This window comes from Odontesthes bonariensis, chromosome 3 (assembly GCF_027942865.1).
Source record: "Odontesthes bonariensis isolate fOdoBon6 chromosome 3, fOdoBon6.hap1, whole genome shotgun sequence".
Classification (NCBI taxonomy): Eukaryota; Metazoa; Chordata; class Actinopteri; order Atheriniformes; family Atherinopsidae; genus Odontesthes; species Odontesthes bonariensis.
This window is the reverse complement of record NC_134508.1, coordinates 5,406,944-5,535,045: the sequence shown is the minus strand read 5'-3', so window position 1 is coordinate 5,535,045 and position 128,102 is coordinate 5,406,944. Positions and strand designations below refer to the sequence as shown.

General features: G+C 41.0%; 2 protein-coding genes across 7 annotated transcripts; one reads left to right on the top strand and one right to left on the bottom strand.

Moving 5' to 3' along the window:
• Positions 1–11,428: 11,428 nt before the first annotated feature.
• Positions 11,429–33,970, top strand: etnk2 (ethanolamine kinase 2). The gene is made up of 9 exons (XM_075460135.1): positions 11,429–11,828; positions 19,820–19,957; positions 20,033–20,154; positions 20,935–21,075; positions 24,349–24,491; positions 26,317–26,400; positions 26,484–26,644; positions 26,761–26,834; positions 29,611–33,970. Exons 1-9 carry the CDS (start codon positions 11,682–11,684, stop codon positions 29,681–29,683), a joined length of 1,083 nt encoding a protein of 360 aa, XP_075316250.1. The 5' UTR covers positions 11,429–11,681; the 3' UTR covers positions 29,684–33,970.
• A 2,642-nt stretch (positions 33,971–36,612) lies between these two features.
• Positions 36,613–89,812, bottom strand: sox13 (SRY-box transcription factor 13). Of its 6 annotated transcripts, none has more exons than XM_075460132.1 (14): positions 89,420–89,812; positions 61,446–61,662; positions 61,223–61,325; positions 58,918–59,004; positions 56,490–56,662; positions 56,138–56,206; positions 55,921–56,035; positions 49,879–49,955; positions 49,192–49,357; positions 47,464–47,582; positions 44,582–44,687; positions 43,780–43,950; positions 42,019–42,235; positions 36,613–39,617 (listed from the first exon to the last, which is right to left on the bottom strand). In XM_075460132.1, exons 2-14 carry the CDS (start codon positions 61,659–61,661, stop codon positions 39,335–39,337), a joined length of 1,902 nt encoding a protein of 633 aa, XP_075316247.1. In that variant the 5' UTR covers position 61,662; positions 89,420–89,812; the 3' UTR covers positions 36,613–39,334. The 6 variants fall into 6 exon arrangements, with proteins under 6 accessions (XP_075316247.1, XP_075316246.1, XP_075316245.1 ...); XM_075460131.1 differs by having other exon boundaries at positions 89,463–89,812; XM_075460130.1 differs by having other exon boundaries at positions 89,567–89,812.
• Between the last annotated feature and the right edge of the window lie 38,290 nt (positions 89,813–128,102).

Genomic DNA, 128,102 nt, shown 5'->3' with positions numbered 1-128,102 from the left:
CTGCTGGGCCCCCAGCTACTATTGTTTCTTCTAATCCAAATCCACTGACTGGACTTTACTGCCTCACCTGACACTTCCGTCACTATTTTCCTCACACTCTGTCCACTTACACCCAGCTCCCTCAGCAATGAGACAACAGACTTTGCAACAAATTCTCTACATCCTACTTCCACTGGACAGATTCTAATTTTCTATCCTCGCTGCTCTGCTTCTGCCCCCAACTCCACATACCTAAGCTTTTTCCTTTCATATGCTTCTGCAACTAATAATTCTTTGTTTTGTAGCATTTCTAGATATGCAGTGAGTCTTTTTTCTTATATGCAATTATTTTGTTGAGAAATTTATGCTACTTATGATACCTATGATATAGGTTTTAATATAAATTATATTGTACTAGGAAACACAATAGTCAAGTTCCCATCACTACTCAAGCAAATCTGAGGCGATCTTCTAAAAAGAATCTAAAATATCTGAGAATCAGAGACGTTTCCATTGACTGGATGGAAGTAAATAAACTAGGCTGCGTATTCACACCATTGGATGGCAGAAAACATTACTCTGCAAGTGGCTGTAATTCAGTAAAAGAAGTAGCTGTCTCGGGCTGCACGATGGTGTGGTGGTTAGTACCATTGCCTTGCAGCAAGAAGGTTCCAGGTTCAACTCCCAGCTGGGGCCTTTCTGTGTGGAGTTTGCATGTTCTCCCCATATATGTGTGGGTTCTCTCTGGGTACTCTGGCTTCCTCCCACTGTCCAAAAACATTCATATTAGTTTAATTGGTGTCTCTAAAATTGTCCTTAGGAGTGAATGTGTGTGTGGTTGTTTGTCTCTGTGTGGCCCTGTGATGGACTGGCGGCCTGTCCAGGGTGTACCCCGCCTCTTGCCCATTGACTGCTGGGATAGGCTCCAGCCCCCCCCCGCAACCCGACCGATGGAAGTAGCTGTCTCAACCAGAAACACGCCTAGAGGAGGAAAAGACAACAACAACTGCGGTGGACATCCACGAGAGGAAAATGGAAAGAGTTCGTCTTAAAGGGATACAAGGTAGTTTAGCGGCAGTATAGCGATCTCTATTGGTCAAACTGAAATTCTACACTGTCGTAAAAATGCCCACCTGTACACACCCATCAACTAAACATCGTGGCAAATGCTGCCGTTGTGTTATTTAGTCAGTGCAGTTAGGTCATCTGATTTACAAGTGTAGACTGCCCACGTAAGATACTATAATCAGAGATTTTTTTGTAGAGAGAACTCAAGATAATATGCTATAATACTGTTGCTGGAGGAAGTGGCCGGGGACAGCTCGTCTGGGTTTCTCTGCTCAGGCTGCTGCCCCCGCGACCCGATCCCCGGACAAGCGGAAGATAATGGATGTATGGATGGACTGTTGCTGATCTTGAATGGGATTCTTCCCTCATCATGGTGTATTCGTGGAGTGATTCCTTTGTATTAGCAGACACTTACAAAAGTTACATCTTAGACAGATGTGCGCAGGCACTACCAACATACACGCCGCAATAAACGCAGACTAGCTCTACACTATTCCGATTACAATCACAAATTAATCAATTTTCATTTGTAGATAACAATTCTTGTTCGGATCAAAACGCTATTCTTATTCTAATCAGGTCAGTCCGTGTATTTCTGAAGCTAGGCTACGTCTCGAACTCAAGAGGAATTAGAGCACCGTCATCACCTGTCTCTGTACGATCTAAAACGCAGATCAGACACTATGGTAGATGAACAAGATCACGCTTGGAGAAATTTCACAAAGATGGGAAGTGCCAACATCGAACGTTTCATATTCAGTCTGTGAAAGGCAGAATATGAAACGCTTGGTGTTGGCTCTTCAACGCAAGCGAACACATAGCTACAACTACAGCTAGCATACAGTACCTAGCTAAGTGCCGTAAACACAAACGACTCTTCTCACGCATCACGACACTTCAGAAGCGGGTCGCTCCTGCCAAAGTTACATATGGGATTTTCAGCATACAGACCCCTGTTGGGAGCGAGACAGGCTTCATTCGCTTACCATTGACTTGTTAAACCTTTGTTAAACTCCTGAAGGCTATAATTTTAGGTGAAAATGCTACCTAGTGCCCCTTTAAAGAATTACTTTTATCTCTGGGAATATCTGGGATTTCATAACATTACCAAGAAGACACCTTTTACTCAATTGAGTTTATTGTTTCCCTAAAACAGCTCGTGAGTAACATCATTCATATATTTGCCAGCGCAGATTCACAAAGTTGTTTCCCACCAATGTGTATCAACTATTCTTCAAAACAGTCAAAGACAAAAAACACTTTAAGGGACTTGTAAAATTTCTCAATCAAACAATTTAAAATGTGTCAGTTCAGAATGATAGATAGATAGATAGATAGATAGATAGATAGATAGATAGTTTATTGATCCCGAAGGAAATTCAAGCATCCAGTAGCAGACATAATAAAGCAATAAAAATGTTTATATAATAATAAACACTTTAAAAACAATGTAAGAATTTAAAATACTGTTTAAAAATATAAAATATAAAAATATAAAGTGACCAGTGAAGTGAGACAAAAGTGAAATATAAAGTGATCAGTGAAATTCAGAAGTGCCATCACTGAGAATAATGGCAATGATGCCTTTTTAGATAATTGAATCTCTAATTTGAAAAAAATAGGGAATAAATAATCATCTTAAAAGACTACAACAGGTCTTCTTCCTGAGTATACTATATTTTTATTTTAATGTTGATGCATAAACTTATACTCTGCAGACCAAAACGTTTAAGGATATTTATTTCCTAACACCAAACCTGAATACATATATGAAATATCCACACACAGAGAGTTACAAAGCAAAAGATCTTGAGTGCTGGTTTTACAGGTTAATGTAAACCTGCAGGCACACATCTATTCCTTATAGCAGTACAGAACAGTCCCCACAAGTGGTTTCTACCTCTGTCCTGACTGCAGCTTCTTTGGAATTAAGGCTCTTGTTTCTCCATCGAAGATATGTCCAAAAGAATGAGGGCTTAACTGAATCACATAATAGGTATTTTGCCACACATAAGTACTATACGTGTGAGATTTTGTGTGTATCTTTGTGTGGGGTAATTAGCGGTTAATGCTTGTCTCAGAGAGACCGCTCTCAGTCCTGTTGTCGTCTTGCCTCCCTCTGAGAGACAGTCCTCCAGCTGCTGCCTGCTGCGGGGCGAAAGGATGTGATGTGGAAATGAAAGGAGGGGTGAATAAAGTAGAATAAAGGGGTGTGTAGGTCTGGAGCCATGTGTGTGTGTGCTCATGCATGCATGCACAATTGTCCTGCTGTTCACCTTTGAGAGGAGCAGTCAGGCATTATCAGTATTGATAGGGGGCTGGGTTAAGGCTTTTGTGTTGTGCTGCCATATGCTCGTCTGGGGGTCAACAAAAAGATAATTAGAACCACACACAGACAGCATCTCTTTTAAGTTGTGGCACTGACTAATATGGTGCGTCCAATTGATCAAGGACTGGTCCAGGTGTAGCCCTGCCGTAGTCTCTAAATGTGAGAGTTAACATTTATTTGTTAACTCTTACACTCTTACACTTTTTCCATCAATGTGACAATACCTTCATCTTTCACTAAAGTCAGGGTGTCACATGGATGCTTCTGCATCAGCAGGTGTGTATACTACTGCACAATCTCCCAGGTAACGAAACGTTTTATTCCACACAGAATAATGTTGGTGTAAAATGATATTAAGTCAAATTTCCAGATATAATAAATGTAACAGTGGCAAAATCCCAACCAACTGCAGCAAAGCCACTTTACTAAAAGTGAAAGTCCGTTATTTAGTTTTTTTTCTGTGAATATAAAACAACTGAATGTATTCAAGAGTCTATATGAGTAATCTCAGGTCAATAAAAAGAGAGTTTAGTTCCTGTTTGAACTTCATGTTTTCCCATTTTATATTTTCTGATAACCTTGGAGAGGATAAAGGAGAAAGTCAAATGCTCAAGACAAGAAAAGTATTGAATCCACTTACTTAAAACCTATAACATGGTTAGACTTATTGGTAGTTTAGAAAAAAGAAACAACCCAGCTGCAGACCATTGTGTTTTCTAACAATAATGGTCAATGTGGGAAATTAAATTGTAATTTATCAGCTAGCGTTACCTGCTCCTAAAACTGTAATGCTTTTATGACCCTAAACAATTGAAATTATACAAGAGATGGAGTAATATAGACAGCAATCTTTCAAAATCACACTCTGAACGTAAACCACATGATGGCAGTGTTGACAAATAAGAACAGTATGACAGTGATAGCGCAAAACCTCCATGAGTTTAGGCTCTGCGAGGCAAAGTTAGCTAATAGCTGTAAAATAATAGTAATAATAATGAAAATAAAAAAAGGTCAGAGTAGTCTTTAGTCATTTCAAAATTTGTTAGTGTATATGCAAAGGAAAGAGCATAGCAAATGGAGTTTCGACTGATGTTTTCACCAAAATGAAAGAAGCCTACATGCAAAAATAGTCAACAAAAGATGATATCAGATTAGCTTGCCAGCATACACAGTTGGGTTAACCAGCTAAAAGCTAATTTTAACCTGAAGTCGGTAAAGTAGCCATTTCTGCTTAGTGTTGATCAGCAGCAGACGTCTAAGGGGCAAGATATGATAGGAAAGTCGAAGATGTGTTCTCTGTTATTGTAGGTGGCACGGAGACAAATCAATAAAGTTCATCAACAAGCATCAGCAGGCCTCTCAGTAGTTAGTGGGGATGTAGGGCTATCCGCCATGTTGCTAGCACAACCTTAAGCACTCAGGTTTTGACTCTGAGCCGCCTGCTTGCCACTGTTTTTTCTCATTTTTCTCATACAGTTGTTCTAGAATGACACTATTTTGCAATAGTACTCCAAAAATTAAACACTCATGGAAATTTTGTTTTTTGTTTTTTTTTTAAATTTGGAAATAGCTGAAAGTTACGCCTTTTACACCAGATTACGAAACCGGAAGAAATGCAGACAATTTGACAAAGAATCGGGTGAGGTGTGCAACTGGAATCTAATATCGTTGGCTACAGATGTCTGGTTAGTAAGTCTTTTGAACGTGTATTCCATATCCTTGATATCAGACATCAGTCTCCTCCACTAGGTGCAGTTTGATGGCACCTCCTAACTCTAATTGAACTCTACTAGCTCATAGTAGAGACACTTTTAAAGCAACCAGAGGCACCTTTGTCCAACTAGTTTTAGCAGAAGCTGTACTAATCCAACCACGCTTTACACAAGTACCACCAAAGTCCAAATTAGTCATATATATATATATATATATACATATATTGACTACTTATAAATACTTATGCACTCAACCTCACTTAAAAAAAAAGGGAAAAAGAAACCAAGATAATACAATTTTAAGCTAAGCAGGCAAATGTTCAAACGGTCAGATATTCATGAATGACCTCTCACTGAGTTATTTAGCTGTAGATCATCTTCAAGTGTTCATGAGCTGAAAAGACATATGTCAACTATGAAGCAAATCCACATCCTTTGTGAGTGTGAGTAAATGTTCTTCGGTTTTGTGTGAGAGCAAACTCTTATCACATGGAGTGGCCCCTCGTCCCGAACTGCCCCAATTCATCCAAACTATACAATGTGTGATAGATGAGGAGTGTGTCAATGTGAGCCTGGGCATGAGAAGCTAGGTTTCAGGAGAGACAGGTTCTGAGTTCACTCTTTCACTGCTGACGTGATTTATGATGTGTGTGTCCCACTTTGTAAACATCATTTCAGTGTGCGACCATGTAAACATTTCCTCATTCCTGAGCTATCGAGTGAGTGCTGGTTTATCTTTGAGCCATCCCACCTGGGTCATAATTGAGACATACACATTCACAGAACTGCTCACACAACTACTGAACCCACTGTCTCTCTCTCACACACACACACACACAAATGACACACGTGCATGCACAATTTACTAACCACATACCTGAGAGTCAGTGATGAGCTTGGATGAAGTTTAGGTGGATCAGATGAGGCATGTGGCTACAGGCAAAGCTGCAGATCGGAGCTGCTGCTCTTAGGCTTAAAACAACACTGCAAAGGTGTGACTGCACGATACTTCCCACTTGACACACGCAATTATTAGTAGCTCTTAGTCAGATGTAAACATCTAGTTTGCATGCTCACATTCTGAGGTATTAGCAAGTACATTCCTTGTTGTACATGCATACCGCCCGCAGTTACCACCATGAAATAGCTTCCTCGAGGCCCTGTATTACACATACACGCTATGAAATAAAAAAAAATTGGGCTGGGAGAGTTAACTCGTTATCATCGCGTCAACTTGTTAATTATTTAACGCCGATAAATATTTTATCGCGCATTAACGCAGGTTTTATTTTGTAAAAGTCTGTTGCTGTCTGCTGCGGAACCGGAAAAGAAAGTAATCGGCGGATCCACCAAACGTGGAGAAGGGTACGGAACTTTTACTCGGCCATTTTCATTTTAAAGTTGGACCTCACCTACAGGTGCTTTTCGGTCTCTGTGTGAAGCTCACGGAGCTAACCGGCGGTACTTCCTGTTTTACTTGTTTCAACATAAAAGCACGTATTTCAAAATACATTTTACAAAAACTCCAGTCTAGTTCCAGTCTAAAATATCACTTAAAGGCAAAACACACAACTGATAGCAGCAAGTCATTCAAGGAAACAGACAGTGGAGCGAGGCTTCTACATAAAAACTACAGAAAGATGCTGATGTTAAAAGTGTGTTTGCACAACAAATGTTATGGCACTTTCATTCATATGGCAGCACATTTAAAATAAAGCTAAATGCTAAAAGCTATGCACTACGTTTGGATTAATTTTTGGATTTTGCGTACAAATGCGATTTATCGTGATTAATCAGGGAAATCATGTGATTAATTAGATTAAAAATGTTAATCGTTGCCCAGCCCTAAAAAAATATATATACAACAAAACATAAATTTCCTAGATTTATGCTTCACCTTTGTGCATATTCAATTTTTTCAGACTATTGTATCTTTTTTTGGCCACACACCACACTAATAATTTGGATAGGAGGAGAAACAGGGCTCATCTTGAAGTAAACACGACAAATAAGTTGCACATTTCATAAACTAGTATTTTCTTCCCAAATAGAACGCGGGAAAGATATGAAATGTTGAGAAAGTTTATAATTTCACCAAAAAATATTAGCTCCTCTTGAATCTGATGGCTTCAATATTTTCTTAAAAGTTGAGACAGTCTTGAGCTGCTCAGCAGTATGTGGTCGTGTATATATATACATATATATGTGTGTATATGTATATATATGTATGTATGTATGTGTGTGTGTGTGTATATATATGTATGTATATATATATGTATATATATATATATGTATGTGTGTGTACATATGTCTGTTTGTGTGTATGTGCTGGGGTGGGGCAGGGTGGGGTGGAGATGGGGGCTGCTTTTAAACATGTATAGCACTTTGTGCTACATTTTAATGTATGAAAAGTGCTTTATAAATAAAGTTTGATTTGAATACAACAGTGGTGTCTGGCCTTATCCTTTATGCACTGAGATTTCCCAGACTCCCGCAATGTTTTTACAATATGTTCTGTGGATGTCGAAGGAGCAATTTTATAAATGCATGAAATTTTTCTTTATTTACTCATTTATTTATTCAACTCATTTATCTGCCATTTTGCATTAAGGATTTTTACTAATAGATGATTCTCCAATTTAATTTCTTTGTATTCTTTTATGTATTTTTAATACTTCTTACACTCCCCACTGCAATGCTTTACTTTATGTAAAGCACTTTGAATTGTTTTGTACATGAAATGTGCTACACAAATAAATTCGACTTTGACTTGACTTGACAATGAAAATTTGGCATAAAATATCAAGTCACACCCAATACGTGCTTGGTATGACAAATCCTTTGGTGGATGCTCCTTTTATACCCAAGTGTGACACCCTTACCTGCCACCAGTTAATTTTCTGAATGTAGAATCTTCCATGTATATTCCATAAACTTTACCGTCTTTCTTTGCCACTTTTTCAACTTTTTTTTTTTCTTTAGTTAGTTGTTGGCTTCAAATTCTAGATCAGTTTATATTTTCTAAATGCAGTGAAGGTGGTCAACGAAGACACAAACCACTAATTTCTTCTGTACTTGTGTCTGTTGAATAAAGGTTCAAAATCCATCCATCCATCCATCCATCCATCATCTTCCGCAGGTTCAAAATCAATTCGAAAAATTACAGATTTCAGTTTTGTTATATTTAAGAAATCTCAACTTTTGAAGAAAGGGGATTTTGTACGGTCAGTTTTATCGGGGGCACTTTTCACCATCTCAGCTACATCTCACCTCATAGCTTTCAGAGAGGGAACACTTGAAGAATTAAACTGTAACAGATGGGTGATATTTGGTCCAATATGAATTTGTATCTCATATTAAAGATTTTTTTGAAGCTTTCTTAATCGGTATCTAGAGTAACAGAGGCCTCTGAGACTCGGTTACAAGTGATATACAACCTTTTGAAAGATATTTTTGCAGCAGATAGTTGTTTTTCCAAGTAGTTAACCTTTACTATGCTGCCACCATTTGGCTGAGAGATTTCACTGCAAGTGTGGAGCCCTTTATGTGCAGCGCTCTTTTTATTTCACCTGAGTGCCAATGTGTGTGTTTATTATTATCTCTGTCTACAGAGTGCACCTAAACCAAATCAGCCTTTTATCAACTTAAGAACAAATCCAGAATTAAGGGTTTCATGTCCCAAACAGATCAGGAGAAGCTGATTCATGCTTTCATCTCCAGCAGACTTGACTACTGTAACGGTCTTCTGACTGGACTCCCCCAAAAGAGTCTCAAACAGCTGCAGCTCATTCAGAACGCTGCAGCCCGAGTTTTAACCAGAACAAAGAGATCACATCACATCACCCCAGTTCTCAAGTCTTTACATCGGCTCCCGGTCAGATACAGAATAGATTTTAAAGTTCTGCTACTCGTCTACAAATCACAGAATGGTTTAGGTCCAGAACACATGAATGACATGCTGGTAGAGTATAAACCCAGCAGAGCTCTGAGATCTGCTGACTCAGGTCAGATAGTGGAGCCCAGAGTTCAAACTGGACCCGGTGAAGCAGCTTTTAGCTGTTATGCTGCACACAACTGGAACAAACTACCAGCAGAACTGAAATCAGCCCCAACTGTAAGCACTTTTAAATCCAGGTTAAAAACATTTCTCTTTCTGTGTGCTTATGGTTGAGTTTCTTTAAATAATTTTAAAGCATAATGCTATAAATCCTCTTAATTGTTTTGTATTTTTCTTTTCCCCTCTTCTTTGATTGCTTTTAACTGTGTTTTAATTTTTATTCTATTTTTTGTATTATTTTTAAATTGCTTGTTTTTAAGCTGCTTTATGCTGTTCTTTTAAATGCCTTGTCTTTATGTAAAGCACATTGAGTTGCCTGTAGTATGAAATGCGCTATATAAATAAAGATGCCTTGCCTAAACTAACTGCAAAATAAGTCAAATCTGACAATGATACTGTTTTTGGAACAATTCTATTGATAGTTTACAGTCGTGGTTTGTTTGTTTGTTTAAACATCCAAAGATGAATCAACACCTTTCCTCTTCAACACAGCCTGAACCCTCTCAGATAAGCTTTCTGTCATTTCTTAAATGAGTCTTCAGGAATAGTTCTCCAGGCTTCTTGAAGGACATCCCAAGCTCTTCTTTGGATGTCGGCTGCCTTTTGTTCTGTTCTCTCTGAAGATGATCCCACACTGCTTCCATGCTGCAGTCTGGGCTCTGGGGAGGATTTATCCCTCCGTAAGACCTGTTGACCTGATTTTCAGTCCACTTCTTGGGTCATTTGACATACCTCAGCCTTTTCTCCCTGTTTCCCTTCTTTAAGAATGGACCAGCTACTTTGCTTTAAGAATAATGATCTCTTGGCTAGGGCGAAGGAATATGTTTAATATTGGGGGCAACACATATCAGAAACCTGACGATATAAAATAAGTTTTGGGTGGGACAAATGTCCCTGTCTCAAATATCCCCCCGTCCCCCTCCGGTTCCCACACCTATGCTTGGGACCACTGTTTATATGGACTACTTTCTCATTTAAGCTGTTATACAGATCTATAATCCCCATCACTTATTCTAAGTTTAATTCAGTATGTTACATATATGATTTGATATGTTACATACATTTAACACTTGTTTTGTGGAATAAAACAGTCAGTCACATAATAGATTTTAAAAGCCTGCTGATGGTTTACATCTGTGATCCGTTCAGAGAATATAAAGCCAGCAGAGCTCTTAGATCCAAGGACTCAGGTCAGCTGGTCCAGTCCAGAGTCCAGACTAAACATGGAGAAGCAGCATTTAGCTGTTATGCTGCAAACAAGTGGAACAAACTGCCAGTGGAGATTAAACTTTCACCAAATGGAGACATTTTTAAATCCAGGTTAAAAACATTTCTGTTCTCATGTGTCTATGCATGAAATCTGCACGATATCTTTGAACTTATCTTGACTGTTGCTTGTTTTTAAATTCATTTAAATGATTTTATTTGTTTCTCTTTATATTATTTTATGTATTTTTAATGCTTCCTACACTCCCTGCTGCAGTGCTTTTATTTTATGTAAAGCACTTTGAATTGTTTGTACATGAAATGTGCTATACAAATAAATTTGATTTGATTTGATTTGATTTACATCTGGTCAGACAATCAAGTATTGCAGTTCCTTACTAAAGACACCTGCAAATTTCAGTACATGAGATTCAATATACAGTCTGCATTTGTCCCATTTGCATGTGATAAGCAAAAAAAAAGTGAAACTTAGAAAGTTAAAGTCTGGTCAGCTTACATTAGCTACTGTCTTGATATGGGCGAATTCCTCAGGAAAAAAATATTCTGAAAAGTACATATTTTCCTTATGAGTCGGCAGGTCATGCTCATCTCTCTGCGCTGCAGGACTGAGAGGTTCAGACGGTCCTAAGCCATAAGGCTTTTTAACAGTGACTGCTTAGTTCTTCTCAAATTGATTGATTTATTTTTTTGATTTTTAATTTTTTTTTAATTAAAAAAAATATATATATATTTAGTCATTTATTATTATTATTAGTTAGTAGTAGTATTTTTATTAGAATTGGTATTTATTATTGTTGTTGTTAATATACAATCATTGTAAATATTAATAATTTTATTTATTTATTTATTTATTTATTTATTTTTTAACTGCTTGACTAATTTGAATTTCCCCCATTGGGGGATAAATAAAGTATTTTTCTATTCTGTCATGACATTCGGTGGAAACCGGGTCCACTCGGGCACACTCGGAAACAATGGGCGTACCCGAGTGCTGTGCGTCTCAATCGGCGGTACAATCGGATGATCCCAGGTGGGCGGAGCCATGTTGGAGGAAATGGTACAGTTGACCGACTGCTCCCAAGAAAACCGGCAACCAGCATCCACACCCGGCATTTTGGCCATACATTCTCTCTGCTTTCAGTTCAGCGTTACTCCTGCGGCTTTCTGGCGAAATATCGCAAAACTCACTAGCGTCTGGCTACCTAAAAAAAAAAAAAAAAGAAAGCGACCAAACCTTGTATGCTTTCAGTTTGTAGAAATATCTTTGAAAAGCTCGGAGATTAACGTTTCAGTGAAAAACTGCAGCAAGATGGAAACGCAGATACATGTGCCTGTCGGGTCGCCGGTAATTAGAAAAATTCCTATTTTCGTGGAGGAACACAACGTGACGGAAGGCGCAATGGAGCTCATTAAAGAGCTGAGACCGGCGTGGGACAGCAGCAGTGTCAAGACCAAGGTAACGTTAGCTGCAAAGCTAGCTGCACGTAGTATGCTAGGCTATGCTAAGAGTGACAGCTCTGTAGCATCCCCAGGCACCACCACCCAGGCCGAAGGAGGGCCGTGGAAATACGACCTATTGGCTACTTAAATTTATTTTACGATACATTAAAACGATTCGTCAGAATCTCTCCTTTATTTATTGAGGAGGATTCCACATGTACTCGAAGTCTAGTTAGCAAAAAAACCAAAACAATTCAGTGTCAACTAATCAAGCAAAGGTGATCAAATAGTAGAGAGTAGAGTAGAGTATCATTTATTAATCCCGAAGGAAATTAAGGTGTCTGGTAGCAAACATATATCAATATATCAATAAAAATACACAAGGCAATATAGGCAAGGCATTTTATTTATAGAGCACAACTCATACACAAGGCAATTCAAAGTGCTTCACAGCTACACAAGAAGGCAATAAAATCATTAAAAAAAATATAATAATAATAATAAAAATAATAATAATAATAATGAAAATTTAAAATTAAAAAACCCATAAAAAAAAAAATCATTAATTGATTAATTTAAAAGTGAAGAGTGCAGATAAAATACTTTCAGGTGTCATATGCACAGCTAAATAGAACTGTTTTCAGCCTGGATTTAAACATTGTCAGAGTTGAGGCCTGTCTCACATCTTCTGGAAGACTGTTCCAGATTTTAGGAGCATAAAACACATAATACACAACATTGCACATATATCAGCCATATAGCTCTTCCATACATTCAGCAAAAAGGCAGATCTCACACACACACATACGCAGTATGTATCTATTCTCCTAGTGAAAAGCAGTAAAAAAGAGAAAATGACAGTAAAGTAGACGTACTTCAGTTACAGTCAGCTGTGTTTGTGACACAACACAAAGGGACCAACTAAAGCACGAAGGCGAAGTCACGCTGTGCTGTCAGTGGACAGCTGGTTTTCAGCCGTGAAGCCAAGGTAAAGCACAGGTGGAACTGATGACAGTAGTGGTGTCCCTTCAGTGGCCCAGTAAACTCGTCACGGTGAAACAGCTGGACCTCCTCGGAGTGGAACGCAGCCCTGCGTGAGGACGTGTACGTGCAAAGGGTCAATTTAGACTTTGAGATAAGGAAAACGCACCGTCTCCAGACAGTCTTGTTTCTTAGTAATGCCTCTCTGCTCCCCATGTAAAGCTTTTGTAAGCCAGTGTGGCTTTATGTAAATAATACTGAGACCAGGGCTGTTTTTTTTTTTTTTTTTTTTTTTTTTTTTTTTGTATCCATGAATTTATGCAAGTTTAAAGCTCAAATGTGGTGCAGTTTACAACTAGTATTAGTCGGTTAACAGCTTCACAGTTAAGTATGTTTGTATAGTACGTATAAACGTTTTTCTGATGGTTTTCTCGAGATAACGAGTTAATTTACCGTTGGTTTTCGAGGCCACTTTTTCTCCCCAGTCTGCCCCTTTTTATATGTGTTTATATGTATTTCTGGCAAAGTTTTTTTTTTACCCATTTTTACCCCCCTTTCATTGAAAACTGAATAAAGTAGCCTATGAATCAAACATGGAATGTGGAGCGTTTGTGTAACAGTTCTGCTGTGAAAATGCACAAAGCAAATCCCGCTGGTGTGACGAGCATTTAGATAAATAACTCGTTACCTATATATATTTATATAGATATATTTGAATTTCCCCCATTGGGGGATAAATAAAGTATTTTTCTATTTCTATCTCGAGAAAACGCTAACGGCACCTCTCGTGCATCATTCGGTAACCATGGAGACAGCCTGGTCCCCTCATCTGGTCACTGATGAAGTTGACTATACCAACAGGATCACTTAGGTGTAAACGATAATGATAATGACATAATTATCTCGAGAAAACCATCAAAAAACAGTTTATATGTACCACGTCCGCTCTGGGCTTCCGTAGTATGGAGAGATGGAAGAGGCTGCTTCTGTTTCTGCTATTGTACTTTGTAGACAGTCCCTGCAGTCATGTCAGCACATAAGAGTCCAGTGTTCATTTACACAGCATGGAGGACAGTTCACGTTGGTGAAAATCGGGTCATATTTCGCTGTCTCACCCACCGTCAAGGAAGATGTGTCATTTGTGCTTTAATCAAGTTTCTCATGGGAGCTATTGCTTTAGGGAAATTTGAATATTTAAATTCTTTGAAGCAGGTGCGGCGCACTAAATGCTTCGGAGAGGAAAAAGGCCGCTCTTTGTGCTGGCTCTCTATACACTTCACTAAAGCGTCAGAGTAAATTGTGAGCCTTGTGTCATCTGCACACACTTTGAAGAAATTATTTATTTATTTATCTGTGCATGAATAAATAAGATGGCCCGCTGAAGGGTTGTTTCCCCTGCTATCCCTTCAGGAGGCGAGCAGAGCACATCTGAGTCTACTCCTTCCAATGAGAGAGGCACAGCCCCCGATTCCAAAAATGTTGGGATGCTGTGTAAAATGTAAATTTAAACACGAAATGTAATGACTTGCGAATTTCACAAACCAACATTTTATGCACAGCTGAACACAGGGGAAACGATTTGAAATGTCGAACCTGAGACATTTTTATCATTTCATGCAGTTGTAGTAGATGGACTACAGCATTGTTAGCATTGTCTTGCTGAAATATGCGAGGCATTCCCTAAAGAAGATATGGGCTGTGTTCGAAACCGCACACTTCTCCTACTACTCCTACTGACTTTTTTCCCCGAATGCATACTAGATTCTCCTAAATGTTGGGTATGCATCATGAGGTTACTACTCGTACTCAAACTACCCAAGATGCAACATAACGTGACGTCGCCGATCGTCATTTCCTGTCAAAACGGCAGTTTCAAGCTAGCTACAACGAGGGTAGGTTCACTTCCTGTTTTCAAAACAAAAGCACCAATTGTATGGTAATGGCTTTCCCTATGATAAAAGGCAACGGGTATTTTATTTTGTGAAAATAACCGGAAGTGCGTTGCTCACTGCGGCTAGCTTTAGTAGCGCCGAATTCGTGGGAACAAAATTGTAAACAGCCGGTATTTTGTCAGATTTTCAACACGTTGGGGATCTAAACAACTACTTTCTCGTCTGAAAATGTTTCAAATGTTGCTAAAGTTTACAGAGTTTAGAGCTTAAGAGAAATCAGCTTCAGGCCGGCTGATTTCAGCCAGGGCAGGAGTGAAATGCATTGTGGGTAAACGCTCTGCATACTGTCTGATCGATGAGTATGGAAGTATGCGGTTTCGAACACAGCCATCGCCTGGATGAAAGCACTTGTTGCAACAATTTCAACAATGATGGTGCCTTTCCACATATAGACATACGCCCACATGCATTCCCATGTTATTCAAATTAAAACGGACAAAGAACCAATAGATATTTAGTGGTTACAGTTCCGAGTGTCTTTCAGTGGATTCTTCTTGTGGATTTTAGGGATTCTTTTGAGCAAAAAGTTCATAAAGTGACACAGTGGAGGAGGGGGCTAAGTCACTTAATATTTTAAAGATCGCACATAGCCTATTTGAAAATGGGTTTTAAGCTTCTTAAAACTCAAGAGGCGATGCTTCTCCAGAATCTTACAGTGGCGGTATTGCATAGATTTTCTTCGTCCTTAGCTTTTGGCACATGTTTATATGTAGACTCCAGCGGTGTGATGATCATTTACCCAGCTTGTCCCCAGCACGTTCTAAAATGTTACGCATGGGAGAGCCTGCGGGATGAAGCCGGAGAGAACCTGCTCGCCACCATTTTGTTTGACTAAATTTTTTTGAGAAAACTGTATGTTTAGGTGGAGTGGCAGGATTTTGTGAGGTGCTGCTGCCTCTCATCTAGCAAACAGTGGTGATTGTGGAGACTGTGTCTTAAGGAAAAAAAAAAAAATCAGTGATGTCTTTCTGCAGTTGCTAAGAGCCACACTGTTCTGTGGTGCAGTTAAACCCTCATGAGTATGATCATTCAGGAAGCTTAAACGTGGAGAAAAGTAATGTTGGCTGCTTCCACCCATCACTTCTGTGTTTTACACAACCACAGTGTGGTAGGAGAAAACTGTAAATCTATAAAGTCTTTTATTATACCACTCTTTGTGTCCTGTAGGAGCTTTTTTGTTATTTTGTATATTTGGCTCACTTATTATTTAGTTATCTTTTGGGGGTTTAGTTTGAGGAATAAACCTTTTTTTGGTTGTGTATGATATTTAGTATTGTTTGAGTTAATTTGGATATTTAATTATGCTTTTATTTTGAAAGCATGGGTTAGCTGGGGCTCACTGGGAGAGTTTATTTAGGTGAGCAGGCACCTGGGAGGGCAAATAGGTTTTAAACCAGGGCAAGAGAGGCGGCAAAGGCCATTGTTCTTTGTTTGTTTGCTTGTGTTTGGAGAAATAAACCTAAAGAAACCAAATTTTTTGCCTGGACAATTGACTCAATTTACCTGCGTAAATTCACTCCCTATGTGTCTCAATGGCCGTTTGATTTAATTTAGTTTATTAAGGTTTTGACATTTTTTTTTTAGTTTTGATTATTGACACAAGAGGACGAATAGCCACTACATGTCCCAACTAATGTTATTGGAAAATATCATCTGGGCCCTGTGGTTCTTTCCGTCACTTTCACCGTAATGTCCGGCTGAAGGGTGAGGAAGATGGACGGAAAAGTGACCAGTGACTGAATGATTTATGAAGCCATTGGTGTTACATATCTCATGTCTGAAAGGGGCCTTGTTGTATCCAGCCCTGTTCTGAGTTGCAGCTTCTGTGAAACTCACAGTGGATTCTTTGTAGTATGAAGCGCTCTTTTTGAGAGCAGCTTATCAGTAGAAATAAGAAACGTCTGCTTTCTGGGTTTAAAAATACATAAATAAATAAAAAATGCAGTGACTCATGTCTCCCAGCCAGGTCACCGCTCTTACTCTCTCCCAGCTGCTGCAGCCGTGTGTTTACATCCTGCTTGCTAATTTTCTCAGGATCTGATAGACCACCCACTCGCTCAGAGCTGCAGCCGAGGAAGTGACGGAGTTAACAGAGCTCCAGATGCACGCCACGGACCGGCTCAGAGCCGATACCAGCGTGAGGAAAGGGCGAGACAAAAAAAACCAAAACTTTGCTGTTGCGGAGGATGCTCTGGAGCAGCAGAGCAGCTGTCCCCTCTTAGACCTGCGGTCCGACCTCCCAGAGGACCAGCGAGTGGGGTTAGAACAGCGCCACCATCCTTTTCCCATGCGAGCGCTATACGGCCGAACATTTACCTCTGTCTGAGTCCAAGCTTATCGCCGCGGGTTGACGTATTGATCGCTGGTCTTAGTGGCGTATTGTGTGGTGGGCAGAAGGGATCAGTCATGTGGTCGGAAAGGCACGGATGCTTGTGTATGTACGTTCATAACAGGGATGCCTGCGCGCCCATCTTTGTGGTCAGCCACGTGCGGAATGTCAGATATGCGTGAGTGAGCGTCTGGGCCGAGTGAAAGCCGGCAGCGTGTGTGTTGTTATTGTGTTTGCAGCAGGGGGACGGACCAGCCCACCACTTTCCTCTGGACTGACGCCGTCACTCAGATGTTTAAGGTCTTGCTACAGCTTCCTGATGACTCTTGATTTCTTTCTTTCTATCTTTTTTTTTTTTTTTTTGGGATATAACAGCTTCCATTATGTCATGTTCCACCTATAACCACATTTATTTTGATATTTTGTTAATCATCTGTGGTGTGCAAACACTGGATCTACACACAGTCAGTAAATTCTTAACTGCCATCCTGGTCACATGTTGGCTATAAAAGTAATGTGTGAATAATGACCTCCTCATACAGAGGAGCCATCTTGGAGCCAGTGTGCGCTTTAGGTGGGTTTTGGACCTCTTGACACAAAAACTTCTGCCCTAAAACCCACAGTATAAAATAGTGGTGGGACGATATGCTTTGGTCATGATTCGATTTGATAATTGCGATTCTACAAGTATTGTGCTTTGATATAATCAGTAATTTCAATTTTCTTCCTCCTTAAAAAACAAACAAGTTGAATCATACACTTCTAGAATGAATGTCGTTCCCATAAACAATGCACATCAGTCTGTGTATGTCAGTCCAGCAGCTGATATTTATTTCAACCGAGACAAAAAGAGGTCCTTAACATGTACAGCATCTTTTAAAGTTTACAGTTACAAAATTATTTGAAATGTCCACACCGCACAAATGTGGGCTAGTCTTAACATAACTTAATGTAATGAATTAATGAAGTTTTTCTGGACTCAGATATGACGTAATATAATCGATTCAGGGGAGAAACATTTATTTTTAAAATCGCGACATGTACATGAATTGATTTTTTTTTTTTTTCCCGCCCACCCACAGTATAAAACTGCTCTGAAACTGTCCCCGACTTCCGTAGAGAAGCAGTAAACAACTGCAGGTTTGAAAAAGGTGTGCACATACAGTACCAAGCAGGACGGAAAAATCATAGTAAATCAAACACGAAGATGTAATGCTTCATCATGAGACGCAAACATGTCCTCTCAGCTGTGTTCAAATGGTCCGACTGAAAGGAATGGTGAGATGGTTAGCTGCTGAACGTCCTTTTTCTTCCCCACAGGCAAACCTCCCCTTTGACCTCAGCTAGGGCTGAACGATATGGACAAAATTTCATATCTCGATATTCATGCCAGATATCTCTATCGATACGATATGACTGAGTTCAGTGAAAACTAAGCATTTTTCTGAAAAATAAAAAACATAACACAAAAGAAGGACGTCTGCATTCATCGGGTCTTGAGTTGGAAGTTTGTTGTTATAAAATGGAGCGTTAAACTGATGTAAGGTTCAGTCGTCCGGCTCGACCACAGGTCCGTGGTTGTGGCAAAATGTTAAATTTCACGGAGTTCGGATTCAAAATTCATTTTACATTCGTTATAGATTTTTGGAATGGCCATTCGATTGAAATATGTTCGGGATGGTATTTTGTAACGTTTGTCCAGCGTCCGAAACCATTTTCTGAAAGCCCTCTTTTGTGACGTGTACACGGGCACCATGTCTTTTGCATGTGGTATGTTACAGCATCTGTAATGTCTTTGTAACGCTGCTGAACGCATCAGCAATCAAACTTTGCTTGGGCTTCACTTTGGATGACTGAGAAGTCTCCGCGGTGGTGTTGTTTCAGGTGGTGGAACATGTTTGTTGTGCTGCCTTACCTCATCGCAATTTTTGCCAAGCACGACCTGCACAACACCTCGCTCTGGTTCACATCCTCTTTTCTGAATCCAAAACACCTCCAAATAATGGAGAATGACTTATTTTTTGCCACTAAATCCGTCGAATGCGCAGATTCTGCACCGGCCTCATGTTTCTCTTTTTAATTTCCCCGCTGTGAATGTAGTTTGTGTGTCTCCGTCTCCCTCGCTCCCTCCCTCGGATGTTTGTCATTGGCTGGCTTCAGCTCTACATAAGGGCAAGCGTAAAAATGATGTTTGCGACTGCCTGAGCTGCACATGCGAGGGAAATCTATATCCTTGAATTTGCAGTATTAATATCTTGAATGTTCATATCTAGATATTGATACGATAACGATATATCGTTCAGCCCTAACTAACACGATGCAATTGCAAAACTGAACCGATTGTTAAAAACATTTGTGTGACCTAGATTATTGCTCACAAATGGTAGCCTCACACAGCCGTGTGGATGATGTGTCTGCGCTGGGACAAAAGTTTAGCTACTTTGGAGTTAAAGTAAGAAATAAGCTAGCTGCATTGTATCTGACCTTGTACCAACCAGTCCTGTACACGCATCTATCGCAGTGTCAGAAAATCTGTCTGATTTGATGCTGATCTGTGGGCTGAAGGCCTTCTGATGATGATTAGGAATACTGCTCTATGACTCGCTTATCTGATGCAGGTCGAAGCTGTGTGGCGTCTGCAGTGTTGTTACAAATCCGAGGACGGCTAACGGCTCAGTGAAAAGCCCAGAGAAGCACTCGCGCTTGTTCTGAGAGGTTTTCTGACTTCCGTTCTCCCTCTTCCAGCTCTTCACCGACGGAACCACCAACAAGCTCGTGGGCTGCTATACGGACGACAGTCCCGAGGATGTGGTCCTGGTCCGAGTGTACGGGAACAAGACGGAGCTCATCGTGGACAGAGACAACGAGCTGAAAAGCTTTCAGGTAGTGTTGGTGAGCTCAGATCAGTTAAGAAGTGGTTCTTCAGAATTCTTCCTCATTCCTCTGCTATTCCTCCAGGTGCTGCATGCCAACGGCTGCGCTCCCCGCCTCTACTGCACCTTTCAAAATGGCATCTGCTACGAGTTCATGCAGGGAGACGCTCTCGGGCCGCAGGACGTCAGGGATCCTACCTTACTCAGGTCAGCATGAAACGGAGTCCCAGGACTTTTCAGGGGCTTCTACAGACTTTGGTCACTAGTGGGGAATGCTCGGGTGTTCCTCTGAGCCTCTGTAGTGTATTATACACACAGGCAGCATGTTAGATAGGAGGATTTAAATACAGATGGCACAACATACAAGGTATTTTCTACAAAAAATTCCTCCTTAAAGTTCTGATGCTGCTCTATAAAGCTCTGAATGGTCCAGGACCAGAACACATCAGTGACCTCCTGACCCAGTATGAACCTTCCAGACCCCTCAGGTCATCTGGATCCGGTCTTTTATCAGTTCCCAGAGTCAGAACCAGACATGGAGGAGCTGCATTCAGCTTCTATGCTCCACATGTCTGGAACAAACTCCCAGAAAGCCTCAGATCAGCTGAAACACTCAGTGTGTTTAAGTCCAGGCTGAAGACACACCTATTTTCAGCTGCATCTGAATAAATCTGAAGCTTGAGTTTCAAAACTTAATCACATTTTAACTCCTGATTTGATCTATTGTTCTTATTTCTTTCTTTTTCGTTTAAAATTTAAGTCATGCTTTTTATTTCTACTGTTTTAATGTATCTGTAAAGCACTTTGAATCGCCTTGTAGTTGAATTGTGCTGTACAGATAAACTTGCCTTGCCTTAAAACTTTGATAAAAGCAGGACTCACTGCCTCTGGATCATAATGTAGGGACTCCTTATAGTTGGACAATGAAATAGTCTAGTCATTAAATTTTCCTGTTGATCATAACGTGTTCATTCTCTCTGCTTTCAGATTGATAGCCAGGGAAATGGCTCGGATCCACGCCATCCACGCACACAATGGCTGCATCCCCAAACCCAACCTGTGGCTCAAGATGCAGAAGTACTTCTCCCTTGTAGCCACAGAGTTCACTGAGCAAGCCTCCAACGTCAGGTGAGCTCTTTCCTCTTCTCGTCATCGGTGCTTCTGTTGGTTGTGACAATGATGCAGACGCTTCGCGAAGAGCCGTCTGATTGGTCCGTAGTGAAGAGGCAGTTTGGGTTTGTTTGTAAGTTACAGATGTAACGGGGGTAAAAAATACAAATTTAAAAAAAAAAAGCACGAATAGTCCATTTCTGTTTTGATAGTGTTAAAATTGGCTTTGTTCTTGGACATTATGAATGAAATAGTCTCTGTACTTTTCCACGATGCACACGATATGACCTTAAGTGATCCAGGCACAGTGAGACAAAACAATTAGCCTGGGAAAGCAGGTGCAAGAGTCTCACACACACACACATTGTTTGGCTGATCCAGAGAATATGACGAAGCATGTTGAACCTACTCCTGTCCAATCATACTCGGTCGAGTGCGAGTCCAACCTATGTGAAACAATGAGGCTATAAATACAAATGATACCCGGAAATCGAGGCCCAGTCTGACGGATTTCCTGCGGAGCTCTGTTCCACTGAGCCCAGCGCTGAAATGCTTGACGTGTGACCACCAATAAACGCTTTATTTAACTTGAGATTCCTCCGGCTTGTTCTTGAGCTTCCAATGAAAGAATCGATCTAACAATAGTTAGAACTCGTGTAGAAACCGCAGCTCCTGGCTGTGGTACGGAGACTTTAACCTGGATCATAGCTGATTATGTGCTTTTAAAATCTGGATGAACTTTGTAGTGAGAAACGGAGAGAAAGTGTCACAACTTTGCATAATCTATGTCTCCCTTTCCACTTCTGATACACCGAGCACAGTGAGCAGCATTTAGATTATGGTGGAAACCTGAGCCATTTCCTGTATGTGAAGGGATAAGGATATCATTCAGACTTTGGATGGGAACAGATACGGCAGTTGCGTAGTCGGATGTAACGTTGGCGTTGACGCAAACAGGATTATTAACCCTGTTCCGCTAAAGGAGTTTAACTGTTTGACGGCCAGTTAAAATGTTTAGTCTTGGAAGTGAGATTTTATGTAAATGTGCAAAGTTTGGACACATCAACTCACTCTAAATGAATGGGTGGGTGTGTCCAGACTCTTGACTGGGAAAAAGGAAGGGTGACGGTTAAAAGCTGAGAATGATCCAGTTTGTATTTTGGCATTAAACCTGTTGAGCTGACTAATGCGGGCCCTTTCACACACTGCCCTGTAGCCCAGTCAAAGCGGATACCTCTGCAGCGACGCTATCAGATTAAGTCCTACCTGTGTCTTGTGTAACCGTAACTATAAAAGCCGGCCGGATTAGAGAGTCTGAGGCATGCAGTGGGGCAGCAGATGTTTGCTTAGCTCTGTCAGCTCACTTTACTCCATCTTCAGTAACGCAGTAGGCGTCCTGTTTGTGTAATATCTGTGTAATGTTCTAGTATTTATAACAGGAATGATCTGGAATTATCTCAGTAACTTTCCATTACAGAACAAAGGTGGTAGATCAGCTGATGCTGACTGGGAGAAGCAGTGAGCCGGGGAGAAATCTCCAAGGAAAGGGTGTGTCCAGTGTGTGTGTGTGTAGGTGATCCAGCCTGTCGGGCTGACTGTGGATTAAACTCCATAAACCCATTACAGTGAGCACAGGGGTCTCAGCACCCAGGAGTTGGTTGGCTGAGGCATTAACTCAGGGGCGTAACTCTTTGTCCACCTCCCATTAATGTCACTTTCAAGGCAGTTTGCTTCTGATTGGGTCAAAGGGAGTGATTTATTTATTTTTTTCAAATTTATTTGTATAGCACATTTCATGTACAAAACAATTCAAAGTGCTTTACATAAAATAAAAGCATTGCAGCAGGGAGTGGAAGAAGCATTACAAATACATAAAAGAATATAAAGAGAAACGGATGAAATAATTTAAATGAAATCTAAATGAATTTAAAAACAAGCAACACTCCAGATAAATTCAAAGATATCGTGCAGATTTCATGCATAGACACATGAGAAAGAAATGTTTTTAACCTGGATTTAAAAATGTTATTGTCTAATGTCTATTCTGTGACTGACTGGAAGCCAGAGTAAAGATTTTAAAGCTGCTGTGATGTGTTCAGATCTCTTAGTCCGGGTTAAAACTCCAGCAGCAGCGTTCTGGATGAGCTGCAGATGTTTAATGCTCTTTGTGGGAAGTCCAGTTAAAAGAGCGTTACAGTAATCGAGTCTACTGGAGATGAATGCATGGATGAGTTTCTCCTGGTCTGTTTGGGAGAGGAAACCTTTAATTCTGTTGATTTTTCTGAGATGGTAAAAAGCTGCCTTGGTGACAGCATTGATGTGGCTGCTGAAAGTCAGATCTGAGTCTATCAACACTCCGAGGTTACCTACTTGGTCAGTGATTGTAAGGGCCCGAGTCTCAAGATATCTACCAACGCTGACCCTCTTCTCTTTGCTCCCAAACAGAATGATCTCAGTTTTGTCTTCATTTAATTGTAGAAAATTCTCTCTCATCCAGGTTTTTACTTCCTCCAGACACTGACACAGTACGTCTGCTGGGCTGCAGTCGTCATGGTGACAGAGACACATAAAGTTGTGTATCGTCTGCATAACTGTGATAGTTGATGTTAAAGTTCTGCAATATCTGACCCAAAGGGAGCATATACAAGTTAAACAGAAGAGGTCCAAGAGTTGACCCCTGGGGGACTCCACAAGTCATGGCCATTTCATGTACAAACAATTCAAAGTGCTTTACATAAAATGAAAACATTTATGTGGCTGCTGAAAGTCAGATCTGAGTCTATCAACACTCCGAGGTTACCAACATGCTCAGTGATTGTAAGATCCCGAGTCTCAAGATATTTGCCCTGAGCCAATCATTCGTTGGCTGTGGGGATGTTCAGCAGGCTGGCCGAGACTTTAGTAAAGGTGCAGCAGGTGGACGACAAATCAAACCATTATAATCTGATCTCAAACTCTTTTCAGGAGCTGCTTCAGCAGCGTGTTTATAGTGACTCAGCAGCATTATAAGTGTCAACTGAGGACTTGCTTCTCATTAAGTGCGATCCCAGGGGCCAGCTGTCCGGAGCCCCACTGAGCCCGTGTGCTGCCTGCACATGTTGTTTTCACCTGGCTTTTGATTCCAAAACAAAGAAAGGCGGCTTATTTTTGGTTGATAACAGCGAGCGAAACTGTTCCTGTCACTCCCTTACTCTGCATGCGGAGCTGGGGTCGTGTTTTCAGACGCCTTCCGTTGTCCTCACAGCAGTGGGGGAAAAGCTGACCTTTTTCCTTCTCGCCTTCCCTCCCCAGAATCCAGCAGGAGGTTCCCAGCAAGGCGGTGCTGGAGCAGGAGATGGTGTGGATGAAGGAGCATCTTTCCACGCTGGGATCCCCTGTGGTGCTCTGCCACAACGACCTGCTCTGCAAGAACATCATCCACAACAGCAAAGAGGGTAGGCGGCCTCAGAACGATCCGTCCTCATGCGCCACTATTCTCCCATCCTCTGGATTTTTTTTTTGACAGGGATGGTACTTTCAGACGTTCATTGTCAGTGACTTTTTTCAATGATTTGCATGAAGTTTAAAATTCTGAATAAAAGCATACATGTGCAAAACAATCCATATGTCAATTTAAGCCTCATACCTGATTTAAAACACAACTTAATTTCTGAAAAGGGACATTTTTGTCCCCTTTTAAAACGACCTAAAAACATCATGTTAATATTTTTTTTGTGCTGGCATCTAAAGGGTTAATTTTTTTTTTTATATTTTTGATATATATATATATATTTTTTTATTTTTATTGAAAACTAGGTAGTTATGAACTGAAGTGGAATAAAAGATTTATGGAAAAAAATATTAATATATGATGTTTTTAGGTAATTTTAAAAGGGGAGAAAAATGTCCCTTTTCAGAAATTAAGGAGTTTTTTTTTTCTACACAATGAAAAATTTGCATTGTATATGATGTGTGTTTGAAATTTGAAAAAATAGTAAAAAATGCACAACTGGACCAAACATGATGAGTATCACTATTTCCAGTGTGAAATTAGAGGAGAAAGTACACCCCAAGTGGACAAAAATGTCCCCTATCAGGGAATAGGGTAAAACTAAAATGCATGTTTTTATGAGGCTAAACACATTAAAATGGGCCTAACTGAGCAACGACTCCAGTCGATGCTAAAAACTGAACTAATAATGACCGGAATTAGTGCAAACAGTCTTCCGGTTTCACTTAATTAGTAACGAACAGACTACTGCTGCTTTCTGTGCCGGAGAGTTCTGTCCTCCAGGCAGCTCTTGTTGTGGGCGCGTCGAGGCCTGAAGCTGCAGAGGCTGAACGGCGTTCTACTCTGCGCTGGAACAGCAGAGAAACCCACTTTAACCACCCAAAAAAAATGCCATCAGAAAGCCTTTTCCAGCATGGAGCTTTAAAGCCACCAGATTCCTTTTGACAAAAATGGTCATTTTTTTTAATCAGAACACAGAAGTTGGTGTTTTGCTGCTGTCCTGATCTCTTAATAGGTTCTTAAGGCTGGGCAACTATTACAATTTTTAATCTAATTAATCACATAATTTCCCTGATTAATCACGATTAATCACATTTGTACGCAGAATCCAAAAATGAATCCAAAAGTAGTGTATAGCTTTTAGCATTTAGCTTTATTTTAAATGTGCTGCCATATGAATGAAAGTGCCATAACATTTGTTGTGCAAACACACTTTTAACATCAGCATCTTTCTGTAGTTTTTATGTAGAAGCCTCGCTCCACTGTCTGTTTCCTTGAATGACTTGCTGCTATCAGTTGTGTGTTTTGCCTTTAAGTGATATTTTAGACTGGAACTACTACGCTGAGAAGACAATTCAACTTGGCTGTGTTTACAGATGACTTTGGTTCTGTCGACTCCGCCGTCTGGAAGAACTTTAAAATGAAAATGGCCGAGTAAAAGTTCCGTACCCTTCTCCATGGGTGGATCCGCCGACTACTTTCTTTTCCTGTTCCACAGCAGACAGCAGCAGACTTTTACAAAATAAAAGCCTGTGAGCAACAGACTTTTACAAAATAAAAGCCTGCGAGCAACAGACTTTAACAATAATAAAATAAATAATAAAACCTGCGTTAATGCGCAATAAAATAAAATATTTATCTGCGTTAAATAATTAACGAGTTAACTCGTTATTATCGCGTTAACTCGCCCAGCCCTATCGGTTCTATACTTTTATGTTGGCTAAATAAAACGTGCCACCCGTGTGATGCATGTTCTTTTTGTCTCTCAGGTCACGTTCGCTTCATAGACTACGAGTACTCCAGTTACAACTACCAGGCCTTCGACATCGGCAACCACTTCAACGAATTTGCAGGTTTGCAGTGTGACTTTGTGGTGATGTGATGTTTCCGCAGCATGGATTATTATCCAACCGCGTGTCCCTTTTTGTGTGATCAGGCATGGCCGAGCTGGACTATGGACTGTTACCGGGTCGGGAGATGCAGATGGACTGGCTGAAGGAGTACCTGCAGGCATACAAACTCTTCACCAAGAAAACCGAGGAGGTCAGCCCGCAGGAGCTGGAGACGCTCTACGTGCAGGTCAACAAGTTTGCTCTGGTGAGAGGAGAATTATCTGCAAACACATACACATCTCTTACATCTCTGACACACACACACACACACCCGGTGTCTCATGTTGCGATATCACATCTGACATCTGTGTCCCTCTGAAGGCTTCTCACTTCTTTTGGGGCTTCTGGGCGCTCATCCAAGCCAAATACTCCTCCATCGACTTCGACTTCCTCGGGTAAGTTTTTGTTGTGCGTGTCGAGTGATAGCGGTGTGTTTCTTTATGTGCGTGCGTGTGGCAACCCTTTAACCCTCACCCCCACCTGTGTCGGATGTTACGCAAAGTAAAAGGTGAAAGCATGTCTCTGAAAAAGATCCGTCAGCAGGGGAGAAGAAGAGCATTGTGGCAGATTGGAAGTAATAACCCAAAAGCAACATGGCTCGCGTTTCTTTTATGAGCTTCCTCCCACTTAATACACCCTGCCTCACACAGGGAGCCACATGGAGTCCAGGTTGTCTCCTCTTGTTGTTGACAGAGAGAGTTTCATGGACTGCAGAGAGAGAAATTTTGCACCGTTGCAGGATCAAATTATCGATAAAGGAAAAAATGTTGTATAACCACAAGTTGGTAAAGTTGTCTAAGAGAAGCTATGCTAAGAGCTATGCTAAGCTCCATGTCGAGGTTTACCTTCCGGATAAACAGCTGTTTTTTTTTTTTTTTGTTTTTTCCTTGTTTTGTCCGACAAATGTTGCAACCATAATTCCATTAGAGGAAAATCTGTGTTCTAGTTTGTCAAAAGTTTCCATAAAGCTGAATTTCATGTCAAAGCTGGAATTTTCTGACTTATATTTGAACCGTTCTTTACATTTTGATTGAATGTTATTTTAGATGCTTTTTGGTTGCCAATCCACAAGATTCTGACGGAATTCAGGTTATTCGACCGCTCTTCTTTGCAACATTTGTCAAACTGAATTGATTTGGTCGGTTTCCTGAAAAGGACCTGGCTCATAAGCAATGTTCCCTCTAATTTTTCATGTGTCTGGGCTCCCTGAGCATACTGAGGACCACTGTGAGCAACATCAGGTGGGCACGCTGTGGCCACACACCTGTATCACACCTGTTCAAAACCTTGGATCATAGCAAGTTACATGGCTTATTAAAAGAATCAAATCATAGCAGCTATTTTCATTAGTTTTAATATAAGCGATTTGGCCCACTTAAAATGAAAAAGACAAATCTTGTTGTTCATGAGATGTGTAGTATGTTGTGTTATATGTGAGAGTCATGCTTGCAGCCTGCATGTTTTGCAGAGTAGACCTTTCTGACTGGAAAAAAAAAAAAAAATCTCCCCCAGTTTCACCGCTTGTTCTTCTATTTGCACTCAGACAGCCGTTCCATCCTAAAAGAACCGCATTTCTTTTTTACTTTGGCTTGGTGAGCGGATGTGTCTCTGGCGCTGCCCATGCGTTTCGCCATGATAAGGGGCGTCTCTTAACTCCGCTGCACACTGTTGTTAGCTAGCTAACCTGCACGGCGCGTATGGGCAGGGCACATATGCCTGCACTATCAATGCTCCGATTGGCTGCATAGCGCAAGTAAAAACGCATTATTGGTTTAATTAATTAGATTAGATTAGGTCTAGTATTAGATATTCATCAATACGTTTATGGTGAATTTTATTTTATGCGCTGCATAGATTTTCTTGTGCGCTGAGAATGTGCGAGCAGCTTACAGGGAACATTGCTCATAAGCACGGTCCACATATTTTTGGTGGTGTTCTGGGGAGGATTTTGAGAGGCAGAGAAGCCGAAAAGCCTCTGGTGTCCAGCAGATGGTTTCAGATTGCGCTGAAGAGTCGAAGGAGGTCCTCCTTCCTCATTATCGCACCTACTATATGCAGTCTATCGGTTTCTCTGGCATGAAAACAGCCCCAGAGCATGATACCACCACCACCGTGTTTAAGAGTTAGAACAGTGTTCAGCTTTACCGCTTCAAGCACAGACAAACTGAGTCTGCGAGTAAACGCCTCTCTGTCTGTGTGGTCGGCTTTAACAGCGGCCCTTCATGGTGACACACTGACATCGGTGTTCCAGCAGCTTTCAGTGCATCGCTGTTTCTTGGTGGTTTTGTGTTGTTTCTTTTTTTCCCTGACCATCTAAACCAGGTTCCTCTCAGCTGGCGCTGATGGTGGCTCCACCTTCCAATAACTTCTACAGTTGTTAGTGACGCTATGGAATCTGCATTTCTTTAGAAATGACTTCAAGATCCTTTTAACTTCCAGGATGAAATGTAACGAGTTCAGAGATTTTAGATTTGATTAAGAATTAGGCCTGGGCAACGATTAAAACGTTTAATCTAATTAATCACATGATTTCCCTGATTAATCACGATTAATCGCATTTGTACGCAGAATCCAAAAATGAATCCAAAAGTAGTGTATAGCTTTTAGCATTTAGTTTTATTTTAAATGTGCTGCCATATGAATGAAAGTGCCATAACATTTGTTGTGCAAACACACTTTTAACATCAGCATCTTTCTGTAGTTTTTATGTAGAAGCCTCGCTCCACTGTCTGTTTCCTTGAATGACTTGCTGCTATCAGTTGTGTGTTTTGCCTTTAAGTGATATTTTAGACTGGAACTACTACGCTGAGAAGACAATTCAACTTGGCAGTGTTTACAGATGACTTTGGTTCTGTCGACTCCGCCGTCTGGAAGAACTTTAACATGAAAATGGCCGAGTAAAAGTTCTGTACCCTTCTCCATGTTTGGTGGATCCGCCGATTATTTTATTAGTAATCAATTACTAATAAAACCTACCTTAATGCGCGATAAAATATTTATCGATGTTAAATAATTAACGCGATAATAACGAGTTAACGCCCAGCCCTAATAAGAATACAAAGTGTGTATGGGTTCATTTCAGTTTAGTACTCGGTGGCGTTCTTTTAAAAACTCCTTAAATTAAGACCTGTATGTCTAATTCTTTCTCTGTGTCGCTCCTGTTTCCTGCAGCTACGCTGTGCTGCGCTTCAACCAGTACTTCAAGACCAAACCTGCACTGATGGCCCTGCAGATCCCGGAATGAGTGGCGGCCGGAAAAAGGTGGAGAGAAGATGGGAGGGAGGCAGCAGCGGGCGAGACGCTGGGACTCCCTGAAGGACGGGGACTGTTCTGTTAGCGGGGTGCTGCTGGTGCACCAGGCATCCTTCTTCAAGCGCAATTACTCTTTCATTCCTCCAAACTTTACCTCCACGTCCATCACAACTCCAGCTCAAAAAACTACGAAAGCATGTGTTTGTGAGATTTGTCTGTGTCCTTAATCCATGTCCCATCTTTCCCCAGAATGAGCGCATCGGTGTGTGTTTGGAGTAGATTTCACTGACTTAAGACCCGCGTCTCTGTCTGTCACACAGCACTCGTCATGAAGGTCAGAGGGTTCGATGCTGACAGGCTGCCTGCTGTGCGCCGTGTATCATTCACTGCTGTGGTATCATTAGAGTTAGACAGTGGAACATTTTACTTACATGTTGTGTGTGTGTGTGTGTGTGTGTGTGTGTAAAATGAGACCATCCCTCTCAGTCTCCTTCACTTCCTGATCTGTGTGACCTCTCGTCTCGTCCATCTTCGGTGCTAAGAGCTCATAGCTGCTGTGTTTCTGCTCTGAGCCACAGATAAACTAGCTGCATCAGAAACTTTTTTGCTTAGACTTCTCTTTGGACGCAGTTTGAGCTCCTCCGGTTATTCCTGCCGTAGCAAACTGCTGCCATCGTTAGAGCCGCAGAGGTTTCCTTTCTGCGCGCCGAAGGAAGGACCTGACAGACGGCGAGTGTGTGGAGCAGCAGATGACTTTAGGCTGAATCACTTGTTGTGTTCTAGCAATCAGTGATGGAGAGTAGCTACGTTTCTGTATTTATTTCTGTTCTTACATCTCGGGTTAGGGACGGCTTAGTTTGAGCAGGTGTCGATGTCGAACTGAGAAGCTTTACTGACGGAGGAGGGACGGAGAGGTGGTGCCGGCTCTGTGTGCACGTCTGTCCACAAGCTGATTTTCCAACTTTTATGGCTTTTATGGTTACAGCGCTGTTGACTTTCCATTTGGAAAATCCCAGCCTCTGTCACCCTTCCCCTCCCTGCTCTCGTATGTCGGCTCTCTCCCTCGTTTCCATCTCTGTCTGACCCCCCCCCCCGGCTCCTGGTTGCATCTGTTTTGGATGTCAAATTCTCCTCTCTGCGACACTCTAATCCTCTCCCATTCTCATCCCAGATCCGGAGCCTAATTTGGTTTCATAATCGGATGTTGCATAAGTCATTTCCTGGGTCTTCACCACCTCCTTTATTTCTTTATATTCTGCCAGTAAAATGGGAAATAAATGCAGAGATTTATTGAAACCTGTTGGAAATGCCGACTGTAAGGTAAAACCAGATTTTTGTACTATTCTTACGAGCGTGAAAGTCAATATTTGGTCTGAGCACCTTTATTCTCCAGCACAGCCTGAACCCTCTCAGACAGCTTTCTGTCCTTTCTTTAAGGAGTCTTCAGGAATAGTTCTCCAGGCTTCTTGAAGGACGTCCCAAAGCTCTTCTTTGGATGTGGGCTGCCTTTTGTCCCGTTCTCTGAAGATGATCTCACACTTACAAACGGGAACATTCACAGTTGAGTCGAGCTACGATTACAGTTCTGCCCGTCTTTTAACTGAAGCAGTTTACATGCACGGGAGGGGAATCAAGTGATCGAATGAAGTATGTTGCTGTGGACTGAGAACATTTTTTTTTTTTTTTTTTTGGAGGCCAATCCATGACTGATGGAGTTCCCATTTGCTAAGTTTTCAGCTAATAGCTCTTTGGGAAACCTTAGTGGTGCAAAAATACTATTTTAGCGCCATCACACTGTGACTTTGTTTCTGCTTAGTCTTCTGTTATGTAGACACAATACTGACTCATCCCTCGATTTAGACACTGTTTGATATTCTTGAATGAGTCATAAGTTAGTGTTGAGTGGCTAAACAAACGGGGGGGGGGGGGACACATTCCTCTGAAAATGGTTCGGTACAAGGACCGTAAATGAATGAAAAAGCCAGCCAGAGTCCAAAGACCAACTTTAAAAGATGTTCAGAAAGCTCGGAGAACTATTGCTTAAGACCACCTTAAAGTTTACAAGGAAGTCTGGCTGCTTGGAAGCAAAATATAAAGAAATGAGAGGGAGAACAACTGTGTGGGGTCATTTTTTACATCCAGGGAAACGTCCACCTCGGGTTGGAGGAAGAAAACTGTAACACAGGTGGTTCCATGGCTGGTTGAGCGCTGAATGGAGCACAAGTCGACATTTCTGTCTGTGAATCTTTCCCCAAAGAGTTTGTTCAGCTGACGAATCCTTGAACCTGAGCTGTAAAGAGCGTTCTGCATTTTCTCCAGATCTGTCCGTGTCAGTCGGTGTGGCCATCGTTGTTGGAAGGTGTTGGTCTCTCGCTGCAGATCAAGTGTTTTTTGGCTTTTTTTTTTTTTTTTTTTTTCCTGTGTTAAACAGTCGAATCAAACTGAGCAGAACAGGCAGCCTTTTGTAACCGCAGAGGAGTGTTTTTTTAACTCTAATGACGCGCACTTGGCTCATGTTTGTACAGTTTGAACACCACACAGTAATGTTAAAGTGGTGAAGGGTTAAAGCACGTAAGTTTTTCTTGCTTTTCCTGTGTCTCGACTTAAATGCAGCAGCAGTGATGCGTCTTCTATTTCAGCTCAAACACTTTTTTAAATTATTATTATTATTATTATTTTTTTTTTAGAATATCTAATCCCCCGCCTGCCCAGAAGGGGGGGCCAGTGAGCGTCGACCTTTGTCCTGCATTGCTGGTGTCTGTGACAGACTGAGCTTAATAATTGAGCAGGTGAGGGGCAGCCTGTCAGTGCAGGCAGGCAGGCTAACTGATGCTAATGGCTCTCATTCAGAGCCGTTAACCTCAGGAGCTACGAGGGCTAAAATGTGGGGCTGGTTCATATTCGAGTTCTCTGTGTGGGTCTGAACACATTTTGTGATTAAAGAGTTATTTGCAGAAAGATTTCCTCATGTAATGGCACATATTTGGGAGCAGAAAAGCCATTTGTGGCTTTGTAACGAAGAAAGAAATCGCACTTTTAATTTTAGAATCATCAGCAGCTAATTTAAATTGGGCATTCGTGGAGCAGTCTGCTTAATGGCTTTTCAGACAAAGGCCAAATTAGTGAACTCGCTGCTTGAACGCACAATCCCGATACACTGGTAGGTTTTCAGCCTGGACAAAAACGGGCATTTGCACTCCATAAGCATCGAATGAATTTCTGTTTTCACCTTCACCTGCTGACGGATTGTTCAAAGGAAAGGTGGCCTGAGTCTCATTTAGTTCACTCTAAAGTGAGATCTCACACCCACGGAGAAGTTTAAGCTAAATGTAGAGTCGGTGAGCTGAAATCACATTCCACACAGGACTGAGGTTCTCAGCTCTGTTGGCGCATGTTTGCACTGTCGGTCACCTTTTACCCACTGTGTCCTAAAAGCTTGAACGCGTTCTCACACCACTGAGGAACTATTTATGTGGGAACCATTTCTAATTGTACATTTAAAAGCTGAATTTAGCTTTGCTGAACGGTGATGTCGTACTGTATTAATTCAGAAATGTAACAGCAAGAGGCCAAATTGATTTTTAAAGTCACAGTGGACAATCATTTCATTTTCATTTCTGCTGTACATCCAGCCGGTGTGGAGCACGGATGAGACGCCGTCACTCCAAATTGTTATTTTGACGAAAATAAGGCGTGAGCTCACTGTCGGGAATCCTAACCTTTAACAATCGGAGCTTTCAGTGAGGCAGGTGCGACAAGGCAAACAGCAAAGCGACGAGTCATACGTGAAATACGGAAGGTATTTCTTAACTTGAAGACCAATAGTTCTACTTTCTGTGTTTTTGTGTCTGTTCCATGCTGGCTGTCAGAGAAGCCCGCTGTCCACCGTGCGTGGAACGCAGTTTATTTATTGAGTGACTCTATAACATTGCATCACCCACCTGTTTAACCATGGCTTCAAACAGTTTGCATTGCAGTTAATTTGAGATTAAACTATTTTTGTGTGTGAATGTACTAATGTAATTTTTAAAAGAAAAACACTGTTCGGAAAACAGACTTTCTCTCTTTCTTTGTACGCTGATATTTTTGCAAAATGCTTCGACTTGAACGGCAGAGCGCCATGTAAAGGGATTCGGCTTTGTAAATGTACTCGTCTGTTGGGCGCCCAGCGGAGATGGAGGATGTAAATACTGTGAAAAGCTTACTGTACAGTGATCCTTCACGCCTATAGAAGTGGCAAGAATTATTATTTAACAGTTGTCGGTAAATATTTCCATTAAAGAATAAATGATTTACAAAATGTCTGGTGGTGGCTTTTGATTTCGCTGTCAAGTTAGGAGGAAGTAGAACAACCTCTGCTGTGGGCCATCCTGCCAAACATCCATTCTGACAGGCTGGGATGGTGACTCGACACCCTTTTCTGAACCTTGTTAGATTATTGGATTATAAACCGAGGCAGCTGCCACTGAAGATTAAACCGGCTGCAGAGATGAGCGTACTTTTGAGACACGGACTTGCCTTGGGTTCATTAATACTACATGGAGAAAATTAGCTAAAAAGACAGGATTACAATTTAATAAAAAATAGAGGGTGAAAGAACACCAGCACCAACATGCAGCTGATCGGAGAGCCCATAACTGGGCTGTCTACCTGGATATCCTTCATTTCTTCCATCATCACTGTGATTAACAAAGCTAACAACAACATAAGAACCAGAAACGGTTACACATTCAGAACTTTCAAACCTAATGTTCTTATGTATCATTAAGTAAATTAGATCAACAACATGACATATTAATTGCACGCTATCACTTCTTAAACAAAAAGCAGATCCTAAATACAGAAGTGTGTGGGGACAGTGCTCCCTTACTGCTTCCACAGGAATTAGGAGGTTCAGTAGCAGCCAGGATCTGCTAATCAAAGGCACTTTATTAATTGCTAATCATCAAGTGTGAGCACCTTTATAAAAGCAGCAGTTTGCTGGTCTGTCGATAAAGAACATGGAAGCATAGCTTAACTTTGTAAAGTTACATCTGAGCAAACCACAAGACTTCTGGAACAATGGGCCTCGTGCAACAACTGTTCGTACGCACAGATTTGTTCCTAAGTTCTGTGTACGAGTGATTTAAGTACGGAAGCCCTAAACGGCCATAGATGCATACATTTTATTCCATCCGTACTAGATATAATATACTAGATCATTTTCCTCCGTTTTCTCGTGATAACGAGAGAATTAATTTGAGATCTCAAGAAAACAATGATCGTTTTCTCGAGATAACGAGTTAATTTACAGATGGTTTCCGCCCCTGTTTATATGTGTTTATATGTCAAATGCATAATTTTGGGTGTGGAGTATGCAAATCTACTCTTCTCCTGCACGTGGACTTAAATACGCACGGGTGGCATTCATCATTTACGCAGGTCGTTTACACACTTTTTCCGAAGTTAAGAGCGTTTGTTGAATCTGACGTGGCGTGTTCGTCAGACACTGTTAAAAGTGAGAGAACTTTAGAATAAAAATACGAAAATGTTCTTGCATGAGGCCCATTGTCCTTTGGACGGCCAGACCAAAGTGGAGATGTTTGGTCATAATGCACAGCATTGTGGGCTTGTTCTGCAGCCACCGGACCCGGACACCTTGTCCAGGCAAAGGCCAGACCTCAAACCTGGTTGAAATGCTGTGGTTGGACCTTAAGAGAGCTGTGGAAAAAAACATGCCGCAAACTTCAATGAACTGAAGCAACGGTGCGAAGAAGACTGGACCAAAATTCCTCCACAACTATGTGGATAATATCATACATAAAAATGATTATATCACGTTTTTCCTGCTGAAGTTGGTTCTACAAGCCCCTGAACCATAGGATTTAATTAGCTTTTCATAAACTGGGACCTACTTTGTGTTAACCTGACATGGTAAGAACCACGTGATTTTTTTTTTTTTTAACTTCAAGTCCCTCAACATCACATTGACAGATGGTGTACCTTTTTGCACATGACTTCAGATCCCAACCAATTAGAATTTAAGCCCATTTTGTCAACTTTATTAAAAATATGAGCCGGGGGTAATGGAATCATTTTAACTTTCTGGCAGAGTTTGAGCAGATTTGAGTTGTTTAACATAAGATATTCGTGTCCTCTCGCTGATTTCAAGGGGAAAAGGTGAAGTTGCATGTTCGTGACGATCCATTTTCTATTTGAATTGGTGAATCAGTTTGTATTGCCACACTGCCCGTGAAACGTCATCAAACCACACTCACACAGGCTCAGTGAGACAAATTAGCAAAATTTTATTTCGTTCCAGAGCTACAACTTTTGTTTCTCATTCAATATTAAATATATGATGATTAATTTGATAGAAAAATAACAGCTTTTCTGGAGCTTTAAACAACTGAAATATCGGGAAACCTATAGAGTGAATGCAAAACTCTTATGACGTAAAACAAACGCTGAAGGTGGACACAAAAAATCTGAAAATATTTTGAAAATAATTATGATTACAATGAATTGAACTCCAATTGGCTTGAATTGGACTATACTATTTAAGTGCCTTGAGATGACATTTTGTTGTAATTTGGCGCTATACAAATAAAACTGAATTGAACTGAATGGAAAATATCTGTCCAACATAAGACCATCAAATAAAACAGCCCTAATGCTGTCGCTAAAGAAAGTTACATTGTAATGTAATGCTGGGTTATAGTTTAGGTGTTTATATTACATCAGTGAGGTTTCACAAGAATCGCTTGCAGGCAAAAATGTGTCCGTTTTGTGGGCTCAATATGACCTAATTCAGCGACAGCGTCTTTCAAATAAGAAGTGAAATGCTAGAAAAGGACAGCACTTCGAGACCAAATTAAACAAAAGTCACCGGGAATGACTGGCTGAGAGTTTTTTTTTTTTTTTTAAATCATCAAAACACAGTTAACACAACAAATTTATTGTCTTTCAAAAAAAAAAAAAAGAGAGAACTCTGAAAACATAGAGAAATGTACACCTTTAAATTACACAAGTTCTTATAAACAAAATAAAGTCTCTTTCTATATTTACATCAGCAGGGGTAACAGCAGGTCTCTGTATCTGTCCACTAAAATAAGATAAACGATTTCCTACGATATCCATCTTTGAACACAAAAGCCAGCATCTTCAGAATGAACTCCCAACTCCCATCGAGGTATGAATTAAGGCTTTTCCCGCCATTTTGATTTGCTAACCTTGCATTTGCTTATGGTGGATTCCCCTCAGTTTCTGTTTTCTTTTCTTCCTCTTCTTTTTAATGCAGACAATATTTTTTAGATTGTCATTCTGGCCAACAGGGTTACCGAATGATGAGAACAAAGACACCAAAACAGAGTTTAAAAATGTTAGCCTCAGATTCTTTCAAGCTGACTTCAAAACCCTTTTTAACGGCTGACATTTTGACATGTCACTGCAGGGAATGCCGGTGTATCATTCATGGTTTTGAGGCCTTGCTGTTCTGCATACTTGTTCAAAGCAACGGTTCACAATAAAAAGTATTGTCAATAAAAAAATAAAACTAGTAATTTTAGGAACTCACAGTCACTCAATACCGTGTATGCTAACGTGTTAGCAACATTAGCACGGAGCTTCCAGAGTTTTATTAAAGGAATTGAAAATTCCCCAAAGCCTGCAAAGTAAAGCTAAATAAAATCACTAATAAGTTGATGTTCTTGTAGATTTTGGTGTGTCGTCAGCTAACAAGGTACAGCTTTAATATCAGACAGAGCTGTCAGCCCTGTCTCTTGTTTCTAGCTTAATTTAACTCCATAGCATTAGCAGCTTTAAAGTCTGGAAACAGGCAAGAGTCAAAATTCTGCTTCAACAAGCCTGCCTTTAACTTGTTTAGCTTTGTTTTTGAAGCATGTCATATCCATTCTTTCTGCATCAACTAAAGTATCTACATTATCAATTAAAACATGCTAATAAGTGCTTATGAGGTGCTTGGCATCATTCAGAAAGCTAAACTGTAGCAATGCAAGAATGATTTTGGTATCTGTGCTCTTAAGATGACCAGTCACAACCCAAAAGTGGGTTTTTACAATTTGGGATAGTGCTATCATTAACAACAATCAACAATTTCTCTGATGTTGTGTCCACCATAAGACAAAGGAGGGCTAAATAACATCCTTCTCCCAATGCAAGGCACAGGCTGTGTCCAAAATCACCCCCTTTTTACTACATGCTGCATTATATTTAAATGCTGCAAAGTGTCTTTATTCTGAGGATGTTGAATTACCTATCCTACCATATTCCACAGTGGGAACAAGAAATATCAGGAACTCTACTTGGACTGGTAAATGTTGAGTATCTGCAATTCCAAGTCACAGTTCACTGATGTCAACAATAAGATGTAATAAATGAGTGAGTTTGGACACAACCACATAGATTTTGGGATGATTTATCTTCTGAGATGTCTGAACAGGAACGTAGAAGATGACAAAAGGACAACACTTTAGCCTATTTAAATTGAACTTCACCTTGAACTTTTTTTTAAGAGAAAAAAAAAAAGAAAAAAAGAAGAACACTAATAATTTTCCGTTGAAGAAAAACACAGCAGGTATTGGGATACACAGATAGGCTCAACACAACAATCAAAAAACACTCAAAGAAGCAAATGCAAAAAAAAAAATAGGCAACGCTGAGATCAACCCACCGTGCTGTAGAGAGGGAACTAAGGACAAATACAGCATGTACAGCACAGCTCAACTGAACAGTGTGGTGGTGGAGGAGGGAGAGCAGGCTCTGATTACCTGGGCCACAACAGGAATTTCGTGGGTACCATGACAGAGAACAAACGTGTTGCTCTAAGAAAAAGTCTGCCCTTTGAAGGCCAAAGTCAGGCAACATGATTGCTTATAGCTTAAACTACATTTTTGTGCTGAATGCAGCTGCAGTCTCTGATTCCAATTTTATCAAATGTGTTAAAATGAGGAAGAGCTTTTAAAACAGTCCCCTGTCCATGATCGGGACGAACGAGGAGGAAATCCCCTTTGAATTCATTTCTATAAAACTTTGTTACATTTTCACATCAACCATGTGTAAAAACTCCCCCCAAAAATCTGATAGGTAACAAAAACAAAAACAAAACACATAAAGGAGCACTACTAACCCAAATGTCTTAATTTAGTAGTAAATAGCCTTAACCACAAGAGGGCAGTGCTGACTGACGGATTACATACCCAGGCGTTTGCCACTTTCTGGTTTCCTTAGCTGCCTACAGGTGAACGCTAGATAATCGATTTAACTTTTAGAGTTTCCCCCAATGATTTTTATCCCTGTGGGGCCTATTGTTTGCCAAAAGTCAACATGGGAGGAAAACTACAAGCACAAGGGTTAAAACAATAAACCTATGTCATAACTCCAGTGTTCAAAACACAAAGCAGGCGATGACGTGAGATCTGTAAAAGGGAAATGATATAAGAGCTTGCCTTAAACGTGTGTGAGCGTAGGGCAGGGTTTCACTAAAGATTGTGCTAATTTACAAGGAAGAGTGTATGAAATTTCTTTTTCTTTTACGCTCCGTCCATCAGTTTGCCACCCAGCTCACACCCAGCTTCTCTCACTTCTTCTCCCATCCCTCATCTTTATAATTCTCCTTTTCGCCCCCTCTTCCACCCGTTCTTCCTCAGTCTGTCAGGAGCACCAGTTCCCCCTCGCTCCTCTCTCCCGCATCACTTTCTTCTCCTTCGCTGTACGGGGGTCGCTCTCTCTCTCGTTCCCGCTCTCGGTCCCTGGTCAGAGAGGTGGGCGTGGCCTGCCCCTCAGCTCTGCGTGGGGCGGGTGGGACTTGTGGCAGGTAATGCTCCAGCAGCGCGGGATGAAAGGGCATGCTTGAGACGGAGACTGAGCCTCCGCTGGGGTACTGGCCATCGCTGTGGGAGTAATGGATCTGCTGCGGTTCCGTTTGACTGAAAAAAAAAATCAGGAAGTGACATTCATATACAGATACGCCGAGACGCTTTCACATGATGCAGCTGAGAAGGCCGATTCTGGCCACAGTTGACAAGCAAACAAGTATTCATGGCTGTTTAAATATCACAAACATTACACTTAACTCAGCTCTTTAATTTGAATCTTTAAAGGGATAGTTCGCCTCTTTTGACATGAAGCTGTATGACATCCCATATTAGCAACATCATTTATGAACATCTTCTTACCCCCTGCTGCGTCCTGTGAGCAGAGTTCCAGCCTCGTTTTGGTGTTGACGAAGGTAGTCCGGCTAGTGGGCTGGGGTTTAAAAAATAAAGCGTCTCGCTTCTCAAAACAATATGCGTTCTAAAGAGTAATACATTTGCATCACAAAATCGTTCTCCAGAAAAAAGTCAGACCTCACAATCGCTTGGCGCTATTTTCTCTCCCTTCGTATCACTGCCTGCTGTGTAGACCGTGCAGACCGAGCAGCAAACACCGTAACAGGTGCAGCTGTCGCTAGGTGGCTGAACGCAGTGAGACGAAGGGAAAGAAAATAGGGCCAAGCGATTGTGAGGTCTGACTTTTTCTGGAGGGACGATTTTTTGATGCAAATGTATTACTCTTTTGAACGCATATTGTTTTGAGAAGCAAAACGCTTTATTTTTTAAACCCCAGGCAACTAGCCGGACTACCTTCATCAACACCAAAACGAGGCTGGAACTCTGCTCACAGGACGCAGCGGGGGGTAAGAAGATGTTCATAAATGATGTTGCTGATATGGGATGTCATACAGCTTCATGTCAAAAGAGGCGAACTATCCCTTTAATTTATGAAGTAGAACCCTTAATCCTGCCAAAATGACAAATAAAACTTCAAACTTACATAGAAACAAAGTTACAAACTATAAAACTGTCTCTTTTGGGATGCAACATTTGAACGGTGTCTTAAATGACAGTCAACCTGTTAAATGTATTTCCAAATGTACGGATAAAATAAAATCCATGAAAATGTAAATTGCTTGTATTTCACGTTAGTGCAAATAAATAGTTGGTCCCATAAAAATGTATGTATTAAACACAGAAAACAGCTGTGTTTAATACTGCTCTGTTGCTGTTCAACATGCTAGGTTAGTGTCGGAATGAGCCACAGATAACTAGTGTTTATAAATCTGACTGCAGAAGTTTGCAGAACCAGGCAGGCAGAGATGCTCTTCCTCTGATTGTATGGAGGAGCGCTTGTTTTACTTTCAATTTGTGACATCAGTATGGATGTCAAGTTATAATATATATATTTTTTTATATTTACCCGTAAGTGTAACAGCAACTAAAATACCAAAGGTAGATGATTAGCATTCCTGTTCCCTGGCATCATCATAAATCCACTAGACTGTTATCGATTACAGTCCTATGATTCCGTTACATATTATTTGATACATAATGCAATTCTGTTAAATATCATTTTGTACTGCAATGACATTATGCAGGTCCCTGCTCCTCCCTCTCTGCTGTGCTTCAGCTCCAAATTCAAAGATGCTACATGTTGAGGAGCTTATCATGTATATCAAGGCCAGTAATGACGGCATCCTGGCTCAGTTCTTAAATGTTACATTAGCAGCACGAAGAGGAGACAGGAAATAGGCTATCTCAGTCTGTATTACTGTCAGGATGCAGTGAGCTTTTCAGCACATTATTTCTATTAAAGTTCAAAATTCTGCTTTAATAGCAAATGTTCCCCAATGAGCAGAGCTGGCTGTGGATTTGTGTTTTCTTCTTATTTTGCTCACATTTTCTTGGAAAAGTTAGGAAGCCTAGCTTCCAACATTAGCACCAATTTCCACTATGTGTTACTTAATAGTCACGATTGGGGGGGGGGGGGGGGGGGGGGGGAGACTGGCTTTGGGTGACTGAGGGAGTGGGGGATGGCCTGAAGATACCACCATACATCCGTTAGCCTTGTTGTGCTATAAGCAAACGGCTCGACTTTCAAAAGTCATCAATAAAGGTTGTCATCTAACGAAAGACCGAGAGCAAATTAGGCAGGGGTGGTCCTAATGTTTTGGCTCAAGTATGGGGGGTGGGGGTCATTGCATTGGCTCTATAAGCTACAGGAAATAAGAACTGCGATTGTTATTGTTTCACAATAAGCGTGCAATCACGCAGCGCTGACCTCCATCTGCTGTTAGAAGGACCGCTGTTGAGAGATTACATTCACTGTCGAGGACAGACTGAGAAACAGCCCAGCTGTGATTTCAATACTCAAGAAAAAGAAAGAGCTTTGAGAGGCGCAGGCATTGTCTGCTGTGTGTGGAAGTGGCGGCGCAGTGGAGTGAGTCGCCATCTATGCAGACAAGTTCTCATGTAATATCTCAAAACTGTGTTGGCCTCCATAGTTTTCTACCTGTGTGTGTAGGTCGCTCTCTGCTCTTGTCTGCGGCTCTTCATCATGGCTTTGTACTCGCCGACCCTCAGCCTTCGTCCTTCTACAATGCAGGTGCGTTTTGGCCGGGGTTTGTATTTGTAGTCGGGGTAGCGCTCTAGGTGCTGCCTGCTCAGCCTTGCCTGCTCTTCGTAGTAAGGCTGCTTCTCCTGGTTGGACATGGCCTTCCATCTGGAGCCTGCAGACAAAAACCCGTTCATACAAAGAACACAAGTTCATTTGATTTCTTTTTTGTTGCATTAAATAGTACCATTAAATGACCTGAGAATTCTCACTGAATAACTTCAAAACTTAAAGGGATAGTTCGCCTCTTTGGACACGAAGCTGTATGACATCCCATATCAGCAACATCATTTATGAACATCTTCTTACCCCCTGCTGCGTCCTGTGAGCAGAGTTCCAGCCTCGTTTTGGCGTTGACGAAGGTAGTCCAGCTAGTTGGCTGGGGTTTAAAAAATAAAGCGTTTTGCTTCTCAAAACAATATGCGTTCAAAAGAGTAATACATTTGCATCACAAAATCGTCCCTCCAGAAAAAGTCAGACCTCACAATCGCTTGGCGCTATTTTCACTCCCCCTTCGTATCACTGCGTGCTGTGTAAACTGTGCAGACCGAGCAGTAAACACCGTATCAGGTGCGGCTGTCGGCAGGCGGCTGCACGCATTGATACGAAGGGAGAGAAAATAGAGCCAAGCAATTGTGAGGTCTGACTTTTTCTTGATGAACGATTTTGTGATGCAAATGTATTACTCTTTTGAACGCATATTGATTTGAGAAGCAAGACGCTTTATTTTTTAAACCCCAGCCAACTAGCCGGACTACCTTCATCAACACCAAAACGAGGCCTGAACTCTGCTCACAGGATGCAGCAGGGGGTAAGAAGATGTTCATAAATGATGTTGCTGATATGGGATGTCACACAGCTTCATGTCAGAAGAGGCGAACTGTCCCTTTAAGGCTTCAGTATGCTTCTCCGTCAGCTCTCCGTCCTTTCGAAGTTCTCCGTCGGGCTGTCGGATACGCAAGGCAGTTCACCTCCCGATCAGTAGGCGTCGCTACGTTAGACGACCCAATCTCGCGAAGTCTATGGTGAAAGTGGTTGATTGATTGTTCACCTTCCGGCTCCGTTCCACTCCTCACAGTGAACGATGGCGACCGAGAGAGAAAGACTGTTGTTGGAGTTGGAGCTTGTTGATGTTGAAATGCAAATAATGTTGACCAAATGTTGACCGGCACTCAGTGAACTCTTTCAAAAATGGCGGTGTTGTTGTTCTGAGAGGAAGGAGCTAAACCGGGAAAGTGATTCTGGAAATGATGTTGTTAGCCGACCAATCACAGCCCTTGCGGTCTCCGTCACCTCGACGGATAGATAGGAATTTTGGCCGACGCCCGCAAGCGACGGAGAGCGTCTCCGGGAGGGTTTCCGTTGGCGACCATAAATCAGCCTTTAAGAAAACATAAAAACTCGCAGGGATTTTTTTCTAACAGACGTTCTAACATCTAAAAATTACACTTCATTTAAAATACTGTCTTTGCATTAGTTGTATTTACCTCCGTTTCTTTTTAAATTTGGTCAAATCTCCACATATCACAGATGTGGAGATTTGGTCCAGGGAAAGAGATTCAGGCCAATATGTGAGTGCGTGTGGTAAGTGAAGGATCCCAGGCAGCATCTCAGAAAAGAGACACAGAGTAACCCACCCCTACCCAGAGCTGGGCTCACCCAGGATCTTGCTGATGGAGGAGTTGTGCATGTCGGGGAATGCCTGCAGGATCCTCCTGCGCTCGTCTTTGGCCCACACCATGAAGGCGTTCATGGGTCTCTTTATGTGGCCAGAGGAGGGAGTGGGCCGGGGCTCGGCGTAGCTGCCTGGGACAGACATGGACACTGCACCTACAGCGAAAAAGGTCGCAGGCTGGGGTTAGTGTTTCAGTCCTTCCTCATGATATGTCAGTTCGTATTCTCCCCGTTAGTAATAAACCTTTTGATAAGAACCTTTTCTTACAAATCCTAAAACTGTTTTTTTTTTTTTTTAACTTTATTGCCTTTATCAAACTTGCAGGTAATACAAACACAGACACACATTCAATTAAAAAATACACAGGAAGACAAATAAGAACAAAGCCAATTACAAAAACTGAGATAACAAAACAAAACAGACAAACAAAAAGGTCACCTTGTCATTAAATGTTATACATCACTTGATTATACAGGGTCAAAGTACAAGCATGATATAAAATTGCAACATTACATTTAAGGTTTTAGCCTAATTTCAGTCCCAGAATGACTGGGGCCCATCTTCTTATGAATAGTGGTATTTTAAACTGTAAAATAGCAGTCATGTTTTCCATGGTATGTATCTGCTCAATCTTTTGTATCCATTGAGCTGGTTAAAACTGTTTTTTATTCTGTCATGATTTACTTTTCCTACCCCAATTGTGATATTCTCAACATGTTTGGATGATGTTTGGATGTTATTCTTGGCAATGAAGAGTATCAAACAGGCTCCTATTGGTACACCTACCCTCTGAGTCACTGCTGAGGTGGTCCTCAGTAGACGGCAGGCCATGTCTGTCTTCACCCCTTTCACAGTGAGAAATTCTCTCGCTGCGGGGAGAACCTTTATAGTCCTGCAGACATAAAAAAGACAAAGGATGAAGTCAAAGAGTCGATATATTCGCACACCAGCACAGACTATTTGAATTTGGACTGCAGTAAAACGATGACCCAGTGTTCAGTGAGCGCGATGAAGGCATGCATGTGTCGTACAGAGAGCTATTTAAGGTAAAGATGCGGCGTGCTCGCCATATCAGCTGCTGTTGAAATGTAGTGCTGTAAATGCAAAGACAGGAAATTAAAACACTGTGGAGGTGGAAGAATGGTGTTTATTGTCCGGGGGGGAGGAAAGGTGAAGGAGACAAGGCAGAGATGAGAATGTAACAACTCTGAATTTGCAAAACTTACCACACCATCGGTGTATTATCTATCACCTATTCTGGTGCTGCAAAATGTCAACACAGTGGAGTGGCGTGCGATACCAAAATAGGTCAGTCAACAGTTTTGGTGTTAACGCTGTAGCACAGGCGAGATGGAGCAGGATAATGGAGGAGATGAGGAGGAGGAGGAGGAGGAGGAGGAGAGCCACTGAGTACAGTATTACTGTGGACAAAGAGGGAGGGCAGGTGGCTCAGTCAATGCCACATTGAGGCCTTTGTGGTATTGTGAGCCTGCAACAGCTGTTGTTCAGGATGAGGCTGAGACCAAAGCTTCTGCCACCTCAAAGAATGAAAACCAAGACCAGAATAGAAGACCACTTTAACGAGAACCAAATTTGAGATAACCAAAGCTTTTCTGAAACAAAGTTTCCAAAGGAAATGTATTTTTTAAATGTTTGAATAGCACTTCAAAACTAATCAATCCTTGACAATCTCCATTTTTTCTAGATTGGCAGACTGTAGAAAACGTCACCTACACTTTACAGTATTTACTGAACTGGAATGTGCTTCTTTGTGTGGGTACGCCACAGCTGGGACATTTGTCCATCAGTTTAAACCAACAGAGGAACGTGACTCACTGCGTCTCTAGATGTCAGGCAGAGAAGGAATCGTGGACATGCAATACTGCATAGTTTAATCTGTAAGAAGCTATTTGCATCCCACTCATAACAATATATGTTCTTTGTATTAGACAGTACGTTTTAAAATGACTGATTTATTCTTAATTTCAGGTGTGAATGAGTTGGTATCCCATTCATCCATTTCCATATTTCCATACCAGGTTCATGCTATTCAGAGGGGGGCATGGCAGGAATCACCAATCAGGTGAGAGGCAGGGTACACCCTGGACAGCTCGCCAATGTACCACAGTGCTAACACAGAGTCAACCAAGCCCGCACACTTACTCATTGCATTTAGAATCCCCAATTAATGTTCATGTTTTTGGGTGAAAGCCGGAGTACCAAGAGAGGGGATGCTCCGGCTGAATTTCAAACAGGGAAGTTCCTGGTGGGAACCTTTTTGCTGACCCAGAATAGTCTATATACTGTTTCATAGCCTTTAAATTCTGGAAAATATATTAATATCATTGACTTTACCTGCCATTTGAAATAGTAGAATGCCTAAGATTCTGTTCAATCAATCAATTCAATCAATATTATCATGTAGTGTCAATATCATCCCCCTATTTCACTCACAGCTTATAGCAACATTTCTGGCTCACCTTAGCACATTTAGCAGCTAGCTTGTAAACAGAGTGAACAATTCAATTCAATTCAGTTTTATTTATATTGCACCAAATTACGACAAATGTCATCTCAAGGCACTTAAACAATATAGTCCAATCCAAGCAAATTGGAGTTCAATTCATTGTAATCATAATTGATTTCAAAATAATCCAATTCATTCATATAAATCCAATTCAAAAACAATTTCCTAGCTAAAGAAACCAACAGATTGCACCGAAACTTGTCTTCAGTCCAATCTCCCATATGACAGCGAATATAATTTTGCTCCAGTGTTAGTAAAGACAGAAAAAATAAAAAGAGATAAAATTGATATTGACCATGAGAACACAAAAATGACTCCAGATAATGGGTAACCTAGCTCTATGACTGTTAGATGTGCAGCTAAGAAACCATTTGCTTAGTCTTTAGCAGTATAAACAGAGAAGGTGATCCCAGCCTGTTGCCATTGTGTCTTAACAGGCCAAATAATATCTAATGTGGGTTTACGTGTTAAAATGACAGGACTTTTATTAAATGAAGTAAAGGAACGAGTGAGGCTAAGCTAAAGGGCTTGGAGCTAGGCTAGTTAGTCGTTGTGATGCACCTGTCAGGGTGCATCCCTCAGTCACAATACTTCAATCTAAAAACTGCATCTTTTGTCCTCTAAAATATTTTGTTGCAAAGTTGGTTGTCTCTGGTGTATTCTAGGCAGCACAGAAACATAAAAGGTACATAAGAATACTGGCAGCAGTTTCTGAGTATTATTGATCCAACATGAAACTAACAATAATTCTAGGGGCACATTAGCCAGGAAATTAGAGGACTTGCACTCTCTTTTGTGTGTGTCTGACAGGAAAACAGACAGCGGAAGTAATCACATCTTAATGTACACAATGGATACGTAAGCCCTATTTTAGTCAGAAAGCTCTTTTGTTACTTTTGGATGCACCCACTGGGTCTGTGTTTCTAATAAGTCTACCTGAACCAACCTGACCCACACACCACAAGCAGCTGTTAAAATTTCATGATTACAGCAATTGAAATTTATTTTCAAATGTGTTGGATGGCTCGAAGGTTATTCACACACGAGATAACAAGATAACAAGATAACAAAGAGATCGATGTTTAGAAGAAGCCGTAAACAGAAACCTTGCCACTAATGTGGGCTTTCAACACAAGCTCACCATTTTTCCCCCACTATCTCTTTCCCTGTCCCTCTCTCTCCCTCCGCTGCTGTGACTCCTCAGCAGCTGCTGGGCATCGTGGATGGCCTGGGTGACCACGTCGCCATCTCCCAGGAAACCTGCAGACAAAAACAGCACGAGGGGGGGCAAAAAGATAATGGTGATGATGGAGAAAAACAAGAGGAGAAAACATGTCAGCTATCATCTAAAGCCCTCCTCTAGAAAACATTTGAGATTTTTCAGCTGCCATATACAGATGTTGATTAGCTTCACATCCTGAGTACGGATGACAGAATGATAAGAGTGTAAATGATAACATATCTCGGAGAAGAACACAAATAGACAGCTGTAGGGTCAAAAATGCATTTTGTACTAGTTTTGTTACATCATGCATTGTTTATTTAATATTTAATAGTATTATTTACATGTGGAAAAATTCTGCGGGGGGGGGGGGGGTGTCACATATTTTTCATTTGACACATACAAAACAGAGATAAAGCAATTTAAATTAGTGTTCTCCATCTTTGTCACAACCTCTGCTGACAACTTTAATGTCCAACAAAACTTCACCCGCATCTGTCTCTTTACTTTGAGTGCAGAATAATCATAAAGGCGCAGTTATGGCACAGCAGTCAGTCCTTGAGCAAGCTGTGTAAAGGGGGCTTTTGTAGTAGGGTGATGCTCCTCCATGTGACATCTGTGAGATGTAAACCTTCCAATGCAGTGCATAATATTTTTGAAGAAATAAATGCAATGAATGTAGAATATTTGGGCAGGATAAGCAACGCCACATAGTAGGAAATCTATTGCTGTCACTAAGCCGCTATTTTAAGTTTACGCAGTAATATATTATTATTATTATTAGTTAGTAGTAGTATTTTTATTAGAATTTGTATTATTATTGTTGTTGTTAATATACAATCATTGTAAATATTAATAATTTTTTGAGCTTACTGACTAATTTGAATTTCCCCCATTGGGGGATAAATAAAGTATTTTTCTATTCTATTCTAATATTAAGTTTAAACACAAAATTATGTAGAATAATTCAAGAGAATAACTGGAACGTTTCCACATGAAGTGTTTCAATCTTCTCTGTTTACAATCAGCATTTCTCATGTCACACATGTATATTCTCAAAGCCAAATAATCATACAATGCAAGTTTGAGGAGATCTTTTGAAATGTCAATAAAAAAAAATGCCCCATCCGTTACGTTTCCACACCTATGCCACATAGTGTCTAAAATGAAGGTTGTTGTACTGGCGACGTTACACATCTTCAGTTTTTTTTTTTTCCTTTAATCTAAAATAGTGTCATTATCTTTTCATGTCAGCAAGATTGGGTTGCGTTTAATCCCTAAAAGGAGAGACAACTGACCATTCCTGTCAGCTGAATTCTTTTACAAATCTTCCACAAACATTTTGCAATGCAAAACTTTAAACAAAAAATATTAATAGCGACTTGGTTTGTGAGTCTTCTAACATTAAGGGAACCTCTCATGGCCTACAGGAGGCGGTTTAAATTACCCTGAAATGTCACATTTACATTAATAAGCCAATTAAATACCTTTGCTGTGAGGAATACCCTGAAAACATCATTTTTCAAAGCTTCCTAAGATGTTCAGTTAAAGTCCTCTACTTTCCAATGCAGTTCATTGGAAAAGCCAGCCCTTTTTGGCAATGAATGTACACTTTATCAGAGCAGTGCAACAATCTGGGACACTCACTCAGGGCAGATCGTGGCGGACTGTGGGAAACCTCCCTATGAAGATCTCTGGGTCTGTAGGCCCCTTGCAGCGCCAGAGATCCCAGTTCCAAACTCTGTGGACTGGATGTTTTGCCCAGCTCCAGGCCCTTTGGCTTGGAGGTCAGGTTCAAGGGCTGACTTGCCTCCTAAACAGACAAAAAAGGGAGATGAGCAGGGGTGGGGCCACACACAAAGGATAAGGGTGTGCATGTATTCCAGTTATGAACAACACATTTGGCATGTCAGAGCACATCTGTCACACCTTTGTGGCATTTCTGGTGTTCAGGCTGTCCTCAACGTCTCTTTACTTTTGTTTTTTTTAAGCTGCGTTGGTCTATCCCGTCTTGAGAACTTGCTGTGCAAACAAGGTTCATGCTACATACACACCTACAGCACACACATTCATCTTTGAACAGAGGGTGTGGTGTACTCCTAAAGCTTTTCAGCTTCTCAAATACCAGGAAAAAAATATTCTTTGTTCAATTCTGAGGGATTCACTTTCTTTGACATCCTTTAAACCACACACACACACATACACAGTGCCTACACCCATTGTACACTAAATAAACACACTTTCATAATTCACTTCCCTCCAAGTAGTGTGCGCATTATAATCCTAAACTGAAAAGAATCGTCTGACAGTATAAACATGATTGTGATATTTTACCTGTCGGAAAGAACCACTGCTCCTCTTGACAGGGGTGGAGTGACTGTTTGGCAGCAGCTGCATGGAATAGTCCAAAGCTGTGAAAGGTAAAATACATTATCAGAGGTTGCAGGCCAGATTGAATTCTATAGATTCAAACGTAGAACGTCAGATGAACAGTGATATTGGAAGCTTATTTGAAAGCACAATTGCATTAATCACCCCAACTTAGCGTTCCACAGCCAATCATTCAGTTTTCATGTTATTCCTTTTGACCTTAAGTGTACAGTAACACATAAACGGCAAACTTTCAATCTGTAATAGGACACATACACCAATCAGCCATAAGGTTATGCCCACCATTTTCCCATCAAGACAGCTGTGACCTGTGTAATTGGTCAGCAACAACGTTTAGGTCGATGGTACAGTATGTTTCAAAGTAACATCCACATGCAGGACCCAAGGTTTCCCTGCAGAACTTTGCTCAAAGCATCACACTGCCCCTGCCAGTCTGTCTTCTTCTCATCAACCTGCTGCCATGGAAAGCAACGCACAATGACCAAACCGTTGATGTAAGACAAAATGGGATTCACCAGACCTCCCTCTATTCCTGTGTGGTCTAGTGCTGATGCTAAAATGCCCATTGTCGGCAATATCAGCTGTGAACATGGGTGAGCACGGGCAGCCAAAGTGCCCTGCAAAGCCCAAGATGCGAAAGACTGGAGTCATCTGTGTATTTTGACACCTTACTGTCAGATCCAGCATGAATTGCTCACGCAACGTGAGCTACAATAGCTCCTCTGAACAACATGGGTTAGCATTCATTCCCCACATGCATCAGTGGGCCTTAGTCATCCATGACAACGCCACTGGTTCATCAGTTTTACCGACCTTGGAACATCCATCCACCCATCCATCCATCCATCATCTTCCCCTTCTCCGGGGATCGGGCAGCAGCTTGAGCAGAGAAACCCAGACGTCGCCGTCCCCGGCCACGTCCTCCAGCTCTTCTGGGGGGACCCCGAGGCGTTCCCAGGCCAGCCGAGAGACAGAGGCTGTGTTCAAAACAGCCTACTTCTCCCACTACTCCTATTAACTTTAACTTTTTTTAAGTTCCCGGATGCATACTAGATTCTCCGAAATGTTAGGTATGCATCATGAGGTTACTACTCATACTCAAACTACCCAAGATGCAACGTAACGTGACGTCGCCAATCGTCATTTCCTGTCAAAACGGCAGTTTCAAGCTAGCTACAACGAAGGTAGGTTCACTTCCTGTTTTCAAAACAAAAGCACCAATTGTATCATAATGGCTTTCCCTATGATAAAAGGCAACGGGTATTTTATTTTGTGAAAATAACCAGAAGTGCGTTGCTCACTGCGGCTAGCTTTAGTAGCGCCGATTTCGTCGGAACAAAATTGTAAATAGCCGGTATTTTGTCAGGTTTTCAACACGTTGGGGATCTAAACGACTACTTTCTCGCCTGAAAATGTTTCAAATGTTGCTAAAGTTTACAGAGTTTAGAGCTTAAGCGAAATCAGCTTCAGGCCGGCTGATTTCGGCTCGGGCAGGAGCGAAATGCATTGTGGGTAAACGCTCTGCATACTGTCTGATCAATGAATATGCTGTTTGCAAGTATGTAGTATGTAGTATGCGGTTTCGAACACAGCCATAGTCTCTCCAACGTGTCCTGGGTCTTCCCCGGGGCCTCCTCCCAGTGGGACGGGCCCGGAACACCTCACCAGGGAGGCGTCCAGGAGGCATCCTAACCAGATGCCCGAGCCACCTCATCTGCCTCCTCTCGATGCGGAGGAGCAGCGGTTCTACTCTGAGCCCCTCCCAGATGACCAAGCTTCTCACCCTATCTCTAAGGGAGAGCCCAGACACCCTGCGGAGGAAACTCATTTCGGCCGCTTGTATTCGCGATCTCGTTCTTTCGGTCACTACCCACAGCTCGTGACCATAGGTGAGGGTAGGAACAGTGTTGTTTTTGACAACCATCTTAGATTTAGTCTTAGTCTTGGTCTTTTGGACAAAAATGCTTATTAGTTTTAGTCACATTTTAGTCACTTCTATATGTGATAGTTTTAGTCTAGTTTTAGTCGACAAAAAGTCAAAAAGGTTTTAGTCTAGTTTTAGTAAAAAAAAAAAAGAAAAAATAAGTATAGTCTACCGTGTTAAGAAAATAGTATGGCCTTAACTATCAAACAAGCTGAACAAAAATACATAGCTTATTAACTGACCCTGTACTAAAGCTTTCTGATTTTTCATTCTGTACTGTGCGTGTGTCCCAACTTTACTGTAAGCGCACTAAACGCACAGGTCCTGGTTAGGGCTGCACAACGTCACTTGTGGCTTTTAGGCTAAAGCTAGCAGACTCTACGCATAACAGTAACTCGACCTGTTTAACATATCAAGTTACGTGCTGACAGAACGTACACACAAAGAGATAACCACACCATCACTGAATGTAAACATGGCTAAACATGCTGCTAAAGTAACACACACATAATGAATTGACGTTAGCGTAACAAAAGCTAACTTTAGCCTGAAGTTAGCAGCCCATTTGCGCCAGGAGTATGTGGAAAACGTACTAATGTATTAGCTTACTATGAAATTTATCGATTATGTTAACAGCATTTGTAACTTACCTTGGAAAAAATATCCCTGTGGCGAGCCTTAAGGTGCCGCAGCAGATACTTTTTAGGTTTTAATTGACACACACAATAAGCAGAACTGTCATGCATTTTAAACGTCTGACAGATCACCCACTAACATTTTCGTCCATTCTCGTCTCGTCAACGAAAACTCACACACATCTCGTCATGTTTTCGTCATCAGAGAGCTATGTTTATCTCGTCACCGTCTCGTTATCGTCATGAAAAAAAGTGGCGTCAACGAAATGATTTCGTCATCGTCATCGTTGGCGAAAACAACACTGGGTAGGAACGTAGACTGACCGGTAAATCGAGAGCTTCGCCTTCTGGCTCAGCTCCTTCTTCACCACGACGGGCCGGTGCAGAGCCCGCATCACTGCAGACGCCGCACCGATCCGCCTGTCAATCTCCCGCTCCATTCGTCCCTCACTCGTGAACAAGACCCCGAGATACTTGAACTCCTCCACTTGGGGAAGGATCTCATTCCCGACCCGGAGAGGGCATTCCACCGTTTTTCCAGCTGAGGACCATGGTTCTACCTTGGACCATTTTTACTAAATCCTGACCATTGCAGACTGGAAGAATCTCACGAGAGCTGCAGTTGTGGAGATGCTACAACACAACCATCTAGCAATTTGACCCCTTTGAAAGTTGCCCAAATCCAGAATGTCTACTATCAACTGTAATGAGATAGCTAATGCCTTTTACAAAATGTGTCAGTGGTCATAATGATATGGCTGATTGGCGTATAAATGGAAAGGCATACTCATGGACACTGTCAGCTTTATCCAGACATCCCTAGTTTGCATGTTTATCATAAGCAATGTTGGTTAATATTTCTTCAGAGATAGCGGTGCTGATGGTTCAACTGCTGGAGGACTAACCAGTTAAGCAAGAGCAGCACGTGTTTCTGCCCTGTACAGGCAGTGGGCTCAGGGGGTCAGGAAAACGGTGAAGACCCACAGTAAGAAATCAATACTCTTGATAAAGACGATAATAAAGGATGCAGGAATCAATCTGAAACAACTTCTTTTTGCTTTTTTGAAAGGACTTCAAAACAGGCAAATGGTTCTTCCTGCATAACGAGAGAATCTATAACTAGTATTACAAATTACATATCACAGCGATAGCTACTGTATACAATATATACTGTATGTTTTTTCTGTGTGTATGTTTTGTATGCACATCAGGCTTTGAATTGCTAGCAGAACCTTGTTCTGTCCGTGAATAAACTCTCTCGCTGTAGCAATGTACGAAAAACAGAAAACTTGGAAAAATAGGTCAAAAATGTGAATGAAAACAAAAATCAGAGTGTAGCAGAGAGACGGGCCGGCTTTATGTAAGTATGTTTTAGGATTCACATTTCTCCCAGGTAAGTAAATCAACACGGAAAGAACAACGTACAGTCTGCACTGCGTGGCAGAGCAGAGCAAAGTCCCCAAAATACAATTATGTCCATTTGCAGAAGTTATAAGCAAATGTTCAAACAAAAAGAAACCACCAAATGTTTTCTTTTTTTCCAATTCATCCGTCAGCTCACACATACGCTTGACACAGTGGCTGTCCTTAAATCCCACTTACACTGTGTCCTTGAGATGGACTAGAACAGAGAAGATGACGTCATGCATGAACACAGTTTGTTGGGTTCTTTTAAAGCAAGAACGTACAAAGCTGCTCTCTAAGCTGAGCCCTCTACAGCCTTCTAATTGTACAGAAACACACGCGTGAAACGTGCCATGCAGCCATTTCTTTCAATTGAAATCTTTTCAGTTTTCTATAAAAAAAAAAAGTAGATGTACGTGGCTGCTATAGCTTCTCATGAATGCAAGCTAATAGGGTTCAAGTGATAGAAAGGTCTTTTCAGCGAAAATGTTTCTGACCTTCATATCCCTCATTCATTGTCTGATAATTTCATTATAAGCTCCAAACAGTGTTTCTAAACATAAAGGCCTACTTTTGAGACAACTTATACAGCGTACATTATACAGAACATTACTGTTTAAACCAAAATGACTTCACTTGATTATATGCGCGACTAGATGGACAGTAGAGAAGGAGATTCTACAACAAACACGTCAAATGTTGAAAGAGAGACATTTATCAAAATTACGGCTGAGCAACGATTAAAATGTAATGTGTCTAATTAATCACATGATTTACCTGATTAATCACGATTAATCGCATTTGTACGCAAAATCCAAAAATGAATCCAAAAGTAGTGTATAGCTTTTAGCATTTAGTTTTATTTTAAATGTGCTGCCATATGAATGAAAGTGCCATAACATTTGTTGTGCAAACACACTTTTAACATCAGCATCTTTCTGTAGTTTTTATGTAGAAGCCTCGTTCCACTGTCTGTTTCCTTGAATGACTTGCTGCTATCAGTTGTGTGTTTTGCCTTTAAGTGATATTTTAGACTGGAACTACTACGCTGAGAAGACAATTCAACTTGGCAGTGTTTACAGATGACTTTGGTTCTGTGGACTCTGCCGTCTGGAAGAACTTTAAAATGAAAATGGCCGAGTAAAAGTTCCGTACCCTTCTCCATGTTTGGTGGATCCGCCAATTACTTTATTTTCCGGTTCCGCAGCAGACAGCAGCAGACTTTTACAAAATAAAAGCCTGTGAGCAACAGACTTTTACAATAATAAAATAAATAATAAAACCTGCGTTAATATTTATCGGCGTTAGATAATCAACAAGTCAACGCGATAATAACGAGTTATGCCCAGCCCTAGTCAAAATTTTACGAAATCAAAAAGTTCATTTTGAATTTGATGGCAGCAAGAACTCAAAAAGTTGGAGGAACCTGTTGCAACTAATTAGGTTACTTGGCAACAGGTCAGTAACTAAATGGGTATAAAAAGAGCACCTTAGAGAAGCAGAGTCTCTCAGAAGAAAAGATGGGCAGAGGTTCAGCAAATCTGCAAAAAAACACATCTACAAATTGTGGGGGAATTTCTGAATAATGTTCCATCATCTACAGGACGTAATATCATCCATAGATTCAGAGAATCTGGAGCCATCTGTAGGCACCGCTGAAAATCAATATTGGATGCCCATAAGCTTTTTTTAACCATCAAATTCAAGATGAGCAAACATTTTTCAGAAAGCGTCTCGCTTTCAACATCTGATATGTGTTATATGTTCTATTGTGAGTATAATATTGGAGCACTACAGATCATTTGCGTTCAAATTTTCTTTACATTTCACACAGTGTCCCAACACTGAGTAGTGGTTGTACTTTGAACTTTGACTTACACTGATATTATACTCAAAATCATATGTTAAACGTTTATCTAACCTCAAATTTTGACATTGCTGCAACAGATTTGGACACCGACAGGAGCCATTGTGTCCCAACTCAACTCTTTTTAAAACCCAAACCCTACCCGGGTGACTCACTCGGCTTGCAGGGAATCGGCTGCAGCGGCAACGTCATTGAGGGGTCGGAGGTTACCGAGAGGGACTGGGTGTTGGGGTGGAAAGCCGGGATCATCACGTAGGGCATGTTCACCTGCTGGGACAAATCAGGAAGAAATCCACCTTACATGATCGTCGCAATGCGAACTTGCTCGCAGTGATGTACCAAGACTTGTGAAAGGTCTTGGGAGTAACTGACCTGAATCTGCTGCTGAAGCAGGTTGATCTTGTGCTGCTGCTGGATCAGCTGCTGCTGCTGTTTCGCAATCTGCAACAACAAAGCATGCTCATTAGCTACTATCCTTGCTAAAATACCCCCCACTGAACCCTTAGAGCAAGCCAACGAGTGTGTGCCGTTGTCAAACAAAGGTCACTTTTGACTTGAATGCGTCTAATTCGCCTAATTTTCATGCCGTTTTAAACCACTGGTGTTCGGAGGGTCTTTTGGTCGGTTGGAAAGAGATTAGTGCAGAAAAAGAAATTTGTTTTGAAGTGTCTGGGGTGTTGGTTTGTCTTCGTGTGCGAGATGGCGCATGGATTCAAGGTGGCACCTGTTCCTGTTGTTGTCGAGCCAGCTCCATCTGCTGCTGCTGTTTCTCCAACAGCAGGGCGGCCATGTTCCTCTGCTCCGAGTGGGCGCCCAGCAGCTGCTCTCTCAGACCGCTCAGCTGGTTTATCATCAGCAGCAGCTGGAGCTCCTTCTCTGCCAGTGACTCAGGGGTACCTGGAAGGTGTCAAAGGTTCAGGTTTAGGGTTGGAAAACTGAGTAGGAACACCTCTCATGGCACACAGACCTTTGGTTGACTCCTGTTCAATTTTGGCCGTAGTTATGACTTTCCAACATCAGAGCCAATCTCATTTCTGGGAGAAAATCAAAAACTATCATTTTCATGAGATAGTTTCATGTCGCAATGAGAAAGCTTTTTCTCAGTGGAAACTTTGTCATTTCATTGAGGAAATTTACTTCATTATAAATATAATTTTTAAAGGAAAACATTCAGTTATAACCTTTTTTTTTTTTCAAATTTACCAGAATTAATTTTACACCATTATGAGAAACGTTCCCACGAAAAACACTAAACCAACAGCTTTGAACAAAAAGCATGCATTTATTGTAACAACCTACAGTATATTGCTGCCACAAAACTCACTGCACAGCAAAACCAACATTACATTATGCAAAGAAAGTGCTGTGCAATTATTGGGACACCCTCATTTTGTACCATAAGCACAGCTGCAGTGCTATGCTGTAGGCGTGTAGCTTAAACACCAAATGTTTCCTGTAAAAACAAATAAACTGACATCTTTCTGTCATTTAACAAGAAAAAAAAAACGTGTTCAATTTGAAAAGTGCAGGAAAAATCAACGGCACCAACACACTGCCATACCAAGCAGGTTAAATGGGAAATAATCTGGTCTTGGCCAGGTCTTAAAAATGAGACAAACATAACCTCAGATAAACAACAACATACATTATGACATATTACACTGTGTCATTATATAACAAAATCTATGCCAAGATGCAGAAGCAGTGTGTGAAAAACTAACTCCCCTCCATCATTTAGTACCTTGCAGATGTATTATATCAGTCTCTCACATCGCTGTGGAGGAACTTTGGTCCACTCTTCTTTACAGCGTTTAGCTCATTGAGGTTTGCAGTATTTATTTATCCACAGCTCCCTGAAGCTCCCACCACAGCATTTCAGTCAGGCTGAGGTCTGGACTTTGACTGGACCGTTGCAACACCTTGATTATTTTCTTCTTCACACATTCTGTTGTAGATCTGCTGCTGTGTTTGGGATCATTGTCCTGTTGATGAGCCAGTTTCAGCCCAGCTTTAGCTGTCAGACAGACGGCCTCACATCTGACCCTAGAACACTTTGGTACACAGAGGAGTTCATGGTGGACTCAATGACTGCAGGGTGCCCAGGTCCTGTGGCTGCAGAACCAGCCCAGATCATCAGCCCTCCACCACCGTGCTTGACAGCTGGTGTGAGGTGTTTGTGCTGATATGCTGTGTTTGGTTTCCTCCAAACGTGCTGCTGTGCATTATGAGCAAACATCTCCACTTTGCTCTGGTCTGTCCAAAGGACATTGTTCCAGAAGTCTTGTGGTTTGTTCTGATGTAACTTTATAAACCTAAGCTGTGCTGCCATGTTCTTTTTAGAGAGAAGAGGCTTTCTCCTTCCACACAAGCCATACTTGTTCAGTCTTTTTCTAATTGTGCTGTCTTGAACTTTAACATTTAACATGCTAACTGAGGCCCGCAGAGTCTGAGATGTAGCTCTTGGGTTTCTGACCTTGGGCTGAACTTGCTGGGACGTTCACCCCTTCAAGACAACTGTCCGTAATGTTTTCCACTTGTGAATAATCTCTCTCTCTGTAGAACAATGGACTCCAGATAGTTTAGAAATGGCCTTATAACTCTTCCCAGGTTGATGGGCAGCAACAGTTGCTTCTCTGAGATCATTCCTGATGTCTTTCCTCTTTGGCATTGTGTTAACGCACACTTACTGATGATCAGTTAATCAATTGTATTTGATCAGCAGCACCTGGCTGCTACTCACCCTTTAAATTCCTGTGGAAGCAGCAAGGATGAACTTAGCTTTTCACACGCCGCATCTGCATTTTTGGCTTAATCTTTTTCAGGTATTACATGGTGTCATGTTTCACGTGTTGTTGTTAACCCAAGGTTCCAAATTTTATGACTTGGTAAGAATCAGATAAATATTCATTTGGTCTTTAGAACTGACTGTTAAATATAATAGTAAAATATTAAAACCTATAAGATGCAGAAATGTATGTACATATATAATAAAGTATTATAAAAATGTTTTTTTGGCTGAAAAAAAAAATAAAGATTCTTTTTTGGAAAAAAACAACACTTTAACAAGTGTTAAAAAACACTTCATAATGTGTCGTTATATAACTGGAACATGCGGTAAATGGTGAAGTTGTTGGTAAAGTCTCAGATCTGACCTTTTAGTTGTCCTGCCCCCACGGTGCTTTTATCCAGAAGTTTCTCCTTCCAGTCAGCATTCAGCAGCTTCTCTATGGTAGGCATTACTGTTAACAGGACACAACAGGTACTCAGCAGAACTGCAGTGCACAGCACTAGATGGCACGAAAAATATTTTCTGTCAAATAAAACACATCTAACACCGCTGTAGAGTACTTTCTGAGCCTCTCTTCTGTCTTTCTAATGGTGCTGATTGAAGAAGATGTTTGAAGAGTTGAAGGGCAGAGGTTGTTTGTGCATCAGGGCGAAGTTTTTGAGTGTTTGAGTGGATCAATATTTGGACAGAGAACAATCCAAGGCCAGAAAGCGGAGTGAATTTGAGAAAAAAAGAAAAAAAGGAAGGCGAGGAGTTCAGGCTTGTGAAAGACTTGAGGGCAGGGAGAGTCTGAGTAGGCAGCTCACTGAGAGGCATTTCACTCCGTGTGTGATGAACAAAATAAGGTGGGGGAAAGGAAAAGCACCTCCTGTCCCCTTGAGCTTATTCTGGAGCCAGACACCCCCCCCCCCCCCCCCTCCTCTGTAAGACAAACAGCCAATCCTCTGCATTGATCCTTCTCAGAATGCGTTGTTTCATACTGAATGGCAGCAGAATGTTGTGCACTTGAACATGTAAGTTATGCAGACATCCAATTCTAGTCAGTAGGAAAATAGCATGGACGGTGGTGTGTGCGCCCCAGAGAAACTAGGAACTGCAGAGAGGAGAAAGTCTGCTGAGAGAAGCGCAGATCTAAATACGGGGTCGTTTACAGTCTTTCATACCGATGTCTCCTACCTGAACATTAACATTAAATGCAACAACTGTGGACTCTTTGACTTCTGCTGTACAAAGAAATCCAACAGTGGTATATGAAAATATCACAGAAGCTTTGTTTCTATGTGAGCGCCTCCTAGTGGACAAAAATAAGATGAGGTGACTTTCCCATAAATTTCTCAGATCGAGTGCACATTTATATGAATTCCACCACCTCCAGGCATCAATACTCGCCATCACAAGTAACATCATCTAACAGACTTCCATCATCTCCCTCTGACAGTTCCGCTGATGTTTTTTTCCAACAGAAGGGCAACCACAACACACCATGACGGGGAAGGGTTTTTTTTGTTTGTTTGTTGCTGAACTATATTTGTAAATCATTTACGCAGACAATCCCTTATCCCTTGTTTTCTAACAAACAGCCTTCGAGCGTTAACATTTCCAGCAGCTATAAACACTTCTGCCCTGATGAGACCCGATCGTGTTAAGGCCTCAATATGCTTCTCCGTCTGCTCTCCGTCCTTTCGAAGTTCTCCGTCGGGCTGTCGGATACCCAAGGCAGTTCACCTCCCGATCAGTAGGCGGCGCTACGCTAGACGACCCAATCTCGCGACGTCTATGGTGAAAGTCGTTGATCGATTGTTGACCTTCCGGCTCCGTTCCACTCCTCACAGTGAGCGATGGCGAGCGAGAGAGAAAGACTGTTGTTGGAGTTGGAGCTTGTTGATGTTGAAATGCAAATAATTTTGACCAAATGTTGACCGGCACACAGTAAACTCTTTCAAAAATAGTGGGTAGTGCGTAGTGGGTTAAGCAGCCGCCCCATGTACAGCGGCTACAGTCCACGCTGCTGCTGGCCCCGGTTTGAGTCCCGCACCGGACAGCCCTGTGCTGCATGTCTTCCCCCTCTCTCTGCCCCCTGCTTCCTGTCTCTCTCCAACTGTCTATCCATTAAAAACACCCGGGAGCGCTCGATTTTTGCAATCACGATTACAGGCTTCAGAGGGAGCTACAGAATTCGGGATTTTTCCTAAACAGCCTATTTAATATTTTACTTCCAGAATCCCATGACAGTTCAAGATAATATGACTAAAAAAAAGTTACCGACGGCAGCTTTAAGACAGACCTTTTCAAGCATACTGTCAACAAAGCCCTTTGGCTCTACTCGTTAGAATGCTAGTGTTTGATGATTTGCACTGAGCACATGGTCATAAACCAAAGTAGTACGCTGCATTTCAAATGCAGGAACCTTTGCCTGGAACCAGGGTGTTTAAAGGATTCCATTCTTTGACCCCAATTCCCACAGCAGGAACCAGGGGCGAAGTAGTAAGACTCTAAATAACCTTCATCTTTAACCGGCACCAAAATGCAGGATACTAACGAACCAATTCTCAGAGAGTTTCTTACAAGATGCAGGTTATAGTATTGCTGCTCGGCTTTTTTTACTAAGTCAAGTGCTGACTCTGCAACAGGAAGTTGGGGGAAAGACGATGTTAAGAGCTTTGGCAGACCTTCCTTGAAGTTGGATTGTCCCTCTGATCGATTGTAAATCCTGGCTTCCTTCAGCCCCATGAGGCTTTGCTTGTGAGGTGGCTCCTTACCCGGAGAGCCCTCCTGTGAGAACACAGAGAAAGCAGAACATCAACCGACATCAGACCAGAAAAAGGAAAAGCAAAGGTTCCACATCCTAAAATTCCAGAAATGCCTCATCATGCCTTTCGTAACCATCCTTACTGAAGGGGAGCGTGATAATGGTGGGGTGAGTTGGCGGGCCTCGAGCGGCTGATTTCCTGACCAGTCGTGCAGGGGAGACGATTTGGGGGGCTCCGAGTTTCTGTCGACTCCTCCCCCTCTGCCACACTCCTCCTGTTCCACTTTGACACCAACGTCCACCATGCTGACATCCCCGCTGGAGTGGAGGTGCAGCGCTGGAGGGCTCGGCTCAACCATTCTGTTGACAGACAAATGCACAACAGATATTACTGACACGTCACATGGGTGTGGTTGGGGTGCGAGAACTGTGCCAAGCTAATTTACCATTTCTTGGAGGGAGGTACTCATAACCGCCCAAATTAAAGTTCACGGATCAGCCAAACTATTTTGCAAGGGAACTTTTTTCTGCGCGTTTTGTCATTTATCATGTTATCATGACACTGGCTCAACTGGAATCCAAACTCCAATTCCGGAACATTTGTGTAATATATAAATAAAAACAAAGCAATTATTTGAAAATCTCATGAAAACAATATTCTTTTCACAATAGAACATAGATGACGTCAAACGCTGAAAGGGAGACAATTTACGATTCCATGAAATATTGAAGCTCATCTGCCAGCAACATGTCCCTAGAAAAAGGTTTCTGGAAGTGTTCCTGAGCCCATGCAGTGAGTTCCATGACAGAATCAAGGACCGGATTTAATGCAGTGATGCCTGAGTGCCCAAAGATCACAACATCCAATTTTCATTTTAATAAAATATCACGTACTGTAGGCGATTCGATATTCAGAGTCTTCATTGTTTTACATTGAAGATCATTATTCTAGACCCGGTTTTATGCAGACTGTCGAACCTCTGCCCATCTCAACTTCTAGGAGACTCTGCCTCTCTCAGGTGCTCTTTTCACCCACAATCGTAATGGACCTGTTGCAATGTGCTTCTCCAGCCGTTTCTGTTCAGAAGTTCTTTTTGTTGCCCCTGTCCCATTTTTTTTTTTAAGTCATGTTGATGCCTTCAAGAGGAGCAGATATTTTTTATGAAGTAGCAAAAGCTCTCAATTTCCACGTTTTCTGTTATATTGTGAATAAAATGTTGGTGTTTATCTATTTACATCTGACGCAGTGTCCTGGCTTTATTAAAAATGAGATTGCAGCTCAATTATGATCGATGATGCAAACATCAGCTGGCTTTTCATTCCCATCTTATAGGTTGCTAATTGCTCACCTCTGTGTGCTAGTAGCTAGCTGAGCCACTAACTGTTCATTATGGGTTATCGGACTAAACACAAGTCGCCACCCAGGCTTTGATCAGTCAGATACCAGAACTGGTTTATCATCAGTTCAGCACACACCTTCAGTAAGGATAGAGCTACTATGAGACTCACGGCAAAAATGTAGCCGTTTCTATGTGTTCTGACTGAAAAGGCTGCAGACCGACCAGTAATGAATGATCACATTTATATATAGAATAGGGCTGGGCAACGATTACATTTTTTTTATCTAATTAATCACATGATTTCCTTGATTAATCACAATTTAATCGCATTTGTACGCAAAATCCAAAAATGAATCCAAAAGTAGTGTATAGCTTTTAGCATTTAGTTTTATTTTAAATGTGCTGCCAAATGAATGAAAGTGCCATAACATTTGTTGTGCAAACACACTTTTAACATCAGCATCTTTCTGTAGTTTTTATGTAGAAGCCTCGCTCCACTGTCTGTTTCCTTGAATGACTTGCTGCTATCAGTTGTGTGTTTTGCCTTTAAGTGATATTTTAGACTGGAACTACTACGCTGAGAAGACAATTCAACTTGGCTGTAAATGCAGGAGTTTTTTTAAAATTTATTTTGAAATACGCTTTTATTGTTGAAACAAGCAAAACAGGAAGTAGCGCCGGTTAGCTCCGTTAGCTTCACACCTGTAGCGGTGATGTTACCTGCTAGTTTATCTTTATTTTATTACTTCATGCTTCGTGGTGTTTGCTGTAACTGTGAATGTGATGCATTCAACAGACTTTTACAATAATAAAACCTGCGTTAATGCGCGATAAAATATTCATCGGCGTTAAATAGATGACAAGTTAACGCGATAATAACGAGTTAACTCGCCCAGCCCTAGTATAGAACAACAGAAATGAGATAAAACAGCTTTTTAACATCAACCTCCCAAATAAATGCTCTCTCCCGATTTAAATGACTGCCCTCATTTCAAACTATTACTTTGGTTAAATGTTGCTTCACTGCAATTGATTTCAAACAACATTCAGAAATTCGGTGACCGTCCAAATGGAGCAAATTGGTGTTTGTTTCATGATCCGGTTCATGGAAACAATTTATATCCACAGTTTTAAAAGACTGCTTAAGTCAAAAGGTTAGGTGGTGGCTGCGTGTGTGTCACATCGAGGCATACAGTCAGAGTTTGTGCGTCTCCACGAGTGTGTGTCAGTGAATAATAGGAGGTCACAGGAGAGCGAGGCACACAACGCCTCAGTGAGGGAGAAAGAGGAAGAGAGGACAGGTTGAGTATGAGAGGTCTGAACCACAGTGAACTTAAACAAAACCAACTCAGGCTTGTGTGCACGTGTGTGTGCACGTGTGTGTGTGTGTGTGTAATTTCCCAGCTCTACAGCAGGAGGAAAGAAAAACACAGCAGACAGCAGAACAAAACAAACAGAACACACAAGGGCAAAAAGTGCACATATATATAAAGAGGCAGAAAAAAAGCCATTGTTGGAGCCAGGGAACAAAGGAAGCCAGGACAATGGGGGAGAGGCTGACAAAAGCCGCCGGCCGCAGGAAACAGCCCGGATAACAATGCCAGCGGAATGTGCCGACCAACTCGGGAACACAGCAAAAAAATGCAGAGCGCCACCATTCTGCGGAAAGCATAATAATGATTGGAGCCCCCCCCCCCCTCCACTTCACCCAGCTCTCCCAGCCTGCATACTCTGTTTCTGAACAAAGGCACCTGTCTGCCAGGGTCCAAGGCTCCAAACCTCAGCCATGTGCATAGATGTGTACGTGCGTGTGATTAGAGCAGCGCAATAAGACACGGGTATTAATGTGATGCAGCAAATTCAGCCTCTTTGTAGTCATGTTTCGACCCTGAAAACATGACGAGCCATGTTTGGTGCATTTGCTTCCTTAAAGGGGAACTCCGGGGCATTTAAAGCGCAATCCCATTGCTAGAGGTTGTCAAATACTGACAGTAGGACACAGACTGGTGCAAATCGGCGCTCCCTGTGCGGCGATTGCGCTGTTTGCGCAGCCTGTCATGCTAACCAAATGCGTGGTGGCTAAAGGGCAATAATAAACCTTCCACGTAAAACAACAACTTGCACACTGCAGAAACGTCACACCACTTTATAAACCATCCGACAATAAAGTCACAAGCCTTACCATCAAAACCATATGCATGGTTCTCACATTACTGGCATGGGGACGTTACAAAACAACTTTATAAACAGCATGTAACTCACCGGCTGGTTGTATGCTCGCGCATGTGAAAGCCCAAAAGAGTCAATGGACGATACTCCCATATACAAAACAATTATCTTCTCTAGAAAAACTGTGTTCAAGTATTTAAAACATTACAACAATATTGTTGTAATATATTGTTGTAATGTTTTAAATACTAATACCGGTTGTTGGTGCATACCAACAACAGGTAAGTGACAACAGTAGTAAGTGACTGCGCAAACAGCGCAATCGCCGCACAGGGAGCGCCGATTTGCACCAGTCTGTGTCCTACCGTCAGTATTTGACAACCTCTAGCAATGGGATTGCGCTTCAAATGCCCCGGAGTTCCCCTTTAACACTTCTGCAACTACTAGAATGACCATAGCAGTCAAAATGACTGACAATGACAGATGGTTTTCTGGGCCTTTAGTTCAAGGCAAGTAAAGAAGTTATCAGTGGTGATGTTTCTCCCCTTCCCCAGGAACGGCTCAGCCAATATCAACACCACATCGTTGCCCAGATATGGCGCAGCATTCAGTATATATTTGGTATCAACATCAGCAGCAAGCCAGAACTTGATACCAAATTTATCAGGTTTGCCAGCTATATACTGAAAGAAAGCTGCACCTTGCTTTTGTAGGGAAGATTCTCCAGAACTGTAATTTTTTCTTCTACTTGTCATTTTTTTTGTCTCTCTAGGGTTTAGAGTGAAGTTATAACTAGGTTTTAGCTTCACAGAGCATAAAAAAACAAACAGACAATAGAGCACGTTAGAGAGCGGGAAAATGTAGCAAATAGTCAAATATGACACCCCGTGTAAAAAAGCATGCAGTCAATTTGACTGATATGGTCATTCGAGGTAGTAAGACTCAGATCTCTTTTCCGTTTGGAAATTTGAATGATAAAACAATGTTAGAATAAAATGTACACATATTTAGGGAAAAGTCAGGGTCCTATTGGTACATAGTTTTTTTTTTAAACCAAGTTATGACGTTCCAAATTTTGAAACCAGTCAAAATGACTGCCTTGCCTTGGTAGTTTGAGTGTTAAACACAAAGCTGATGGTTCACGTTGCTTCAAAATGCATCGTTGACATTCATGTTTGCTAGCTAGCACTGCTCTTTCCATTAGCATTCGCTAGAACCAGCCACCGCGTACCACCAACCACCGCGTACCACCAACCATCAACACCGCCCTTTGGCTAATGCAGGTGCATTAGCCTGTTACCAAACCTACAGCCAGTTATCAAAGCAGTGGCCAAAGAGATCCCAGTTGTAGAATTTTACACACGGCAGCCTTTACAGGACAGACATCTCAATGATTAGTCCTGAGAGTTCAGAAATGAGACGGCCCACTGGAAAGTCATTTCATGTATTCCTGTGAAGTGGTTTTCCTCCACTCCGCACTCCTTTAAGAGTCGAGCAGCAGGTCCCATTGAGAGTTCCAGTAGAAGAACTGAACAGGAGCACATATTCTCACAGATCCTTTCATACAATGGTCTCTGAAGTAGATATTGGGTCCACAAGCCACAGATGTTTTCGAACATTCAGTCGTTCACTTTCCATGCCCACTTTATCTTGTTCAGATCTGTGGGGGAGCTGGAACCTATCCTAACCATCACAGAACAAAAGACGCACATCCTGCAGGTCCATCACAGGCATTTCAATGAATATTTTAAAAAAAATTCTTCTTTAAAACTCCACAGGGCGCCTTTAATTTAGTCAGTGGATGTCTTTTTTTCCCCCCCAATTCTGTTATTTTCAGTAAATCTTTGCTGGCAAAAAAAGACAAAATTCGAAAATCCTTCCTGACCATCAACAGTTAGATTGTCCGCTCGACTGCAGTCTACTTTTCATCGTCATTTTGTTCCAGGCGTGTAATATCAGGGCTGGAGATGACGCTGCCAATTTGACCGAGTGGTCACTCAATTGCAATTAAATTAAAGACAAACGCGTGTGATTAGATTCTTTTCACGATAAATGTCTGTGAAATGTTTACAGGACACTTCCAATCGCAAACAAGATTGGGTTTCATTCTATCCATAATGCATGTTAATAAATGATGTCTTCATATTTATGAAACCTCCTCAGCATCGGTTTTAAGTCTCTTTCACTCATCGGTTGCATCTACTGGCAGAATGAGAGAAGGAAATCCCCAAATAATGTGCAATGATTTGGTTTATAGCACATTCTAACAATTAAACAAGTAGTTATCAATGAGTAAAGCCGTGTCAAATCCTTCTACTAACGGGCCACATGAAAAGAGGAGATAAAAACTAGGGGTGGCACGATATGCTTTGGTCACGATTCGATTGTATCACGATTCTTGATAATTGCGATTCTACAAGTATTGTGATTCGATATAAATCAGTAATTTAAATTTTCTTCCTCCTTAAAAAACAAACAAGTTGAATCATGCACTTCTAGAATGAATGTCGTTCCCATAAACAATGCACATCAGTCTGTGTCAGTCTGATATTTATTTCAACTGAGACAAAAGGAGGTCCTTAACATGTACAGCATCTTTTAAAGTTTACAGTTACAAAATTCATTGAAATGTCCACACAGCACTAATGTGGGCTAGTTTTAACATAACTTAATGTAATGAATTATTGAAGTTTATCTGGACACGGATTTGACGTAATATAAATCGATTCAGGGGAGAAAAATCGATTTTTAAAATCATCCCATAAGAAATCGCGATATGTACATGAATGGATTTTTTTCGCCCACCCCTAATAAAAACAGTCAACATGCTGGGGAACGCACAGCAATGTTGTTACTGCGTTTCAGCATAAAACCGCCTGCCTGCCCAGGCTCTAAATCTGTGTGAAAGTGTATATTTACAACACTGTGTGTATTCAAATCATAAGGTCATAAAAGATCTAATTCACACAGTTGATGGTGACTAAAAAGCCCTGTGACACATTAAACACAGCTGCGACCAGGCGGAACAGCAGCACTCAAGACCATTTGAAGCCACCTGCTTCACCACTGTTGACTTTAAAAGTGGTATTATTGGCGTGCGTGTGTGTCGCAGTCGCAATTTCCAAAGCAAAAAAAAATAAAATAAAATTCTGCCTTGTGGCCTGTGATCTAAATGTTGTTTCAAACACACCGAGGCTTGCTATCTGTTATGACGATAATAAATCATCAAGAGCATGAAACCCACAAGAATCTGCAGGAACCTTTTCCGGTTTGACTGCTATTTACAGGTGTGGCGTGTGTGTGTGTGTGTGTGTGTGTGTGTGTGTGTGTGTTTTTGTGTGGACTCTCAAGAAGGAATGGGGATGGGGGGATGAAGGTGGAGAGGTGGGAACTCGTTTAGCCAACCCTGCAGCGGTAGGTATTGGCAAGACGTTGATTGTGTGTGTGTGTGTGTGTGGGTGGGGGGGGTTTGCAGCAACATACTGAGTTCAGTCCCACGCTGCAGTTATTCCTGGGTCTCCCTCTTCGCGTTCCACAGGGGCAGGACTATAGAGCTGCCACAGGTGGCTTTCACACGCCTCTGCACAGACTCGGTGTGTTTGTGAGTGTTTGTGTCACCCGGTGCAGAGGCATGCACACAAACTCAGCGACCCACGGCACTGTTGAAAGCAAGCAATGCACGTCAAGGTGCACTTGTGTTTCACAAACACAAAAGTTTTCTTCCTTCTTTGTTTTTGCACTCGAGACAATGCTTTTTGTCGTCTTAGCGAGCGTGATTCAGTTCAGTCAAGGTTACTGCTTCCTTACACATCACTCATCTAACTGAACACACATAGCCTATCTGCAACTAACTGCACCCATGCGGAACCTGACCTTGTTTATGCATGTATTTGGTTTTGGATTTGGATTTGGTTTTGGTTTTGGATTTGAATAGCATTACTTTTTAGGTTATCTGATTGAGGCCTGTTTTCCGACCACCTACAGGGCCGTTCAGCTTTTATAGGCTCTCACCGCATGCTGCTAAGAAATCACAATAAAAACAGACCTCAGTGCAGCTGTTGAGCTAAACAAAGTAGAACAAAGTGACCAAAAACTTTGATTACTGACCTATGCAATCACTTCACGTGGTTAGTTGCTGAACAGGTGATTTTTTTTTTTTTTGCTTCGAGCGCCAATCAACGCTCTGGAGGCATCGTGCATTGCTTGAGTTATACAAAAGCACATCATCGGCATCATGACACACTGTTGTTCATAAAGAAATCCCTAAACAGAACAAGCCAAAGCAGAGGAAAACAAATGCATTTGTATGCATGCAACACTCCTGTCATAGCAGACAGGAAGGGAGTGAAGGGTGACAGCAGATATAAGGAGAATGCCTTTACGCTCAGATGAAAATCAGCTCCTCTCTTTTGAGCAACGACAACACTTTCAAACGTTTCACTTCCCACGACACAAGAATCATTTCACAATAAATCTTCAGTTACCCAACAAGTTGTAACATGTAAAACCTTACATTTATCCCAAGGGGGATTGGCAATGCTAACCCTTTCTGTTGTTCTTCTTTTCTTATCTTTTTATCCTTTGTTTCCTTATTCTTCTGAAAAAAATGTTTTCCCATTGTCCCCCCTCCCGAAAAGAGCAGCATGTCGGGTTTATATCGTCCCATTGTCACTTTCCAACTTGTGCCTGAGGCAGAACAGCAGAGATAGCACAATAGGCAGGGTACGAGCGCCAGGAGCCATTCTCAACAGTTGGGAGTAGCAGGATTAAGTGTTAAATATCTAAAGAAGCTTACTGGGTAATATACAAATAAAGGCATTTGCATTGTTAACCCTGAGACTGACAGCTGTAATGGCAGAAGGTTCACTGCAGGAACGAATCAAAGACAAAAGCAACAAGAGTCAGCTGGCGCATGCACAACTATCTTCATTTAGAAAACTAGAATAAAAAATCTCACGCAGTCAGTTCCATCTCACATTATCCCCGAACAACAAGCATTACTCACACATTGTTCAATTGTGAGCAGGATTTCGTGACAGAGCTTTCATAGTAAGTTTCCAACCTGCTGTGCAGTCGTGTTAAGACAAGTGTGAACCAATGTACAGACAAATGTTTGGGGAAATGTTTCACAGTTAGCTGTATTTGCTTAGGGATCATAAAACAATCCAGCCCTCCGCACCAGCCAGAGCCAGCCTGTCCACAGAGCCTGGCTCAGGCTTATCACCACAAGAGCTTCCAGCAAACTGAAGCATCAGTCAAACAAACCACATCTCATCTATAAAAAGAAAACTTCAAAACACCCGAGCATGACAAATCTGGTTTCTCGTAACATGCACGCCACCTTTGATTAAAAAAAAAAAAAAAAAAAAAAAGGGAGGGATGTCAATTAGCTGCAGTTCACAGGTAAGGAAAGTAAGCTGTAACATTAAAAAAAAACTAAAAAAAAAAAACTTGAGTGACAACACGAGGACTCAAATGTGTGTACTTTGCCCTCATTCTCCATCTGAGCCGTCGCTCTCTGTACTGACCTGTTAGAGCCGAGTGGATGCGAGGAAATCCAAAAGCGCTCCCTGACTGGAACAGTGCTGCTGACACAAGTCATAATGACTGGCTCTGCCTCCCCAGTAACACTCGTCTTTCTACTCTTCTGTTACCTCTGACCCACTCCACCCCAGCTGCGCCCCCTCCAACCCCCCCCCCCCATCACCTCAGGAGGTAAAGTACAAAGAGCCCCTTCAATTCCCACTGCATAGATGCTTCATTTGCATAATTAGCACGATGTTACAGGTAACCCTCGCTGCAACAGGAACATGCGTGATACTGATCAACCAACAGCTGTGACTGTGGTGTGATAAGAGCGTGCATCAGTTTCAGACACTTTCTAACAAAGTCGGCTTTATCCTCTGCCATAATTTCCTGGACGTGTGACTCGGTCAGAGTATTATCAGAACGGTATTGTACATTCAGGCGAGTCAAACATAGTGAAGTGGAATCAGACTCCATTGTTGTTGGTGTTTAACTTTTAAATAAGAAGATAAGTTGTAGCCACAATACAAGTATTACCAGCTAAGTATGAAACATAATTTTTTTTTACCATTTTAGGGAAGTTAGATTAAAAAAGAAAAAAGTTTTATGCTCTCATTTTAAATTAAATTGAGCCCTAATAGCACAGAAAGCTTGGAGGGTATTTAAGTTGGTTATGATGTTTGACATAGGAAAGAATCGAGGAGAAACAGCTTGTGCGCCGCCAATGTTGAGTTGTGCTTGATTTGCTTTTTAACGCGAGTTAAAAAGCAGAAATGAATAAATAATTCTGCACATTATTCACATTTGAATTGAGATGATCCAAAGCTGCTAGGGTCAACAACACGACATGACTTCATTCTAATGACACCGTGTGTGACAGGGAAGTCTGAAGAGAGAAGCAGCTTAGCTTATATTTGTGTCTCAGCAATGCTGTTTTACATTGTTTTTTTAAATATATATTTAAAAATGCTGACTTCTGAGTAATCTAAAAGGAAAACATCACTCCTTAACCTCTTTACCTATGACTTAAAGTAAAATTCCACTTAACTCACGGTGTTGCACCTTCGCTCATCTAATCATGTCAAACTTAACAAGCAGAAATGCAAATTAATTGAACCCTTAAGCAAATATTACAAAGACTGGGCCAAACATGAACTCATTCATAACCCCCCCCCCCTTCTAACCTTCTCCATATTGATACTGACACACAACCTAGTATCTTTGGAATTACAGACGGATTGAACAATCACAGGTAGCTGCACAGTTTACACACATCCACATGCTGAGAGGCGGGTTGTGAGGGTCATGGATCATATACAGTTTGTCAGATAATATTGTAGGGCTGCCTTTACGTCATTTTTCTTTGGAAAGTAAGCCTCTTCATACGAACATTTGTTCCCGTCCTTGATGAGGGTTGCACACAAACATGGGTGCACAGAGCCAAGCAACCTTAAAGCGCTGCGAGTTACACAACGGTTCAACTTTAAACACTTATAGAATTTTGCTTGGATAACACATCTTTTCATGCTGTGGCTCTGTGCCCTTCCAACAGTTTAAGCAACTTTTACTGAGCGACTACCTGTGTGACTTCACAAAATGTTCAAAAGCAAGCTTTTCAAAGAATTACCGAGGCCTTCGAGCAGAATACTTAGACAGAACACTCTAGATAATACTGACAGACAAAGTCTGAAAGAACTGCGGACGCTTGTTTTGTGTTTTGGATTTTTTTTTTAAATATTAGAAGGTCGATAAGATGACAAAAACGCACGCACACCCACTCCCAGGCACTCACTGCAGCAGACACACACAGCTCTTCAACAAAGCTTCCTTGCAGCGCTGGCTGAGTCTTATTAGAGAACGGGCTCTCAGGGCCGGAGACACAAAAGCCCCACTCTCTTCTCCCTTCCTTCCCCTCTCTCCCTCTGTTCCCCTTGGCCTTTTGATGTCAAGGGTACTGAACCATAGTTCATAGTTCAAAGAATAAGCTCATCAAGAACACACGTGCAGCTTTCTCAGATTTTGTTTGATTTTTTTTTTCTTCTTCCTAATCAGACTGAATGTGTGTGTGTGTGTGTGTGTGCTTGGGAGTGAACACAGAAAGCCCTGATAAGGTGCTGTTGTTCTGTGCTCGTTGGTCAGTTCATCACACAAAGAGCAGTGTTGGGAACTCATGCGCTGCGATTGAGCGATAGAGACATCACAAAGACTGCTTTTTTTTGTGTTTTTTTTTCCAAACTACCCTTTTCCTCTCGGAGCTCAGGGGCTGCCCTTCAGAGGCCCACCCACTGGATCCACACATTCAGCTCCAGCACATCTCTATCTCTCTCATCCAGATCACCTCAGACACGCTGATGCAACAAACATGGAATCACTCAGCAGAAGACGAGGTTACTTAAAGAAATGTCAAGGAACAAAAGACATTTAGATCCTTCGGTGCAAACAAAACAGTCACTAACATGACGGGTCAACCTGGACAGGAGACCAATGCGGATATTACAGCCATACAGTTCTATTTAGCTGTGCATATGACACCTGAAAGTATTTTATCTGCACTCTTCACTTTTAAATTAATTAATTAATGATTATTTTTAATGTTTTTTATTTTAATTTTTTTTTATTATTATTATTATTTTTATTTTTATTATTATTTTTTATTTCTTTTTAATGATTTTATTGCCTTCTTGTGTAGATGTGAAGCACTTTGAATTGCCTTGTATATGAATTGTGCTCTATAAATAAAATTGCCTTGCCTTGAATCATCATTATCATTATTGATTGATCGATTGATCGATTATATTATTATTGATTTATAAAAAATGATTGCGTTAGCAGGTAGTCCATGGGTTAGAAAAACAGGGTGCCATGGCCAAATGTAATTCATCTCCTAATTTGAAATAGCTAAATTCAATTCAATTAATTTTTATTTATATAGCGCCAAATACAACAAATATCATCTCAAGGCACTTAAATAATAAAGTCCAATTCAAGCCAAGTAACTAGAAAAAAAAAGGAAATGCAACAGTAAAAGAATGCGGGAAAATCAAAAGAAACAAATGTATGAAGAAATAAGTAAAAACTTAATATCAACCTGCACATAAGTAAATAAATACATCAGAAAATGAATATGCAAATAAACGCGAGAAGAAACAGCAGTACTGCTGTTTAAGTTGTGACATGAAGTGCTGTAGTAGATGTACATTTATGTATAATATTGACAGTAAACACCAAGGAACAGATTTAGTTTTATAACTAACTGGAGGTAGGAATGCCGATGATGAATTAGAAAATGTTTCGTGACTATAAAAAAAAAATGGACTCGTTTGAACAACCTTTCCTTTGAGCAGATCTGGTGCTAAATCTCAGTTTGAGCATGGATATTTATAACAGTATTATCAATTCAGATCAGCTGAGACCGACAACCGTAAATTTAACGGCTAACTTGTTTGCTAAATGTAAACAAATCCATCCTCCGTCCCACATGTCCTATGTGACCATATGGTTCTACATCTTTTTTCCTATGGTATGTGATACAAATAAATGTGGTTGGTGGTCTTACAGCTTGTTTAGATTGCGTATATGCAGAATATGAAGCTCTTTCCAACGACATTATCAGCTAAATTAAATGCTGCGCTTAGGAAATCACAAATTTATTAGAGCAGAGTTACAGTCTGGAAATGCTTTCATTTTTAAATGACAAAAGAAACAGAAGAAATGTGAATTAAGTTCAGCTTTATTGGAAATTTGGCTGTATCAATATAAACTTACTTTTTGTTTTTACAAAAAGATACAAAAGCAGAATTGAACTTTGGAGCCTGTACAGAGTGCCTTGGCCTATCTGAGTCTAACTAAACATATTCAAGCAGAATGATTCTATCCCCAGCCAGATTATTTGAGTGGACTTGTTTTTTTTTCTTAGAGGTACAATTCTGATCAGACATACGTTTTTGTAGTGTCTTCTAAAAATGCTAATTGATGGGGGTGGCTGTAGCTCAGGAGGTAAGATGGTTTTAGATTCGGAAGGTTAAATGACAGAATGAGCAAGATACTGAGCCCCACATTGATATATATATATATTTTTCCCCCCTAAATGGGATTGTAGGACTTATTTAGGTAGTGAATACTTTGCTGCAGTAGACACTGCAATGGTCAGAGCATTCTCAGTTTGAAGAATCAGGCTGAAGTTCTAACAGGAGAGCTAAGCTAAGAGCAACTTAGCTTAGAGCAACTTAGCTTAGCTAAGGGACTACAAAACAGCTAATCTTAAACATCTAAAAAGCTCAAACCTCAGAAATGTCAAAGAATGTCCCAAATGTTTTATTGTATACTATATATTGTGAATTTTAAATTGTGTCACAAAGTTTTTTTTATTAAGAGCTTTTTTAGAAATCAGTTCTTCTGTGGCGCCCACTCTGAGCAGCTGTTAGCTTAGCTCCCCGGTGAGAATTCCTTTTACGATTCCCCAAACTGAGAGCACTTTGACCACTTTAGTTCACACAACCCTACTTAATGGAAGCTAAAGCACACAAAGTTTCATAGTTTTGAATTCTGGTCAGTTTAAGGCATTCAAAAACTAAAGCAGGCAACTTTAAAAGGCGAGACCTGTCGACTTTATGTGACTGTAGCCTATGTCTCAGATACACGAACACTGGTCAACATTACGTCAAACAAATATGACTTAGTCTTTTAGGTTTAAATCCAGGCAAGGACACTTCATAAGCCTCGCTTCTCAAAAGCTTTCTAAATAAGATGTATAAATAGGCCGATGACACAACTGCACCCTTCACAAAGGCACAGAGGAAGGAGAAAAGAGGACTCTGGCTTTAGTCTCAGCCTCTTTATTCCTCTGCTTTTCAGAAGTACAGGTTAAAAAGCAGCCATTTTTCTCTTCATGCCTCCCTCCCTCTCATCCCTCTTTCTCTCTTTCTCTTCCCCCCCTCTTGCTTTCTCTGAAACAGGTCGTCCATTGTGGCAGCTAGCGAAAGGCTACTGTGGCATTTATCAGAGAGGAGGAGGAGGCGGGCTGGGGTGGAGGGACTGGGAGAGAAGACAAAACACACTCCCAATAAAGAGATAGAACAAGAGAAAGAGAAGAAAGGATGTGTATGAAGGCCACTTTTTTCTCCTCTTCCTTTACAAAGCCTCCCTACTCCTACTCTCTTTCCACCCCCTGCTCCTTCAGGCTAGCTCAGACAAAGGAGGCCCGACTCTCACAATGTGCTCCCTCCTTTAGCCCAGCACACTTTATATTCTCACTCCATTTACTGTTGCTTCTTGAGAGCACCCACACGTGTATTATGCATGTGTGTGTGTGTGTGTGTTTTTAGGAGTTTGTAATGGTCATGGTTGTGGTAGGTTGGGGTTGGGGGGTCTATATTTGCTGAGGGTCTTATAGACCAAGTGGCCATGGCTCTACGACGTTACTATGGAAACCCCTTTAAGCAGTAGGAGCACAACAGGTGTTTCTGCTGTGAGGGCCTGTTCGTCTCAACGTTGAGAAACCGCAGGAGGTCTTTTGCTGTGTGTGTCTGAAGTCTGTGTGTTTCCTGAGTGTAGCTGATTATGCTACAAACAACTTAGGGCGAGAGGACTTAACCAGCTCCAATATGCTGGAGACCATGTCTGAAGTTGCCAGCTGACCGCTGTAATGACGAGCTGCCCGGTCTTACACACAAGGCACACAAGACTGACTGCAGAGCAGATACATGTCAAAAGCATCGAAAATATGAATACAGAAGGATCACTGGTGAGGAAAAACAAGGTATGTTCCACTGACTCCTTTGTTAAGATCCCATAGAGCTGTATCAGTTCAATAGCTAAGCCATTTCACAGAGCAGAAAAGGACATGAGAATGGAAAAAAGTGGATTTTTTTTTTTTTTTTAAAGAAGAATACAGAGGCTATGATTCATACTTTACATTGCAACACAATGACCTTTCCTCTCACCATCAACGTGTAGCAGGTGCAAAGCGTCAATCAACAGTGGGTTCACTGTGCATCAGCATTTGTAAGTATAGAGGTGGAATGTCGGGATACCGGCAGCAGAGGTGGTCGCAGAGCCAAAATGGCATGCATGTAGTTTGCAGGAGGTGCAGCGGTTTAGCCTTAGCGACATTGCTGGGGTCACACACTGATTTTAAGACTTTAGCTTTCAATTTGTAAGCACAATCGACTCGGTTTGCTCTGTATGAACACCAGCCTAATGAGGACGTTTTTTTGTACTTATATTGTGCAACTATTGTGGGAAAATATTTAAAGATTCATTGAATTTTGACACAAACTGTGTATTGTTCTATGAAACTTGACAGGTTCTTACCACATTTTGTGTCGCCTGCAGCCGGGTAATGGCTTGACACCCAGTAACCAGTGTCCTAACTGGGTCTGTAGCTATCAAATCTTTTGGTAATCGAGTAATCTACAAATTATTCTAGCAATCAGACAAAAAAAAAATGTTGCGTTATTGAACAACCAATTCAAATAATGCTTAGCGGAAATTATGCGACTGTAAAATGATCAAGCAATTGGCTTTTATTTCTCAAAAAAAAAACAAAAAAAAACAGGTATTTATTCCAACTCCAACACTTGGCTCGAAAACTAAGCCCATGTATTGCAATTTACCCATTTAGTACTTTTAAGTGCCAGTGCCCCTTGGCTATCTGCCATCGCGCCAACTGTATTCCGAATGCAACGCCATGGACCTAATATACGTAGACGCCTCATGGCGTGCTGGAACGTAATCCAATAATAATAATAATAATAATAATAATACTGGGTGGGTCTCCTCACTCTAGGCTAACACCCGAGTTGACGGAGAGTGAGCAACTATGCCCGTATTTTGTGCAGTTTACGGTCGCAATAACCGGCGCAGTACTGATACCTTTCACAAGTAAGATTGAACAATAATTTTGGTTATTTTACCATATATAATATTATGTCACCGCAACTAACGTTACTTACGTGTAATGTTATTACAGTGGGAACTGGTACTCTTTCTCATTGACGTGTTACTATAGCGCCACACTCAACAACAAAACAAAACAAAACCCGCGAAAAGTAAGGAGAGAAGAAAACTTTGTAGCCGTCTTTGTAGCTGCAACAGTAGTTTTTAAAAATGGCGGGGGTCACAAGAAGCGGAATTGAAGAAACAGAAATCTGACAAGGGGCGTAGCTACCAACCACCAAACACCTACGTCATATGTGTTCCTATGGAAACCAGAAAAAAAAAAAAATCGCGAAAAAACGTCCCTATTCCTGAAAAGGTTATAGGAACTGCAAAAGGTTCCTACAGTGGGAATGCGGCTAATAGCTTTGCACGTTCTATGTGTATCATGTCACCAAACCAGTTACTCTTAACAATACTGTAAAGTCCCAATTTCTTAAGCAATAAATATGGGAATAAATGCTGTAACCCAGAGCGACCACTCAGGGCCCTCAGGGAGGGTCTGATGTATTCTGCAAAAAGCCCCTGAAATACCCTGAAATCACTGCTCCAACACTAAGGGCCTGGTTACCTGGAAACGTTTTTCACTATAACCGATATTTTTGCTTATCGTTTGGCTGTCGCGGCCATATGGAGCCGGCGTTCTAGGTACCCCAAAATGATATTTTTGGAGAACGGGTTCCAGAGTGGGAAGATCTAAGAACGCCGCCGTTCCGTTGCCATTGTTACAGCCAGAACGGATTTGTTTACATCTGCGTCACAGCCACATGACCAACGCCAGTGACCAGAACAAAAAGCGGCTTCGCAAGCAACATCCATTCAAAATCCGGAAGAAGAAGACGACACAACAAGGACAGACAGCGATCATCAGGGACCCCACAACATTGATAGTAGCAGACACTGCTAACTACAGCGGCGTTGTTGAAGGAACAACGTGAGCTTCGTGCTGGTAGAAGTAGGGGCGTACACGCATTGCTTCTTCTACTGTTCTGGTGTAACCGGTGGGGGTGGCTTACAGCGCACATAGAGGTGTGGCGTGTGTACTGCATCGTTTTCAGCAAGCGTGGCGTTTCCATGAGGACTGATATATTTACAGAAGCTTTCCTGTGTGGTCGCAATAATTTTCGTACCCGTTTTCAAAAAGACCCTCGTTTCATTTTCGTGTAGCTGTAGCCTTTGAGTGACACTAAAAAAAAAAAAAAGGGTACACTTTGGTCCACTTGCAACAGCGATCATGTGTCATCATCAGTCAATAGTACAACTAGTACACTGATGTGTGTAAACGTTCACACATAAAACTGAATGATTAGCCGCATTCGCACTGTAGGAACCTTTGGCAGTTCCTAGAACCTTTTCAGGAACGGGGCCGTTTTTTTCCACATTCGCACATACAGGAACTCGGGACCACGGCCCTCAGTTCCTGGAACCATTTCAGCTCCTTCTCCTCAGCTGGGTCTGTTCTGGTTTCCATAGGAACACATCTGACGGAGGTGTTTGGTGGTTGGTAGCTCCGCCCCTTGTCATGTGGTCAGGCTGAAATGTTTCCTCATACGACACGGACACAACCTGCGCGTGTTTAATAAGTTAAACCTCCACGTGGTCTCCTTTGTCTGCGGCGCTCTGCTCTCCTTCCTTCATGAAACCAAGAAGTATGGCCTGCGCTCCATCCTGCGTCTCCTGACTCTCTCTGTGAGCTCTGCCAGCCTCCATGTTAGACGCCCCATGTGATCGTCCATGATTAAGGCGAGACACGGCAGGCAAAAACAGTGATTTTTCATGCAGTGGTCAATTTTGAGATTTTGGGCCAGTCTACCTTCCTTCAACATTTGTTCTTTCAACCTCCTATAAAGAAAACGTTGAAACATAAATCTTTTTGGTAAATTCGTTTCGCCCGAATTTACCAAAAAGTTAGCATTCCAACGCGCCATGCCGAGCTTCGCCTGTTTACTGAAGTCTGTCATGACCGGTATCGTTGGAAAGCTCAGAGTCTTCTGCACAATGATATGTCACCCAAATAACGGCACTTCCTTTCTATCAGTAACCAATCGTGAATGTCTAAAGGCGGATTTATAGCTAATGACGAAATCTCATTGGCTGCTGCTCGTTTCTGCTAACGTGATTCGCTCAGACGCATCACGTGGTGGACTCTGACGCTCCGAAAATGCCCCAAAACACCACAACTTTTAATGTATTTTATTGAGCTTGTATTATTTATTAATAAGATTATTTTATTCAATATTAGTATTACTAGGGCCTGAGCATTTATTCTGTTTTTGAGCAATTGTTTCCAATACAAATGTATTAAATTCCCCTATTTGAATCTTTAAATGCTGTTTTCTCAAAATCAGTTTTTTGTATTTTTCCAGTATCAATATCTCAGCCTATGGAGCACCTACTAACACCAAACTTTCCAGTTATACACTTAGCAGTATTCCGAAGATATTTACAGAGGGATTTGTTGATAAATCATTCCTTGCCTGATTTATGTGACATTATAATAAAAAAATATGGCGAAAAAAACGATGTTTTTTAGGCCATGGACAGTACATTTTGATTTCCTAGGAAATGAAAGCAGATATCCTGAAATCCTTCTGTAATTTTCTTTTCATTTTGTGTGTAAACAAAATGAAAAAAGAATTTTGCACCTGGCTTTATCATATGTTCAGATCTAGCTTCCGGAAATATATGCAAATGTGTGCATATTTAATGAGATTATGCCTAATTTGCATAATTAAACATACACGTTTCTAAAACTTGTAATACATTTTTTTTTCATACTTGTATAAGTAATCAACTGAGGAAGTTTCGTGGTGATATCTATTATTCTAAAATATTACCCTATTCACCTGTAGTGTTTTGCCTTAATATCACCATCATGCAGACCATGAACACGGTGGCCTCCCCGCTCTCCATGTTAGCTTCTTGGTGTTGTTTTTTTCTTCTCTCCTTACTTTTACCGGGTTTTGTTTAGTTTTTGAATGTGGCGCTAAAGTATCACGTCGCTGTCGCAGACGGTTGCGTCGCATCAGTCTCTATCAAGTCCCGACTCATGTGTGAATGCAAACTGAAACAGTTCCCCTGGGGAAGGACAGCTATCAGAACGAAATTCGAGGAGGACCGTTCTTAGAACGGCTCTGTCCGAATGCGGCTATTGACAGATGTTAGGCTCACAATAGTAAGGCTGCTATCTGTCATGTGTGTGAGCGTATACGTTTTTTTATCTTTTGGCATCAAAACTCCAGCAGCTTGGCCGCTCTCCCTTGTGCTACTAGCTGCCGAGATTTTTTTTTTAAGGTGTTAAAAAAAATAAAACTTGTAATGATACAGCTCTAAATGTTATTGTGGAGCATATATAGACAATTTTCACTTTAAGCAAATTGGATCTTGCAATATGTTCCAACACTTCAAGCCACAGGGGTTGTTAGCCTGCAAGTTACATTTTAAAGGAAATGACAGAGTCTTTGTCAAAACATGAAATGTGTGTTTGTGACTACGAAATAAGGTAACTCAAAATTATAGTAATCGAATATACTTTTATAACTAGAAGAGAATGTTCAGCATTGTTTGCAGTCAGCGGGAGTCTTTGGCTTCATTTACACTGCAAGTCTTGATGCCCAGATCTGATTTTTTGTCTAAATCCGATTTTTTTTTAACGTGTGGTTACACCAGTGCTGTTTTCGTCAACGATGACGATGACGAAATCATTTCGTTGACGCCACTTTTTTTCATGACGATAACGAGACGGTGACGAGATAAACATAGCTCTCTGATGACGAAAACATGACGAGACGTGTGTGAGTTTTCGTTGACGAGACGAGAATGGACGAAAATGTTAGTGGGTGATCTGTCAGACGTTTAAAATGCATGACATTTCTGCTTATTGTGTGTGTCAAATTAAAACCTAAAAAGTATCTGCTGCGGCACCTTAAGGCTCGCCACAGGGATATTTTTTCCAAGGTATTGGGTAACATTTAACTGACAGTGCAAATGTAGCCTTTGTTTTTGGAAGTGATGGGGCTTTTAAATACTACACACAGAAATTTATCTGGGTGGTTTGTCCTTCAATTGTGCTACACTTCAATCAAAACATGAAAAAAAAAAAGGGTTGATTCATTTGTATTTAAATCGAGGTGTGGGGGGCATACGCACATGTCCAGACCCAAGAATTAACTTCATCACGCTAAATGGAACATGACTTCCAAAAAGTTATCATCTTTTAGAAGATCTTTTGGAGACATGACTGCATTTACCAAGAGTCACGTGTCAATTGAAAAAGATGCGCTCCAGGCAATCCTCTTTCTTTTACTCATTCATATCATGCACTATCATATCATTATGATAACACTATGCAAACACACAAAACAAACAGGTATAGAGGTTTATGCTAAGAAAGAAAAAACTTTCAGGACTGTTTCACAAACAAAACAGTGTTGTCTGAGCGAAGGGGAAAAGGCATGTAAATGACCCAGGAAACATAGGTATTTATTTGTGTGTCCAGAGCTCATGTATCAATAGAGTGTTTTGTGAATTCTCTTGATACGCACTGAAATAAACAAATCGGTTGGAAAAAGGATGGCAACAAGCCGATTATACCGTTATCTTCAGCTGTGCCGAACAAAAAACATCTGTCAGAGCGCACGGCACTGATGGCAATGCAAATCTGTTGGTTAACACTACGAAAGTAGTAAAGGGTGTTGAAACATGTCAAAATACCTTTCTGTCAAAGTGTCCATAAGCTTTATTAACTGTGGGTGTGTAAACTGCATCATAAAATTTCTCTGACTCGAGTTTTCAATCTTTGTCCTTATCCAAGACATTTAGATGCTCATTTTTTTTTCCGCCTTATAGGTTCTTCAAATTGAGACGGAAACCAAGAAAGAAAAAACAAACATATCAACCTGTTCAGTCATGTCTTGTCATGCAAACAATACAGGGCCGTTATGTGAGGCGCATTACGGGAACAATGAGACAAAAGAAACCTGAAGTCATGGTGCTTGAATCTCACCGCATACTTCCCAACAAAAGCTTCCTTCTCCGCATTTATTGAAACACACCTCGGTCCTGTAGGAGCTTGTATTTTGACATGGCGTGCTGAATGAGTACACATGCATTCGTCACTGGCATGCATATAGGAAAAGTTCCCGAAAACTTCTGTTTTTGTTACAGGGATTAGAAAGTGTTCAAAAGTGGAATGAGTAACGCGGTGCAGCATTCAAGAATGCTTCCGTTCTTTCTTCTTTAGAACTGATTTACAGCTGCTGATAAATTGTTTGCCGGGACTGAAGGCTTTCCCCCTGCATTATTTGCTTGTTATTATGGGCTTAGGGGTGGCATTCACAGACAAGTGAGTGCACATCAGGAGCACAGCTGGAAGAATGCAAATGTATGTCATGCGCACTTCACAGTGAGGATGTGCATTTACTCAAAAAACTCTGTTTAACCTCAAGATTTTATAGAACAGAAACCCAGACGAGCGGGTACTACATGGCTGCTTTCCTAAACAAACGAACACCTGACGATCCTAAAAAAGAATGGACACATCTAAGTTTTGTTTAAAGAAGACATTGTTACGTTCGGAGCAGAAATCTTACCTCGAAGGTGTGTGGATGCTCACAGAGTTGCGTGTGTGCTCAGCTGCTGTTGTGTCAGCCTCTTTGAAAGTGGCCCATTACTTGTGGAAGACTTGCGTTTTTATCACCCGCTCAGCCTGAGCCGCTGTGTGACCTTTTTTTTTTTTGTGCGTGCGTGCGTTTCCTCTCAAGTCTGAACAGTTATCTCTTTTTTTCTTCCTCTATGAAGGCAAAAAGGTGGAACGGTTCATTAAGATGAGGCAACAAACCTTTCTACCTTTGTGTTTCCACCACAAAAGCATGTAACGGCTTCAGTTAAGCCATCATCTCTGCTGTTTAACACCTTGTTGGTCAGAAATTCAACAGAATTAAGAGTACATGGTGCATCTTGACACTTAAAAGACGAGAGCTTGGCTTGGCTCTTAGGCTAAATGTATTAGAATTGGTCTGGGGGGGGTCGGTGGCGTAGTGGGTTAAGCAGGCACCCCGTGTACAGAGGCTACAGTCCAGTCCCTGTCTCTCTTCAACTATCCTGTCCATTAAAGGCATAAATTAAAAAAAAAGAAAAAAAGAATTGGTCTTTGTAGTGGTGATGTACGGCACTATTACAGGCTACACGTTCACAGGTTATAATGGCTGAAGAGGCTGTTAGATAATGCAAAAAAGGGACATTGTGAGGCATAGAAACTGACGGCGGTATCACCCTCTTATCAGGGAAGTAGTGAAGAATTAACCTGAATAATCTCACTTTATCCACTGTGCAGCATAGAATTGAAGACATAAACCTTTGCCATTAGTCAAGTCTGAAAAAGACTTCCCAGAAAAGTTGGAAATCTGTGTAAAATAGAAATAAAAGCACCAGGTAAGTTGCAAAAGAATAAGTTGCAAAATCATTTTTTATTTTTTTTGCCCGAGTCCCACATTTTTTTTTTTATCCAATTGCGACAAATCCAATTCGAAACAGTTTTAAGTATTGATTATTTGAAAATAGAAGAAAAAAAATTGTCCTTCAATATTTGATAAATAGTTTTTTTTCATAAATTAGATTTGAGATAGCAACTAAATATCTGGAACAAATGGATATTTAAAAAAAAGAGCACACAATGTAAATTCTCTTCACCACAAATTGTTAGAATGAGAATTAAAAATACATGGGACAGAAAAGTACAAAGTCTTACATGTTGCACATTTTAATAGCTATGGGTTGTGGTTCTCATCGTGTGGCATGGACGCTGACCTATGCAAAACAGCCACACGTTGCCATTTTCCACTTTTTACCCATAGACTGCAACATTTTGAAAAGTAGGAAATGTTCTTGTGAGACCGGGCTGTCGCGGCCTTTTAAATTTCCAAATGATACATTTCCAACAAAGGCTGTGGGTGGCAGCAGGTGGTTGTGTTCTTTTACGCACTTCAGTTGTTAAAATATATGTAGTTTATTTTTTACCAACTAAAAATATGAACAAAACAATAAGAAAAAATTTTCACGATTTAGATGAAAACGAAAGTTAACTTATTTGAATTTAATAATATCTGAAAGTGGTCAAAAAAAATCATTCCACCACCACCTCCCGTCCTCACACCGGACCTTTGACCAACAAAAAAGAGCCCCTGGTGTGTTCTTACTCTGTATGATTAATGCGCGGGTCCAAAAGTCACTAAAATAATTTAAACAATCTCAAATACAAAATGAACCCCAGATCTCGACTCCAAATCAACCAAAGTATATTCCAATATCCCAAAGAAAACCAAACTGATAGAACCCATGACCAAGAAAACATAAATGGCCACAACACCGGGCTGTTTTGGAAACTCGGTTGTAAATTGTTGAAATACTGTGAAAACTATTCAGCTTAGTTTTCTAGAATTAAATGGGACATTTCAGGCCCTGCCGACCAGAACACTGTGAAAAAGACAAAAAAAAAAAACCAAGGAAATAGTTTTAGTCGCGCACATGGACACAAATTGTGCACTGTGCCTCTTCCAGGTTTGGTTTCGACTGGACAATGCAGATTCCTAACATGCATCATGTTTTCTATCCTTAACCAAGTGGTTCTTAATAAACAGCCACTGGAGCAAGACTAACAGCAAGTAGAATCAAACATTAAGCACTGGTCCAGAGGGGAAGCCAGAAAAGTAAGTGGTGCTAAAAAGAAAAAGCTGGGGTAACATGCTGCAACTAATCAGATTCATTGGCAACAGATCAGGAACATGACTGGGTATAAAAAGAGCACCTTAAAGAGGCAGACTCTCCCAGAGGCATAGATGGGCAAATATTCAATAATCTCCAAGAAGCTGCAGCTACATTTTGTGGAGCAATTTCTGAAATTTTTTCTCAAACTAAAAGATTTTGAATATTCTAGCATCCACATACATAATCATCAAACTTTTCGGAGAATCTAATGTAATCTCTGCACAAAAGCAACGCGACCAGAAATCAATATTGGATGGCCGTGATCTCCGGGCCCTGAAGCAGCACCGCTTAAAAACCAGACAAGATTCTGTCGTGGAAATCACCGCATGGGCTTACTCATTCAATCATTGTCTGTGAATACAGTTCACCACAGTTCACGTCCATCTTTGATGCTGTGCGGATGCATTAGTGCCCATGGAACAGACAGCTTACACATGTAAAAAAGGCTAAATCAATGCTGAAAGGTATAAACAGCTTGTAGAGCAACACATGCTCCCATATTCCTCTCGCAAAGGTCCAGCAGCTGGTCTGCTCAGTTTCCAGATTTACAGACTGTTGTTAAAAGAGGAAGGGATACTACACAGTAATAAACACAGTCCTGTACTAACTCGAGATGTGGTGCAGCCATCAAACTTAAAATGCCTCACTTTCAGTGTGTGATGTGTGTTTTACGATCATTTGTGAATAAAATATTGGTTTGTGAGATTTGCAAACCGTTGCGTTCTGTTTGTATTTACATATTACACAGCATCCAGAGCACTTTGGAATTTGAGTTGCTCATGAACAAAAGAAAGAATTACAGCCAAGACTACAAATCAGCCGATTGTGTTTGTCAGTTTCTCACATGGTTTGCGAAAGTGCTTTGGATGTTTCTGCCAATAAACCATCCAACACTGGATAAAAACAGGAAATCCTCACTCAGTACGAGACGGCACCTCTACTCCGATGATCAATGACTATCATGTATCATGCCCAGACTGATTGATGCAAAGATTTGATGCATTACCATGTAACTAAATCCCTGTTTATGTCTTAGTAGCTGTTAAATAAGCAGTGAAAAGAACAAAATACCTTGCACATAAAAGATGGAAAGAGCTGATACTGACCAGTCTGAAGTTTAACAGACATGGCGTTGAGGCTCCCATGATTGTGGCACAACCATCGTGTGGATAAAGAGTCAACTGACTGCATGTTTATCGTTCCATCAGCCAGCTGAGTGTTTTGACATTCACAGCTTTTTGTGATTCTTCCGAGGGAGACAATGCAGCGAGAGGGTCTTCTTTCAAAGAGATCACAAGGCTTCCCTGGACCCAGCATTGTTCTGTGTGATTGGCTTGGCCTCACACTGCGCTAAAGAACGGGCTGAGGAATACACACACCACACATAGACACCGCATTATTCTCCATTGTTGTGCTTCTCTGAGGAGTCCTGGTTCAATAGGATTCAGAGAACAATGTCCAGAGGATACAGGAGGTCAGGAGGAGAGAAGGGGGAAAAAAAACCTTTGTTTGCTCTGCTGCCCTCATGAAGACATTCTATGCATAGGAAACAGTACACGCACACACAAATACACAAATTCCAAAGTCTACTGCGAAAGACTTTTGCAAGTATTAAAGAATCTCGTCTCAATTGTGAACAACTGTCTGTTTGTCCAAAACGAAATAGTGTTACAATCCGTGGCTCTAAACTGTGAGGTCGCATCATAATCCCAGGCTGCTGCTCGCCGAAAAGCATCGCTCACACGAATGAACGTCATTCATATTTCCAACAGTCTAACAGTGCATTTTGTAACACGCAGAATAAATCATGTACATTCATTCTAACCCTAACCAACTGTGTGAGAAAGTGCAGTAGATGGGATTGAAGAGGGAAGCGGGAAAGTACAAAGACTGTTGAAGACTTTGTGGAGGACGATTGTCAAGCCAGCGAGCTGAGCCAAAAAGGTCTGGGATTGGCACCTTCGACCGTTCTCTCCAACCTCCTTTTAAGCATTTCTGTGACCAAGTCAACACTAGCAAGACACCGAACGCGGAAGTCATCACATAGTGACACATATGGAGACATAGAACAAGGATGACTGATAAGCCAAAAGCTACATCTGTGTAGGGAGCAGAATCAGATCGCTCTGGCCCGAATGCCCACTCTACCATATCGTCTATCTTTATTCTAAATGGGACCAGGGTATCATTGTGAGTATTGAGGAAGGCTTCAAACTATAAACTCATTGAGGTAAAATGTACTTAAAGGTAATGCATAAAGTGAGTATTTTTGACATTCTGATTGACTTCTATAGAATTGGGACTTCTTTTTTGCAACTGCACACGCCGCCCCCTGATGGCCAAACCTGATGCATCGCATCAGCCCTATAAATAGTGGCATGTAAATGAGTAAAATACTTGAAAGAAATCTCATATTTAGCAGCATCTCAGGCTCTGTTGTTTGTTTTTATAACTACGAGTACAGCAACCCAACATATATAAACTCCGGGTTAATCAAAGGTCACTGTTTTTCGTTCGTTCGTTTGTTGTGCACAGACTAGCAAAGTAACCCAAAACGTGAGTTTAAATTCATCTAATTATTCGTCACTGATTAAACTGCGATTATTTTCATTAACCAAACATACATGTGCACCCACCTATTTTGTTTTAATCATTAAAAAATGCACTTATTTCTCACATTAGTTGCTGATTGATTTATCAGTCAATCATCTCACCGCTGCAGCTACACGTTTTTTTTGCCAAAACCCTCAAAATAATCTCTACAATTTAGGCCAACGCTCCTCCCCTCTCGCCTGTTATTTTGGCTTGATGTTTCGTGGAACTTCATTAAAACTGCAGTAAACAGGGGTGGTCTGTGGCGTAGTGGGTACAGCAGACGCCCCCTGTACAGGGGCTAAAGTCCTCGCTGCAGCTGGCCCCGGTTCGAGTCCCGCATCGGATGGCCCTTTGCTGCGTGTTATTCCCCCTCTCTCTGCCCGCTGCTTCCTGTCTCTCTCCACTGTTCTATCCAATAAAGGCATAAAAAGCCCAAAAAATAAATGAAATAAACTGCAGTAAACAGAATAAAGGAGTGCTGGTAGAAGATTTTAGCAGACACCTGCCGGTTGATCAAAAACTAAGACATGACAGCACTCACGCTGACTGACGGAGACGGGGAGGGAATCACCCCCCCCCCCACATGAACCCATTCACCTGGGAACACAAAGCTTCGGTGGGGGAGGAGGGGGGGTGGAGGTGAAGGGTGAAAAGCCAAACCACTCCTTGAGATCATCTTCTTTGTGTGTGTGAGTATAGGTATATAGCGCACAGCATACAGCGCTGTTGACAGCGAGGATCCTACTATCTGCACTGCTCTGTCCTCTTGTCCAGTGGGGAGAGATTGAAGGAGTGTGTGTGTGCACGTGGAAGAATATAAAGTTGCTCCATTGCTGTCATTGTAACTGGCTGGAAAAGAAAGAGGGGAAAAAAAAAAATGAAAAGAAAAGAAAAGCAGTGGTGGCAGCAGCGGGAGTGTGAAGATGGGACTGAGGAACGACAGAGGAAAGAAAGGAGACTGATAGAAAGAAAGGTCAGGGACTCCCCACTGATGGACAGCTTTGTGTGCAGCCAGCCACTGTAAAGATGAGCACACACACACACACACACACACACACACGCACACACACACACGCGCCTCTTTCACACAAACCTTCAGGTTGACTGTTTAGTAAGAGCGCCGCTGTGGCAGAATGCCTATAAGCTTCTGCATACTTTCTGCCAGCCGTCTGAACAGGCCTCAGATCGGTGAACTCTTTCACACCTCACTTATCTCAGAGCTTTTTGCTGAGGAAGTCTTTAAAAAGAAGGACACTCGGGTTGGACGCCCACTGACCCACAGTGCTGCCATGCTTTGTAGGCATAAGTGTCGTTCTATTGCCCTCAGTGTTCAGAAAAAGATTCCACAAACACAGCTCCCTTCATTCAGAAACTGGAAAGAGTTCTTATTATTATCTTCCAAACTTCAGGCCATGAGATAAAGGAGGGAGGGAAAGAAAAGGTGCTGAATTCTTCGCTAAAACGTTGACATCTGTAACTATTCCCAGTGAAGGTGATGGAATTCGCTCATTTAAACCTGCCAACAGAACTGTCCCCCCCCCCCCACACACACACCGCATGAGTGTGGGCAGCTCATTCACACAGGCAGAGTGGATGGAGCTGTGGGTGAAACAGCTACGCATTAAAGTTCGCACAAGTTAGAAGGTGGGATGGAGTCTGTCTGACAGACTGATCACATATGACAGACTCACACCTGACAACCAACAGAGTTTTCCCTGTACTTTTGGCTCCCGGTGAGCTCTAACTTTACGCACGGACCCGTGTGACAGCTCGGTGGCAAAGCTTACTGTGTGCTGCGTGTGAAGGGGGGATCGTCAAGGCTCCACTCACCAGTCCCGTCGCACACTGCGCTCTCCACGAGAGAGCGAGAGAAAAAAAAAAAAAAAAAAAAACTTCCGTCCTCCCCCTCTTCCTCTCCCGCTTTAATTGCTCACCGCATGCAAAGCGCGGTGGTTTTGGGACAGAAGCTGCTCGGTGTGCGCGTGGACTTCTGCTCCGCGTCCCTCAGAGTGGAGACGGTGGCTGGCTGTTGCTGCTGCTGCTGCTGCTGGCGGTGGTGAGATGACGGCCAGGAGGACAGGCAGGCAGGCGGAACTCTGCCGCGGTGCGTAAATGTTTTGGAGACGGAGCGCTCTCACTCACTCCCGGTGACTTTCCATCTACTGGTCTGGGTTTCCAACAATCACCGTCCGCAGCGCCCTGCTACTCACCTCCCACTTAAAGGGGAAGGGAGTCATTTCCAGGTGGCAGCAATGGATACACAGACACACACTGACTCTCTCAAAGAAAATAGTGTATCAAGGGAGAGACAATCAATAATCTCCCCTCTTCGTCATAAAGACACTCAAACTGACTCTGCTCTGTTGATGACTATTGACTGGCTGAAACCTCATTAGAGCTCCTTCTGTTCTTTTTAGATCCATATCCAAATATATATCTGAATTCAATTCAGCTCATTCATACAGCTTCAGTTGACAACAAAAAGTCCCCTCAATTCCCATAAATACGGAATAAAAAAGTGATTCAGTCCAGTTTAACCCCAGCTACCATGGCAAGAGAGGCAGGGTACACCCTGGACATGTCACCAGTCCATCATGGGGCCAACAAAGAGACTAACAAGGCATGCTCACAATCACTCATTGGTTCAATTTCGAGTTACCAAGTAACCTAACAAGCATGTTGTTGGACTGCGGAGGGATGCAGAAGTACCCCGGAGGCAACCCCCTACAAGGAAAACATGCAGTCCCCACACCTTCTTTGCTGTGAAATGATAATGCTATCCACCATGCAGCCTAATTCAGTCTGTTAAAACGGTGTTCATATAATGCCAATTTGTTTAAAAAAAAAAAAACTCCCTTTTATCAGGAAGAAGCCTCCTCTTCCTCAACCGTTTGTGGGATGACTTTCACTGGATTGGAGCCAGCCAGCTAGACACTCTGCTAGATACAAAATCCTGACCCAAAATGAAGTTATCTGCACGTCATTCAGCTACGGAAGCCCAGAACTGACGTGGTACGTATAAACGTTTTTCTGATGGTTTACTCGAGATAACGAGTTAATTTACCGATGGTTTTCGAGGCCACTTTTTCTCCCCAGTCCGCCCCTGTTCATATGTGTTTTATGTGTTCGCAGTTTGTTTGTCTTGTAGAGATAACTTTCATATCAGCCCGCGTCCTTTAAGGAGACGGCCGGCTCGACTGCAGCTCAGCAGGCGTTTACACCTCAGTGATCCTGCTGATATAGTCAACTTCATCAGTGAGCAGCTGAGGGGACCAGGCCGTCTCCATGGTTACCGAATGATGCGACGAGAGGTGCCGTTATCGTTTTCTCAACTAAATGCTCGTCACACCAGCGGGATTTGCTTTGTGCATTTTCACAGCAGAACTGTTACACAAACGCTCCACATTCCATGTTTGATCCATAGGCTACTTTATTCAGTTTTCAATGAAAGGGGGGTAAACATGGGTACAGCTTTGCCAGAAATACATATAAACACATATAAACAGGGGCGGACTGGGGAGAAAAAGTGGCCTCGAAAACCATCAGTAAATTATCTCGTTATCTCGAGAAAACGATTAAAAAAAAAGTTTATACGTACCACGTCCGCTCTGGGCTTCCGTATCCAGCACCGTGTTCTTCACAAATATTTGGTGTGCAACAGGAAAGGGGTAACAGTTTATTTGGCTGCACCCAGCTCTGTCTCAAACACCTCTCTTCACCAGCAAGTTACCAAAGATCTGCAGTGCTCTGTCAGTAATCCCACAGGTAGCATGCTTGAAGTAGCCAAGCACACATATACCAGAAAGGAGTTCTACTGCAACAACATATAATCAGAATAGAAAACTAACTGCTCTCAAGTTGGTTAGATTGGGTTGAACTGAATAGTACTTATTTATCCATCCATCTGTTTTCTTTACTCGCTTTATCCAATTTAGGGCTGCGGGGTGGCTGAAGCCTATCCCAGCTGCCATTGGATAACAGGAAGGCTTCAACCAGTTCATCACAGGGCCACACAAAAAAAAAAACACAAGACCATGCACAGTCACTCCTAGGGACAATTTTAGACTGAGCATTCAAACTAAAATAACCTATTTGTGAACGGTGGGATGACGCCAAAGTACCAGACAGAATATACACATACAGGAGGAAAACATGCAAACTTCACACAGAAAGGTCACAGCCTTGCTGTGAGCCGAGACCACCACCATACTTTATTAATCCCCAAAGGGAAATTGGATTTTTCGCGGCATAATTAATGATTGGGAAAAAAATCTACAATTATCAAAAACAAAAAAAGAATACAATTAAAATAAGATATACAAATAAAATGAATACGTGTTTTTTTAAACCATTATTATTATTATTATATTATAAGTAGTACTTAATTATAAGGCTTTTCCTATTAGCATCAATGATCTCGTGTCTCAATATTTTATACAACAGAGCTGAAGAAGCCTCTGATAAAAACAAAAGGTTATGAAATCACTCTGTTTCTTTGAGGATGTGTTTTATTGTCCTTTATATTGAGCAGATTGTGCAAAGTTCTTTGAAATCCAGCTGCTTGAGGCTAATACATATAGTGTATATGCAGTATATATGATGACATATTGTCTATATGATGGGGACACATGCAGATGCAGCAGCCGGTAGTCCGTCCTAATTTTGCTGTATCTTTGTTTAAATTAGTTACTTTTAAGGTTTTTAACAGACTCTCAGATCATCCCTTCCTCCTGTGTCCTTTAAAAAAAAACTTCCGGTTCAACCAAACAGCACTTTCTGTCACTGACCCAGAAAGAAATCTAAGAAAGTTGGGTTTAGAGTTAAACTAAGTGAGCTTAACTTTTTTTTTTTCTTTTTTTTAGTTTTTATAGTGGGGGTTGTGTGCAGTACAAGCAGTCAGTGTCTGTCCTGGAGTATACAGCAGACAGAGTGCCCTTAGTCTGGAGGACTGGACGGCGTTCTGCTTGTGCAAGCTAAAAGCTTCTCAAATGGGGGCCATGAGGACAGCAATTTTTTTTTTTCCATCCAAAACTACTCAAACTCCCAAAATTTCATTGTGTTTTGTACAAACACTGTTTTGTGAACTTTATGACCACATCACCTCTGCATCAGTTACACTCTCTGTGCAACATGGTCCATGATGTCACTGAGATCCTTCTTCTTTTCAGGAGACAGAGCAGACAATTTGGCCATGATAACATGAGATATTTTAGTAAGAAAACCCTCATCTGTATGTACGATGGCTCCATCCATCCCTGTAGTGAGTTTGTATCAATGAAGCTGTCAGAAACATTAATTAAATACATAGTAGCTATGTAAGAATATCCAAATGTCAAATATCCAATCTTTAAAAGATGCAAATATGACAACAAAGTCTCGCAGAATTTTGTGAAACTGTCACAAACCTTAAAAGAGCAAAAGAGTATCTGGGAATTTTGTGAAACAGTAACAAAAGAAATGCCTATCTCATTTAACAGGCCAACAAGAAGTCACGATCAGATTTGGTTTGGTTAGGTTTAGTCATAAACTAAGTTGGGGTTGAGAAAACATAACTTGTGTTAAAACAGACACTTTCATAACGTATTTTATAAGAATCTCTTTGCCAGCTAAAAGATTCTGAATAAAACAGTCGAATAAAACTGATGTTTGGTGTACTCTTCGGCATTGTAGTTTGAGATTAAACCCTATTTCTATGGTCTATGTCAGGGGTCTTCAACGTTTTTCAGGCCAGGGACCCCCAAACTGATGGAGAGTTGGAGCAGGGACCCCCCTACTATTTATATGGCATACAATTGTGTTTTATATTTAACGGGGCCTAGTGCCGTGTATAAATATAGCTACTCTGTTATTGTACATTCAATACTAAGCTATGTTCATGTTTTTATTTTAAACATGTGCAAGGTACAGGGTGGCCGTGCCACTGCCATTTATAAACAAACATCTTGCATACAACACTGAGCTATTCAAATAATCCACAGATTTTAACTTTAAACATGCATGTAGATGGGACAATGAATCCTCAAACCATCTGTGGATGGCACACGTTTGCACACAATTTGTGAGAAAAAACTGTTTGAAAAAACTGTTTTTTTTAAATGTTAAAAATCGTCTAATCAACCAAAGATTTCGCAACCCCCCTGCAGTACCTCCGCGGACCCCCTGTTGAAGACCTCTGGTCTATGTGTTGAGATTAATTCGATTACAGCTATAGTTGGGTTATGCTCCTTATTTGAGCAAGGGTAATTATCCTTGGATATATGGATATGAATCAAATCAGAGGCACAAAGCGTGTCATACCCCGGTATGATAGGTGGCGCTGTACCCATTTCATCTATTGCTAATAGAGCCACTTCCTGTTGACCTCTTCACCACCAAGATCAACAACAAACTCAGGTATTCGAGAAAGATGGCGAACAAAGAGCAAGATGAAGCTACGTCCCTCTACATTTGGTCTGTGATGAGCTGCTTGTTGCATAAACGTGATGCACAACGGAGCATTCTCCATCGCGTTGTTTTTTTTCTTTCCGACGCCAGCGACAACAACAGGAATATCGTCTCCTTTGACTTCCGGGTCACGACCCCGGGAAAAATCTCGAGAAAATTCACCACGTGCTTCACCGTCTACGAGCATGTTTAGTGTGACTTTTGACTTAATCCGACTGCGAGTAACCCGATCTGATCCAATTTTCAGTCAAATTAAGGTGTTTACATGAACTTAATAACTTGTTCTTATTGTAATTTAGCCAATAATCCGATTCTTTCGGTGCCATGTGACCCCACTGACTGTCATCACGTGGCAAGATTTCAAACAACAATAGTATGATGGACATTGTGATAAACTAAGTGTCAACATTATCACGAAGTGAGGAGTAAGCTGCATCTCCCAACCGGACAGTCCTTCTCCAACAAACAAACACATGGGGGTGGGCTTGTTCATGCAGGCCAAATCAATATAAATGTGACTTCTATCGATCAGGAGAGCAGCTGTATGTGATTTGTAAAAAATGGCATTCACAAAGGTAACGGTCACGCTAACAGAACCAATTTTCGCCCTACCCATGACTATTATCTAGCCCTAAACGCGTGGTTTAGATTTCCAACTTTATATAAATGTTTTCTTGCATAAATCCAGTGAGGACGTGGTGGCAAAAGTGTTTTAGTAAAGTGTTCAATGATTGAAAGTGCTGCGATTACCTGTGCAATCCAACCACCTCTCCTACCTCCTTAAAAGGACTTTTTTGGCTCGTTAAAGGCAACACTTGAGAATGACATTTGCTCCTATGTAAGCACTCTCATATGAGTCATATTTCCGTCATGCTGTTTTGAAGGGGCACTACTTTACAGGACTCAGTTGTGGATCATATACAGTATAAGTGTGTGAACAAGCAACCTTTATCGGATTGAAATTCCCTACAACTATTTATATATTATATATAGATATCCAAAAACCTGTGTAATGTCTTAACAGTACATTGCATTTTGTCTGGAATGGTACCGCACTAGTTGTGTCTTTCTTTTCATGTTCTTGAGACTTTTTTTAAAGAGATTTCTGTGAAAAATCAGATTTTTTTAAAACATCATTCGACGCTGGTTTGGATGCTGGGCTGGAATGACTTCTGCTGATATTTCTGGCAATATTCTATATTTTTTATTATACATAACCATGGCAACGGGAAAGTTGTTTACATGTTGGAGCACTTAATTGCGCTTTCCCAAAGCCTAAATAATGCCTGGAAGAAGAGTTGAAATCCAACTCACTGAAGAGAGTTGTTGTGGATGCAAAGGAGGAGGAAGTTTAAACCATTTCTTACCGTGATCATCATGGGAAGTGTGAGATCGCTGGCAAATAAAATTAATGATCTGTGGGACTATGTGGGCCAGTGTTGGTCAAGTTACTTTTAAAAAGTAATTAGTTACAGTTACTAGTTACTGCTCCCAAAAAGTAATTGAGTTAGTAACTCAGTTACCACATTGTAAAAGTAATTAGTTACTCAGCATAGTAACTGTGGCGTTATTTGTTATGTTCTGTAACGCTGTTACGTTCTATAACATCTTTAACATCAGAAATGTTTATATTAACTGGTTGAAGAATAAAAACACTATATACAGTAATTTAGAACATTCTGTATTTATTTGAACTCAATAGATAGCAGCCTGCCATATGATGCATAGAAATAAAAACATAAATATTGAATATAAAATGGTGATGGTGGTCACCTGTTTCTCACCCGAAAAATCGAGTGTTGTTTGTTTTCGAGTGGCTCCGCCTCCTTCGCTAGGGCTCACACTAGCTGCACTTGGGCTTGGGGTTGGGTTAGCTAGCTGCATTTGGGCTTGGGTTAGCCAGCTGCAGAAGCAACAAGTGCTTCACATTCGCATGGGTTGATTTGAGTTACTCTAGGCAGACGTGGATAAAGTTTATTTCCCTGGGCATAGCGTGCATGTTACCTACACATTCTTGCCTTTTATCTCCACGAGTAAGAAGTAGTGCCGGTACTTCTAGTTAGAGAACGCTACCTTTGAACTTCCCTGGCTCGTCGCCATTCTCGCTGTCTTGTGTGTGTTTAGTCGTCAGCGCGTGCAGTGAGACAGCGTGAGCAGGGCTTCCGCCCACACAGCCAATCATCATCGCATTTGCAACGGTGTCATCATCCCCACCCCTGCTCTCTCCAGGCAGCTGATGTGTAGCCGAAAGCCTACAACCAAATTGTAGTAACGCGCCACTTTATATTCTCAGTAACGATAACGGCGTTGTAACGATGGGAAAAGTAATTAATTAGATTACTCCGTTACTGGAAAAATAACGCCGTTAGTAACGCCGTTATACTTAAACGCCGTTACTCCCAACACTGCTCTCAAAGAGGTAACAGTGAAGAAGGAGGGGTTGCAGTGCTTGTTGGCAGTGGGTGGTGTGGTCTTGGAGATGTTGCTCTGCAACCCCCAGATGTTGAGCTGCTCGGTGTGAGTGATGAAGCAGTAAATTCTTTCAGTCTTCTCTTGAATTACAACATTCACACATGACAAAATTGTGATGTACCTTCGAATGGTTATACTCAGGGACTCACAATAAAGTTAGCCGTGTAATACTTGAACAGCTATGAAACATTATCTTATCAAAATCACCCAAACAATGAACCTTCCCCCACTGGGGCCATTTAAAAAAATGTATCACTCCCTTCACAGCAAAAACACAATAACACTGAAAACACTGAAGGTAACGATTACATTTTCTCCTGCGAGCATTTCACAAATCAGATGGAATGTAAATGCGTATTTCTTGGATAGACAGTTGGTGCTAAACCTACTGGAGAACTGAAATGTTACCACGGAGAGTGCATGGAAGGGGCAGTTTTCCCAGAGGATCGGGTACAGCTTGTTGCTTCGCATTTTTAGGGTGGGTAAAGAAAATGACAAAATGGTACATAAAGCATTAGTGCAACTAACATATAGATGTGTATGATTTTAGGACAGTTTTTAGATTCACTGTTAAATATGCACATCTTACAGTGAACATAGAACACAGGATGTCAGCTTTGGCATCTGACTAGTCATCAATTCAGTCATCAATCAAGTTTTTTGAGGAGTGTATCAGCTTGTTGATGGTGAACTAAAAAAAGATATGAATTAAAAGATGCATTTTTTTAAATACATTAAAATAATAATAAAGGGAATAAGACTAATAAATTATTAATTGCATAGCACTTTTCTTTTAAAGAATAAGGTGAGTTGGAGTCCATTGGATAACCCTATATCAAGAAAGAAAGAAAGAAAATAGGAAAGAAAGAACAAGGTCATGGGAGTGTGTGCAGTGAGGAAAAGATAAAAGGAGGTGCTGCTGCATGGGGACAAAGAAAGAAAGAAAGAAAGAAAGAAAGAAAGAAAGAAAGAAAGAAAGAAAGAAAGAAAGAAAGAAAGAGATAATGAAAGAGACAGAGAGAGTTGGGTAGAGAGAGCTTGGCTTTGTATTGGGGAAGCTGATGTGCCATTTCTAATCCCTCCTGTTCGTGGCTTTGTGCCGTGGCCCAGCAGGAAGTGGGAGCTGGGCAGACAACAATTAACAAAAGAGCTGTGAAGAATACAATTAGCCATCAATGGCCAACCACAGGCCTTTGTGCTTGTCACCATGGAGACGGCACAACACCACTATACCAAGACTACAAAACCCTTTTTTTCTCTCCATCTTCCCTTTTCTCTTTTACCTTTTTCTCTTTTTTCCATTTTTTTCTTTTCTTACACTGTTTCTTATCGTTGTCTATCTTCTCACTCCAACAAGTGTGATACATGTGCTATACATGTTTACACGTGGAGGCTTTCTGTTAAGTTAGATGATGTAAGTCTTTGTTAGCGATGATTTGGCTGACGTTCCAATGAGCCACGCACTAAATTAACCTGTCAGTGTTAGTCAGGAGGCTCATTTTATGCAGAAAAAAAATGTTGGTGTTTATAATTCTATGCCATTCATAAAATAATACTTCACTGAAACCTTTACTGTACCTTTGAGCTTGTGGAACTCAGCAGTAATGGCTTTAACTGACAGAAGTCAAGAAAATGTAACATTTGTTCTCACTGCAGAGATTACGCCAGGCAGTTTGGGCTGGCTTGCTTGTTTATTGATCAATTTATTTATCTATGAATAACTGGCTATATAGTAAGTGAGCCTATTGTTTTTATTCTTGACTGATCTGGACTGAGCTGACCCAATCACACCTTCAGATCAGTTTCCACACGAACAATGCAAGTGGCCTGAAATGCTTTTTGAAGGTTTTCAATTAAATTCAAAATGGTGGAAAATCCAATATGGCGCAGATGACGTCATGCATTTGGGTGCACTTTGAACTTTGACGTGTTGGTGGCGCTAGAGAGTACACTCTTGGGGCATGAAAATTCTTGACGTTGACTTTGGCACTGTGCTGAATATGTGTGCTGAATTTCACAACTTTCTCCCATTGCGTTTGTGGGGCTGCCATAGACTTCAATTGCAGTGGAAAGTAGAAGAATAATAGGAAAAGCTACTATCAGCTTCGCTGCTAGGCCCCCAATAAGGTATTATCTGTCTTTATTTCCCCATGGTGCATGGTGGTGTGGTGATTAGCACTGTCCCCTCATAGCAAGAAGGTTCCTGGTTGGAATATTGGTTGGGGCCGTTCTGTGTGGAGTTTACATGTTCTCCCTGTGGATGCGTGGGTTCTCTCCGGGTACTTCCTCCCACCAAAACATGCATGTTAGGTGTTAATTAGAGATACTAAAATTGTGTATGAGCTTGTTTGGTTGTTTGTCTCTCTGTTAGTCCTGTGATGGACTGGTGTCCAGGGTGTACCCTGCCTCTTGCCCAATGGGACAGACTCCATTGTGTTTAATCAGAATGTTGTGTGGAGGGTGCTCAGTGTTGTCCGTTAACAGCTTGTCCAACATACTTCTTTCCACAATCAGCTCAAGGGACTCCAGAGCAGTCCACAGCACAGAACCAGCCCTCTTTATCAGTTTCTTCAGTTTCTCTAGGTCACTGGCTATGCCAACGCTGCCCCAACAGGCTTCAAAATAAAACTGCACCATCCACAACGTCTACATCTATGGAACCCAATTATATAGGTGTAACTCACCTCCTCTATATATTTGCATCCTTCCTTCTATTCAGTCTCATAAAATGAAATCAAAAATAACTGCATCTGTGTCGATGGACTAAAATTTAGCATTTCTCTTGTTCCTTTTTTTTGTGACAACCAGCACAGCTTTCAAAGTAACATAATGTCTGTATTTTGCAGGTAGGACTCATCACTTTCAAAAGAAAAAAAAGGAGAATTATAGCTGTGAATTGCAACAATAAGAGAATGGTGTTTTTCTTTCAGCTCTCTTTGATGAAGATTTTTGTTGTTGTGGCTTTTTCTTTTAGACACCATTATTTGATTTTGTCAATGGTTTCAGAACACAATAAAATTTCAAGTGGGCATTTACTCCTTTGCAAACTGGAAAAAAAAAAAAAAACTTTGAAAGGTTTTCAGAAAGCCTGGAAAACTATTGCTCAATACCACATTAAAAGATTACAAGACATTCTGGCTGCTTAGAAGCAAAATTAAAACTTTTGCAAGGTATTGTATATAGCACTCTTTGGGCTTATTGGGCTTCTACAAATAGCTTCACGGTGTCCTTCTCTTTCCCCAATTCACACAAAAAGTCATTCAGTGCTTCTTGATAGATACAGTACTGTGCTTTCATATTACAATGTTACACTTTTTTCAGTTATTGCCCTTTGTGGCACAAGAAAAGAATGAATAAATAGTGATAGATGAATCTGGCACTTTGATTGATCCATCTACTGTTGGTCAAAGCCTCATCAGAAATGGTTTCCATAGACGGGTGGCTGTCAAGAAGCCATTCTTAAAGAAGGGAAACAGGGAGAAAAGGCTGAGGTATGGACTGAAAATCAGAGGCAACAAGTAATAAGGAGTAATTTACTGTATTTCTATTTCAGTTAGCAAGTTTCAGTGAATTGCTGCACCGATTTCCTGTTTATTTGAATATGTAAAGAAATGGGGGGGTAGCTTTTGTACAGTAGACGACTTCTGTAAAGTACTGTAGATGCACTCAATATGTGCAGCACATACACAGTCATGCACCAATGAGCATATCGAGGACAATGTGGGGTTCAATGTCTTTCTCAAGGACCTTCTTCAAGACTCTAGAAACATCAAGACATTTCAAAAGTTTACAGTAGAAGTAGAGAAATCAGCTTTACCTGTTATTCTTTATGTACATTATGTTGTTAATAAAAAATAAAGTGATTAAAGAACTAATAAATGTTTATATGGCTACACTGACAGAAGTTTGAAAGAAGCACACTGCATTACACGCTCGTGGATTGTAAGATGTTGAAATTACACAAAATCCTTATGCAAACATTATCAGTTAGATATTAATCAGCAGGTTTGTTGTGATGAAATTTTTTTTTTAATTGACTAAGGTAGTATAGAGACCTGAATTTCTGTTTGGATCATTATTCAATTACAATACAATTTAGGGCGTTTTATGTTAGGTTTAGCCACGATCAGCTACCTGGTTAGGCTCAGGAAAATATATGGTTTGGGCAACTCAACATCACCAGGAAACCAATTTGACATTTCCTTTTGTGCGAATCAAGTTTATGTTCAATCACAGAAGGATATATCACCCAGATAACTTCAAAAGTTGAAGATAACTTTATTTCAATCAGTGTTCCTCAGATATAAACCAAATGCTACATTTTTGCACTTTCCACTGGTATGGTTCCTAATATTTTGCAGTTTGTTGGGAAAGTTTGGCACATTCTCATTCCAATCCATCCACGTTACCCTGTACAATTAGAGAGGGTATGCAATTGTAAGCTAGCAGTGGAAAAAGAAGGACCAGTTTGCCATTTCACCACCACAATATGCTTAAGTGGTGTAAATTTAATAAATAGTATGACAGTGGTTCTTTTTTTTTTTTTTCTCCATTGTCCTGTCCAGCATTATGGCATCAGGATTGTAATTTGAATACCGTTTATGCCAAACACATTGGCTTTGCCAAGGGAAGCTTGATGAATGTAAATCTCCCCTTGATGCCCAAGAACTTCTTATTTATTTATTTTTGTTACAATACTTAACATGAAATAGTGCCGAAACGAGCCGTGGGACGGGGAAATAGGAAGAGTAAATAAAAAAGAAACGGAACAGAAAAAGAAATAGAAAGAAACAATAAAAAAACAGCTGCTACACCTGTAAAAACAAAAGAGAAGACAATCCACGGCCTATGTGGGGAATCCAGCCTTAGAACCACCAGGAGCACCTGTAAGCAGACAAGCAGAGAACAAACAAACAAACAAAAAAAGGCGCAAGTAGCAGGAATCACATACTGTGGATATGGATGACCTCAAACCACAGGACAACACAAATCAAATCAAATTTATTTATACAGCACATTTCATGTACAAACAATTCAAAGTGCTTTACATAAAATAAAAGCATTGCAGCAGAGAGTGGAAGAAGCATTAAAAATACATAAAAGAATATAACAACAACACAACAACTGTGTAGCGAGCATGCTACTGGGCTAATGAATGCGTGTATGTGCATGAACATGCGATACACATGGCACAGGTCCCACATGATAACCGTGCTCAGTTATGAGTGTACAACCCCCCCCAGGCCACCAGCAGCCCCCACGGAGCAAAGTACCCGGGAAGCCCACCGCAGGAACAACCACATATCCACCCAGAAGAACCAGGGGAACCAGGGGAGACAGCCCACTAGCCCCGCCAGGCCCTTGCCTCTTGGACAAGGGCCTTGTGCTGGACCCATGCCCCACGAGCCCGAGCACCCCAAACCCCCCAGCAGAGGCCCCGCCCGATATCCGAGAAGGCCAGGCACCCCAGACAGCCAAAAAAAAGTGGGCCAGCGCATGCCCTAGTGCCCCTGGCCAAGTGCCCGGGAGTCAAGACGTGCCCACAGGTGGGTGAAGCTGTGAGCAGCGGGGAGAGGAACAGCAAGTTCCGGACCCGGCCCCAGTCACCGCCAACCAAGTACACCCACGCTCTCACATAAATCTGATAATGAAAAAAATTAAATAAATAAGAAAAAAATAAATAAATAAACACACACACGCACAGCACACGCATCCGCTCATGGTCCCCCCCTCCCCCCACTCCGCTGGGGTGTGGCGCAGCGGACACATCTGGGGGCCAGCAGCACCTGACACCAGCAGAATGTCTCCACCCCTCGCCCCCCTCGGCTCCCTGGCTCATGACAGAGGACAGTGGTTCTAATAGTTGAGCGTCTGAACGTCTTAATGTTGGATTGTCACGACTGAGTGTGTAACCTGTTGGATAAAGCATTAGCCATCATCAAATGTCATTAAATATGAAAAATGGCAATGTTGTAGTAACGGCTTGTCATAATTGAATGGAGGTTGTTGAATCTTAATCCTCAACGACTTACTCTTGTTAAAATAGTTCATTCTAAAATGGCTTAAGGTCTTGAAGGTTTAAAAAGGGAACTATTAGCTGTTTGTGTATGTTCATGACAATGTAGCATGTTGCTGCTAAGTCCCTCCTAACAGTAGTAAGATGCATTTCTGAAGTTTGAATCATAACTGTTAGCTTGCTTTTACTGTCTGGACCAACTCTGGAGTGATGCAGGGAGGCTATGTCGTAACTTTGCATCAACCACATGAACACAGTGTTTAACATAACATTCCCCTGGAACCTGGGCCTTTGTAGACATTTGATAGTTGATTATTGGTAATGTATTTGCCATTAATTTAACATCTAAAGAATCTTTAAATTGCGTAAGACTACAAAAAAAAAAATTGAAAATGTAACCCATTTTGTATTCATTGCACTTAATGTAACAGAGGAATGCAACTTGTCAGGCCTAGAAATTTGAATTGGGTTTTGTACACTTAATCATGTTGAAGACTTCCCATTTAAAGAATTTGAAATGGAAAAGTAATCTTTTCTGTTTGCTTACTGCCCTGTAGAAAGCTGGTCAAAAATATTAGACCTTCGCTAAAGCTTTGTGTGGTCCCTGAAGGATAGTGGCTTCTATAATTGTGAATTGAGCAATACATCATGACATATACCGCCACAGTCCTGAAAAAGTCAGAGCTTTCTTCAACAGCGTGTCATATTGACATGACAATTCGTATCAGCATGTCAAGCATGCTGTGGCTGTGTCAAACACACTGGCAGCGAATGAGATAAGATGAAGATGTCTCTTCTCCACAAATCTAAGCTTGTTGAGCAGTTGATGTTATGACGAACACGGTACAACAGTAATGAAAATGCTAAGGTGCAGCAGCACATAATAGCAACCAATAATCAACTGTAATATTACTAGGGCTGGGCGAGTTAACGCGATAATAACGAGTTAACTCGTTAATTATTTAACGCCGATAAATATTTTATCACGCATTAATGCAGGTTATATATATATTTTTAAATTAATTTAATTTAATTTTTTTAATTTTGGGGGGGTATTTGTGCCTTTAATGGAAAGGAAAGTTCAGAGAGACAGGAAGCAGGGGGTAGAGAGAGGGGGAACAACATGCAGCACAGGGCCGTCCGATGCGGGACTCTGCAGCTGCAGCGAGGACTATAGCCTCTGTACATGGGGCGCCTGCTCAACCCACTACGCCACGGACCACCCCTGTTTTATTATTTATTTTATTTTGTAAAAGTCTGTCGCTCACAGGCTTTTATTTTGTAAAAGTCTGTTGCTGTGGAACAGGAAAAGAAAGTAATCGGCGGATCCACCAAACATGGAGAAGGGTACGGAACTTTTACTCGGCCATTTTCATTTTAAAGTTCTTCCAGACGGCGGAGTCGACAGAACCAAAGTCATCTGTAAACACTGCCAAGTTGAATTGTCTTCTCAGCGTAGTAGTTCCAGTCTAAAATATCACTTAAAGGCAAAACACACAACTGATAGCAGCAAGTCATTCAAGGAAACAGACAGTGGAGCGAGGCTTCTACATAAAAACTACAGAAAGATGCTGATGTTAAAAGTGTGTTTGCACAACAAATGCTATGGCACTTTCATTCATATGGCAGCACATTTAAAATAAAACTAAATGCTAAAAGCTATACAATACTTTTGGATTCATTTTTGGATTCTGCGTACAAATGCGTTTAATCGTGATTAATCAGGGAAATAATATATATATATTTTTTTTTCTTAATATATGGATTTTGTGTATTTATGTATATATATATATATATATATATATATATATGTGTGTATGTGTATACATGTGTATGTATGTATATGTAAATACACATGTATATTCTGTGGGGAGAGGGGTGTAGGGTTGGAGTTTGTCTGTGTCTGTCTTTGTCCTGTGTTTATGTTGAGAGTTATTGTCGTGAATTGTGTTTTATGTTTGTTTTGTTGTGAGCGGTTGAGTGAGGGGTTGGAATATTAAAAGCAAAGCATCCTCCATCCCCTTTTCAAATCGCAGTGTTGTAGCTAATTGTGAACTCTATTCTGTATACAGATTTGACACAAATAAAGAAACAAACAAACAAATAATGTGATTAATTAGATTAAAAAATGTAATCGTTGCACAGCCCTAAATATTACACTAACTGACTAACTGATGTAATACACTAATGTGTATCAGTTGTCAAGGACTGGGTGGTTGGTAGGACACAGATGCGAACTCAGAGGATGTAAAAAAGCAAACTGGGTTTATTTCACAAAAACAAAGTTAAACAAAAGGCGCGGCTGAGCCGGATGACAAAAAACTTAACTGTGGAACAAAAGACATAAACATGGCTAAGACTAACGAAAACAAATGACTTGGCATGATACATGAAAAAACACTTAGCTTGAATACGTGGGGTCATGGCATGAGGGGTGAAAATCAGGTAAAGAGGTATCAAGGTAGGTAAAGATCTGACAAAAGTGCAGGGGAGCCTGGAAGCTAAACAGGGAACTGGGTGATTGCGAATGAGTGCAGCTGGGGACAATGAACAGGTGAAGTGAGTGAAACTAATGAGCTGTTATGTGAAGTGAGGGGAAAAGCAAATGGCAAAACATGAACTCAAAAACCAAAACATAACCTAAAACATGATAAAACATAACTAAAAACATTGGCGTGACATCAGTCTTGCTGTATAATGCAGTCTGTAGCAAAAAAGAGAGATTCTTATATAATTGCAAGGAATGAAGCATTCTCTTTGAACGCCAATATATATTTGATCAAGAAAAGGGGGAAAGAGCAGAGGCACTCTGAGATTTATGTAATATAAAAAAAGCCTTTAATATAGCATGGCAAGTAGGTTTAAAAACACAAGGGCCTACGCGTTGCGGCCATATTGGCCTTCATCAGGGCATGTGTATATATATTTGATCATATTTAGTTTATTAGGGCTGTCCATTTTAATGTCACTTTGATGCAGTTAAACAAGTGGGTCATTAAAAAAAGGTTCAATTCTTCAAAAATCCAGAAGGTGAAAAACAAAAGAATGGAAGTTCTGATCATGTCAAGTGAGCAAACCACACTGCTCACTTGACATGGTAGCTATTCTTAGTTAGGATAGTTTTGTGCATACGCTGCAGCAATATGTTCACAGACAGAGGTTTGACAGTGCACATATGATTTTATGAGACACAAATTGATAGTAGTAAATTACAATTAAAAGAAGTAATAAGAATTTAGGCCTGGAGTAGTTGTTTTCCCTACATCTGATCCTATGAATCAGCTTAAGTTCAAGCAGCAGATTGTATGAGTTAAACAGACTTTATTCGGAATTATTTTGTACTGTTTGAAATAAACGACGGAGAAACTCTTCTCAGAGTGTGTAATTATGAGATAGCTAAATGGACTGAGGTATTACAAACTAGCAAAATATAGGCTGCTTAGCATAATATTGGTTTGATTAAGGTATTGATATGTTTTTACATCTTTTCTTAACATAAGTAAGAAATAGCACACAGTAATGAAAATGGTAGTTGAAAAAGATTAAAAAAGCAAAAAATATATTCATGTATTACATTATCAACAAATACTGAATAATCAAACACTTATCAATACTTGTCTATATGCAGTGCAGTGAATTGGAAATATCGCACAGGTTTATTTTATGTGGCCTTTCACTGAGAGCGCCAGGAGGAGTGTTCACTGCAGAGTCTGACAGCTGCAGGAAGAAATGACCTGCCACACCTCTTCTATATATATGTATATGTACACATATATATATATATATATATATATATATATATATATATATATATATATATATATAAAAATATACATATACACATATGAAGCAATAAACACTAAGACATACAGAGGACCTGCAGTGAAAACTCTTTAAAGAACACATTTGCATCAAATACAAAACTTATTTGTGCTAAAATGCTTTTTTCCAATGTGGTAAAATTGAAAAAGTTCAACTACTCTGTGACTGTTGCTAATATTAAAAACTGGTCCAGGACTCTTTACATTTAGTTTGTGGTTTAAGAGGACAGAAGTGTCTTTATGCTTTTAATAATGTGTTTGCAATGTTTTATAGTTCAACAGAAATGCCACTGTGGTGTAATGGGAAATAACAGAAAATGTGTTATTAGATCAAATGAAGCTTTTTTTTTTTTTATTCATACACCAACACAAGCCCCTCTGGCCGCAGTGACAGTTGCAGGGAGCTTGTTGTGCTTGAGCAACCCAACGTAATCTACATGTAACATTTCATAACATCCTCAACCTCAACCGCAGTCAATTACCCACCCTGTCTTCCTGTGTGCTAGTTCGCCCCTCATCTCTGAGGGTTGCCATATCCTGATAGTAGAGATTTGAATCAGGTCACTCAGCTGCTGTGCCCAGTTAGCCATTAGATAGAAATCTTTTCTATCTGAGAGCTGCTGACTGAACAGCTTGCATATTTATTAATATATATATAGTAATATCTCTGTGCACCAACCCCCCACCACCGCTTTTGTACTATATTTTATTCTTTTATGTCTAAGATTGTTATATTTTATATTTTTTATATGCTCATGTCTGCACTGAGAAATGAGATGCTTTTAATCTCATTATACTTGTATAGTGACAATAAAAGGCATTCTATTCTATTCTATTCTATTCTATTCTACACACTATACATACAATAATAAACCATTCAAACCAGCAACGTCCAGGATGTTTAAGATTTATTTAATTAGATAAATACGGAAACGAACTGAAACTTTTACTGGATATAGCAACAAAATACAAACCAAGAAATCTGTGATAATGCAAGCAGTTGTCTGTGTGATGTGATACATTTTTGATGTAAGAGGAGAGACAAATCATTTACAGACAGCTTTTTCGAAACTACATCAGGTTTTTCTCACTGATTAACAGCGGGTAAACCAGCAGGTACCTGTCCACTTTCCATGGGTTGCTAGTGTTTACTTAGAAGCACAATTTATTTTTCTACTTTGCTCTCACCCCCGGATGGTTTGGTGTTTGCGTTTAAAGTACACGGTTAGGTTTAGGTTTACATGTTTTTCTTTTCATGCTTTGTGATTTTCATCATATGATGTGAGATGAGCGAAAACGACAGAATTTAAAACAGCCGAGGAATATGTCATTATCTCTTATTTTATAACCAAGGATTGTGAAACTTTGTCCACATACAGATCGGAGAGATAGGAACAAAGAAAACAACAAAAACAATGCTGATTAAATATTACTAATGCCAGCCAATTGATGACTTAATTATCCAAACAAGTCTTTTCCCCACATAATTTTGTATAATTATATAAATATTGTCAGATTGTGGGGAGAGATTATAGATTTCTTTTAGATTTTGTTTGTGTGTGCATAAAAGCACATAAATGACATGTAAGCTAACACGTTTTGGCTTTCCCTTTTTTTTAATTTATGCAAAAAAGTAGCAAGTATTATTTTAAAGCATTTATTTTTTTGACAACCATATTGGAGAGAGACAATGTTCAAATGTATAATGACGACTCTTCAGCATTTTTCAGCCCATGAGACATTGGAATCAAACCAGTGCTTTGTTTCTTATAGCATTTTTGCACCCATATGTGCCTTTAACTAATCTGAATGTATTACAGACCTTTCAAATTGTATCAGATTATCAGTGTTTTGCTTTTTTTAAAAACACAAAATACCTTACATTAAAACTTTTTCATCACACAGAATCTAGATATTCAGTAAGTTTTTTCCTTCCCTGTCAGATTTCTAACCCTTTCTTCACCGGTAACTTTTATACGCGTGAGCTGGCTGAGTAAAACACAGATCCTAAAAAAGAGCTATACACAGAAGACAAAGATCAAGGAGTTTCAAACTTTCCCTCTGACTTGTCCCATATTCAGGTTTTCTGCTCATGGCAGCTTCAGATACTTTAAAGGGATAGTTCGCCTCTTTTGACATGAAGCTGTATGACATCCCATATCAGCAATATCATTTATGAACATCTTCTTACCCCCTGCTGCGTCCTGTGAGCAGAGTTCCAGCCTCGTTTTGGCGTTGACGAACGTAGTCCGGCTAGTTGGCTGGGGTCCCGAAAATAAAGTGTCTTGCTTCTCAAAACAATATGCTTTTAAAAGAGTAATACATTTGCATCACAAAATCATTCATCCAGAAAAAGTCAGACCTCACAATCGCTTGGCGCTATTTTCTCTACCTTCGTATCACTGCCTGCTGTGTAGACCATGCAGACCGAAGTGCAGACCGAGCAAGAAACACAGTAACAGGTGCGGCTGTCGGCAGATGGCTGAACGCAGTGATACGAAGGGAGAGAAAATAGTGCCAAGCAATTGTGAGGTCTGACTTTTTCTGGATGAACGATTTTGTGACGCAAATGTTTTACTCTTTTGAACGCATATTGTTTTGAGAAGCAAAATGCTTTATTTTTTAAGCCCCAGCCAACTAGCCGGACTACCTTCGTCAACGCCAAAACGAGGCTGGAACTCGGCTCACAGGACGCAGCAGGGGGTAAGTCAAATGTAATAAATGAAATTGCTAGTATGGGATGTCATACAGCTTTATGTCAAAAGAGGCGAATTATCCCTTTAAGTTTTAGAAATGGGGGTTCAGCCAAGGCGTGGTTATTGAAACTGGAAAAGACGGCGTTATACATTTAATCTTTGCATTGTATGGCTGCATTCAGCTAGCCTGACTACGTCATACTCACGATTCTAGTCAGAATGTGAGTCTGATACCGCTGGATAGAGATTTGAGTATGGGGCGTGTTTCAACCGAACCAGGAGAAAAAATGCCTCTTCGCTCAATTGGATAGACCTACAACCAATCAGAGCAACGTAGCATGTGACGTAGATTAAGCGACACACACTTGTTGTAGGAAGGACGGCAAAAACATCTTTTCTATCGATAAAAGCCTTTATCGCGTTCCTCTGTTCGTCTTTCAAAATGAATGCAATGTGGAGATCCTGTAGAACAGACTCGATGGCAGAATCTACACACCCTAGCTCTCCAGCGGCAGCCATGTTTGTTTCAAACGAATTCAAACCAAGCGCTCTTTAGTGACGTAGTCGATAATGTCCCTGTTGATCATCTGTCCATCATCGTATAAAGCCCGCCCTGGCAATCTGATTGGGTCGACTGTCGAGCATAGAGATTTCCCAACTGAGCAGAGCCAGACCGAACTTCCCGACCAAAAATTTTTTGGGCGGGGCTAAGTTCGGCTGGCACCCAGGCTAGCATTCAGCACCTCAATGACACTTCAAGAATCAAATGCCAGTAAATATACCCCACTTGCATCTGTTTTTATTCAATGTTCTCACTCAACACTTTTGACTTCTCGGTAAGCCAAGGTTGTATGCGGTTATTATGAGGTATTCATTTTTTTTTTATGGAAAAAAGCACTTAGTCTGTGATTGTGTGAACATATTGCTTTGATTGTGAGATTCAACCTTTCTACTCCAAGCTTTTTGCATAGTTTTGCAGTAACCATCTTTGCAGTAGACATCCAGCCTAAACAGCAAATACTCACCAGAGAGACGGGGGGGGTTGCGTCTTGGCTGACAGCCCTGAGATAGACATCAACGGTGGAAAAACCCCATAACATCATTCTGCTTAGTTGACACAATATCACAGTGATAGCACAGGTCTGCTTATGTGTGCATTTAGACTAAATCTGATCACACACACACACATGCCAACATGTAGCAAACCATATTGGTGAGCTGAATAGGACTTGTCGAAACAACCGTTTATGTGACCGTGTCAACATTTTACAGATTCTCTCGTTCGATAAGCAAAGTACGCATTATTTCTGAGAAGCAAGCACACCGCAACACCCTCTTTTCCGACCCCTTATCCGCTGAATGCAGCAAAACAACACGACGGAAGCTTGTGGAAGGCGAGAGCTGCTCTTTGCAAACATTACCCGACAGAGATACGAAGACCACAATGACCCGATTGAGCCGATAGCGATGTGCACGATGTTCTACACAAAGCCTCCAGAGGACGGAGGCTCCAGATCCGTGTTGGCAGAACGCAACTCATCGGTGTGCCAGAACGACACAGGTCAGTCTGGATGGGTCAGAAACTGGAACACACCGTTGCCCATCTCCTGCCTGCCTCCATATTGTTTCTCCCCCTCCCTCCATCACTTTACGGAGCTGGCCAAATTTTGCCCTCCACTGATGGAGAGCAAATAACAAGCTGCATAAAAGGCCCGCTCTCAGTCCATGGACACACACATGCATGCACACACACGTATGTACGAGATAACAGGGCCTCTGCTGGAGCAAGAGTGTGTGGTGATGGAGGAGAGGGGGTGTTGGTAGTTTAGGATCAAGGAGAGGTGGGGGGAGTATGGCACTACCCCACACAAAGGCAGCCCTGAAATAGCCCCCTCGCACAATGAGACCTGCCACTCTGTCTATGAGATAATGTCTAATTGAAAACACTGCAGCCATTGTGCTCCTGTCACCGGCTCTATTGTCCAGATAGCCCTCTCCCCCCCCACCACCCCTCTTTTTCCATTGACGCGGCGCAATTGTTCCTCGCCATTGTGCCAACCCTACTCTCTCCCTCTCTTTTTCTGTCTCTCTATCTCCCCTTCTCTCTGTATTGTTATAATTTCATTACTTATTTGTTTTTTGTTCCGCTTCTCCTTTCACTCCCCTGCAGACCCTTTGTTCACCATATTTAGGCACTTCATTGGGATCTGCTGCCAATGTGGCTCTTTGTGCGTGTTTCTGTGTGAGTATAAGAGAGAGAGAGAGCAGGTGTCAGTTTCACGAGGAGATAAAAACAGGAAGTGAGATAGAATGGCTCTCGGAGATGAAATAAAGCCCCTGCAAGCATCACAGGAGAGACTGTTTTTTTTTATCCACATGCAGCTCTTGATTCTGGTAACATGAAACACGGTCCTTGTCATTCATGTCTCATCCTTCTCAGAACGCGCATTGTCCTCAGCGAATTATAGTCTGCGCAGATGCCCGTGTCCACAAACCGGAAACTACCTCTCAACTAATGACAGAAATATATGGAAAATACAGTTGGGATTTTACAATATAGATTAACACAAGTAGTTCAAATGAATTCATTTACCTTAAAATAATTTAAAAGCAAAAGAGCAGAATATGCACACAACTCACCCCCACAAAGTCAACACTGTGGAGCTTCTTTTAGACCAGAGATACTCATTGCGTGGCTCGCACTCGCATAGTAGCTTATAACAATATGGTAACAATAACAATAAATTTTTTCAAATAACACACAGCGAATACTGCACAGTATTATGTATTTTTATTAATTTTGCATTTTTGTTGTATTAAGTATTTTTATTAAGTATTAATTAAGGCTTAATGGTGTTTCCTAAAGGGGGCTCTGTTAAACCTGGCAACGCAGCCCGCCTAAACCACCGTCACACTTGACCGCAGAGCACGCTAGCTACTTTAGCCAGCGCGAGATGCAGGCACAATGGATCGGTTTTTAATTAAAAAAGGGCAAAAACCAGCACAAAAACCATGCTCATCCTGAATGTCTCACTGTGATTACAACAACAAACTACAAATCCAAAAATGAATCCAAAAGTAGCGTATAGCTTTTAGCATTTAGCTTTATTTTAAATGTGCTGCCATATGAATGAAAGTGCCATAACATTTGTTGTGCAAACACACTTTTAACATCAGCATCTTTCTGTAGTTTTTATGTAGAAGCCTCGCTCCACTGTCTGTTTCCTTGAATGACTTGCTGCTATCAGTTGTGTGTTTTGCCTTTAAGTGATATTTTAGACTGGAACTACTACGCTGAGAAGACAATTCAACTTGGCAGTGTTTACAGATGACTTTGGTTCTGTCGACTCCGCCGTCTGGAAGAACTTTAACATGAAAATGGCCGAGTAAAAGTTCCGTACCCTTCTCCATGTTTGGTGGATCCGCCGATTACTTTCTTTTCCGGTTCCGCAGCAGACAGCAACAGACTTTTACAAAATAAAATCCTGTGAGCTGCAGACTTTTACAAAATAAAAGCCTGTGAGCAACAGACTTTTACAATAATAAAATAAATAATAAAACAGGGGTGGTCTGTGGCGTAGTGGGTTGAGCAGGCGCCCCATGTTCAGAGGCTATAGTCCTCGCTGCAGCTGGCCCCGGTTCGAGTCCCGCATCGGACGGCCCTGTGCTGCGTGTCGTTCCCCCTCTCTCTGCCCCCTGCTTCCTGTCTCTCTGAACTTTCCTATCCATTAAAGACAGAAAAGCCCCCCCAAAAAAATAAATAAATAAAACCTGCGTTAATGCGTGATAAAATATTTAGCGGCGTTAAATAATTAACGAATTAACGCGATAATAACGAGTTAACTCGCCCAGCCCGAGAGAGAGAGAGATCGATCTATATAGATCTACTTATATCTACATAGATTTGAATTTCCCCCACTGGGGGATGAATAAAGTATTTTTCTATTCTATTCTTTTCTATTCTATATACATACTGTGACCTGAAGGTTCTGCACTCCTCAGACTGTGACAGAGATCAGAACTTTTCAGGCCCAGATACAGCTACTACAGATACTACTGTTTTTGTCCAGTGCAAATTACAGGTTGTAACATAACAGAATAGGAGAGATGCCAAAATAAGTGAAAGTCATTGTAGTTAGTGACAGTGATAATGCATACAGAATATCTTATATTTCTATCAATGTAAGAGGTGGAAAAACCAACAGCAAGTGGCCTAAACCATCAACAGACATCCAAAAGCAACATAAATAGATGGGTAATGAAGTGCTGATCACAGAAATATGTGAGGGGAGTCTGACCTCTTTAACACAGCGCTAAATTGCAGTAGCAGTTAGTATTAAATTTATCTGCTGCCACATGGAAATAATGCCAATGGAGAGTCAATGATTATTATTATTATTCCTTATTCTTTTGTGTTACTTTCATGGTCCCAACTAGTTCTGCACTAAATATGCTGAGTGCTGGAGCTCTGATGAGATCTAACAGGAGAGATCATATTTCTCCAGTTTTAGCTTCTCTTCATTGGCTCCCTGTTAAATTTAGAATAGAATTTAAGATTCTTCTCCTCACATATAAAGCCCTTAATGACCGAGCTCCATCATATCTTAAAGATCTCATTGTTAGATATATTCCCAACAGAGCGCTTTCGCTCTCAGACTGCAGGTTTACTTGTGGTTCTCGGAGTTTCTAAAAGTAGAATGGGAGGCAGAGCCTTCAGTTATCAGGCCCCTCTCTGTGGAACCAGCTGCCAGTAAATGTCCGGGAAGCAGGCACCCTCTCTAACTTTTAACTTTCCTTTTCCAAAGCTTATAGTTAGGGATGGCTCGGGTGATCCTGGAACACCCTGGGGGGCCTCCTATGACACATCTTTCCTTACTTTTCTCTCTTCCCCCCCCCCCTTTGATTTCCTCATATGACATTATGTATATTTGGAATTATTGTGGTCATTAACTCATGTTTCCCTGTTCCAACAGATATCCTTTGAATGGTGTTACAGGGGTTTTTCCCTCTTTTCTGTCTTCTCAAACCCCAGCTGGTGGAGGCGGATGGCCACCCTTCCTGGTTCTGGTTCTGCCAGAGGTTTCTTCCTGTTCAAAGGGAGTTGTTTCTCTCCACAGTCACCTCAGGACGGGAGATTGGACTGAAGAGAAATTTCGGTGCAATCTGTTGGTTTCCTTAGCTCGGAAATTGTTTTTGAATTGGCTCTATAGGTATGAATTGGACTCATTTCTAATTTAATGAATTGGATTTGATTGAATTATGATTACAATGAATTGGATTCTAATTGGTTTGAATTGCACTGTGTCATGTCTGTTAGTTTTGTTAGGTTTTAAGTTCCTGTTTAGTCTTTGGTTTTTGCCATGTTTTCCCCAGTTTCTTCTGCCCTGCCATCAGCTTCACCTGTGTTTCTCCCCTCAGCTGCTCTCCATCACCAATCATACTCCTCAGTATTTAGTTTCCAGGTTTTCTCATGGGCTGTGTTCGAAACCGCCTACTACATACTACATACTAGCATACCGCATACTCATCGATCAGACAGTATGCAGAGCGTTTACCCACAATGCACTTCGCTCCTGCCTGAGCCGAAATCAGCTGGCCCGAAGCTGATTTCTCTTAAGCTATAAACTCTGTAAACTTTAGCAACATTTGAAACATTTTCAGGCGAGAAAGTAGTCGTTTAGATCCCCAACGTGTTGAAAACCTGACAAAATACCGGCTATTTACAATTTTGTTCCCACGAATTCGGCGCTACTAAAGCTAGCCGCAGTGAGCAACGCACTTCCGGTTATTTTCACAAAAATAAAATACCCGTTGCCTTTTATCATAGGGAAAGCCATTACCATACAATTGGTGCTTTTGTTTTGAAAACAGGAAGTGAACCTACCCTCGTTGTAGCTAGCTTGAAACTGCCGTTTTGACAGGAAATGATGATCGGTGACGTCACGTTACGTTGCATCTTGGGTAGTTTGAGTATGAGTAATAACCTCATGATGCATACCCAACATTTCAGAGAATCTAGAATGCATCCGGGAACTTAAAAAAAGTTAAAGTTAGTAGGAGAAGTAGGCGGTTTCGAACAGAGCCATGCACATTGCCAAATCCTCACTGTCACTGAAGTCACTGAAGTCACTGAAGTCACTGAATTCATGTCAAGTAAGGTTTGGCCATGTTTTCACAGTCATAGTCAGGTTTTGTTTTGCCAAGTATTTTCATTCCGGCTCAGCAGTGCTTTTTGTTGTATTTTGGAATAAGTCAAGTGTTTTCTGTGAAATCTGCATCTGGGTCCTCCTTCTCCATGCCTCGACCACAACCAGACGTGACAGGCTGTATCATTGAAGTGCCTTGAGATGACATTTGTTGTGATTCTGTGCTATGTAAATAAGAATTAAAACTGAATTGAATTGAAGTTAGAAAGTATAAAGACTCTCATAAATCAATTTTCAGGGGCATGAGGAGATAGTAGTGAAGTGTTAAAAAAGTAAGCCTCTCTGCGGAGAGACCTTCATTCAATCCCTTAATGAAATTGTTATTCTGTAGCCTTATTTAATGTTTTTGGTCACTGTTTGGTTAAAGTACAATTTGAACAGCTTGACATCATCCAAAAGCCTAATATAGAACTCTGTTTCTCTGTTTTTGCTTTCCTCTGAATAAAGTGCATGCAAAATGTATAAACATTTTTTTTTTTTTTTTTTTACAAAAACTTGTTGCTTTCCTTGCTGAGGACACAAATTTTTTAATGCCCTGTTACAAAGTCATCTTCATTTTATGTATTTCTGTGAGGCTTGTCTGCATAGATAGGCTAGCATTAAAAATATAATGTCATGATATTTCCGTTGTGTCACTGTTGCACAAAGGAAGCAGATTGTATCATATTACCATTATAAAATTCCTTTGAATATATCTGATACTGAAAATATGCCAGATATCTTGTGCAAAAATAGATTACTTAACTTTCCACACAGAAACTGTCAACACATGTTTTCATAGGTTTCAGAAAAACTATGACGCCAGTTCTGGGAAGGCAGGTCAGTTAGCATTTAGAGTACAATCTTGACATTCTCTTTTCACATTTTAAACAGTGCAAAGTAGCCAACCAAAGCTTACTGAGTGATTAGCTGTTTAGCTTACAAAATGATGTTAGAAGTGAACTTTATGTCTCTTTAGTTGCTTTCTCAGGGCTAAGCTAAGACGTACCTGATTTTTGCTAGACGAAGAAGTACCCAGAAAGTAAATGTTGGCTGTGATTATTCTAAGTTTGTGTCCATGGCTTTTTTTTTAGATGAAGAGTTTTGTCCACACAAGTGATACTTTAGAATACAAGTAGTTTTCTATTGTGTTTTTTAATGGTTTGCAAAAAATTGAAGCTAGAATTCATCAGAAGGATCACATTTAACTTTAGTCATTTACTCCCCCATAGTCAGTCAGTTTAAAAGTGTGGAAGTAGTTACAGCCATTTGTACAATTGATTTTAAGATCAGAAGTAGGAAGTTTTATTTTACTGGTACCATAAAGGCTTAAAGGATGCACGATATGCTGAAGGATGAATGCTGCTGTAGGGCTGTTTTGGTTTTCTCCGGGTGCTCCAGTTTCCATCCTCAGTACAAAGGCAAGTATGTTCGGTTAATTGGTGGCTCAAAACTCGCTGTAGGTGTGAGTGCGAGTATGCATGGTTGTCTGTCTCTGTGTGAACTCTACAAAAGACTGGCTATCTGTCCTGCAAGTACCAGGAGTAAACTCCTGCTTCTCACCCAGTATCAGCTGGTATCGTGACCCTCCTTCTGCAACATACAGTGGAAAACCGCCCATTTAAAAATGAGATTCTGCTGAAAGCTATGGCATAAAAAACAAAAATTTCAATGTTAGCTGTCAATAAGTTTGTGGTATAGCTCAACTAAAACAATTAGAACTGATCTTATGTCTGGTTTGTTTCAACATACAAGCATGTTTGAAGAATCTGCTAATGGATTTTCATAAATCATACAGATTCAATTCAGTTTATTTATATAGCGCCAAATTACAACAAATGTCATCTCAAGGCACTTACATAATAAAGTCCAATTCAAGCCAATTGGAGTTCAATTCATTGTAATCATAATTAATTTCAAAATAATCCAATTCATTCATATAGAGCCAATTCAAAAACAATTTCCTAGTGAAGGAAACCAACAGATTGCACCCAAACTTGTCTTCAGTCCAATCTCCCGTCCTGAGCTTGCCTGAGGCGACTGTGGAGAGGAACGACTCCCTTTTAACAGGAAGAAACCTCTGGCAGAACCAGAACCAGGAAGGGTGGCCATCCGCCTCCACCAGCTGGGGTTTGAGAAGACAGAAAAGAGGGGGAAAAAACCACTGTAACACCATTCAAAGGATACCTGTTGGAACAGGGAAACACGAGTTAATGACCACAATCATTTGAGAAATTAAACGGGGGGGAGTAAAGTTGTGACGGATGAGGCCCCCCAGCAGTCTAGGCCTATAGCAGCTTAACTATGGGATGTTTCAGGATCACCTGAACGATCCCTAACTATAAGCTTTATCAAAAAATAAAGTTTTAAGCAATGATAAATTCTGGTTAAAAATAACTCTAAGGTTCCTCACTGTAGTATGAGAAGCCAATGAAATACCATCTAGAGTAACTATATAGCTAGACAGTTTCTCCCTGAAGCGCTCAGGTCCAAAGATAACGACTTCAGTTTTGTCTGAATTTAGAAGCAGACAGTTCTGAGTCATCCAGGTCTTTATGTCTTTAAGACATGCTTGTAGTCTGACCAACATATTGGGTTCATAAATAAGTACAACTGAGTATCATCAGCGTAGCAATGGAAATTTATGCCATGCTCTCTAATAATGTTACCTAATGGAAGCATGTATAAAATGAAAAGTATTGGTCCAAGCACAGAACCCTGAGGAACTCCATGACTTACTCTGGTGTGTGAGGAAGATTCTTCATTTACAAGAACAAACTGAAATCTATCAGATAAATATGATTTAAACCAGCCTAATGCAGTTCCTTTAATCCCAATAACATGTTCAAGTCTCTTTACTAAAATACTGTGACAAGCACAGACACAAGTCCGCTATCAGAGGCTAAGAGGAGATCATTGGTAACTTTCAGCAGTGCTGTTTCTGTGCTATGATGCACTCTGAATCCTGACTGAAACTCTTCAAACAGATTATTTCTGTGTAAATGATCACAAAACTGAGCTGCAACTATTTTTTTCAAGAGCATTAGACATAAACGGGAGATTGGATATAGGTCTATAATTAGCAAACACTTTTGAATCAGGAGTAGGTTTTTTAAGTAAAGGTTTAATTACAGCAACCTTAAAAGGCTGAGGTACATTTCCTGTCAACAAAGACCGATTGATCAAATCCAATATGGAAGTGTTGATAAAGGGGAAAACCTCCTTGAACAGTCTGGTTGGGATTGGGTCTAAAACACAAGTTGATGGTTTAGAAGAGACTATTGCTGTTGTTAGATCAGAGAGATCAACTGGGCAGAAGCCGTCTAAATACAAATCAGGTTCTAAAGATAATTCTAAAGCTGCTGTACTTGATGATACATCACTGATAATAGTGGGAAGACTCCATCAATCTTCTCTCTGATAAAAACAATTTTATTGATAAAGAAGCTCATGAAATCATCACTGCTGAGAGTTAAAGGAATAACTGGCTCAGCAGAGCTCGGACTCTTAGTCAGACTGGCTACAGTGCTGAAAAGAAACCTGGGATTATTCTTATTCTCTTCTATCAATGATGAATAATAAGCAGGTCTAGCTTTACGAAGGGCTTTCTTATACGTTATTAAACTATCTTTCCAGACTAATTAAGACTCTTCTAAATTAGAGGAACACCACTGTCTCTCCAGCTTTCTTGCAGTCTGCTTTAAAGCACGCAGCTGTGAATTATACCAAGGAGCCAACCTCTTCTGACTGATTACCTTCCTTTTCAGAGGGGCAACATTGTCCAGTGCTGTACGCTTTGAAACTATAGTGCTGTCAACAAGAGAGTCAAGTGTTGCTGGAGTAAAGTTTAGGTAGTCGTCCTCTGTCATATCTGCACATGGCAGTGAAGAAAAGGATGATGGAATTAATTCTTTAAATCTGGTTACAGCATCCTCTGATAGACACCTTCTATATGTAAATTTCTTCTCAGAAACTGTATAGTCAAGTAATTTAAACTCAAAGGTTATCAGAAAATGGTCAGATAAGACAGGGTTATGAGGGAACACTGTTAACTGTTCACTCTCAATGCCATAAGTCAGCGCAAGATCAAGGGTGTGATTAAGGCAGTGAGTCGGTCCGTGAACACTCTGAGAAAATCCAATAGAGTCTAATATAGAATTAAAGTTCATATTTAGGCTGTCATTTTCAACATCTACATGAATATTAAAGTCACCCACTACAATGACTTTATCTGTACTCAGCACTAACTGGGATAAAAACTCTGAGAATTCAGACAGAAACTCAGAATAAGGGCCAGGTGGACGATACACAACAACTAACACAAGAGGTTTCTGTGATTTCCACTTTGGGAAAAACTGAGAATCGGAGATTCAAAAGAGCTCAAACTAATCTTGGGCCTGGGACTGATTAGTAACCCTGATCTGAAGATAGCTGCCACTCCTCCTCCTCTGCCTGTGGTTCGAGGAACGTGAATACTTAAACAGTCAGAGGGAGTTGATTCCTTAATGCTAACATGATCCTCTTGCTGCAGCTAGGTTTCTGTAAGACAAAAGTAATTGAGTTAGTAACTCAGTTACCACATTGTAAAAGTAATTAGTTACTCAGAAAAGTAACTGTGGCATTATTTTTTGTGTTCTATAACGCTGTTACGTTCTATAACATCTTTAACATCAAATATGTTTATATTGACTGATTGAAGAATAAAAACACTATATACAGTAATTTAGAACATTCTGTATTTATTTGAACTCAATAGATAGCAGCCTGCCATATGATGCATAGAAATAAAAACATAAATATTGAATATAAAATGGTGATGGTGGTCACCTGTTTCTCACCCGAAAAATGGAGTGTTGTTTGTTTTCGAGTGGCTCCGTCTCCTTCGTTGGGCCTCACGCTAGCTGCATTTGGGCTTCGGGTTGGGTTAGCTAGCTGCATTTGGGCTTCGGGTTGGGTTAGCTAGCTGCATTTGGGCCTGGGGTTGGGTTAGCTAGCTGCATTTAGGCCTGGGGTTGGGTTAGCTAGCTGCATTTGGGCCTGGGGTTGGGTTAGCTAGCTGTTTTTGGGCCTGGGGTTGGGTTAGCTAGCTGTTTTTGGGCCTGGGGTTGGGTTAGCTAGCTGCATTTGGGCCTGGGGTTGGGTTAGCTAGCTGCATTTGGGCCTGGGGTTGGGTTAGCTAGCTGTTTTTGGGCCTGGGGTTGGGTTAGCTAGCTGCATTTGGGCCTGGGGTTGTGTTAGCTAGCTGCATTTGGGCTTGGGGTTGGGTTAGCTAGCTGCATTTGGGCTTGGGGTTGGGTTAGCAGCTGCAGAAGCAACAAGTGTCATATTCGCATGGGTTGATGTGAGGTGCTCCATTAGATTTGAGTTGCTTGAGGCAGACGTGGATAAAGTTTTTTCCCCTGGGCATAGCGTCCATGTTACATACACATTCTTGCCTTTTGTCTCCACAAGTGAAAAGTAGCGCCGGTACTTCCAGTTAGAGAACGCTACCTGTGAACTTCCCTGGCTCGTCGCCGCTGTCTTGTGTTTGTTTAGCGCGTGCAGTGAGACAGCGTGAGAGGGCTTCCGCCCACACAGCCAAACATCATCGCATTTGCAACGGTGTCATCATCCCCACCCCTGCTCTCTCCAGGCAGCTGATGTGTAGCCGAAAGCCTACAACCAAATTGTAGTAACGCGCCACTTTATATTCTCAGTAACGATAACGGCGTTGTAACGATGGGAAAAGTAATTAATTAGATTACTCCGTTACTGGAAAAATAACGCCGTTAGTAACGCCATTATACTTAAACGCCGTTACTCCCAACACTGAGTATGACCCTCTCCCCTGATCCCCTCGCCCTCTTGTCCAGATATGATAACATTCAGCACCAAACAAACAAACAAAGCTGGCAACAACTGAATGCTAAGGCCAGGATTTAAAACTACAGTTCACAAACCAATGTCAGGGAGGCTAAGACGATCCCATATTTACAATCTATGGTGTCAGCAGGTGTTTCTATTCGCCATAATCTTTTATCTCAAACATTATGAGCATCCATGCCCAACTGAGAGAATGTATGCCTACAGATCCTTTGACTTCCCAAGGGTTGTTGGACAAAAGACAAATATTGCAAACAAACAAAAAAAATCATAAACAAAGTTGAAAACAATTTGTCATACTGTCATACAATTTGTCATCTGTGATCTGTTCAGAGAATATAAAGCCAGCAGAGCTCTTAGATCCAAGGACTCAGGTCAGCTGGTCCAGTCCAGAGTCCAGACTAAACATGGAGAAGCAGCATTTAGCTGTTATGCTCCAAACAAGTGGAACAAACTGCCAGTGGAGATTAAACTTTCACCAAATGGAGACATTTTTAAATCCAGGTTAAAGACATTTCTGTTCTCATGTGTCTATGCATGAAATCTGCAAAATATCTTTGAATTTATCTGGACTGTTGCTTGTTTTTAAATTCATTTAAATTATTTTATTTGTTTCTCTTTATATTCTTTTATGTATAATTAATGCTTCTTCCACTCCCTGCTACAATGCTTTTATTTTATGTAAAGCACTTTGAACTGTTTTGTACATGAAATGTGCTATATAAATAAATTTGATTTGATTTGATTTGAGTATACTGGACACCACTACAAATTTGTGGAACACCACCACTTTGGCATGGTTGTGTAAAAGTTGTGAGTGAATGAACCACCCTTCATATTACTGAGAGAACATTTCCTGCAACAGTTTGTCCACTTGGAGTGGAAAATGTGAGGTTGACAGAAAGCAGCAGAGAAGACAAAAGACATTTTGTTCCTTTGCTTCTCTTGCAAGTGGAATGTAAGTGTGGCCGTTGTGCACCAGCAGGTCAGGCCACAAATGTCACATTCATCGAAAGAATCGCCTCAGGCAGTGATAATTATCCCCTCTGTTGAACCTCTTTATTGTCAGCAAATCAGGCGGTGTTCATCAAAGGCATTGCAGCTCTGTGAGCTTTTGACCTGGTGAAGTGACGCTGGGACCCATTACACGACAGAAGTTTGACCACAACAGAAGTTTGACCAACAAATTTGATGAACCTTGGTGACATTAACATGAATATTGATTTCAGCCTGAATATCAATGAGCAGAATTTACCATCCTTATTTCTCTCAGCTCCCATTGTGCTTCTTAATTTATCAGCACTGTTAATTAAATTCATGAATATTTGCTACGATTGGAATTGTTCAATTGTTTTTTTTTTTTATCTGAGTTTTTCTTCTGGAGTGATATTCAGTGGCTAAATATATTTGTTGAAGCCTAATTATAAAGGCTTAGTCATATGTTTAACAAACTTAAGCTTACACAAAATTGCACTGCAATTGCACGTGTAAAGGCTTTTGAAAATCGGTCAGACGTCAAAGCTGTGCGCTCTCTTTATTCTTCTGTGCAAAACTTAGAAATGCAGTCATTCCGGTCTGAATCGACTCCAGTTGGAATGCATGAACCCGGTTTAACTATGTTTGCAGCATTGTTCTCTTTCAGTCATATCTGTAAACTTATGCTCTGATGCAACAACTGATGACAGATGATGCAACGTCATAACAATGCATACTACGCACAGCTTCACGGGCTGGAATCAAAAGCATCAGAAATATGTCATAATCATTAACATTGAGAGATGCTGAGTACATTTCAGAAACTATTAAGTAAGACATGTGTAATGGTGTAAACTGTCCTTTGATTGCACAAGTTGATTGATGAACATAATGGACAGTATTGCCCATCCTAGTGTGTTAAGTCAGGGGCTATGTAGAAATGAAGATAAAGTGTGCAGCATGTGCAAAATGTGAAAAGCTGTGAAGATCTCCAGCTCTTCCCTCAGCATGGTACAGATTTGTCATCAGCTATGTTGTTTGTTTGTTGACTGCTGTAACGGCCTGCTCACTGGGCTCTAAACGGGTTGTAAGACAGCTGCTGTACATCCAGAACGCTGAATAAGTGTATAATGAGACATAAGGAGAGCGGTTTAATTAAATGGCCAAGCTGAGCCTTCATCGTAGCTCAACAGCACTAGAACCTGACTGAGTGTTGGTTAGCATAAACATGTTCTATTACTGTTTTCTCATTTGAAGTTTTGACCAGGTCAGAGTACAAATGAAGATTGATGCTGACTTTATTTCTAAATGCGTCTAATTTCTGAAGGTTTGAACTTTTTGCACGTTCTATAACTTTTATCATCTAAATTTGGACCCAGCCTTCTCTGAGGGCTCTACTTTTTGTTGTACACATCATTGTACACGTTATTGTGTGTGTGTGTGTGTGTGTGTGTGTGTGTGTGCATATGGCTAAGAGAAAACTCACATTCAAAGATATTTCTTCCTTTGAGCATCACGTAAACACTCAGAATCAAGTTTGGATTGTAAATACTTGATTTATATCTTGTGAGACGAGGCTTTCCTCCTCTCTTCCCCTCTTCCCCTCTTCCTCCCACCTCAGTGCCTCCGCTCACTGACCCCAGCTACTTCTGCAGCAGTTTTTGCCAACATGTTCATCAGATCCCCTGTGTTACAGCCAAACAGCCTCACAATGAAAAATGCCTCCACATTTCCCCGGTTTTATAAACACAGTTTGAAACAAAAAGCCCTTATCGGACCAGTATATTATTCACCGTGTTAATTGGAGGGAAAATAAATGTATTGTGCATCTCGACGGTGCTGTTAAAACAAGATAAGGACCACACGAGCAGGTCCAACGGAGTGGCTCTCAAATGAATTGTTTAATGGACAAAGTGTGAACAAGTTGGAAACTCCCCCCCCCCCCCCCCCTCCCTCCTTTTCCTTTGGTGTGACCAGCTTGGTAATCCCCAGGAAGATGTTTTTAAGAGGCCATGATAGCAAAGCTGGTGTTGTTTTCCCTGTTTTCCCTGTGTCTGTACTTATGTCATCATGGCAAAATGTGATCCTGGATAGCCGAAGACAGATTTAGTCAACATTACACATTCACCACAATGTAATAAGCTGCCACAAAATGATAACTGAGTTTGAAGATGTGTGTGGTCCAACCCATAACACCTAAGTAGTCATTTAATATCGTAGAGGTGTGTACCAAGTCCTGGGGTGATGGGTTGGAATATCAACATGATGGCTTGTAGGATTTAATCTCAAAATAGATTTAAGTTTATTTGGTGTTAAGGTTTCTGTCACCCACTCAATAAAAGTTGTAGATCTACAGAGACGATAAAACTGCACGCAGCCAACACCTGCAGCTCTGATACTCAAACCACATCAGACATGGAGCTTTTTTTCTCCAGGCCTCAGCACACTGGAAAAAATCTAAATCTTACCAAGTATATTTGTCTCATTGAGTATCTCATTACACTTAATATAGGACACAATTGCCTAACAAGTACCATTTCAGACAGATATAGGGACTTGTTTTAATACAATACATCTTGAATATCTTGTTAAATGAAAAAGTCTTTAAAACATCTTGTTTCGAGTCATATTTCACATGAAACAAGCTTTTTTTTTTACATTTGAAGAGGTTTTTAAGCTAATTTAAAGATCACTTTTAACTCAAAAGTCGTAAATATCACATCTTATTTCAAGAAATCTTGACAAGCTGATTTTCATTAGTTCCATTGGCAGATTTTTTTTTGCTTATTTCAAGCAAAAACGTCTTTTATTTGTTGTTTTTTTAACTTATTTTTGGAGGGGCATTTTTTCCAGTGCAGCTCTTGCTTTTTAATTTGCCAGTGAAAGCTTCTTCTGTTCAGAAAGAGGTCAAAAAATTACAATCGTCTTAATTTTGAATAAACCAAATCACGATGATGAAAAATGTTAATAACTGGGTTAAACATATTGGAGTATTTTTGTGCGTATAAATGTGGGTGTATGCAACACCACAAACCATAACCTGGTTTGGTTGCCTCTAAATTCAATTGAATTTGAGCAATAAAAGATCATTTTTATCATCACCTGCTTTGAAATTCATATTTGGTAGAGTCTGAGAGTGGAAAATAAAAAACAATACACGTTATTCTATAATTGGTTTGCTTCCTGCTTCACAGGTTAGAGCAATGAGAAGTCAGTCCATCCTGTACTAAAGCAAACTCATTGTCCACTTTGAATAACTACAGTAAAAATGTCAGTTGTTATGTTTGTTTAGTAGAGGTTTCACTGACTGCTGTCAAATGATATCATCTGTTGGAGAAAACAGCAACACAAATACCAACCTGTGCGTCACACTGAGCATGAATGGGGACAAGAATAGGTATAGAGCTCATATGAGGTTGAAACAACCTGCCACCAGACAACTGGCTCTGACTCAAACTCACTGACTGATTATTCAGGGAATAGAGTCGAGATATAAGTGTCTGTAAGGTTAGACGGTGTACATTTGTTTGAGCAGTTAATTGTGTCTCTTGTCAGTTTTCTGCTTTGCACAGTTGTTAATACAGCCTTTTACCTGTAAACACTATTTACTCAATGCGTAGCCTAACATTGTGTTATTTATAGCTGTAAGTACTGAACATGTTGGGTAGAATTCTTAGAATTTTTATCTCAGAGCTTGTTCTTAAGAATGGAATTCAACAATATCACAAGTCAGATGTGTTTGATGTCAGAGCTACACTGGAGATAAGAGGTGAAAAGGGCATAATGGTGCACATCTGTCATCCCATGAAGACATTTATAGCACTGAGCACATGAAACGTCACAAATAGCTGAGTAACAAATGAAAAAAAAACACAGATGAAGAAATACTCATCATACAAAGTACTCATCTTTTCTATAACCAACACACACTCGAACGGACATGAAAATGTGTGCCTCCTTTAGTGTAAAACTTAGGTTGTGTAGTGTCCTAAAATTACTCATGTGGATGTGGAAATAGCACTGTCCATTGCATAGTATACACTTTTTCCTGCTTACAATAAAAAAAAAAAGTCCCATTTTGTAGATGATCTTAATTCGCTCATGGCTGTGTACAAAAAAAAAACCATGAACAGCATTCCATGAAAACATAAAGTTTCATTGGAAACCGTCAATCAGTACTGGTCATGCTGTAATAGTACAAATATATCAGGGCACTATTATACAAATGTCTAACAGAGGCAGGTTTCAGTTAGTATGTTTACTTGGCAGAAGTAAAACCAATGATTGTCTTTGTTCGTCGAAAGTCGGACATTTGCGGTTGAGAGCCGAATTACTCCTACATGTACGCAAGTATAGGCTCGAACGGTCCAAGATGCTCCGGTCATGTCCCTCGGATCCCATCACGGACACAGAAGAAGAAGCAGGTAAAAACAAAGAATAGCCACAAATATTATGTGCTTCTTTTTGTAAAAATTGAAAAGCACAAGCATATCAATACAGCTAAATTCTCAAAAAAGTCTCTTATTTACATTTTTTCTCTGTTTCTTTTGTAGATGGCTAAACTTGTTAGAAAGTGTGACTGAAAATCAGCCCATTTGGGCAACTTGTCCAATTCTTGGTCACTTGAAACATTTTGAGGCTGTCACTGCTCTAATAGAATCCTAATTTTATAACAATAGCCTCATCTGACAATATTACCATTTAAGTAACTTAAAGACAACATCTGTACAGTGATTTGTGCTTTATTTACATGTACGAAGATTTCCAACACAGAAAGTTGGTAGCAGCACCATGCCTCCAACGTTATCTCACACAGTCCACAACGTTGGGTGTCTGACATCCTTTGGTCAATATATCACCCTCCTGTGCATGTTTCCCGGGACAAAGAAGCATTGTCCAATTACGTGGCGACAACTCAATTCGATTGTACATGTAGACATACTGACTGTTTGGTCTATTCTGGACTTTTACCTTGTAATCAAAATTAGATGAAAATACAATATCCAGAGTATTAACTTTTATTGAGCTGGTATGAATAGGCATTACCCAAACTGAGCTGCACTACAGCAGTTGGTTAGACACAACAGTAACAATGTTTGCATTCAGTGAAATAGGCACAAATGCAATCACCTAACATGACCCAAAGTCTTTATCTTATCACTTTGTAAGCCACAATAAGGACGCTTTTATGAGGTAGACTTTCTGTTTTAACAAAATCTGTCAGTTTCCTGTAAACATGTGGTTATTAATACCTAATTCCAGCCATATACAGGCCGAAAGCATAACTGAACAAAACCTGACAACATGAATTAAGTTTCAAGTGACAATTGTACCTTGACCACTTTATGAAGACGGTGTTCACATTGTACAATGTTCAGCTGCTGTGTTTACTGCATAACGATGTCCCTCACGAGAGACATATTCCTACACGTCAGTGTGAACGTTTACACATCAGTTGATAAAACTGAATGATTAGCCGCATTCCCTCTGTAGGAACCTTTGGCAGTTCCTAGAACCTTTTCAGGAACGGGGCCATTTTTTCCCGCATTCGCACATACAGGAACTTGGGACCATCGCCCTCAGTTCCTGGAACCATTTCAGCTCCTTCTCCTCAGCTGGGTCTGTGGTCGGTAGCCCCGCCCCTTGGTGGTTGGTAGCTCCGCCCCTTGTCATGCTGTTAGGCTGAAATGTTTCCTCATACGACACGGACACAACCTGCGCGTGTTTAATAAGTTAAACCTCCACGTGGTCTCCTTTGTCTGCGGCGCTCTGCTCTCCTTCCTTCATGAAACCAAGAAGTATGGCCTGCGCTCCATCCTGCGTCTCCTGACTCTCTCTGTGAGCTCTTCCAGCCTCCATGTTAGACGCCCGATGTGATCGTCCATGATTAATATCACCATCATGCAGACCATGAACACGGTGGCCTCCCCGCTCTCCATGTTAGCTTCTTGGTGGAGTTTTTTTTTCTTCTCTCCTTACTTTTACCGGGTTTTGTTTTG

Bases quoted from the DNA above. Each gene is read 5' to 3' on its own strand.
- etnk2 (XM_075460135.1), top strand. From the start codon at position 11,682: ATGGAAACGCAGATACATGTGCCTGTCGGGTCGCCGGTAATTAGAAAA. The intron at 11,829-19,819 runs GTAACGTTAGCT...TCCCTCTTCCAG, and splicing joins GCAGCAGTGTCAAGACCAAG to CTCTTCACCGACGGAACCAC. The intron at 26,645-26,760 runs GTGAGAGGAGAA...GTCCCTCTGAAG, and splicing joins AGGTCAACAAGTTTGCTCTG to GCTTCTCACTTCTTTTGGGG.
- sox13 (XM_075460128.1), bottom strand. From the start codon at position 70,413: ATGACTTGTGTCAGCAGCACTGTTCCAGTCAGGGAGCGCTTTTGGATT. The intron at 44,688-47,463 runs GTGAGCTTGTGT...TTATGTCTGCAG, and splicing joins GAGATAGTGGGGGAAAAATG to GACTATAAAGGTTCTCCCCG. The intron at 43,951-44,581 runs GTAGGTGTACCA...TTTTCGCTGTAG, and splicing joins CCTCAGCAGTGACTCAGAGG to GTGCAGTGTCCATGTCTGTC.